The sequence below is a fragment of the Diorhabda sublineata genome, chromosome 6, assembly GCF_026230105.1.
Source record: "Diorhabda sublineata isolate icDioSubl1.1 chromosome 6, icDioSubl1.1, whole genome shotgun sequence".
NCBI classification, from domain to species: Eukaryota; Metazoa; Arthropoda; class Insecta; order Coleoptera; family Chrysomelidae; genus Diorhabda; species Diorhabda sublineata.
The window spans coordinates 15,703,374-15,847,552 of NC_079479.1; the positions used below are offsets into that span (position 1 = coordinate 15,703,374).

The 144,179-nt window shown below is 31.6% G+C and overlaps 1 protein-coding gene and 2 long non-coding RNA genes across 11 annotated transcripts; all 3 read left to right on the top strand.

Annotated features, from left to right (window-relative positions):
- Positions 1-8,130: 8,130 nt before the first annotated feature.
- LOC130444929 (extended synaptotagmin-3-like) lies at positions 8,131-117,884 on the top strand. Of its 9 annotated transcripts, XM_056780314.1 has the most exons (23): positions 8,274-8,539; positions 11,092-11,207; positions 12,313-12,576; positions 12,630-12,816; positions 15,105-15,183; positions 25,875-26,072; positions 34,647-34,829; positions 51,251-51,324; positions 51,853-51,919; positions 51,979-52,124; positions 58,160-58,280; positions 59,285-59,455; positions 85,886-85,968; positions 89,248-89,296; positions 89,355-89,444; positions 89,506-89,592; positions 101,077-101,388; positions 105,728-105,794; positions 105,854-105,980; positions 107,048-107,137; positions 109,189-109,285; positions 109,338-109,472; positions 117,764-117,884. In XM_056780314.1, exons 5-23 carry the CDS (start codon positions 15,127-15,129, stop codon positions 117,839-117,841), a joined length of 2,232 nt encoding a protein of 743 aa, XP_056636292.1. In that variant the 5' UTR covers positions 8,274-8,539; positions 11,092-11,207; positions 12,313-12,576; positions 12,630-12,816; positions 15,105-15,126; the 3' UTR covers positions 117,842-117,884. The 9 variants fall into 9 exon arrangements, with proteins under 9 accessions (XP_056636294.1, XP_056636291.1, XP_056636290.1 ...); XM_056780313.1 differs by lacking the exon at positions 11,092-11,207 and having other exon boundaries at positions 8,132-8,539; XM_056780317.1 differs by lacking the exon at positions 25,875-26,072 and having other exon boundaries at positions 8,302-8,539.
- LOC130444931 (uncharacterized) lies at positions 41,547-45,731 on the top strand. Its single transcript, XR_008910009.1, has 3 exons — positions 41,547-41,757; positions 44,176-44,351; positions 45,619-45,731. It is a non-coding gene; the product is annotated as an uncharacterized LOC130444931 (long non-coding RNA).
- Positions 96,114-98,636, top strand: LOC130444932 (uncharacterized). The gene is made up of 2 exons (XR_008910010.1): positions 96,114-96,238; positions 97,321-98,636. It is a non-coding gene; the product is annotated as an uncharacterized LOC130444932 (long non-coding RNA).
- Positions 117,885-144,179: the final 26,295 nt, after the last annotated feature.

Genomic DNA, 144,179 nt, shown 5'->3' on the forward strand with positions numbered 1-144,179 from the left:
TCCAAAATTTTATTATAAATTTTTGAGTATTCTATACACTTGATTACTCCACTCTTTCTTGTGGAAATGGTTTTTTGTGCAATAGTGCCTCAAAGCTTTGAAGGTCTACAATTATATGCTTTTCGGCGGATTTACCAGTTTGAAAATATACTAATGAAGTGGCTGAGGAGTTGCTGAATACCATACTGTAGAAGAAGAGATTAGCCCAGGTGTGAGAGTTGATTCATGTTTCAAAATTGTTTTTAAATTTAGCGAATTACGTGTTTTCACGATGAAACACCTATTTTTAAAAACAAATAACCACTTTATTAAGACAAAAATACAATATTAACTGAACAAAAGTTATTAAAAGTTCAACTCAAAATCTACACCAAAATCTGTGCCCAAAATCTAAATCTAAAATAGAAGTATATAATATAATGAAACAAATTTTACAATTGATTATTTTATAAAAGTTCAACAGTTTCCAGGTCCGTAACTCCTCCTCCTTAAAATTGATAAATAATGGAATTGTTTGTCGGGTCCATTTCAATTTCTTCCATTTTGTTCGGTTTCAACTTCCTTCCAAGTCTTCTCAGGAAATACAGTATTATTAGTAAAATGAGTATGATGATTATGATGGCCGAAAGTGAACTAAATATTGTTGTTTTTAAAATCTCTAATTATTTAATTAGCTTCAGGTTCCTTCGAAGTCAATTTGGTTTAAATTCGGTATGTTTGAGCTTCTAAAAATTTTGATTCTGATTTTGGTAATATTATTGATTTTCCCTTGCAAATTTGAATGTTATTTGAAAATGTTTCTTCTCTTATTTGGAGTATGCAATCTTTAGGAATTCTAATTATTGAATTGATTCTAAATATTGGTTTGACGTGCATTTAGACAAAACAAGAATTTCGTTGTTTGTTATCTGTTCTATAATTGGCTCTTGGAGATTCTTTTCAGTGGTATAACAATGTGTACGAGAGTGACCATTTAATATTTCTAGTGTGCAATTATCTCTTGATCTGATTTCTTGTCGACAGTCATACTTGTCATACTTGAATGTTGAACATTCTTCTTTAATCAATGTTACTTGTGAAGCTCCTAGAGTTTCTGCTGATTTTGCCATAATATTGATAGTGATTTATTATAGTGGTAAGTTTTTTCTGTAAAGATATTTGTAAATTGGTTTCGTGAGTAATTTGTTTCTGATTCTGCTGTAGAATTGAGATTGTTTTGTCATATCTCTCTCTTCATCATCCGAAAAGCCATTTGTTCATTTTTCCTATGCCATTTATAAGGCCTCCTCTTTTTGGTCTAACACGTGAATAAATCTTTTCTGCTTTTTGTCTAATGTATTCGATAGAATTTTAGCTTTTTCTCACATTTGCTTAACTAAACTATGGTATGAAATAGGGTTAGTAGCGTTACTTACTATTATGTTACTTTTTATGGTACTGGGTGGTAGGAAATCATTCAATTTGAATATCTTCTGCGTGGCATTTCATTTGAAGAACTAGGAATATCGTTGTTCTCGCTGTCAGCTTGATTTTCATTATTCTGTAACAATTACCTTTTGGTTTTCTAATAATGTTTTTGTGATAGTTGCCTTTAACAGTTTCTAAAATTAGGTCGTAGTCCTTAATAATTTCCGCCTTTTTAAATTTTGGTAGTTTTTTGTCTCTAAATTTATTTTGTACATAAGCAATTTGTTAGTTTGAGAAATCAGGTGGGTTTATTGATAATTTCTTCTTTAGTTTTAGCATTTATCTCTTGAATTTCTTTATAAAGGTGTTTGGTGGCTTCTTTATGATTTTGTACATAGTGATCATTTGGATCAAAAGGGTCTGGACTGTCAATATGCCCTTTAATTATTCCAAACGGAGTGAACTTCGTAACAGAGTGAATAGAATTACTATAGGAAAGAATAGAATGTTTGATAAGTTGATCAGGGGTCAAATAGGATTGATTAGAAATTTTGAATACGTCAATATATATGTGTTCAAATGGTTTGGAAGCTGTGGGAGTGAGATTATATTTGACTAATAGGGGACTCCTATCACATTTAATTGTTTGAGGTGTTTCGCAATTGTTCACAAAGTTCTCTAAATCTTCTACCATTTTTGGCCAATAATATTTGGAACCGAGTGATGCTTTTAATTCGTTTATCCCTCTATGTTCCTTTCTAAATACGTGATTGTATTCCATTTTTTGTATTTGTCCTTACAATGTATAAATTTCAATGAATAAGGCATATAATTGTTTGGGATTTAGAAATTCTTTAACAAATTCGTATATACTCTGTTCTAAATTTCTTCGCGTAAAACAACAAATAAACGCGTATATTCAAAATGTTCTCCTTTTTTATTATGATTTCGTTTACTTCAATGTATGTTAATAATATTAGATTTTTATATAAGCTTAAAGCTTTATTACTGATAGGGATTTTCTAGGGAAGTGGGAATTGTTTCCAAATCAGTTTCTTGTGACGCTAGATTTTCTTAGGGGGGCTTAAATTGAAGATTCGATTTGATTCCTGAGTGATGTCTCCTTGTAGTAGATTTTCAATTTCTCTCCGGATTATATCAACGAGATCGTCAATATTAACATGGAATAATTCAGTTTCGAGAGCATTAAGGTCATAATTACTATTTTTTCCTGATAAGCAATCTGCGGCTGATTTAAACTTACCTTTTAAATATTGAATTTTATAATCAAACTCTTCTAACTTCAGTCTCCATCTAACTAATCGTGAATTAGGTTCTTTAACTGAGAATAACCATTGTAATGGTTTATGATCTGTTAAAATAAGGAATTCGCGGCCGAATAAATAGGGTCTGAAATATTTTTAGTCCCAAACAGCTACTAATAATTCCTTTTCTATCGTGAAATAATTAATTTCCGTGTTGTTAAGGGTTCTCGATGCGTACGCTATTGGATATTCACCTTGGGGCAGTATTGCTCCGATAGCATAATTTGACTGGTTTTAAGGTTAGTCGATCTTTACAAATATTAAAACAATTTACGAATTCTTGAGTGTGTTCAACTTTGTTTTCCTTTTGTAGACAGTTCGCCATAGGAGAAATTCACATTTGTCTAATTGTGTCTTTAAACGGGCTTCTCTTAATTTGAAAAATACTTGTTGCAAATTTTGAATATACATATACCTGTAGACTCGTGCTAAAAATTATCCATGTACATCATACAAATTTTGATCTGAAGTTTTTTAAAAATTTCATACGTTGCTTTCGGAAAAGTGGACGGTGAATTTTTTAAACCAAAAGGCATGCGAAGAAATTCGTAGTGGCCATTGTCGACACTGAAAGCTGTTTCTTTAATTGATTCTAGTGACATCTGTATTTGGTGAACTCCACTGGCTAAATCTAGAGTATTAATATATTGTGCTCCACCTAGTGTATATAAAATGTCATTAATGTTCGAAACGGGGTATCTGTCTGAAATTGTTTTTCATTGAGTTTACGATAACCGATTACAAGTCTCCATTTTTGACGTCCAGATGTGTCCATTTTCTTGCTTACTATCCATGGTGAATAGGAGGTTCTTATAATTTATTTATCTAGCATATCATTGATTTGGCGCTGAATTTCTTCTTTATGTCTATAGGGATAAATATAGGATTTTGTGTGGATGAGAATTCCGTTAGTAGTTTTTATGGTATGTTTAATTTTTGAGGTAAAGGTTAGTGGATCGTCAGGTTTAGTAATGTTGCTTTATCTTCGTAATTTATATGAACGGTTCTTAGTAAATTATTTATATCTATTCTTTGTTTTCATATTGAGAGGATTCCAATCATTTTGCAGGAATTCATTGATTTAGAGTTACTGAATTTGTTTTCTGTTATGTTAGTAATTTCTACTATTGCGTAACCATTTTTTGCTATTGTTAAAGTTTTAGGGATATGTAATTCTCCTAAATGCATTTCCTTAACCAGAATTTCTCCATCTGTTGTGAAACTTAATTGTAGTACCGAAATCTATCAAATTTTCATTTCTATAGTATATAGACTAGTCCTAGTCAGTTCTTGTAAAAGGTTTCTCTCGTCGGTCAGAGAAACATTGTCTTAAAGCTTCCTTTAATATATATGCTTTAATATTTTCTAATTTTAATTTAAATAATTCCCAGCTAAAGCTACTGGTGGTTTTGAGCTTGCTGTGGCCATATTTGATTTTACTTTTTTGTTTGACTTTGAACTCTCAATAGGTAAATTATTAAAAGATGTTAATGAATTTTCTAATTCATTCATATAGCAAATAAATGAATAGGAGTAACGTAATTATTTGAAATTATAAATTATTCAAAAATAAAATATCTTCAAAAATTTATTTCTCCTAAAAAGGTAAGGAAAGGCAAGAAAACTTGGTATTGTCTCAGCTTCTTCCGGATTTTGGTCTCTCTACAGATTTTTATTTCTTCTTAACTTAGTCTTCCACTTCAGGATCCGCGCTTGAGCGTTGAAACACAGAGATCACAGAAAGTTTTTATCGACACGACGTCTACAAGTCTTTCTACAACCCGCACGATTCCTACTGACTGCGCCAATTACGTGTTTTCACGATGAAACATTTTTTTTTAAAAAACAGATAACAACTTTATTAAAAAACAATATTAACTGAACAAAAGTTATTAAAAGTTTAACTCAAAATCTCTACCAAAATCTGTACGAAAAATAATAAGTTATAAAAAATTCAACAGTTTCCAGGTCCTTAACTAGCGAGAACAAAATATCATTGGTTACTTACAATTAAAAATATGTCACCATTTTGCATCATGGCTGTTTTATCTGGCAATGAGAATATTAACCGTGTTTTTGTTGTTGCGGATTGATTTTTTTTAATATAGTTAAATGTTTTTGCAATTGCTGTCGTGTTTATTGAGGTACTTATTGTATCTTAATATTATTTTATATTACCAGATAAATGTAGTAGTTTTTAGTGTGTCTCTACGGTCTGATTCACAGTACTTAACTAAACGATGTCCTTTGAATACCCGCAAATAAAAAAAATAAAAATAGAATTAGAAAATTCCATATATGGAGAATCAATTATAGTATAGATAGAAGTAAATTGCGACGATACAAATTAGATAAAGATATAATTCATAAGTTTGAAGAAAAAACAGTCAAGTATTTACAACAAGCAAGTACTATGTGTGAGGTTTACGGAGATATCGATAATTTAATTTCTCACTAATGAAATCGGAAATAGTTTTCGAAACAATATTTCGAATCGAAACGTATTTTGGAAGAAAAATTTGAAGGAGTTAACACTTACATTTTATACATAATATTTCAAGAGATTGGATTACTAGCCGAAATTTGAAAAAGCAGAGCCAATAAATAATCTTCTGGAATTTTCTCCATGTAAGTCGCCGCAGCACGCTTTATAACACCTATTTATGTGAGCAGATATTTTTCGCCATGAAAATAAATAAGAACAAACATCGTACAAGACTTACGAATAAACATCTCCTATGAATTCTTAAAATAATTACAACGAATGTTAACTGATATCAATGCGCTTCTGAAAAACAAGTCAGGTATCTGGATTCTCGAGTTCAAAATAATTTATTTCTTTGATAATTTTGATATGATTTTTCATAACCCTATAATATATACTAATCAAATATCTAAAATGTTATAATGACTCAGTACATTAATTTATTTGATTATGGCCCGCCTACACATTATAAATTTAATATATGGTACTCTGCAAAATTGAGTTTGATACCCCTGCTCTAACCCTAATAAAGCATAAAAACAATATTGATTCGACAGTTTCTATGAGAATTTTGCTACGGCTTGAACAAATAATGTTCCAAAAAGATAATCAACTAGTCTTAAAAGCTTGCATTCAGTTAATACTTCAAATTTAGAAGGAAGTTTTTAATATACAGATAAAAATAACTCTTAAATTGGTAAGGTCACTATATAATTGGAACAATTAGGTTGTTATTAACAATCACCAGTTTATCCCATTACCTAACCGACATATTGCTTTTAAAATGTAAGTTATTGCGTTGTTTAAATACAATTAGAGTCGTTTTATAATCTTGACTTTACTTTTACTTCGCCATTTTGTGCTAGTCTGTACGAATATTTCTTCAAGACCTTAGCCAGAAATTTCAGATATTACACGATTTATTTATTGACTTTTACTACATACTGCATTAAAGTTATTTTATTTGGTTGATTTTAGGTAGGTAGCACGTAACATCATATTCACGTGGTTTATTGAATTTTATTTTATAGCAAAAAAGTTTTCATCATTAGTGTCTGGCTCAGGATGACAAGTACCTCTCAAAGCCCATTCCTGACGTCCACATACATTAATTTCAATCATCGGAATTCGCTCTTTTCAGTTTTCAGCTATTTGAGCTAAGTGTCCGCTGTCAATTAGCCTCGATATGCTTTGTTGAGATTTATTATACAGTCATATGAAATGATTAGTCAATAATATAGAAATCATGCCTTTATATTTCCATTAACTGAGTGGCTGAGTAATTAATGATTTTAACATCTGATTAAAGAATTTACCCGCGCAATCTCTCGTAAAAAATACACAGCATAAAAGTATATTGTTGTTCTATACTTGTGTAAGCTAACCAACCAACCAGCATTTGAGATTTTAGCTGTTTTTTATCGTCACTCACTAGAAAGTTGAATGTCATTTTTGGCATCCAGAATTTCAGCAATGTATACTTCGAATCAACATCAATTTTTGTGTTTGGTCCCGCATAATAACCCCATTCAAAATATACTGAGAATCTTCGTCAAAAGTTCCATGAAAGGCACTACATATACCAGAACTTATTTGCAGTAACACTGATTAGAAATTTGTTGACTTGTTGAACCGATCTGTAACAATTAGGAAAAGTACTAATTCTAATTGTAGACAGATATTGTAAACAAAATACGAATAGGTATACAGAAGAAATACAATTTTCCCTACAAGTTGTTTTAAATATTTAAATAAAAGAGAAAGATAATTTATAGAAATTGTTCCAATAGTTTGTTCAGAATCAATATTCAATATATAAAGGAAACAATCGTTTTCTACAAATTTTAGTGTAAGGTGAAAAATGCGGAGTACAAACGAAGGTTTTATACATCAATCTTAGGGTCTATTATAATATGTGTATGTCTCAGTAGTTTGGTGGAAAAATAAAAAGAAGTGAACAAAATTACTCTCATGGAAGGGGATACCAGCACTGGTAACAATCGAAGACTGGAGAAATACTGTAAAAGCACCAGTAGAAGCGACCATAAGCCTTCAAATAATAATAATGAATAATTGTTCATAAAAAAAAACGCACTCTGATTGAGGATAAAATATTATGAGTATACAATGATCCTGTAGAAAATGGGTAAAATATGATGTAACAATAATAAAGGATCTATTCTTTGAGAACTCCGACTATATCATCATAAAAACAAGCGTCAATAAAATGATAACAAACATTTCTGCAAGAGAAGAATTATCGGAATATCGTTTAATAATCTCATCATTTTATTATTATAATCTTCTGATTTCATGTTAACAGTTTTATTAATCTGCTTTAAAAATTTTGAGATTTCTATTTTTGTTGATGAATTCTTTGGTTTAAGTTATATTTTGAGGTTTGATATTGCTTTCCAATTTGTTTTAGAAATTAGAGATAATATTATCAGATCTTATTTTATTTTGAGTTTCGTTATTTATATGATTGGTGTTGCATTCAATATTACATAAGATATTTGTCACAGGTAATTCATTGGAAATATTTTGTGCAAAATTGGGACCTAAAGATAAAACTTCTTTTTACATCTGTATGAGAGTATCCGTTAAATTCTCGACCCATTTTGATTTTATTTCATTTGTATTTTCAGCAATACGTTGTTGTTTTAATATTAGATTATCAATTTTCTTAATATTTTTTTCTTTGCATTTATTAAAAAGTGATTCAGTTCTTTCTCGACATTTTTCCTCAAATTTTTGAAAAGAATTAATCGAAACTACTTCATTTATTTCAACTGTTATGTTTTTTAATCTTTCTAATTTTCTTATTGTTATTTCTAATAATTCTTGAAAGATTGATTTTTGATCAATTATTACAGAGACCTAAAATCAAGAACATTTAGAATATATATGTATAACGTATATAATATTATAAACCTACTTTATATTCATACAAATAATACGATAGTTAAATATGTTAATGAATGGATATCAAGACCACACTTTGATTTGATTAATTGTAGTGCGCTGGAGAGAGAGAAAAAATGGACACAAAAGATGACTTAGCTCTCGTGGCAAGCGATCGTTCGGTTAAATTTTTAGTATGGTGAAGTACGTAGATGTGAACATTTTATTACAGAGAACAGTTGGTTGTTTCAATTAAAATAATACAAATAATGAGAATTGTTAGTTAAAGTGTACAGTTCAGTTATTTTTATCATCAGTAATAGTGTTTGTTTCTATTAGTTGACTGTTTATTGAATGTTTGTATTGTGTATATAAAATCGAGGTTATATTACAGCAGTTTTGTTTGAAATTCCTTAAGGTAAGGAAAGAAATTTCTCTTGTGTGTTACATATTTTTATTTTTATTTGGTGTATAAAAGAATGGTATATCTTAAGGAATGGGTTTGATTGGTATACTAATGAATCAAATAATTTCAACCTTCTAAAATAATCTAACAGTAAGCCATTTTTCTTACAATTAGTTTCAATTTCCTATGTAGGTAAGTAAAAATTTATAGAATTGTTCAATTGATAATTATTTCGAACAAGATTACAGAGAAAGGGTGAAACCGATTATATTGTTTACATATTTTTGTAGTGGAATAACAGGGATGGATTCAGGAAAAATGAAAAAACTTAACACGTGCGTTGAAATTTATACTAAACTGTTTTTGTTTTCATTTAAACTTGATAATATTGCCATAATATATTAGCTTTTTCATCTTGTATCAAGAGCCTGCGAAAATTAAGGTTTTCATTATGGTAAAGAAAAAATTATAGAAAAGTTATAAACATGAAAGGTCGAAAAATAATATTTTATTGAAATTAAACAAATTCATTAATGTTGTATTAAAAATTTATGCTTTGAATGTATATGTTTTTGGGCACAATGCAAATTCAGGCATTTGATAAATAGCCTAGGCATTTTACAAAAAACCGGCAAAACTTAATTCTTTGAGTTTTCTTGCGTTATGATTTATTGTAGGCAATTTGACAAAATTCCGGCATAACAAGTGTGGGAGACCACGTATCTCATTTTGCATGGTTATTTTTAGACATTTTACAATTTTCCTGTTATATCCTAGTCACAATTAGAAATAAGAAATAGATTTATTTCAAAAGTAATACATGAAACATTTCCAAAATTAAATAAATACTTGAGTGCATGAGTCTCTAAACAAACTTTTACTATAATGTATAATATATATCAAACAAATAAACTCAATACCTATAATTAAATTCTCAACATAAAGTAAATATTGCAAGGGCAAAATATCTATTTCTTTATTACTCGTTGTGGAGCTTCTATGCAACTGCCTGTCTTAATGTGATTACTCGATCAGAGACTTCAACTTGGAAACCAACCGAGGAATCTTGAATTTCATTTCTTGAAAACCAAGATTTTATATTCCTCTTGAGGTACCTATTTTGTAGTGCCCGTTCTTCATATCTACCAAATTCATTTTTTACTATTATTTTGAGAATCGGGAGGACCCCGATTGGGAACTGCTAGTGAAACATATTCAATAGTTTTAGTCTTCTTGATGTCTGTGTCATTTTTTCAGCCGCCCTTTTCTAACCAGCAAAACAGTTCTGCCTTTCATTGTCGATAAATTAATCCCTCAAACATTAAAATTAGAAACAATAGGGCATATGAGTAATACCTTACTGGGTTGCGTCTTTTCAAGATTGCACTCTCTGTAAAATGGAATAAAAGCTTCGAACGTAGCTCTAGTAATGTAATATTTATTTTTCAGCGCTAATAATATTTTATCTCGCTCACTATATTCTATAGATTTGTGACACTCTACTATTAATACGTCAAATTATTGTTTCATGGGTATTATTTAAATTATAGGTTGATCAACTGTACTAGAGGTTCAATGTTACTAACAGACAATACATCATATTTTTTCTTGAAATGATATTGCCTCTTTTAATGCCTTTTGATTTAGCTAATTTACCGCTAATTTACGGCTTCTAAGTGAACCGTATCGTTTGTTACTTGCATAACATCATTGCGATTGTCACCCATTTTTCACCTTAAACACCTAACGAACTTTAAAACAATCGTACTTTTTTGTGGTTAGGTATGTTATTGTTGACGTGCAAATATAAAATTATCGCGATGAACTGTTTTGATTAACTCATATCCGCAAATTGTAAAATGCCTAAAACTATTTGGCCTTATTGAGATACATAGATTGCAACTTGTGTTTTGCCAGCATTTCACAAGTTGCATAAAATGATGTAGTAATAACGCAAGAAATTTCTCAGGATAAAGTTTGGCCGGTTCTTTGTGAAATGACTAGGATTTTTATCAAATGCCTGATTTTGCATTGTGCCTACGTCATATATAGAAATTGGTATTCTATTCTTACATCCTCATAATAAGCACCATTTTATACAGGATATGTTTTTAGTGTCAACGGTTGATAACTGTATTTATGTAAATTATCTTAAAATTTAACAATCAAAATTATCTCACAGTATCTTCCCTATTTGGAAAATTTTCCGATATCTGCAAGCATATTTGCATATTTTGCTAATAATATTACGGTTATTCACGTATTTGTTTTATTTATAATTTTTGCGAATACATCTGCCCCACCTCTCCATATAGATAATATATCTCATGTATTTTTAAAATAAGCAAAAAGAGCATCCCTAAGTTTTGAAGTTATCAGATTGGAAAAATATTAGGTTATTATTTGGAAGTGAGATCCACTCTATTTTTAGTTATAAAAATTATTGATATTTCAACTTTGTTAATTTTTCCGGCACATTGAAGATAGAAAGGAGACCTACGTAACAATTTGAAAAAAAAAACAATTGAATATCATAATTTGACCAATTTCTTGAAAATTTTTAGGTTAGGTTCTTCCTTTTCTTTGTTTCATGGAAATCGAAGCCCCAAAATTTTTCCAAATTTCCTTCAACTATTGCGCAGATTACTTAATAAGCAATCTATTAACAAAAAAATTTAATGTAAGTATATTTAATAATTTCAAAAAAAATTTATAAAATGTATGCTACGCACATCATTCGCTTTGATATCGAAGCCCGACAATTTTCCCAAATTTTCATCAACGATGGCAAAAGATACTCAATAATGAATCTATTAACAAAAAAATGTGATATAAGTATTTTTTATAATGTAAAAAAAAATGTGTAGATTACATTTCCGCGCTGACACTCATCGGTCGTTTAGATATCGAAACCCCAAAATAGTTCCAAATTTTCTTTAACTATTACAAAGGACACTCAATAAGAAACCTATCATTACATAATTCACATATATGTGTATACGTCACATATTTGATATTGGCACATTTTATTTCTTTGTTTTTAATAGTAATTTAATAGTAATTACTATATACACTCGACAATTCCAGGCATCTTTGTTGAATGGTATAATTAAAATGTATTGCTTTTGAATCTGAGATATTTGTCGTATGTTGAACATGTGCTATTATCTTTTTAAAGTAATAAGCCTTTTTACTGGAATTGACCAAAGAGTCAAAAATATTAACTATATTCTCTTCCATATTTATATAAAGTGAACTTTATGAATTTCTTTATATTATAATTATAAAAAATACTTACACCACGATTTTCTTTTAATAGGTTCTTTCTTGAGTGTTCTTTGCAATAGTTACATAAAATTTGAAAAAAATTTGGGGCTGAATTTTTTTTGACATTTTAAAATATACTTACTTTAAAATTTTTTATTGATAAGTTCCTTGTTGAGTGTTCTTTGCAATAGTTGGGTCTTCGTTTGAAAATATATTGAATATGTTCAAAAACATGCAAAAATTTTTTATCCACTTAATCCTCAATTTTCGGCAGTAAAATTATGTAGCCTATTGTAATTTCATTATATGTCTCCTTCAGTATCATTTTTTGAAAAAGTTCGGTTTATTTCGTAAAAAAATATTCGTGGTAGATCCGTGGACAACTTCAGACGGTTAAAATAATTCGATTTTTTATGTCCAAAAATAGGATTGACGCCACTTTCTAACAGTTACTAATTTTCATGTCTTCTAAAATCTGCATACCTACTACTTTGTCATCAAAAGTATTTTTTCTGTAGGCTATAATTACGATGATGAGAAGTGGGTAATGGGTTATTATGTATTGATCAGAACGTGTTTGCATGTTGACCTCAGTTTTATAAAATTTTTGTTATATCACTACATTAATCTTCCACTTACAACTAAATGGAATTTCTGTAGTTAAGTGTATAGAATCAATAACAGAATAAAGATTAATCTAATTAACCCCCAACATATTATATAAGCAACTCAAAAGCAAACGTAATTCATGCTAAAGAGAGGTTTTCAAACAGTAAAATTGGGTAAGTTAACTGAATGTTTTTTTTGCCATTGGAATAATGATTTTTCATTGTAGGTAATAATTGTTTTAAAACCAGAATATATTCTATGAACGTACGATCTAATATTGAATCACGAAGCCAAATTTGATCTTTTAATAAGTTCAAAGTAAATATTTTCTTCTAAAAATATACGCAAAAAAACTAGAGGACTTTGATCTGGTGATCTAAAAAGCAGACCTGGATTTAGAATTTTTGAAAAAGGTAACTGAAAAATACTCTGTTTGCCTATATTTTTACCTTAATGATCATTATTTCGGTCAGACAGAAAGAATGTCATTATAACCAGTTGAGATACAATTGTCGCCAGTAATTGCACATATTACATTGGATTGAAATATAATTATGGTAACTGGAGAAACACCTGATGAACTGATGGTTCAAATTTCGCATATCCCCGCTGACCTGACGGAGGGCAGAAAAATTAGCAGATGAGACTAATATAGCGGCTGTGCGATAACACAATGCCAAAAACCCTATAGAGAAGTTAAAGACGTCCTGGTGAACAGACGAGATATTTGAGTTGCGTAGGGTTTGTCTGTCAAACTGACGACAAGCTACGAAGACAAAAGGAACAGCCGAAAGGGAAAATCTCCAAGCTACCTATAAAACAGGTTTAAGCACTCCAAAATTACCAATCCGCATGTACTGCTTTGTGGCAATTCAATTCAATTGAATTGACTGCCTTTTGCATTTTGAATTATCATATAGGCATTTGACTCAAACTCGATTGACATAATTATATTTGCATTTAGCATATCGTTGCCTAGTGCTGTGGTCTTCCTGCTTGATAGGAGCTAGAAAGAACGAAATGATATATGAACATTGAGTACCATCATTTACATTTACGAACGTCTAATGTGACGTAAATGTTTTGGGTAGCAATATTTGAGTGAATACCCTTGCAAAACGCAAGGGTAGATAAGCTCTTCTAGTATTTGACAGTTCTCTCTAATATTTTACACAACGAAGTGTAGGACTGGTGATTTTAACGTGTTTTTAACAAGGTCAACATGTATAGCACCCGAGTTTCAAAAAGTACTTTTTAATCCATTTTTAAATAAAAATATACTTTTCTCATTAAATGTGAGTATATATTTATTCAGAACTATTTAAACAGTTTTTTTCCAAAAAGTATGATTTCACAAAATGATATAAGTATAAAAATTCAAATTAACTACAAAACAAGAGTACAGTTCATTTTCATTAGTTAATTCATGAGGAAATTTATTTTTCAAATTTAGATATTGACTGTGGTAAAATTACCTTCCCTCAATTTCTGTATGTAATGTACATTCATTTAGACTGTCAAAGACAGCACCTGGATATACGGAGTGGTTATTATTTAATGATAAAACAAACCAACCCTTAAAGATTTGTCTTTTTTTATTTTAAATTAATTGTATTGTGTTATGAATGAGGCAAGGCTTTAAACAAATTCCGAATAATGAAATTCGAAATACATATCAAGCTCAATATGCCTATGCGCAAACACGCACGAACCACGAACGTATTATTTTAATTCCAAAAGTAATATTTTATGCAAAGACATGTCTATATATGTATTATTTATATTGTTATTGAATTTACTAGTCAAATTTCACGTTTTTAAGGCAGTATGCGGTTACAAGCTCCTGCCTGTTCCGTGAAATTAGAGACTATTAAAAATATGACTAGTAAAATTGTGAAATTATTGAATTTGATAATACTGTTTCTGTTATATTATGGGTATATGTAGGTAAATAAACATTGTTTAAAACTTAGACACTTTCCTTTATATAGAACTACCCTCTTAGGTATGAATGGAATAAATACGCACTAAAATAAATTACACAAATATATGGAGTATCGTAATCTAAATATTACCAACCAGACTGAAACCGTTTTTGTTTATAAGTCGTCAAGTAAATCGACAACAACATGAAATTAGTAGTATAGGCTTATTGGAAAGTAATAGGAATTGTGTGTGTGTTGCCAGTGTCCATGAAAAAGTAAATTTTTACATATAATACACTTGGAAAGGGCATAAGCGAAAACATTGTCGCAGGCAGATGTGCACTTAAATTTTGATATTATACTTTACTGACAACAACAAACTCTATGCATTATCATTTCACTCAATAGCCGTGATATATATGAGTATCGTGGGATCATCTATTTCTTGTTAGCCTCTTTTTCCATTGCCAGCAACATCGCAAGTGATAAACAGAACCGCTAGGATCCAAGTAGACTTGTTATTATCGAATTCTCTGAACTTTAAAACCTTAGATTTTATTGATAAGACATCGCAGAGATTGATTTTATCATGACATTTTTCTTGTTTTTCATAAAATGAATCCATTGTAAATACAAATTTTAAAAAAATCGATTTCTTAGAAATCGATCTTTTAGTCCTCGATTTTTTTATGAATCGATTCATCAGGTTGCGAATCAATTTAAAAATCGTTCTTTTTCGTCTCCATTAAATAAAAACTAATATACATTCCTTTCAGATGACTATGATTATTAGCAAACATGGCAGTAACAAATGACAATACAATAGAAAAATCATCTTTTAGAATAGTAAAACGGGTAAGTGGAAATACTTAATATACGATTGATAAGCGAATGCTATTACTGTCCTATTCATACATATTTGAAAATAAATAACCGATTAATTTTGTTACTTCTGATTCTTTAAGATTGCCTCTCAAAATTTGCACTCGCCAAATTACGTAAAAAACATGTTCCGACGCTTTGTACAACTTTACATTTTTTGTGTAGCTACCTATAATCCAGTTAAAATAGATAAAAATTCATAAAAATTATTTTTTAAATATGTAACGTGCCACAATAATATTTCATTTGAAATGTGGTGAAACTATACGTAAATGTAATTGAATAAACAAATAAAAACAATTTTTCTTAAATTAATTTTTTATTAATTTTTTAATATTTAATTAATTATTAAGTTTTTAATATGATTTTTGTTGCTGTACACAAGATGATAAAGAATTAATATCTTTTTCATATTTAATTAATTTCAACAGTGGGCCCATCTGTCATTCTAATACTTTATTTATTTATTATAAAATTTAATTCCAAAAACAGAGATTGATATAAATATTGATAAACTTGCCGTTGCTAATATTTTTAAACGTGTCAGGAATAGAATTCCATGTAGTTAGAATTTCATCTTCTGCAATTTTATTTATTTTATCCAATAATCGATTACATTCAATGATTTCTAAATCACTTCTTGAATTAACAATTTTTGGTTCCATATGATGCTAATTTAATTTCTAATTCAATAAAATCTAATTACTGAAAGACTTATAATTAATTTTTCAAATGGTATTGTATTAGAATATAATTTTTTTTAAAATATATTAAAATTCTTTAAGCTGCATAAATCTTGCAGAAAATGCCTGAAATAGGGATTGAATCAGTATTGGAAATTCTTCTGTTAATGTCGCCTTTGACAATCACTTTCAGAAAAAAAATTTTTTGTATTAAAAAATATGAATTTGTGAGAATATCACAATAAAAAATCTGTAATTTGACGTCAAACCTTATAACACCTTATACTTTCATATTTAATTTATTTAAGGGAGAGCATGAATCAACAATTTACAACTACAACATTCTAAAAATCGTTGAAATCCTCATTTTTAACCTATTTTGGCACTTATCGGTGAATAATGCAAAAAGTGTGTATCCAATACTATTAGTAAATAAATTGTTAAATCCATTGTCCCGTCCAGTTAAGCTACAAACTCCGTCAGTGCTAACTGACACAATTTTAGAAGGACATTTATTTCTCTTTTTTCCAATACATCTATAACTGCATTACAAAATAACGTACAAAAATTGCTAAGCGAGCAGAGCCTGTTAAGTCGGTAGCTCCGTCAAGGCAGATGGATATAAAATCGCAAGACTTAAATTTTTTCTTGAAAATTTACTTCTTCTCCCATAACCAAAATTCTTTTTACTGTATTCCTATTCCACTTCTAGTGCAGCTGTTGGGCAAGATTTATGGCCCAGGTGGCACATAAACAAGCCAGTCTTTGTACCTTTCAGAGGTTGTTCCTCGTGGTGTTTAGGCTAGTTCTAGTGCTTCAAACCACTGCCTCATATCTGATGATTGGTCTCACAATTGCCCTGTACATCCATCATAGGATCTTTGGGTCACAACACCAATTCATCCCTGCACATTTTCTACATCAGGGCTTTTGTGGCTTTGTCTTTTTCATGTTTGTTTCAGAAAAGTTTATTGTCTAGTATGAGTCCCAGATTGACATTTAGCCCTACTGATCGACACCACCTTTTTGTATAGTTGAGTCTTTTTTGAAATATATCACAGAGTATAATTTCGAAACATCCTTTTGCGTAGGTGACTATGTCGTCTGCATATCATTGACAAAGTATACCGAGTTCCGTCAACCCGCATAATAGTTCATTTACTACATAAGTGGGAACGCAATTTCCCTTTGTGGGCATTCCCTTTGCATTGATTAAAATGAAGCTTTGCCCTACTTTGTGCTGTTTCTGCCATACATCTGGAAGTTACCCTATCTACCCCCCTCGCATCTTATGCTCTTCTGACAGCATCGTGCGGAGTATTGTCAAAGGCGCCTTCTATGTCTAAAAAAGCAGATACTACGTTTTATTTGTTCGTCAGAGAGTTTTGAATTCCAGTTGTCAATTGTACCAGTGTAGTCTCCGTAAATTTGCTTGTTGGATATGCAAATTGACACGGATCAAAAGGTTTCCAGCCCAGAATCTTTGTTCTAATATAATTGTCGACAGCTTTTTCCATCGTTTTGAGTAGAAATGGTGATACTGATTGGTGTGAAGAATTTGGGATATTTGGTGTCATTCTTCCCTACTTTTGGTATGAAGGGTACTTTGTCCCTTCTCCATGGCTCTGGAATGTAATCCAGTCTTCTTCCACTGAGGCGGATCAAGTGTGGCAAGATATCCTCCTGTCCCATTTGGAGGAATGCTGATTCCGTCTACTCCTGGCGTCTTGAACTGTTAAAAGCCCATATTATTCATTCACTGCTGCATACCTGTTTTGCAATTGCTGTAGTTTCTCTCGTAAATTTACTATATTCTGTCCTTTTGTGTACTAAGGCTGGATTGCCGCTTTCTGGGAAGTGAGTCTTTATCAAGAGCTGTGCTCTGTCATCCTCACTTTCCGTGAAGTTGCCATCCGGTTTCCTCAGTGCCATGGTTGTATTGACTCTGCCCTTCGTCAAGACTTTGTGAAGTCTCTGAAGCTTTGTCGCTTTGCTTTTCTTATTTCTTTGTTGTAGGCAATGAATTTTCTGGTGTAACTCTTCCAGTCCCCAGAACACTTTGCTCTGTTTAACAGGTTTCGTGTTTCGGTGCTTAGTTTGGACAGGTTATCATTCTACCAGGCAGCATCGCTACCTTTTTTGCTTTTTTGTATGAGGCCATAATACTTAATTCGTATGCATCGAGTGTGGCGTCATTAATTTTTCAGAAGTCTTGCTCCAGACTAACCTTACTGGTCTGGTTATGGTTTAGATTGGTTTTATGTGCTTCCCAATTGGTTTTTCTTGGATTCCTACTGATTTCTGGCTCAATGGAATCTGTCACTAGTCTGAACATGTTTATTCTATGATCAGAGATTGATGGCTCATTCGATAACCTCCAGTTATTTATCCGTTTTTTTAGGTTCGATGTACTCAATGTTATGTCTAAAACTTCTTCCTTTACTCATGTTACAAATGTTGGTGAGTTTCATACATTGTGGATGTAAAGGTTATCAGTTAAAATATATTCTAAGAGTTGCTCACCTCTGCTGTTGGTGTCTTTGCTCCCCCAAACACTGTTGTGTGCATTTGCATCGCATCCTAGGAGTATTTTGGCAGCTTCTTTCTCTGGTAGTATTCTACTAGTCTTTTAAGTTCTGGTAGCGGTACAGGCCCGTTTCCATCGAAGTAGCAGGGAACTATAATAATTTCTTCAAGTTTTTTTTTCGTATTCGAGCTCGAATCAGTACGAGGTCTTTGTTGAAAAATTCTAAAAGACAAAGATGATTTTTGTCGTTTCTTACCAAGAAACATGATCTCGGTATATTACCAATACTTGTGTCATATCTTAATGTTTTTACAGGTGAGTCCCTTGATATGTTCCCATAAGATCTAGGATTATTGGATTAGGACTACGCTAAGGTTTTCTTTAGTGAACACCAGGGGGATGACTGCAGATACCCCTTTTGCGGGTGAGCGTTCACTTGGACTATTTTTATGTCCGACATCAAACCTTTCGATTCACTAAGGGTGTGGTTCCCTTAGTGATCTTCCGCGGCAGTCCCGTTGATTGCGCATTCTATTTCCATTAGAGCCCTCAGGTTTTCGATGTGGAGGTAATCTGTGCTCTTCACATCTTCCTTGGCTCAGTATGCTCTTTGGAGGTGATGGGAGTGTCTTTGTTTTCATCTTTTTATTTTTAGGCCGTGAATTGTTATTTTCCTAAACCTGTAGTGAATGGTGTAACCATTAGCCTTGATGGTCAGGTTGGATTGTTTTTCTATACTTTCCCTAATAAACTGACATTAATTTCGTCCTTCGCCCGAATTAGGACTTCATTGTGAGGTGTGAAGTCCCTCATTCCGCGCTTCTATTAGCTGTATAAGCCTATTTTCTTCCACTTTATCACTCCAAGGGAGTAACAAAGTGGCGGTGTGTGCTTTTGGGATATCTTTTCCGCACACGTAGTTCCGCAACTCGAGCCTGCGAGTTGCGGAACCTTTAGCGGTAACCAATCGGCCGATTGTGGTGTTTCACAGTCACCCAGAATCAGTCCCGGCCGAAAGTGGATGCCCCTAAATTGGATCTTATGATCCCATCCAGATCTCATCCACTAGTGCCTCCTCCACCGAAGTTTGTTCTTCTGCACTGTGAACAGTTTTAGGGAACGCCCTCGGCAGAATGGCAACTCTCACGAGTTTGGCGTTAGTCGCGTAAGTGCCCCTCTTAGAGTTTGAGGCGGTGTCTTTGCCCGCTTCTTCTCTTTTCTATTTCCAGAATTTTGGTTTGGGGTAGTTTCAACCTTTTCCCTCTTTGAATCTGACGGTAGTGTCTTTGTTTCACTACTGCCTCTTCTCCCTATTTCCCTTTCTCGAGAGGTATTCTCACTTGAGAGGTGGAGGGTTTCTCTATTTTTGCGGTGTTCCCGCTGTTTTCTTCTTTTCTCACATGCCGGAGTAAGGTTGGATACAGTGGGGTACGACCCGGTGCCCCAGGAGAATCGTTCAAGACAGCAATCACTCTGTTGCCATTCATCCATGGACACGTTTTAAGAATGAGAAAACCCTAAACAATCAAGAAATCCCTACATATGTACAATAAATTCTCATACTTTTCCAAAATATTATATTCAATTATGTAGTAATGGGCCCACATTTTAATTCTTTCTTCAAACTGAAAATAATAACTACTAAAAATGCATATTATCAAGATCATTTCTAAAAGAGCTGGGTAAATACTATAATTCATATATATTAAAATAGTTCTTTGATAAATATGTTAAAGTTGAAAAATTCATTCAGTTCCATAAATTTGTTAACATTGGTTCAAATTCCTAATAATATGCGTATACAAAATATTTTTCTGGGTTTTTATTCTCCACACAAAATCTTGGTGCATGCGTTTTCGTAGTATCTCTAATGAAATTTTCCGCCTTAATTGATTTCCCTAGTCTAAATCCTTACTCCTCAATCCATTGTTATATTTCACATGTGTTTCATTAATTCCATTTTCTTCTGATCTCCATGTATAGAGAGTTCTTTGAAGATCTAAAATTGAAAACAGTTTGTTTGATTAATATATTATTCGTATTTGTTAAATGCTTATTGAGTGAATCATTGTCGAGAAAAGATGGTAATTTGTGTTTATTCCGAGTTCTGGTGGTCTTAAAAATAAACTTAAATTGACAGCTTGCACATGTTTACATAACTAAGTAATATTTATTGTGCCATTGTGCATTTTCTAATGCAATTTTTTAAGTTAGTTTTATTTATTAAAAGTTGCACAAGAAAATAGACAATTATTATTACCTGTTACTCAATCTAAATTATTTCTTTACAATTATCTCATGTTCCCGCAACTCACCACAATGATGTAACCACTACATATAGTTTTTCTAATATCAATTGAAAAAGAAAGTTATGCGAGTAACAACCAATACTTCATAAATACGTACGGCACTCATACCAAATTAAGAAATGAAAAATTGTGTTTACTCTCCGTATAAACTCTAACAAACCGTCAGTCCACGTGTACTCATTATATCTATTGTTTACCAAAGAAAACATCGAATTGTAAACATAAATGAATTTCTATTGGACGAAGCAGTCGGCATATGTACACAATTTCTTCAAATATTCCTGCCAGACAGCCTGCGATAAGCAGTGGCATCGCTTGGTGAGATTCATTTAATTCATAAATTTCTTTAAATAAATAGAAATATGGCGTTCCTTATACCAAGGGCGATGAAGGCAATGAAATTACACAGTGTAGTGAAAATAAAGATAGGTATGATTTTAATAAAAAAGATTTAGATACACAAACACAGCAAGTTATTTTAAATATATATTTAAAATGGAAAATATTTAACAATCTGATAATGCAATCATAATAAGAATTACTGAATTAACAAGAGTAAATAAATTTTCCATTTATCGAGTAGTCACGAAAGGGGTTGCTGTGGAGCATTCACAGAATCGAAAAACATCCAAATCAGATGATAAAGCTACTCAAGATTTTCTACGAAGAACAATTTGTTGTTTATATAAGGGTTGCGACATTAGAAGTAATATAGACCAAAAGGCAGATTATCCAGAATACAATTATACCAGTTTAGAAATATTGCGTCAAGATTTGTCAGTATGTGGTTTTAAACACAAAAACTGAATAAACGGATGGCAATAACCGAATCGTCAAGAATCGTTCGATGGCAACAAGATTATTTGCATCAGATGAAAGGCTACCGAAATTCTAATAAACACATAATTTATCTAGATGAAATATGGTTTGACAGTTACGATGTAGTAAATTGCGATTGGGTTGACAATAGTAAAAATTGCTGTTCTAAAGGGAAACGCAATATAATCATTAATATCTGCTAAAAACATTGAAATCTGTACAGCTGATTATCATGAAGACATGACAGCAGAATTACTTGAAAAGTGGTTTAATGAATACCTTTTACCTAAAATTCCTTCACAGTCAGTAATCGTTAGGGATAACGCATCCTACCACTCGTGGAAACTTCTTAAGATACCAAATAAACAAAACTCAAATTTTAGCATTTGTGTCTAAAAAAATATTCCTAATCCTGTCAGCAATCGTGAAATCGGCCCATGAATCAAAGAATTGCTTACTGTTATTAAAGTTCTAAAGTTAGAGAAAATTTATTATATTGACAAGCTGTGCAAAGAACAGGGTCATATTCTTCTCAGACTACCTCTTTACCATTGCATATTGAACCCTATAGAGTTAATATGGGCAAACATAAAATCAGAATTACGAGCCTCAGAACTGCAGACAGCCAAGAGCTTTGGAAAAACTATGCTGAAGATGTTATCAAAGAAAATATGAGTATGTGGTACCACCTTCTTTACAACCCTTCATAATTCATTCAAATGTTGACTCTGATTCAGAAGATTCTGACTACCATTATTGTTTATAAAGATACTTTTCAATTGAAATGTTTTTTTCTTTTGTTTTATTTGCAAAGAATTTATTTTCCTTTATGATTTTTGATTTGAAATTTCGTTTTCCAGAACATAAAAACAAAAAGGGATCAGTTCATGTCTGGTACCCTGTTTAAACCAAACTCCCTCACAGGCAGGTATATTTTACTCGTCTATTTACGATTTATAATTTGATATTCAGTTGTAGCAAGTTAATAAGGTATAATAACGTTTTCCGAAGTTCCAAGTAGGACTACAATTAAGTGGATCTATCTAAATAATAGTGTATAATGCCGTACAATTTATAATGATTTTATTGCCCTTAACGAATACTTTCTCGCATAAGATATACATATTATTAAAAGTAGATATAAAAATCATAAATTCATAAAATGAGGTGTCTACGCCTATAGTAGATTGAATAAAATTGTCCGCATGGGTTTTTATAATCTACAATTGATATTAGAATAACTATATATCACTAGATCCGGGATTACTACTTACACACACAATTACACATTCTGACGCGCATTTCGATAACCAAGTTATTGTATTCAGAGACTGAAGGTAAACTAAAATCTATCAGCTTACTTACTGTTTTATACTAACAATAATCCGTCTTCAGCGAAAATTAATTCTAGCGTAAATCTTCACATTTATTCCTTGACTACTAAACTATACAGTGGGCAGTGGGAACTGGTTTTTAGTCCCTAATTAAGCTTTTCTTACATTCAGCAATTTCAATGCTTTCAAATGCATCCCACAATTTATTATTGGATACATTTTTTAACAATTTTACACTAGTAATATTATTATTATGTTTGGCAGCGTGATCGGCAATAATCGATTTTTCATACCGTCCATATTTTAAATAAGCTATGTGCTCTTTAGACCAGGCATTAATGGATCTCTTAGTCTGCCCAATATACTTCCCGCCACAATCACCACAGTTAATTTTATATATACCTCAATTTTTTCAAATTTGGTATTTTATCATTAGGATTTCCCAACAATTGTTGTTGGGAATGTATTTTTGGATTTATAAACCAATTCAAACCCCACTCTGTTAAGTATTCCTTCCAATCACTTTGTATAAACAAGATTGAAAGGTGCCAGAGCAAATTTTCGTTGATTTTTATTTTAAATTTGGAAAAAATTGGTTTTACCTAGAGATTTCTTCAATCTTTGACGGTTAATTAACCTATTTACAATTCTTTTGTCATAACCATTGAGTACAGCTACATAATCAATAAAGATCTTTTCCTTATTGAATCTCTCGATTTAAGTGGAAAGTGAATTAATCGATGGGTATAAAATAATGAATTTGGAAAAGAGTGCTAAATATGAAATTAGCTGTGGTGATTGTGACGGGAAGTATATTGGGCAGACTAAGAGATCAGTTAATGTCCGGTTTAAAGAGCACATAGCTTATTTAAAATGTGGACGGTACGAAAAATCGATTATTGCTCATCACGCTGCCAATCATAATCTTGACCTAAATGTTAATAATGTAAATATAAGAAAAGCTTAAATAGAGACAAAGGATCAATTCCTTACAGCTCACTGTATAGTTCAGAAGTCAAGAAATAAATTTTGAGAGATTTTCGGCATGGAGGTTTGCCTGCTGGAATTAATTTTCGCGAGAGAAGGTTTATTGTTGGGATAATTTAGTATAAAACAGATAAGTCAATTTAATAGGTTTGAGTTTACCTTCAATCTCTGCAGAAGATAACTTGATTATCTAAGCGCGCCTCAAACAGTGTAATTATAAGTGTTGGTGTAGTGATAGTGTACACAGTGTGTTGACACCAATAGTTCCAGAAAGTACAAATTAATTGACTCAGTTTAAATGTTACTGCCTATTCTTATCAATAAACATGTTATTTTTATATTTTATTACTGTCTCACACTAGCCACTGAATATACACTTCTGTCAAAAGTTTTTGCACACCTCATAATCCATTTAACAAATTTCAAAATGTTACACTTTAACAAATTTCTCCTTCATATTGTCAAGAGAAACGGTGTCTACGATTGTAGTTTAGTTCCAGTTAGATCTGTAAGACGCAAGTTACAGTTCGCTGGACCACGTTTCATATATGGTATTGAACTTCGAGCCGTCATAACAAACCCAAGTTGCTGATCCGCAATTCAACAGATATTTTATTAAACCAATGAACTTATTGAATCACATATTTTTCATTTATAGTTGCATTGTATATAAGATCGATCAAAAATAACTATTGTCCACTGTAATTTTAATTATTAATAGTGTCGTTTTGCTGTCTTAATAAAGTATCTTTCTGAAAAGAAAGAACGTGATGTGATTTATACTTTTTGGATTAAGACATCTATTAGTGAAGTTCCTATACGAGGAGATTCAGACTTGTAAGTTTTAAAATGGATCAAACCAAGGAACTATCGATTGAAACTCGTTCATTAACCGCAAGTCTTCAAAGTGTAGTTACTTTTAGTACTTCTACAGTGAAAATGAGATTAAGAGAAACTGGCCTTCTTGGAAGGTTTGCAGTGGAGGTATATCTTTTTAAGATGTCAAAATAAAATCAAGAAGTTGTACTGGGCTAAAAGAACATAAAAATTGGACGTATGAAGAGTGGGAGAATGGAATGGAGTATGGAATGAGGAGCCAAAGTTTTAGGTTTTTATGTCTAAGAGGAGTATTTGTGTGCAGGTCAAAGGAAAAGCGGATGTTATATATATATATGTGTAATCCGGACTATAGAACACATAGAGATATGGTAAAAATTGAAGGGATTTGGAAGAAAGAAGGGTATAAAGAATATTGAACGAAAATGTATGTTAAAAATTTATCTTCCATCAAGACAACGATCCCAAGCAATCATCGAAGCTGTGTAAAGAGTGTGAAGAGAAGTAATGATTTTTACACCGAAATAATTAAAGAAACAGGTGGTTACATCGATGAATAAAAAAATTAAATATGTAATAATTACACATTGTGGTTTTATTATTACTATATGCTTATCTATATATTTTCTTTAGAATACAAATATAAAAATCTATTGAACTGTTTTTATATTTCGTACATCACGCAAACTATTCGGTGGGAAAAAACTTTAATTAATCGATATTACAACGATGATAATAATGATAATTATGGGACTAACCTTTACGATTGTTTATGGTTCAATTTTCGGCCCCCGCCAACGAAAGTTTCTCAAATAATTTAATTCACTTCAAAAATGGAATAATTTCGATAACTACGTTTATCCTTGATTTAATACTATTATGTTATTAATTCCAATAATTTTGATTCCGAAATTGACAAATGCATACACAATTATTCAAATTGTGGATAAATAATAGAAAGGAGACATTAACAAAAAAATAATAAGGAAAATATTCTTATTCGATGAGCATAAATTTGATTCTAATATTGACAAACAGACTGAGATTCTTGAAGTTGTTAGGACGTTTGCCAGTATGCTACGTGGACTAATTTTTTAACGATTCAATATTGATTTTTCTCGATTCAAAAAGGTTGGGAAAATATTGAAGATTCTAATATATGTTGCAGATTATTCTTTACATTTTCATATATCTAATTGGATATTTTAACTGCTCCATAACGTGGATTTTAATATTAGTTTTTGCAACGACATTGTCCGAAGATTATCTAAATTTCAAAAACAGGAAAAGAACATTTGCGAAGAAAACAGCAAATGGAAATGAAAAAGATGTTATATTGGAGAATCTCGGAGAACTACCTTCATGGGTAAGTGATTTTCTTTGAATTTGGGAGCATCAGTACATTATGTAAAGAGTTTATCTTATGGTTCGATGAAGTTCATTACAACTATTATGTTCAAATTAAATTATATTACAAAATATTTTTCAAGATTTCGTTTTCTAATAAAGTGGCCCTGTCATAAAATGTGACAATGTTCATTTATCTTCTTTTATATTTGAGGTAGCACCATAACTGAAAGTAAGTTTGAGTATTGAATCCAGAAGCATGATTTCATTGGTCAATTGCAATTCATGTTTGGATTTTGTCAGGGGCGACGACTACGTGTATCGTTATGACAATCACCCATTGCATTATGAAAATAGTTGATTTTAATTGCTTTCGAAGACCATTATGTAACATTGAATTATAAATATATGAAATATATATAAATTTATAATAAAAAGCGATGTTAATCTTATAGAATAGACTCTTAGTTGATTCAACTCTTTCGTTTTTAAATTTATGTCCAATTAATAAGAGTGAACTACAGAAAGTTGCACTGATCTTTAACACCCAATTGTACTTCTCATATACGCCAGAAATAGTACTAGAATCTAAAGAATACAAAAAATTATTTCACATCCTTTTCTCGATACACGCAAACAGATCACCTATACTTGAGTGGATCACGACTGTTATACACTGCGACCCAAAGGATGTAGTCCGATTTGGACTACTAAAATGACAACCTTCATAAAATGCTGGCAAATTGAAATATTTTTTAATGGTGCATATTTTGAATTATTTTAACGTTTTTCTTCATAATATTTCTCAAAATGGAATATTATCAAGATACAGTATGAAAAAAAAGAAATTTTGATAAAAAATTGGAAATTTATTACTTGTAATCTTATTAGTACAAAAATATTAAAGTTATTATGAGATCACTTACTTTCTTATTCTATAGAAATGTAGATAAATCGGCTTTTAATAGTTGAATTATCCTTTAATTAATATAATATCCTGAACAAAACGTCTCATTATTTATTAATTAGGTGAGATCAAAACTTGCCGCAAATATATTACATCTTTAAATAAAATATTGCATACAAAGATAGCGAATTCAAATGTTACATATTGAATGATTAGTCACACTTTTAATCATTTTTATTACTTGACTTTCATAATAAATCCGTTGCAGTTAATTTAGTATTGTTTTCTTCTTTTTACTTCTACCACTTGTCATGTTTTTCGTGATGATTTGTCTTGGTTTTAGGTCTTTTTCTATATAATAATTTTAAAATAGCATGTAGATACTCGTATTTGACGTTTCGACCTAATTTGGTATACCAACATAGATTATCCAGTTTTGTAGCAAATTTGTCAGCTTGATATCCACTTACCCTGGCTGATCTATCTTGGGCTCTGGACTTAGAGAAAATTGATTCAACCTTAAATCACAGTGAAACATGTATAAAATAATACGTTGATTAAATTCATGTTAATATATATTTGGTTTGTGTGGCGCCCATATTTTGGCAGTGTTCACTTGGCTCTAATTTCTTTCTTTTTATTGGAAATATATTGTAATCTTTCTACACCTGGTCTATCAATTGAAAAGAAGAATGAAAAGTACGTTGAGCGTCAATCGTGACGAATTATCGTACAAAGTAAAATAAAAACAGACTTAGGGAAGTATTAAAATTTGTATTTCCCAAATTTTCGTTTTTTCCTGTACTCCAAATGTTTACTTACTATTTATTAACAAAGTAGCGATACTTGAAAACGTTTGATAAGAACGCTCTGTGTTTCCGTGAGTCTTTATAATAATGTAAAAAAATTAATAATAAAATTTTGATTAATGATCCTTAATAGTTATGTTGATTCGAAACAGTGATCTATATCAAATATATAAGAATTATTATAAATTGTTGTTATTCGTGGTTGTGTCCTTGATGTCATTGATGACATATGTTTGGAACGTAATATCGCAACTAAGGAAATAAACGCTTCGGGACTATCATCTTCATTATCTGAACTTGTAGTTAATGAGGTGTCAAATGTCCAAAATTTCGTTACATTGTGTCTTTAGTCACAGCGACAGCAGGCGGATGAGGGCAAACGTGGATGCTATCAGACCACGAGATGCGACTAAAGCGTATATCACAAAATATACCCTAGGAAGAAATGCAAACTTAATTATTATTGAATGGAAACAACATGGCGGGTTTTCGATGCTAGTGCCATCGATGGTAGGTGGTAGAACTAATCTATTTTCGCGGTTCATTCAAATTTACAAAAAAAAATAACTGCTGTATTATTCATTTCCATCCAGTCCTGAAATCACAGTTTCTTGAATTCACGATAAAAAATACCTTATAACTGGGACACGTTTATTTATAAAATAATATTTATATAGATGTCTATCCAAACTAAGGAATATTAGGTGACATGATTACAATATCAGTTTTAAAATGAAAATTAACAAAACATATTTTTCTAACAAACAAATTGGGAAATTGTAATATGTAAATAAATACTAATCAGAAATAAAACAGTAAAATAATATCATTACAATGATATAGTACTATTTTTTGGGGATTTAACAAAAAAAAATTATATATATATATATATATATATATATATATATATACAAAAGTCTCGAAAATTCATTAACAATTCATGAACGTGTTGCAAAATAAAAACAATTGAGAACAAGAAAATAAATGAATTACAAAAGATACAGTCTTTTGAACGAAAATAAACATACGAGGATGTATTGGTATCTAGTTAGCCTAGACCAGTTCCATGCATAAACAAAATATTGCTTTACCATAGCAACGAACAATAACTTATTAGAAGTGTCAGTGTAAAGTTTGACGTCAAAAAAGTAAACCAGAGTTATGCAATAAATTGAAAGAAAAAATATGTCCACCGAAATTGTGAAAATCGAAAAATTGGGGTATCGAGCCTTCAACAAGTATTTAAAAGGGTTAAGAGGTAAGCAGATTTACTAAAATATGCTTAATACCCTTGGTGATCAATGTCCTTCATATGCGACTGTGAAAAATTGGACTGCAAACTTCAAAAGAGGTGAATTTTCCATTGAATATAATGACCGATCGGGAAGGCCAGTTTCTGTGTCAGTCCCCGAAAATATCGATGGATATCTGAAGCACTGAATTTCATATGAATGCGGTCATCATATAGTTCACGTGAATTTGGACATGAGAAAAATTACTGAAAAATGGATCCCCAAATGTTTGAAAGTTGACCAAAAGCGTACAAGGGTAGAAGCATCGCATTCGATCTGTGCTCGATATGAGAACGGTGTAGACTTCTTGAACCGAATTGTTACTATGTATGAGACTTGGGTACATTTCTACGATCCAGAAACAAAGCAACAATAGATGGAATGGCGACACTCTGGTTCTCCAACACCTAAGAAGTTTCGTGTCCAAAAATCTGCTGGAAAAGTTCTTGCTTCAGTTTTTTGGGATTGCAATGATTGATTTTTTGGATAAGAGTAGAACAATAACTGGAGATTACTATTCGACATTACTGACCACTCTACGGGAAAAAATTAAAGAGAAAAGACGCGAAAGCTATCCAAAGGTGTTTTGTTTTTGCAGGACAACGCCACTGCACACAAATCTCATGTTGCCATGTAAAAAATTCGTGATTTAGGGTTTGAATTACTAGAACACCCCCCTTATTCTCCAGATTGGCTACGTCCGACTATCATCTCTTTCCTCAACTGAAAAAAAGTTGAAAAGGTCGTAAATTTTTGTTCCAACGAGGAGGTAATAAAAGCTGTGAAGGTCTGGTGGTTTGCAGAGCAAGAAGAAACATTTTTTTAAAGGTCTAGAGACGTTGCAGGTTCTTTGTAATAAATGTATCCAATTAAGAGGAGAATACGTTGAGTAATAAAATATTTTGACATTGAAATTTTGTTTGGTTCTATTGTAGGCTAAGAATTTTCTTATATACTTACTTATATAAACTTTATACTTCAAATGTTTTGTCAAATCACTTTCCAGGAAATGATTTTCACACAAGCGATAATTTGGTGTCGAGTATTGAATTTTACAAATTTTTTTCCTTCTAGAGCAAACATCAGGAAAACATTTGGGAAAACAAAAAATATGTTTATTTATCTTTCCTTCCATATATTTATTATTGCAGCCTATCATCTATATTTTACTATATAGTGTCACCTACCTCAAGTCCATCCTGAAATATTCGATGGAAAATTACAGAAAAGAATACTGAGCTGTTAATTTTTCAGTTATTTCTCATAATATATTTTGTTTTCTAGGGCTATGTCCTCTACTTGGCTCTAAAACAAATTTTCATCAATATAAAATTACAACCTGACTGTATGCTAAGCAACATATATTTTCTATTCAACCCGATTTCAACAAGAAATCATAATTAAAAATCACATTTCTGATAATACCTACCTGTGAACCGAAATCTGAAGGAAATGTGGCGTGAATTCAGAAATTGATGACACATTGACATTGACAGTAATGACACCTTTTTATTACACTAGCGTCACGATTGGCATGTGGCAGAATTAAATTTGTGTTGCCAATATTTACATACAAGTCAATCTTCTTTTTGGTATGTTCTGTGTCATACATTCCAATTACATTCGGCAAAATAGGAGATTCGAGGCGAGTGACTTGACGCCAGAGAGAATTGAGCTTTCAAAATATTTGAGTTTTCCCTTGCGATTGGAGGCTTTTAAATGCATAGTTGCATTTGAAACTACTTGGGATTTGATTTAGTTATATGTAACAAACGTACCTACACCAAGTGAAGGATTTGTTTTAGTGAGCTTTGACTTTACGGAAACTATTGAACATATACCATCACCAACAGAATCTGTCGCTATGAAATTTTGAAGCCTAGAACATTTTAGAAATAAAAAAATACCGTAAATCGAAAAACTATTTCCTGATGAAAAATTTCAAGACGATTTCATACAATTAGAAGTTTAGAAGCTAAATTTGCCAAGTCAATCGGATGATGACGACGATTACAATTATTCATACTCTTACCTTTTTTAAGTAATTAGATCCAGTTGCAAAACTGCAGTTGTGCAAATTTTCTAAATTTGTCAAACAGGAAATGACTCTGTTGGAAGAGATTTTCACAAGAGATTATAATTTGAAGCAAACTTAAAACGTTTCCCCCGATTTCTAATAAGCAAGAGCGCGCTTTTGCAGCGTCTGCATATTTGTGCTATAAGCCAAAACTTTGGATGCATTAGTATTTTTAAGATTTGATTTTAGAAATCTAAATAAGTATGTAAGTAGGATAAGCTAATTTGATTGTGTTAATAGAATATCTAGTTGGTATGATGTTGAAACGAAAAGACTTTATATTTAAGTAGTTGTTGATTTTTCCAATGATTTTTGTGTATTTTTTAACAGGTAGTTATTAATGATCTCTATCCGTCTGATTAATTTGATTAGATATATTTAGTTACTCTGTGAAAACTTCAACTTCAACATTCTGTGTGTGTACGATTTTGGATTTTGATTTATTTACAAACATTTTATATAAAACAATGATTTTTAGTACATTTTCGTAATTCCGGAGTTAATGTCGGATTCCGGAATTGCGTGAATTAGAAAAATTACTCACTAAGTGGGTCTCAGCTTTCCTTTCTCCTCTATTTCCTCATTCACCTAATTGGCTCAAAATTTAGAACTTGTTATCACTCGTTATTACTACTGATGATGACGATTTACAATTATTCGTACCCTTTTACCTTTTTTAAGTAACTAGATCCAGTTCCAACAAACCTGCAGTTGCGATAAAAAATTCAGACCATTATGTTAGAAACAATCACAGACTATATTTAACCTATCTGTTAGTCCAGTAAACAACGGTTTTTACCTCAGATTTCCATTAAAACGCATTGATTTGCTTGAAATCTTTAGAGTAGATGGTAAATACCATGAAAAGCAAAGTCTTTTACTCTGGGAGTGAATACCACCCTAATTAGGGGGTGGTAATTTTTTGTTGAAACTAACTGTAGAAATCGATAGGAAAAATTATTGTAAGCACAAATTGCGAGTATTCTCGAAAAATCAATACTTTTTGGCTTCGTAATTGAAATTTTGAATTTTTTTACAAATAAGCATATTTTTAATCGATTTTTCACAAATAGCTTAAAAACTTTAGATTTTATAGAAAAAACTGTGAAGAAGTTAAATATAGCTTCTAAAAAAAACGGTCAATTTTAGGAAAAAAAAAAAGATTTTTAAAAACCATTCAAATGAGACTTTATAAGACTTTGTAATACATAAATAAGGAATTTATGACGAAAATAAGAATGCCTACAGTTTATGGAAAAAATGTTATTTCTACACTTGATATTGCAACCCTAATTTAAATAAAATGTTACAAATTTGCAAATCACTTTAATTGAATACAAATTATAGGATCAGGAAGTTTGGATAGTTTAGAGAGCGTGATTCTGGAAAATATTATGGTTACAATGTTTTAATTTTATGAAAATTTTTCATTTATTTAAAATAGTTTATATATGAAAGATACGTTGAAACTGCTAGAGGACAAAAAGTTTTTTTTTTAATAAAAAAAATCCAAACCTTGCATTGTCGGATTACTATTCATTCAGATCCAAGACAAAATTCTGCGTAGAACAAAATTATAATCCAAAGGAGGTGTTAAAAATACAGTGCGATAATTTTTTCCATCTAAACCCAAAGAATGATTTTACCAAGGTGTCAAGGAGCTTGCTGAACATTGCGTTGAAAACATAGAATACGATGGGCTATAATCCGAATTCTGAGGCTTTCTTTTTATATGTATATGTAATATATGTAATAAACAAGAACTTAACATGAAAAGAGCCTACAGATATAGTAAAAAAAGGCTCATGACTGCCTCAATGTTTTACCATCGTAGCTGAAACACCGACAGGAGCTCTACGCTTTACTGAGAGCTATATGACAATGATGATATGGTTAGGTTAGGTTAGTTATACATTACTGGTGTAATGTATCCACCAAATTTTTGTAAATTTGCTTAGGAGTCAATTGTTTTAAACATATTTAACCACCCCGCGACGCTTGACACGTTCCATTTTGACCTATTTTGAGATGTGATTTGTGGTTCTACTGTAACTACGCCTCAACAGGTTGATTGTTAGTCCATATCCTGCTTTATTTCTCTGTATACAATAAACTTTCATGTGTGCCCCGCAATTTGTATGTTTGCTATCTTTGTGCTTATAGCTTATGGTCCATACTGTTTTTGTAACCGTGCCTAAGTTATTTGACAATTTCCCACATAACATCGATTTCTCTTTTATGCAACGATATGAGAAATTTCTGGTACTCTTCCGTCTTTTTCGCTTGCTTTTCCTTTCATCATGTTTTTTATGGCATCTTAACTATTTTGCTAGTCAGTGCGTTTTCCGGTCTTATGTGGAATTTGTCTAGTATTTGTTATACCTTTTATTCTATCTCAATACACTGTTTACGCCACCACTACACCAAAATTCACAAATACAGGGTCCTTCACGACGAGCTGAATCGATATGTATATGTGAAAGTACTGCGACTAGTGTTCTGAAAATTTGCTTGCATGGGTTTTCCGAAATGCTCGTTTTAGCTAAAATAATTTCAGTTTTCTGAAACTTCGGTTATACCGGAAGTGGACCCAAAACTTGGAAACTACACGAAATGTCAATAAAACATTGTATAAGGCATCGTATGCCTCATACCCACCGTTTTCTAATTATTTCACATTATTGAAATTTTTTGACACATGCTGCCCTCCACAAAAAAAATTATATTTCTAAGTTTATATGAGTCAGGTCTAGTATTTTTGGGTTCTGAACAAATAACCACTACCACCATGAAAATTTCAGTTTTTTCAAGTTTCTACAAAAACCGTTAATTTGAGATATATGAATTTACTGACAAAGTCCCCTTAATTTGAAGCGTAGAATCCAATGGTGAAAAGAAAAATGGGCGTTGCCATTTGAAAAAATTAAATTTTCGAAGTTCTTAGTGAAATTAGGCACCATTTTCTGCATACCCTATATAAATTTTTGTCAAGGTTTTCACAGATTTTGAAAACTGTAAGTATTATTTGTCCAAATCCCAAAAATATTAAATCTGACTCACTTAAACTCAGAAAAATTATTTTTAAAGTGGAGGGCTGCATGTGTCAAAAAATTTCGAAAATGTGAAATAATTAAAAAATGGTGGACTTTAGGCATACGATGCCTTATATAAAGTTATATTAAAATTTCGCGTGGGAAAACTGAAATTATTTTCGATGAAACAAGCATTTCGGAAAACCCATGCAAGCAAGTTTTCAGAACACTAGTCCCCCTACTTTCCCACATGCATATAGATTCAGCTCGTCGTGAAGAACTCTGTACACCGTCTGACGCCCGTTTCGATAACCAAGTTATCAGTGTATTCGGTACAAATATCGCCAACGGTACCCTTTTTCTTCTTCCCAACTTTGTGAATCAAATACTTGAATCCCAATAATGTGTAAATTATAGTTCAATTCATTTAATTGCTCATTTAAGTAATTATTGTTATGGGTTATGTTTGATTTCAGGTTGTTTTTCCAGATGTAGAACGTGCAGAGTGGTTGAACAAGATTGTAAAACAATGCTGGCCTTTTGTAAATTACTATGCTCGCGATTTAGTAAAAAATTATTTAGAAATCAAGTTAAAGAAAAATTTAGAAAAATATGGCCTGAAAGGGTTTCATTTTGAACGAATTGTATTAGGTAGTGTGGTAAGTAATAAATTTTGTTTAATATCATTTGAGATTTCACCAATAAACTGAAATGTTTTAGTTGGAAATTTATGCAGCTTACAATTTAATTGTGGATCCAGATTAACAGCAATTACATCATTTTTTCTATATTATTGAGGTTACAATCAAACAGTTTTTAAAATGCAGGATAAATTGCAAGTTATTTTTATATCAAACTCTTTGAAATATGCTCTTCAATTATTAAGAACAAAAAAACCCTCTAAATAATAATTAAACTAAAAAATAACAATAATTCTGAGCATGGAATGGAATTATTGATAAAAAAATTGATGTTACTATTAAAAAAGCGAAAATCTGATTCCAAGTACGGGGACTATCCAAAGTGTTTTTTCAATTGCTGAAAATAATTCACTGTGTAGGACTCTATATATATATATATATATATATATATATTGCCTATAATTTTGTTAGTTATTGTGGTTTTCTTCTAAATAATAAAATTTTATTTTATTTGTTTTATCTTTATTAAAGATCTAAAAGATCTATAACATGTATTTGAATTTACTTCACCGATTAGGATAAAATGTTAGTTAATAAGTACCATCACATATAATAAGGTAAGGTTAATTTATTGGATTCACGTCAGTACCAAATTAAAAAAATCGAATTTCACTGAAAAATTTATCTAGAAAAAATGGTCTGCATTATCCAGTTCGTTCGCTCAAACAATCAATTTCTATGTTATTTTGAGAAAATCATATTTGTTTATTTAATGCAAGTGTTTGAAAATCATTTTGTATCAGTATTATTAAGAAAGGACGTTGCACGGCTATCCACTTAGGAACGCGGAGACGATCTTCACCTACCTACCACGTTGAGAATTAGTTAAAGGCTTAATATTTTACAATGCCAAAAAATGCACAATCACTTGCCAATTGAAATCAAATCGATCTTTTCTCGCATTCCGCAATATTTTGTGGAAAGTGCCTTTAACTCTGTAAACGACTTCAATTTTAATAATAATATCTAATTCCGGGCATGCTTCATACTGGTTGTTCATTCTTTCTTCTTCTGCTTTATAAGCTATTTGCCAGAAGATCATATATATATAATATATATATATATATATATATATATATATATATATATATATATATATATATATATATATATATATATATATAAAACTTTGGATGCATTAATATTTTTATGATTTGATTTTCAAAATCTAAATAAGTATGTTGATAAAATAAGCTAATTTCATTATATTACCTAATTTAGGTATGATGTTGAAACGAAAAGACTCTTGGAGTTAACCCGGGATTCCAGAATTGCCTGAATTAGAAAAGAAGGCACTAATCAATTATGTTTTTGTTTCCGAAAATTACTCACTAAGTGGGTCTTAGCTTTCCTTTGTTCTCCATTTCCTCATTCATTTAACTCGCTCAAAATTTAGAAGTCGATATCACTCGTTATAACTTACTACTAATTTCAGTAGTTTCGGTTATTTGATTCTTATGTCAAGAATCATTTTCTACTTTTTACGTTGATTATTGCTAAAATCGTGTTTTTTAGTTTTTTCAAGTTATTATGTAGTCTTTGACTTTTTAGTATAACTAACCTTAACGTGTTTCCCAGTCTTTTTAAACGATATTTTGTTTTTTGCTTTTTAGTTCAATTTGCTATTTTGAACTCATCTTTAATATGTTCATATGTATTACTGTATGCATCTCGATTTTGTTAGTATGCGACTGCGTGCTTACGTAATTCGCCTACTACTCCATCTTCCTTACTATCACGCAAAGGATACAAAAATAAATTTATGAATCCAGCGAATATAATCGGGATAATCAGATATTTCTATCGAATTATTATATTATCGTCAATCTGATTGCTCAAAGGAGAGAAAAATTGAGAGCAAAAAGTCTGCTACAAAATATATAAGTGGAACTAATAGAAACGTGTTAAAATACTTAAATTGGATAACTATCAAGTAATTTGTCAAAACATCGATTTCCGTTCATTTGAGTAACTTCAACGACCATTATTCGAGACCCAACGGGTCATAGCATACAGCAATGACTTAGAAGCCATATCATGCGTTCCTCCAGCAAAATTAAATTCGCTCCAAAATTCAGCCTTACTGCTCTTTTGATAGAGAAGCCATATTGTCAAAATTTGTTACAATTTGTAAAAAAAAGCTTGTAAAAACTAAAAAACAAACATAAAAATAACTTAAATAAAGATAAAACAAATAAAATAAAATTTTATTATTTAGAAGAAAACCACAATAACTAACAAAATTATAGGCAATAGTAATAGGTAATAATTAGTATATAAGTCCATAGTAAAAGTTAAACCAGTATGAAGCATGCCCGGAATTAGATATTATTATTAAAATTGAAGTCGTTTACAGAGTTAAAGGCACTTTCCACAAAATATTGCGGAATGCGAGAAAAGATCGATTTGATTTCAATTGGCAAGTGATTGTGCATTTTTTGGCATTGTAAAATATTAAGCCTTTAACTAATTCTCAACGTGGTAGGTAGGTGAAGATCGTCTCCGCGTTCCTAAGTGGATAGCCGTGCAACGTCCTTTCTTAATAATACTGATACAAAATGATTTTCAAACACTTGCATTAAATAAACAAATATGATTTTCTCAAAATAACATAGAAATTGATTGTTTGAGCGAACGAACTGGATAATGCAGACCATTTTTTCTAGATAAATTTTTCAGTGAAATTCGATTTTTTTAATTTGGTACTGACGTGAATCCAATAAATTAACCTTACCTTATTATATGTGATGGTACTTATTAACTAACATTTTATCCTAATCGGTGAAGTAAATTCAAATACATGTTATAGATCTTTCACTTAAATATATATATATATATATATATATATATATATATATATATATATATATATATATATATATATATATATATATATATATATATTGAAATGATCAGAAATCTAAAAGCAAGTAGGTACATAATGAAAATTTATAATTTATTGAGATTAGTTTTACTAAAGATAATAATTAAACTAAAGGCAGAAAATCGATAAAAAAAATAAAAGAAATTGAATTGATATTTGTAAGTTAATTAATTATAGTTATTTTATATATAAGGAATTATTTATTAAAAATGATATATTCTAAAAGGATTGCATATGTACAAATCATAATTTGTATCATAGAATAATGTTATTAATTATAAATTAATATAAAACTTAGTGGAAGATTTGAAGGTTTGAATACACTTTTATAGTGGCAGTATTACCGCTCTTGCTGAGTTACCTTCACTCCTCGATTAACTACTTGTTTCATTTCTAAAGATATTTTCAACAGATGTTTTTCCAAAATGGAGGCAACCATTGTCAGATCATCTTTATATGAAAATAAATCTGTCATCCTCGATTCCTGGTAGGGAGAATACAATAATTCTTGACATTTAGATTCCGCCTCGTTACAGTGAGAATAATCTGCGCCTGCTTGATGTTCGTTATTGACATCATATTCTTGAAGTGGTTCAAATCATCTAACAATGTGTCCATCGACAATATTGGTCTGCTACTGCAATACTGATTAATTACTTTTGTTCTACAGGGAAGAAACCATTTGACTAACAATACTTAACACGATGTTGTCTATCGCATCGAACAGTGTCGGATGCTACCCCGACTAAAACCCCTCTGTTCGAAATGACCGGCCGGCATTACTTCAAGTAGGGCAACTATTGATATTCCTTTTTTACTTGGTGCCTCAGTTTTTCATGTCTTTTCGGCTGCAAGTAAGAATTTGTTTTGGTTCTTGTTTATTATATTCTTAGTGCTAGTATGACTTCTCCATGTTTTTCCTTCTATTACTCTATCGAAACAGATTAAAGTAGGTAAAGGGGCACTTGAGACCAGCCCCTCCACTCCTCTTTTCATCAGTTACGTGACCACGCCTTCTCGCTTGTTTCCTTATATAGTATCTGTAAAATGTAAGTTTTGGTAAGATATGCTAAGATGGCGCTACCGGTGAAGTAAGTAGAGATATGGTAAGGTGGCGCTACCGGTGAAGTAAGTAGAGATATGGTAAGATGGCGCTACCGGTGAAGTAAGTAGAGATATGGAAAGAAGGAGCGCGAATTACAGCGTTAATAATGGTAGGATATCTGGGAAAGATGGCGGTATCGTAAGGTTATGTGCACACGGAATATTTTGGCGTCATCCCCGCGGTGCGTCAACCCGCACCCATCAGCCTCGCGTCACCCCGCAGCGTAACGTGATGGTTAGATGGCGAGGCTCTTGTAATTTCGAGGGCATGATCAAATATATTTCGCTTTTAACGTTAGTTAATATTAACCTTACAACAACAAATATTATAAAAATGAATCACGGCCTTATAATTTTTCGAGCGCAGAGGTAGCAAAGCTGCATGTTTTTTTTATAGGTTCACCCCGTTCTGCGCAACCAAAAAGCCTTCACCCTTCGTGGATTCCTTAGAGTTTTTGCATTGTTCATCTATATAATAATAATAACAGGTACAAATCGAATAAATATAAATTTTACTTAGAAAAATGATTTTTTCTGTAGGGATGTCTTAATTTACAGAAGAAACGTTAAGGCGTTATAATCTAAAGTAATATTAAAATAATACACCTTTTTAAATTTAAATATTTTATTCATATATAATAGCTCTTAAAAGGTCCAGAGTGTAGGTGGGTAACTGTGAACATAACACCTTGAAATTCATAGACTAGATTCCAACGAAACCATCAATTTTAACCCCCTATCGTCTACCCCCCTGAACTCTGGACCTTTTAAAAGCGTGGAATATTCTAAATTCATTGTGTGTAATCAGTAATTTTGAATTGATAAAATTGTATCAGGTATAATCCAAGTAAATATAATTGAAAAGATAGGGGCCCAAAATATATATATTAAGGTAGAGAGAAGTTTCAAATTGACATCCTGTATATGAAGAATATTCTAAATTCACTTTTAACATACATCCCCTGTCAATCATCCGATACTGAGGTGACAACCTCTATGTTTGTTTCGAGATTCACTCAAATCCTCCGTAAGGTAGAAATTCACACATTGCCCAACCGTATAAGCTATTTACATCCAATTACATTAAATATGTATCTAGTTTGAATTATATTCGGTACTTGTTTTTGTTTGCTTATATCTATGAATCCTAAAAAATATATATCTTAAAATATTACTTAAAACTTTAGTATCATATGAATAACCAAAAACGTTTCTATTAAAGGTATTTCTACACAAAAAATATACATAAAGTGTAAAAAAGACTATTGGTTCAAAGAAACTATTATTATATAAAAATACCTTCTTCTTCAATGATTACGTATATCCATTGTTGATGTTGTATCATCAATATGAAAATAGAATTTTGTTATTGAACCAACAACAACGATAAATACCATCGTAAACATCAAAACGCCAAATTTTGCGTTAAAATGTCAAATATAGTGCAAAAACATCAAAGCGTCATACAAATTATTATTATTGAAATGTTTTCTTATAGCATAATCATAATTACTTTCAGTTAATAGTATAATTGGAGATGTAGGAGTCATTTTTTTATTACTTCATAATATACTAACCAAAAAGTTCCAGTAGCAGCAGCAGCTTTATGATTGGGGTGTCAAATTGGTTTCGTGGTAGGTGTACTATGGAATTGCGTCTTCTTCTTATGGCATAGGGTGTGAATCAAAAAATAAACATTCCAGCCCTTCAAAACATTCTTTACTTAAAACTGAAATGGTATATGTGAGAATAAATCTCAGTATGGGTCTTCATTTCAGTTACGTTATTACACATAAAAAACCCTCTCTAGCGCTTGTGCTATTACCTCCCTTGCCAAAGGTGTTGGTTACTGCAATCTTAAGGGAGATACGAAGGTTTTCTACGCATAATAACGTAAAATAATAAATTTATTTGTTATTGAACATTTATTATAAAATAGAAGCAAGTAGTGGAACACAATGCTCCGAAAAAAATCACTATGATAATTATTATTTAGTTTTTCATCATAATCTAAATCTACTTCTAATTTCAAAATGTAATTACCTTGTTAACCGCAGCGTTTTCATTCGGTTATTATTGTGAGGAATGCCATGTTCCTTTTTGATTAATTTCAAGTATATCAGCTACATCATATCCGTATAGGTAATATTCGACACCATGTTTTTCAACTATTAACAATTCTTCGTTATTATTATATATGAGTTGTGTAACTTTGACGAAATCATTGAAGCGTAAAACTGAAAAAAAAAATATTTTATCATAACATATGAAATCATGTCAGTGTTATCGAGAAGCCTCATCATGTGTATGTGATATACACATATGTGATAAAGAACATTCAGTAAACTTTTCAGATTTGTGTGTGTGTTAATATTCGTTCGTTGACAAAAAGTGAATCAAAATTTATTTATTTATTTATATTATTTATTTGTGAGTAAAAGCAGGGAAAAGGTAAGTTTTTTAGAGTTTGATCTATGTAAAAATTCTTGATCAAATAGAATATAGAAACGCTCTCTCACTCTCTCTCTCTCTGAAATCATTATATTACTTTTTGTGATTTAATTGAATTTTATAATAAAATAGGAGCAGTTATTGTAGAAATAATAATTTACATTTTTTACGTTGAGAATTCGAAACAATTTAGGTTTATTTCTTTAAAAATAATAATAATACTCGAAACTTGAACTCTTAACACATTATTCTTCAGATTTTTTTCTTATATTTCATATAAAAAAATTCACTTGAATGTTAATAACTCATTTTTTAACATTTTAGTTATTCGAATAAGAAAATAAGAGAGAAGAACTAAAGGTGAAAAATGGATTTCCTCAAACCAAACCATTTTCGAATAAGATAAAAAACAAAAGAGAACAAATGTGGATTTTCCTCAAAAACTGAGTAAGTTAAACTTTCTTTTACTATTAAGGGTGAGGAGCAGGTACAGACCTTGTTCGCCAGGAAAGGTTATGTTAGTTAGGGATATACAGTTTGTGAATTAATGATTTTTTGAGTTTTTTTTTTGTTTTTTAAAAAAATTTTTCTGGACTCCAATTTTTACTTCGGTTACCTTAAAAATGTTTTGGAATAATTATTATATTAGGGCTCCAATTATATGTAATTGGCTACCTCAAAAATAATTATTTTCAAGGTTCTCATATATTTTCAAGGCTCCAACTGTTATTGCAATTGGCTACCTTTTAATTTGGTTAGGAATTTTAGTTCAAGGTTCTAATATTTCTATACTAGCTATCTCAAATCAAATTTTATAAGGAATTTTTGGTTCAAGACTCCAATATTTTTTTAGTTTAACAAAAAAAGAGGCCTCCTCCACCAATTTTGTAGATCATTATCTGTGCTTTGAATCTTTTATTCATTCATAAAATTATTTTGAAATAAAACAACAAAAAATTAATTTTTCAGTTTTTAAAAAGAGGCAATACCTATTTTTTCAAAATTAATTGAAACGGATCTTTTATTGTGTTATCACCACTATCAGATCATTATTCATTCATTCATTCAAATATTACAATAAAAATTAAAATTTCAGTTTTTTGAATCCGTAAGGAACAAAACTGTGATAGGGAAGAAACTTTCTGTTTGTCGTGTTAGGCCGATATATTTTTGTACAATCACAAGTCACCACTGAAAATCACAAGTCTCAAAATTTATTAATTTCATCCGTTAATTCTTTTCGAAATTCGCATTCCCATTTTTCTATTACTTCATACCCCAGAGATTTCAATCTTTCAATCTTAGCTTGGGTGGCTTCGAATCGAAGATTGAAAGTCTCAGAGGGGTTATCTTTGAGAAGATCATCTCTCTGATGTGTAAAGCATGCGAGGCAACCATGAAAGAAACAACCCTGAAATTCGAAAATTTGATTAGTGGTCTCACAATACCCATCCACTTTAACACCAGCAATTCGAACCTCTTTGCCTTTACCGGCGTGACGTATTTCAATACCTCTTTGGCATTCATTCCAAACCAACCATCGGATAGCAATTAGAGACTGACTATCATGCCATGTATATCCACCTTTCGGAATGATGCCAATAGTATTAGAGTTAACAAAATTTCTACGGAAGACTTTATTGCATGTAAAAGCAATTGTAGTAGTTTCCTTGAAAGGGCAAACATTTGTTTCGTGTAACATCAATTCTCTGAATTTAAGACATGCCTTGGTTAAAATGTCAACGTCTAAAATACAATATTTCACAATTTCGTGTTGGAAATCAAAAACATAATTTTCCTGAACTTTTTCTGAATACCATTTTAGTAAAGAATTTCTAGCGTTAAAAGATAAATTATCAGGGTCATAAAATTTAATATCAGGAATTGGTCCAACGTAACTTTGAATTTCACTGCGATTGGAGAGATGAGGAAAATACCCCTTTTCCTCTGAGAAATTGAAGGCGGATGGAAGTTTAGACAAAGCTATCGGAAGAAAATTATAAGAATTCAGAAATTTAACGTTCCCTACAACCATCGAAATTAATTTTGTTCCTGTCATAATCAGATCGGGCTTTAAATCTGTTTTGGTCAGGATATAATTTAAAATAAATTGATGATCAAATGCGCCTCCGTTATGTGCGACTATGACAATATTTTTAAATTTTTGCGAAGACTTAACATATGATGCATGAACGGCGAAATTGGATCACTACATTTAACAACTTGTGATCTTAGACCACATTTAGAACAAATCTCTGTATCGGAATCTAGGCATTTATCACAACATTGACGAAATACACAAAGATTCGGTTCATGTATACGTGAACCGTCATCAAGTACCCTTTCCTGTTGTGTTTCCAAATCATAGAAATCGAAAAGAAAATCTTTCAATGATGGAATACGATTATCAGATTGGATGTAGCAAAGATGGCTTGAGGGCTGGTGTTTATTACAAATCTTACAAAAGATTTCTCCACAGACATGTTTGCGTGTGTGTGATACGATTTTAAAACACTCCTCGCAGCGACGTATCTGATCGCAAATGCCATATTTTATATGATTCTCGAAGCATATTTGTCCACGGCAAGATTCACAATTTACCTGGATCTCGTCGGCGGTACAAACAGGTGATTGCTGACAACCAGGGCAGGTTCCTCCACATCGATGATCCCGATTATTATTGTAAGGAACATGGCATTCCTTACAATAATAACTACACGAAAACGCCGCAGTTAACGAAGTAATTACATTGTAATGGCCCTCATGGTAGAGTAAATTCAACGAAGAACCTTTGTCGGTTCCTTCGAAAATGACGTCACGACCTTTTGACCCATAGTCGTAGACAATAATTTTATAATTTTTTAGAAATTGTTGAATTTTTTGAAGTTCTGGTATTCCTTATCCCTCGGAAGGAATGAAAACCCCTGAAGCTTCCATCAGTTCCAAAGCTCTGGCGGTCTGAAATTTTCCAATATCTCTCCTAACTTTAGTGTAGAGAGGATCTTCATCTACTTTAGCCATAGCGACGATAAGAGCACGAGGTAAGCACATGTTATCTTTATTTTTTATAACAACAATACCACGAATATTCGAAGATGATTCATCAAAGTTGTTGTATCTTTGATGACGGCCTTACTTACAGGCATACGTACAGACGTAACCCCCAAACAGAAAGGTTCCGTATTGAGACCGGTCGAATTGGATTGATAGATGGATGAGATAACGTCCCAAACATCGTCAACAATCACTTCCGATGCACGTTTAAAAGGCATCCATCCATCCATCACCCCTGGTAAAATTCTTGGAACACAACGTAAAGCCTACTTTATCAGTAGGATTTAACCTCTCTGTCCCCCTTAAAACAATACCCTCGATGGCCTCTTCGGGTATATTTTTAATCTTAAATTCGAGAGCTCGTCCCTGAACACCGAATTTACGAATTTTTTTCAATGAATCTTTATTAATAAAAAATTTTTCCATTTTTAAAAATTCCAAAAATTAAAGAAAAGATAAAAACCAAACTCAAAAAAAAATTTTCAAAATCAAAAGATGAAAAACTCACAATTAATTTCAAAAAATATGTAAAAAGCTTACCACTTTTCAAAAACAGAATAAACTCACTCAAAATTTTCAAAACCAGATCAGTCGCGCCTGGTAAATAAGAGCAAACAAATAAGAATGATCTTTGACTGATCTCGATCTCATATTTATTCATTTTTCTACCGAGGTCACATGACATCCAATCAATTGATTTGAAAAATGGTAGCTTTGGAAATAATACAAATTTATTTAAAAGAAATTTAAAAATCGAATATAGTTATGAATAAATTGTGTACAAATTATTTATTTTACATATTCCAGTTGTACATAATTAAATAATTAAAGTTTCTAAAATTTTTATTCGGGAAAACTCGGCTGGGAGTTTTATCTACTCACCTTCCTTTCATTTCAGCATTTCGGAAATCCCGTTATTAATGAATTTATATCAATTATAAAAGATTATCATTTTTCACGTTAATAAATAAATTAGTGGTTTTCAACTGTTTTGTCTGAAAATTTTTGTTGATAAGAAATTCCAATATTGATAAGGAAAGACCAATGCTAATAAAAATTCATATATACTTTTTTATTTTTAAATTAGGAAGAGTGATTTCAAAACCCATAATATATCATATTTCATTTAGATTTAAATTATGAATATGCGATCATTGTTATTACACACACACAATCACCTAAAATCGTAGGTATTCTGTATGATAATAAGAAACTTTTTTTACCCATTAATCTAATTGTCACTTCCTTTTTGAGGCTCCATATTTAAAGAAGAAGAAAACCGAGGGATAACGAAAAAAGGTATGTGGTATTCTATTACAAAACATTTATAAGATAACAAAAGTAAGAATTAAAAACACTAATTTCTCTCACCGGATTTAATCATATACCGATTACAATTTTCGTATTTTACGAGTTCCGTTTTAAGGATTCTCTCTCTCTATCTTTTGTCGGCCACTGCGCCGTATTACATAATTTAATGTTTTATTTAAACGTTTTAGTTATCCTTATTGGTGAATTTATCAAATGTTTTTTACAGTTGTATTGTAAGATTGTTTAATAAGTACCAAATTTTGGTTGGGACATCAACGGAAAATTCGTATAGTTTTTAATGGTTTCATGCTAAACATATCATTTCTGTTTATTGATTGAAGGTCCATCAGAAACAATAAATTGGAATTTAGAAAAAAGCTATGATAATAAATAAATTTTATTATTTCACGATGTTAACTGGAGTTGACTGTAGAATGTTGTTGTGGTTCATTTTTAGACATATATTTCTCTTCTAACATTCTGTTTTTGAAATGCATGGAACAGGTGGAAAATAAAATATATTTTTGATAGCGCAAACTTGTCTACAACTAAATTGAATAATGTCACAAAGGAAGCGTATCAAATGAATTTTGAATTAAATAACGTTTATCGTCATAAGGACTTACCCCAATTTTAGATTGTTCAATACTATAATTTTACTTTACACTCTTTAAACATTTTTCATAATCCTTAAAAGTAATTTTATTTTTAACGATGTTATATATTTAACCCCCTTTGAATTTTTATAACTTTCCCACCCTGAATTTTGTACGTATACATTTTCGATCGTTGTCCTATAAAAAAATGAGTAAAATTTTTCCTCATTTGCGATCGTCTATGGCAGCCACGCCGATATCTTTTTTATTAAATAAAGGTATGGATTATTTTCAATATCAATGTCCCGAGTGCATGTCAAATTGTCGATAATTTAATTTTCTCGAGTGCGCGAATGCGCACGAGAGGAAATTATGAGACAATTTGACATGCACGAGAGGGCATTTTGGCAGACTATTTCCTGAGAAAAATTTAATTTAAAATAAACAATAATTTGTTCCTTTTCTTAAAATATGAAATTAAAACCAAATGATGTTTATTAATCCTAGACGAAAATTTGGCAAATTATCGATAATTTGCACTAGTGCAGTATTATCGCTGAAATTTGATCGTTGCTAGGTAAACATAAAATATTACAGCTTTTTGGTTGGCATAAATTTTTCGAAGGAAATAGTCAGCATAATCTACTTAAAATATGTATGATTTTATGAGTGTACATTTCGACATCTTTGTTACACCAACATGTGCTATTTTTTAAGTCGCCTACGATAGCTTACGAATCCAGCCCCAAAAGTCCGTTTATAAAATTCGAGCTGTCGATAATCTTCATATTAATTAATTGTAGATCTCGGTCATAACCGATATTTTAAATATTTATTTCCAATTGTAAATGCCAATGTGGTAAACACATTGGGGAAGAGTTCTTGGAATTCTTCAAGATCTTTTAACATGGGTCATTGATTTCTTTATTAACGGTTTAAACGGAGAATTTTAAAACAATCTTCACGCGTCTTATTTGTTCGCAAATACCAAATTTTATATCATTTCCGAAGTATTTTTACCAACATATTTCATCTGAAAATTCATTCAACGCCCACACCACCAGAAAGGGCCCGTCATTTTTAACAAAAATTTTGAAACCGAGAACGTCCCCCAAAGAATTAAACTCGGGAGGCGCCCCCCCCCGTTCATCGGCCCCTCTAGATAGATGGTTTGCTCTACAAAAATAAACAAATACATTAATAAAAAGTATAAAGGAGAATGCTTAATTTTTTAAAATATGAAACAAAAGCGTTTAATAATAAACTCTCTTTCCCCACTACCACACTATACACTTACGTTTCCTATACATTCAGCAGCGTAGCTAGCCCATGCACCGCTGTGTTAATACTTTTTTTACTTAGTTGTGAGGAACTACGAAAATCCCTTTTGCGACCTTCAATCATTCAAATTTTAATTTTCAAATCAACCCAGAATCAACCCGAATCTAAGTCAAACTTTGAAACCATGTTCCCCACCCCACTATACACTTAGAAAAATAAACAAATAAATTAATAAAAGTATAAAGCAGGATAGTTAATTTTTAAAACAATATGAAACATGTGTTTTATTGAAAACCCTTATAATACATAAATTAAGTTACTTTTAAAAGCATATCTAATTTTGAAAAAACAAAAAAAATAATTATTAAATAAAAAAGTGGTAGATACAACTACTTACTCATTGCTGAGGGGTTAACACCCTCCTCAAACGGTTTAATACTTGTACTGAAACTAAAAATATAAATTTTTAATAGGATGTTATATTGTTTTCGAGAACTACTACTTACTTTCGTCACAGATAATGATGAAATGAATCTTTTATCCAAAACAGTATTCTATCTCAAAAAAAAAATGAATAATTAACAAAGTCGCAAGAACTTTACATCTACCACAATTCAAACCAATAATTATAAGTAATCAAATAAGAGATAAGAACAGTATATTCGACACAAAAAAGATATTTCCTTTCAAATAATTATAATATGTTAGAAGTGAATTCGCCCTCCTCCCCATATCTCTACATTATAACAATGGAATATATTATTTTTACCATTACAATTCGTCTTTAATAATTTCGTTCGATTTTACACCTCATATATAATAATAATTTACCACTACATTTCGTTCTGATTTTTACACACTCTGTATAATGCCATTACGTTCTTAACCTTTGCCTCTGTAAATTAAGACATATCTACAGTCGATTTGTATTATACAGATGAACAATACCATAAAGGAATCCACGAGAGGCGTTGCTAAGTAAAAAATACAGCTCGCCGAAAGAAGAGTATAAATATATATATATTAGCTTGACCAATGCAATGAATATGAAAACAGACAACTCCTCTTGTGTCTTTTGAATTTAGAAGTAGATTTAGATTATGATGGAAAACTAAATAATAATTATCATAGTGATTTTTTTCAGAGCATTGTGTTCCACTTGCTTCTATTTTATAATAAATATTCAATAACAAATAAATATATTATTTTACGTTATTATGCGTAGAAAACATTCGTACCTCCCTTAATATTGCGGTAACCATATGTGTAATAACGTAACTGAAATGAAGACCCATACTGAGATTTATTCTTACATATACCATTTCAGTTTTAGGTAAAGTAAATGTTTTGAAGGACTGGAATGTTTATTTTTTATTGATTCACACCCTATGCCATAAGAAGAAGAAGACGCAATTCCATAGTACACCTACCACAAAACCAATTTGACACCCCAATCTTAAAGCTGCTGCTGCTGCTACTGGAACTTTTTGGTTAGTATATTATTTTTTTTTATTCACACCCTATACCATAAGAAGAAGAAGAAGACGCAATTCCATAGTACACCTACCACGAAACCAATTTGACACCCCAATCGTAAGCTGCTGCTACTGGAACTTTTTGGTTAGTATATTATGAATTAATAAAAAAAATGACTGATCACGTGACTCCTACATCTCCAATTATACTATTAACTGAAAGTAATTATGATTATGCTATAGGAAAATATTTCAATAATAATAATTTGTATGATGCTTTGATGTTTTTGCACTATATATTTGACATATTAACGCAAAATTTGGCGTTTTGATGTTTACGATGGTATGTTCACACTTTTTGTATATTTTTTGTGTGTAGAAATAATAGAAACGTTTTTGGCTATTCATATGATACTAAAGTTTTAAGATATATATTTTTTTAGGAATCATAAATATAAGTAAACAACAAGTACCGAAAATAATTCAAACCAGATACATATTTAATGTAATTGGATGTAAATAGCTTATACGGTGTGAATTTCTACCTTCCGGAGGATTTGAGTGGATCGAAACAACACATAGATGTCACCTTCGGATAATTGATATTGATAGTTGGTTAGAAGTGAATTTAGAATATTCTTCAGGATGCCAATTTGAAACTTCTCTCTCTCTACCTTAATTACACACACACAATGAATATTCCACGCTCTTAAAAGGTCCACAGAGTGCAGACGATAGGGGGGTTAAATTTATGATTTCGTTGGAATCTAGTCTTTGAATTTCAAGAGTGTTATTTTCACGGCTGCTCATCTGGACCTTTTAAGAGCTATTATATATAAAAAAAAATATTTAAATTTAAAAAGGTGTATTATTTTAATATTACTTTAGATTATAACAATGGAATATATTATTTTTGCCATTACAATTCGTCTTTAACAATTTCGTTCGATTTTACATCTCATATAGAATAATTTACCATCACATTTCGTTCTGATTTTTACACACTCTGTATAATGCCATTAAGTTCTTAACCTTTGCCTCTGTAAATTGAAACATATCTACAGTCGATTTGTATTATACAGATGAACAATACCATAAAGGAATCCACGTTGCGATAAACGGGGTGCTATAAGTAAAACATACGAAAAGGCCTCATTTTTTTTATAATATTTGTTGTTAAGGTACCTAACGGGGGTGACGACCGCCATCTTACCATATCTCCACCGGTAGCGCCACTACCAAAACTCATTTTACAGATACCATATAAGGAGCCAATAACGCCATCTTCCACCGGTAGCGCCATCACCAAAACTCATTTTACAGATACCTACTTCACCGGGCCATATCTCCACCGGTAGGGCCATCTTACCATATTTTACCAAAACCTCATTTTACAGATACCTGGCGAGAAGGTGTGTGGTCACAGATACCATATAAGGAACGAGGTCACGTAGGGCGAGGCCTACCATATCAGCGACCAATCATATGCCAGAGGGCGTGGCCACTACCACATCAGCAGCCAATCATATGCGAGAGGACGTGGTCACGTGGCTCATCAAAAGTCGAGTGGAGGGGCTGATCTTAAGTGCCCCAATACCTACTGATTAAACTGTGTGATATCTTACCGCCTGCAGTATATGTATTCAATTGTGTAGCACTTATTTTGAAGCGATGTAGGTATTTACTAGTGTCCGTATCTAGTAATTGCGTTGGAAATAGTGTATTCTTCTTCTTTCTTTTGCTGATTCCAAGTTCTTGTCAGATCTGGTATTATTTTTTATCCAAACACCTCTTCCTTCTTCCATTACTCATCTTTCTTGGCATCTATCCAATATTAATCGTTTCTGATTGCTCCCTATTGTGTGAGGATTTTTTCTTCTACTAGAAGGTCTATTGGCGGTATTTTAGCTGTGGCCAAAAGGGCTTTCGTTGTGGATAGGAGCTAAAGGAGCTTATGTGTTGTTTTCTCAGCACCCTTTCCCTTGTGCACGCTCCATACAGTACTATGGAGCTTGTTAATTCATTCGAATGTTTGGAATCAGCTGCATAAGGTTCCAAATACCAAGATATTTTTCTGTTTCTTTCCTTCTTTCTTTCTATATAGTTATAAAAAGATGAATTTGGATTATATAGATTAAAAATGACGCGAAAATTTTATTATAGCCACATACTTCAAATTATTCAGTTATCATTTTCGTTTCATATAGACCATTTTATTTTCAGCCATGTAGAACTGGAGGTATTATCGTATATGACAATGTATCTAGAGAAGAAATTGTTATGGATATTGATATTACGTAAGTAATAATTTTTTCAAATTTACTTAATATACTCGAATCACACATTTTTTCTTTATAGATAACTATTAGAAAAAAAATATTGCAAATAATCAATCATTTATAGATAACTTTAATAATTAGATCGTTTTGATATCAGTGGATCGTGAGATTATTTGAAATTAATGCGTTGTCTCATTATTTTAATGGAATAAGTATTATTTATCTATAAAAAATGATTATGAAAACTCATATGGCACTAAATTGAACAATCTACCTGCAAAAGTAAAAAAAAAGAATGGTGTTAAAACAAGATAGGTCATAATTGTTTATACAGAATATTTAAGTTGCAATAACTTGACTTTGACTTTTTTTGTGATTCAATGTGATGGATAAGACTTCGAAATGGTATATTATAAAAATAAATGTTTGTCAAGCCAAGATGTAAGCTACTAGCCCCAAAGCGTTAAAAGCATGTCTCTGAGGTCTTACGATTATAATAGAGGAAGCAGAGACATGAAATTTTTATCAAAGACAATTTTATTATAGATACGCTGGCGACTGTGATGTTAAATTCCGACTCAGGGGCCTTCTAGGTGGGATAAAAAATTTACAGGTATGATTACTCAACTTTTCAGATAAAACTTATACTTCTTCTTCTACTTATATTTTTAGATGTACGGGACACTTCGTGTGGTACTCAAGCCGTTAATTCGCCATCTTCCATTAATAGGGGGCGTTCAATTGTTTTTCTTAAACAACCCTGATATAGATTTTGATTTAGATGGAATTGCTGGTATTCTTGATATACCTGGAATCAAGTAAGTATTTAACGCCAACTAAACCGTCTATGTGAACACTTTGACCTTTGAATTTAAATTACTGTCTGTTAGTTTTTCATTGAAATGATTTTTCTTCAAATAAATCTTCGAAAATAATGGACTTTTGTTGAACATCGCAGATCACATCAAAGTTCGAAGTTTATTTAGAAATTGCCATTTTACCAAGCCTACCTGTCTGTTCATGATAGAATTTATATAAAAAACTTTCTTATCATTAAGACTTATAAAAACCTATTACTTGTAAAAAATTTCTTACTGGTCGTTCTTTGAATAATATTAAGTATAAGTTGGAATTTCTGCAACTGTTGGTGATATTCACACTGAACACACTATTTACACTACTACCACACCAACACTCACAATTACACTGTCTGACGCGCATTTCGATAACCAAGTTATCGTCTCCAGAAACAGAAACCTATTAACTTGACTTACCTCTTGAAATGTAAATTTTTCCACCAATAAATAATGATTCCAACGGGAAAACCTCCAGTGGGAATCTTCATATTTATTCCTCAACTTCTAAACTATAGAGTGCACTATGGGAAACAGGCCCTTCACCTTATTTAAACTGTTCTTATATTTAACAATTTTAATGGTTTCAAAGGCATTCAACAATTTATTATTGAATACATTTATTGAAAATTTATATTTACTTAATGACTATAACTGGCAGCGGAAATATTCGGTCCGATCATCTTTCAAATGATCTACATATTTTTAAACTGAACATTAACAAATCTCTTAGTCTGCCCGATATACTTCCCGCTACAATTACCACCGCTACTAATTTCATATATTTCATATCAACGATTACATAACAATTGTTTTAATGTATAGTTGAATTCATAAACCGATTTAAAATCCACTTCGTTAACGGTTATTTACAATCCCTTTGTATTATTAGAGCAATTTTTTTATATTTATTTTAGAAAACGGTGAGTTAGACATTTCTTAAACCTATGATGGTTAATTAACCTATTTACATTCTCTTATCATAACCGTTGAGTACAGCTACATCCTCAATGAAGGACTTTTCCTAATTGTATCTCTCGATGTTTAGTGGGAAGTGAATTAAATAATTTACTAGGAAATGGAGACTTGCCATCTTATGTTAGATACAATGAGAAGAGGAAATACTTGCACGTAGCAGTGTATTCCCTAAATACATCCAATTCTAGCTGTTGTATTTTAGATGGGGAATTATTATATTGTATTTTATTTATGGAATATTGTAAATAATTTATATGGAAACAAAACATCAATAGTCAACGAAACGCAAGAAAAGAGAAATCCCAGTTAAATACAGTCCACTATTGAACTAATCACACAAAAACAACATCTTTGGAATTTCGAAGCGGATTTCAAAGCGGAGTTTGTACACACTCATCTCATATTATACAAAAAACACAAGCTGGTCTCGATTTATTTTGCTATTAAATAAGATTTTATAATAGTGTTTACAAAAACTACAAAGGTTCTTATTTTATCTTTTATTATTTTGATCATTCATTTAATAATATAACTTTAAAATAAAAACGATTGTGCCAGACTTGGAAAGATTAACACGTAAAAGAGCAATAAAAGCGAAAATTTTAATTTTTTCTAAATTTCACGATACAATAGAAAGTGAATTTCCTAATTTTGAAATCAGATCCAAGATCATTTAGCGAGGTTGAAGAGTGAACGAGTCGTGTTAGATGAGTTCGAAAAAATCAAGCGAATATTTGAAAAAATCGCCACGGATACCGACAAACAGATTCAGGAACATGTAACTTTTGACTGTAAATTTTATTATGTTATTTCAAAAGCGAAAACATTTTGTAAAGAATCGATTGAAAATAAAAACGATAGTAATGGTAGTAATAATTCCGTGAAATCGGACACTGGCTCAAGTTTGAATGTATTCAACAGTAACATAAAATTACCAGTAATAGAATTGCCTAAATCTGACGGTTACTATGATAATTAGCTCGAGTTTAGGAACTCATATTCATCAAAATCAATATATTAGTGATATAACAAAGTTTCATTTTCTGCAGGCAAGCTTATCTCGCGGCCCTCTGGAAATTATTGCTAGCCTAGAGTTTTCTGACGTGAACAACGTAACCGCTTGTGATTTAATTTGCAAAAGATATAAATCGCATTTTAACACAAAACCGTGTAAAAGCTTTGTCAATTTAATAAAAAATTAACGAAGAGTCATTTCAATCACAAATTACGGACAATGTAACAAAACATTGAAGAACATTAAAAATTCTCACAGAACCCGCTGAAAATTGGGACACGTTAATAATCTATTTAATTTCATTAAAATTGAACTTCACGTGAATGTGAACCGAAAAAGGCATCTTATAACTAACCAACTCTTCAAAATTTACTAGATTTTTTAAAAGATCGCGCCGACTTTCTAGAATCGGTAAAGAATAGTAGAAAAGTCAGAAAATTCTCCAAAAGCAAATTAGGTGTTCGACCAAAATCATTCTTAACTATACTCCATTCGGAAAGAGTGTAAACTAATAAATCAATCCCTCTCCTGGCCACCATAGCCATAGTCAAATTTAAGAACAATTTATTATTTTATTTTATCAAACGTTAGCAAATGAATCCAACATTTATTTTCTAAGATATTTATAGCATCAAGCTCAAATTTCCAACTATGCTTACCTATATATTATAGTAATGCATAGTTTAGATGGTTTTGTATTTTTATTTTGCATACTTACATGTATACACTCGTATTTGAAAATAATTTAATAAACATAACTGTATATATTGAAAAGCAATAATAATATTTTATTAATTACAAAAAACCCATTGCAACGGCTATGGTAGCAAGGGTCTTCCTACTTTTGAGGTGATTCAGAGGTTGGTGTGACAGTATTAAAATAGAGAGAGAAATAAAGATATCGTTCAATTTTGGAAAGAAAAGGATGGCCATTCAGATTATTTGGTTAACGCTTACATTTTAGTACGGTCAATTATGGGGAAATATATCTCTGTTCAGTTACTTATTTATCATTGGCATATTTGAATATTCCAAATTTTGGACGTAAAGTACCGTACTGAAAATTTCAGGGCTTTGCCTTTATGATGAGCATTTATTTCTCTACGCTCTTTCCAAATAGACTATTCACAAAAAGGTTGCCCCCTTTGTCAAAACGAACGAAGCAAAGAATAACAGATTGTGTATAAACTGTTTGCGTCCAGGTTACTTGATATCGTTCAAGCTCTTGTAAAATTTGCAAAGGGTGTCACAATAGTTTATTACATATTTCTAATCCTATGAAGCCTGTTACGAGAAACTGGAAATGGGTCAAGTTCAACAACAACCAATCTTACTTATCCCGAGCACTCCTGGATGCAGGAAGTCAAAGTAGCTTCATCACTCTTGGCTTAGCAAACAAACTAAACCCTGAATTATCAAATATTGATACCAAAGTTTGTGACTTAAATAAGGCTGAATCTGTTAAAAGTAAAACTGTTGTAGACGAGCAATCCCGTCAAAACAATTTTAGTATTAAACTGTTCTGTCTTGTTATGCCCGAAATCACAGAAGTATTGCTTAACTTTCCTATCAATTGCAATTCTTTAAAAATAACAACACATCTGAAACTAGCTGATCCGAATTTCTACTTTCCAGATAAAGTTGATATTCTTATAGACGCTGATCATTTTTGGCATTGGACAAGTGAAAATAGCTAATCATCACGCAATTGTGCAAAAGATCAAATTTGGAGGGATCCTTTCCTGCCGCGTTTCATCGAATCTATCTCATGTCATACAATGCAATTTATCAACTCGTTTGGAAATGGATAAATTACTTACTTGAGATTGGGATGTTGAGGAAGTTTCAAGAACGAACAATTTATAGTAACAATTCGTCTAAAATAAAATCTCAAGGTTTTAAGTGATTCACTTGAAAATGCACGATAGCGAGTTTTATCCTTAGAGCAAAAATTTGAACGCCAGCCTAACTTTAAAGGTGAATATTGTAAATCCATGAACGAGTATTAAGCTTTAGGGTAGATACTAAAGGTACCAACGGTACCCCATCTGGAGCTTATGTCGGCGCATCTGCTTGTACAATTAATCGAAAAGGTATCCATGGACATTGACATAAGTCGTATAGTTTATTGGCCAGATTCTATGGTGGTATTAGAATGGCTTAAAGGTGATCCTAAGCTGCTACAAACCTTGCCTCGTAGGCAATCGAGTTGCACGGATTCAAGAATTGGGTCAAACATATAGTTGGCGACACGTATCAACACCTGATAACGCCTCGTGGTACCATGCCTAACGAATTAGCTTCCCTGAACATTTATTGGAACGGTCCTGAATGACTCAAACATGAGGGATTTCGCTGGCCAATTTTATCCTGTGCTATGTCGGAGCTTCCAGAACTCCGGAAAAAGATCATACTCACGTAGAAACTTCACTCTCGTCCTCTTCTATTCTAAAAAAATACTCTGATCTATGCAAAATAGAACGTATTATAGCGATTTATAGTAACGGACCACCATTGCAATGGTATTGTATCAGCCGTTCTGCAGTGTCAGCACTTTTATACATTTAGTATATAAGCATTGCATCTACAATTTTGTAAGATTCTTAATTTTGTGTTTAAAATTCATTGGTTTGTAATTAATAAAGTTTTTTTTTCTTCTTATATATAAACTTCACAATTATGTGAAGAGAAACTTTGGTGAAAGACTTGAACACTTTTCTGCTAGTCTCCAGACGGAGCATACGTCCCAGCACTTACGAGAAATACTTCAGCAAATTGGTGAGCCATTCTTTTAATTTTTCCTTCATTGTTCATATATATTTCGTGGCAAATTTTTGAATCGTTTGTGAATGAATTGTGTTTGTGAATATGAATTCACAATTTTTATCTTGAAAACATCAATAAATATAATATTTTCAAGAGAAATTGAAACTCAAAAATTATAAAATAAAAGAAAAAAAGACTTACAACATTGACGAATTAATAAATATAATAATCTTTAAATAATAACACAATGCCGAACGACGATATCCCCGTGAATTACCAATTAATGAAATTAAACATTGATACAATACCAAATTTTAGTGGTGATAGTGGCACTTTGGAAATATTATTGGAACATAAACTATCTGGTAACATTAATACGTTTTAGACCTGAAATTTGGGATTGAAACGATTTGAAGGAACTACTTAGACTTAGCTTCGGAGAAATTTAGATTGTGTTGTTCAAGATGTTATAATAATTATGAAACCATTCAAAAACGGATAAAACATTAAGAATAAAAAATAATGACGAATTATTACTAAAAACTTTTATCCGCGGATTAACAGGCCATATAGAAGATTTAGTTAGATTGAGGGATCCTAATACACTTGAATTAACTATGTTATACGTGGTAGAGGAAGAATACTTTATATTCAAAAACAACATGGTTTTCATAATTTTCATAATCAAAATAATCAATATAGAAATTGTTCCTCTCAACTTATCCAAGGCAATATGCACCTCCTCCCAGATATTTCGAAAATTATTTTTGGACCCCAAACAAATGTTTCCAAACCTACTGGTCAAACTCCTGAACCCATATCAACTTCCACCTAGAAACCATTTCTTCAATACCTACCAGCAAAGATATTTTCCTGTTCCTAATCTCCCTTAAAAAAATTCTTACTGAATATCACCAACAGTTGTAAAAATACCAACTTGTTATAAAACGCTTCTTGGGAATAGAAATTATAAAATCAGTATACGAGAAGTTACAAAAATTCCTTTGAAGAATCCCGACTTCATTGTGATTGAACTAAAATATTGTTGCTGTAGCAAATTATCAAGAAAAGTGAGAATTTTAACTCTTTTATGACAGTTAAGCCAACTTGGTTCCTGTTCTTTACAGTGCTCAGATTTGTATGTAATTTCATATAACATAAATTCAGTACATTACTTTACATTTATCAAAATTAATTGCAGACGTATTAGTCTTAGTCTAATTAATTGTCTATTTTTTAGTGAATGTTTGAGAAAATGTATATGTGCTACTGTAGGTTCTTTATTTGTATTACCTAATAAATTTCCATTGAAATTTTGCCGAGAAGTGAGCAGCGAGCAACTTAATACGCCAAATCCAGCTGTAAGTATGTTTCTAAAATAATAATCTTATTAAGGAACATGAAAAATTATTCTACGTATACCAAGAGCTTGATATCAAAATCTCTGGAGCGTGCAATTTCTAATCTAGATTGGTCGTACTCCACTCGGAGGCCCGAGCCCCATTGTGTTACCCTTTATTACCCACAAAATCGCTATGAATATCGTGCAATATTTGGTGTATTCTTTGTTTCTGTTGGTCTATCACCGTCAGATCAGTAGTAATGTACTATGAAAGTAGAATGATATTGAACTTCTTAGTTACAAATTCTCTCTAAACTAATCAACGATGATGATTCATATTTTTGATTATATTCATTATGGTGCCATCCTCTATTACTTAAAGAGGTATATTTACTGCCATCCTTCTCAATGACAGCTTGATCTTAGCTAAAACCTCTAATTTTACCCCCAGCCAAAGATTTTTGCAGTCTTTGGCTACTTGCTCCAAGAGTTCCATAGATCTTTTGTTTAAACATGCAGCGTTGTTAACGTTCTTGACACCCCTCTCCCAGCTGATTCTTTCAAAAGCTATCTACTTGTTCACTTCATGTCATCGGACCAGAAATTTAACCTTTTTCACAGTTGTTTCTTTCTGGACTGGAATCTTTTAAACGACTTTTTCGCAAGATTAGACTAGCTAGATTCCTGAATTGGATTCAGAAACCAACCGCGTTAGGCCTTCGTAGCCAGCTGCCCTTTACCTCTCGATGGATTTTTCGAGAACGATTCCACTTTAATTTGGTTATTTTGTAGTTGGCAACAAAGACTTCACCTTTCGGTAAGGTCTATTTTCGCAGAATATGATGAAATGACTTCTATACATACAAATTTTCCACCACAAGCTTCTTAAATTTTGGCGTTAAGTTCCTGGATATTCTGAACTGATTGTAATTTGACAGTGTATCCTATATTTTTATCTATTTATTATACTTATTACACTCGTATAATTAAGAAATTCACATTTACTATATAAATTAATTTAAGGGTGTTCTACGAGTTCATGTAATAGAAGCAAAAGATTTACTTAAGAAAGATCTGTCATTTACTGGTAAAAGTAAATCTGATCCATATGCCGTGTTAGTCGTTGGAGAGCAAAGTTTCAAAACTGAAACAATTCCATCAAATGTCAACCCCAAATGGGATTATTGGTGTGAGGTAAATACATATTTTCTCAACAAGTTATATTATGTGAAGTTTCATTATTAACCGTTATTCTTCATGTTATATTCATTGTATTTTATTTGAATATAGTATGTTCATATAATGAAAGAATATAATTCACCTAGCATAATCAAAACATTCATAAATTATGAATTCCTACAACTCTAAAGGAAGGTCAGTAATTTCAATTTGGCCTATGCATTTAAAAGTTTTTGTATGACATTATTCAAATGGTTCATGTTGTATTGATTTCAATATTGAGTAGCAAGACTTATTATTGGTAGCAAAATTGTCCCTTGACAATTATTGATTAATAAAATAATTACCTGAGTAATTTTCCTTCAATAGGAAATTTGGCACGCCATTAGAAATAAAAAGTTATCTAATAAAATAGTTGTCGGAAAGGTTTACTCATTGTAGATATTTGAGTATAAATAGCGTCAATTATCAAATAGATCACTGTATTCTTGTTATTAATCTTTTCCCAGGCTAAGATAATACTCGAACATGAAAAAACGATAACTAGTTTAACGTTCCAAGAAACTATTGTTATTTATTGAAAGTAACAATCGATCGTAGAATCTGACGTGGTCAAATTTATAATGAAAATTTATCAATTTATCTATTTCTAAGTTCTAACAACTAGGTAGTTTTGGATGAACCAGTGAACAGCTTTGAGTCTGGAAATGTCTGAGCATTAGGGAATCTAACGAATTATCAAATTAAGCTGATGATAATTTAAAAATGACCGGCGTGGGGTAAGCAAATGCAAATGCAAAAAATTACTTTATATGGGTGGGCTTCTTTGCTATTCAAATCCAGCCCTACATAAGTTTCAATCGCACATAACTTTAAACATGATTTTTTCACGGAATAAATTTTTTTATGCTGTTAAGAAGACGATTACTACTTAACTTCTTTGTCTCCTTAGTATAGTAAAAAACAATTTTTTAGATATTTCAGTGAAAAACATTCTCAGACGTCAAAAGATGCCTTTTTTGCTGTGTAGTAAACTGTAGTACTACTCCCATTGAGACCCAAAACATTACTTTGTTCTCAAGGAAGTCAAGACAAAATTCTATTAGATGATATTGTTCAAATTTCTACTGCATAATCAGTCTCTACCCCAATTGTTCCAGATTATTCTGATTCTTTCTGTTTTGTACCTCTAATTCAGGGGTGCTCAAACGGTCGATCGCGAGTGCTTTTTGAGTAGATCTCGAGAAGAAAAAAATTTTTAATAAGTAGGTAGGTAACTAAACTACAAAAATGTATTACGTAATAAAATAACACTGCTTGCGGCAAAAGGCGGCTTTATCAAAGGAACGCGCGGCACTTGTCAAAGAAAAGCCGCGTTGTTTCTAGACTAGACTGTACTGTCTAGTTTCGGGCGGCGCGTTTGACGGGAACATTCCAGACTTTCTTTCACGCCGATATAAATGTTGGGCCTGCATGAATTGGAGTCATTCTGAATTGTAACTTGATAGCGATACTACGTCGATACAAAGTTTATTATTAAATAGTGGAAAATGAGTGCAGTGAAGAAATCTAAAACGTATCATTTTAATAAGGATTGGAAGGAAGAATTTTTCTTTTGTATGGTGAAGGATAAGTGCATTTGTGTTATTTGTCGTGCGTCAGTTGCAATACCTAAGCGTGGTAACTTAGAGAGGCATTATAAAACGGTTCATAAAAACTATCAAAAGGATTTTCCGCCACCGAGTGAATTAAGAAAACGAAAAGTAAGTGATTTTATATCTTGTTTGAAAAAAGAACAAACCATGTTCACAAGACCAGCCAAACAATCAAAAGCTGCTACGATCGCGCCATTTAAAATATCTCATATATTGGCGAAACACAAGAAACCATTCGAAGATGGATCGGTGGTGAAGGAAGCATTTATTTGGAGATTTTAAAAATAAAACAGAAATCATGTCTGCTATTAAAGAACTTCAGTTATCTCGTCCGACTGTCACAAGGCGTATTGAAGTCATGAGTCAGGACATCGTAGATAAACTAAAACATGATATCATGGAATGTACATACTTTTCTTTACAGTTCGACGAATCCACCGATATGACAGACACTGCCCAGCTGGGTATTTTTATTCGGATGGTATTCAATGACATGTCGGCTAAGGAAGAATTTTTGACAATCATTCCTCTGAAGGGGAAGACCAGTGGCGAAGATATATATGAAGTTTTCTTTAATTTTGTAAAAAACTACGAGCTACCAATATATAAATTAGTGTGCATTACAACCGATGGAGCACCAGCAATGACTGGAAACAAAAATGGTTTTGTGGCATTGTGTCGAGCTAATAAAGAATTCCCTTCATTTTTTTCATTCCATTGCATTATACATCAACAAGTTTTGTGTTCCAAAGTTTTAAACACGGAGGAAATTATGGGCATTGCAACAAAAATTGTGAATTCCATCCGTGCACCTAGCTTGCAACGGCGGCTCTTTCAGTTGCAGTTGGAAGATAGGGAGTCAGCTGAACACACTGATTTAGTTCTTCACACAGACGTCAGGTGATTGAGTCGCGAAAAGTTCCTACAAAGGTTTCAAGAATTATTGCCCGAAATAACAGCTTTTCTAGACGAAAGAGGTGATGACACTCAGATTTTGAAAAACGAAAAATGGCTGACTGATTTGGCATTTTTGACTGACATCACAATGCACTTAAACATCGTTAACTTGGAGCTTCAAGTTAAAGGAAAAACTATTATTGAGTTGATTAGCGCAGTAAACGCATTCAAAAGTAAATTGCAACTTATGATAGATCAACTGAAAAGAAAGGATCTGAAACATTTTCCGTCTTTGAAAGCAAGGATTCCTCAGTTTAATTATGATACGTATGAGGCTGAATTATCAAATATTTTGGGACAATTCGAAATGCGTTTTTATAATTGCAGTAAATTGGAAAATATAGCATCATTTATGAGTTATCCTTTTTCTTGTAAAAACATTGAGGAATTAGCTAATGAAATAGCAAATCAGTTTAATATGAACTCATGTTCTGTTGAAAATGAGTTGGAGCAGATTATATCAGATATACATCTCAAAGCTACAGCATCTGATACAAATTTCTGGTGTTTTATATCTGAAGATAAATATCCGAATCTAAGGCAAATAGCCCTTCAACTGACGGCATTCTTTGGGTCAACTTACTTGTGCGAGTCTGCATTTTCTGAAATGAAGATAATTAAGTCAAAATATCGCAATCGAGTAACTGACGATCATATGTCATTATGATTGCGATTAGCTCTCAGTGGTTACGTACCATCTTATGAAAAGTATGCTGAGGACATGCAATGCCACGCTTCAACATCCAAAGCCACTCCTTAGTTAGGTTTAACACCATATGTAATTCTTTTGTTTTGTAACAACCAATAAACTCGCAATTTTGAATAACTATGAGTTTTTTCATTGATATTGTAGAGAAGAACCTAACTAAACCTAACCCAAATCTTGACTTAAATAATGTACCTATATTGTGCAGAAAGCTAATATCTGTATATGCTACGGTACACCCTACCTAGGTAGGTGTATGTACGACAACCCTGCATCACACATACTTGCAGCCTCTCAGAGTCGATCGTAAGTAGTCTAAAAATATTGAGGTAGATCGCCAGCAGTTCAAGTTTGAGCACCCCTGCTCTAATTTGATGGGAAATTGAGCGAATAAAGAACCACATTTCAATCATGAAAAAAGTGTGTACCACACTTCCCAAATTTTTCTGAAAATATTATTAATTTATATAAATATTATTATTTAAAAGCACATTGAGTTGAAGGGGGTATACATGAAGCTATATAGAACATACATTTATACTTGCTAAAAAAGCATCGTCGTCACAGTCAATGAAGTAGGAATGGAATATTGCAAATATACCCATATTTTATGACAATCGTTTGTCCACTTCACCTAAAGCTATTAGTTTTTCTTTATACCTTACCTTTATACCTACCTAAAAATGTCCATTAATCTTTGATAAACTTAATACCTTAAGTTGAACGCAAGTTAGAAACTAATGTCCAAAAACCTTCTGAAAAATAATCAGTTCCAGCTGTAATAGTACTACTATTACTAATACTGTGGCCACTCAAATCCAAGTTGGTTTTTGACTTCATCAACAAGTTGCCTCCATAATCTTATATCCTCGGCCATGTCTACTTCTCCACAAAGTCTCCTGACATCTTCACCCACCTGGTCATTCCATCTTGCTCTTAGTTTTATCAGACGATGCCTCCCTTCTGGTTGATCTCTCCACACTCTTCTTATTATTGTCTCTCAATCCCTTCTTCTTACATGACCCTGTCCTCTAATTCTTTCCTTCACAGCCATAATTTCTGGTCGTCTGTACCGGTCCTTGAGTTCCGTGTTTTTCAGTCTTCTCCATACTCCTCCTTCGAAAACTGGCCCATATATCCTCCTTAATATTTTACTTTCAAATGTTATTAACTTCTTATGGGTGTGTTTTGTTAGTAACCACACCTCTGCTCCATATAATAATACTGGCTGTATTATGACTGTGTATATTTCTATTTTCGTACGGCAGTTTACTTTTAAGTTATTTCGATAGGCTTCAAAACATCTACTGGCTGCATTTAACCTCATCTGTATTTCTTCTATTTTATTGTTGCTGTTCATAGTAAATCCTAGGTACTTAAATTCTTCAGTAATTTTAAAGCTGTATCCCATAACGTCCAGCGTTGAATGATTGGGCTCTGCAACTCTTCACACTCTCATATATTCAGTTTTATCTTCATTTATCTCCAATTCTACTTTCCGTGCTTATTCTAAGAATACTTGTGCCAGTATTTTCAGGTCACTCTTACTGTCCGCTGTTGAAGCTACACATCAGCATAAGCTAAAATATTTCTTTTTCTATGGCAAGGTTGATCAGAAGGGGGAACAACCCGTCTCCTTGTCTTACTCCTGTGGTGATATCGAAGGTATGTGTGTATTCTTTTTCTATTCTGACTTTTTGAGCCTTCAACACACGTTTTTACAAGTCTTATTATCTTTTCTGGTATGTTATTCTCTCTGAGCACATCCCTTCCTTTTGATCTTATTAGGCCATTATAAGCCTTCCTAAAGTCAATAAATAGTATATATAAAACTCTATCATATTCCCAGTATTTTGAACTCTTTCATAACAAATAGTTGGTCAGTAGTTGATTCCCCACTCATAAATCCTGCGGTGTTCACCGATTATTTCATCTCCATTTTTCCTCAATCTATTTAATATTACTTTAGACAAAATTTCATATTTACAGTTCAGTGGAGATATTCCCCTGTAGTTTGAGCATTCTAGTTCATCCCCTTTTTATGAATTGGAACTATCACTGCTTCCTTCCATTCTTTGGTCATAATTTCCAGGTTCCAGACCTCAACTATTATTTATCTTCCATAGTTGGCGTCGGTTCTACTAATTCCTGGTCTTCCGCGATTTCATTGTCTTCTTGATCCTTTTCATTGTTCATATTCTTAGAGTTCAGTAACTCTTTATAAAATTCTTTCCATGTGTTCAATACTGTTTCAACATCTCCCACAATATTGTCTTCCTTATCCGTGACACCAAGCACTTTGGGACTGTATCCTTTTTGGAAAAATCTCACTGTCTTGTGGAAGTCTTTAGAGTTATTTAATGCTGCATCATGTTCCGCTTTCGTCAGTTTATCATTTATGAATTTTCTCTTTCCTTTTCTTCAACGCTTTTGCATTTCAGTAATCTATCTTTGCCTTCTTTTCTTTTGACAATTATCTGCATTTATCATTAAACCCTGTTAAAGGTTTGCCAAAGTGTTTCAACTTCATTTCCCTCGTCGACTTCATTTATGTCTTCGGTTTCCAGGACTGTTTGCAATTTTTACTTGAAATTCTACAAATTTTCCCTTCTCAAAGAAATGTTCTCTTGTACTTTATTCCTGTTCCTCTTTTCAACCTCTATTCTTTGCATGGGCTTGAACAAAACTAAATAATGGTCTGTTCCACTCTCAGCTCCCCGTTTGCTTTTTACGACTACGAGATATATCATGCCTCTTATCAGTTAATATATGTTCTATCTGGTTTCTGGTAACTCCGTTTGGTGAAAACCATGATTCTTTATATATACTCGAACTTTTATGCAGGAAACTGGTCCTTGTTACACGAAAAGATTCATCGATGTAACAAAGTTTAATAATCTGATTCCATTGTCAGTAGACGTATTGTGCAGACTATTTATTCCTTCTATACTTTTCCACACTATTTCTTTGCCTATTTTAGCATTAGTATCTCCGACCATTAGTTTGGTATGGTAGTTTGGTAACTATGTAACAACTTCTTCCAGTTTGGCATAGAATATATCTTTTTCCTCATCTTCATTATCCTTGTGAGGGCATAGAAACTTATTATTGATATATTGTTATATTTTACCTTTACTCTAATAGAGCATATTCTTTCACTAACTGTTTCATACGTTATCACAGATTTTCTGACAGAAAAATCTACGCCTGCGTAGTGTCTACTGTTATCACAGCCACTATACAATATCTGGTAACTCTTTGTGTTGACTTTTCCACATAAAGGCAACTTTGTTTCATGTGTGCTAGTGTTCTCACATTCCATGTACCGATTAGACCTAATGGTCTAAGTTTGGGTTTTATTCCATTTAATCCATCCATATACGAGGCATTTTGTTGGTGTTTCGTTACAATGCCTTTTTCAAGATAGCGGTTAGCCCTATGTGGTCAGAGGGTCTATCGGACCTAGCCGGGAGGACTGCCTTAGCAGATCCACCGACTGTTCCTCTATCTGCCACCTTGAGGACGCTCCGTATACGCCGAAGTAGGGCAGTGCACGGTTGTATTAGTACTACTGAAATTTATCTAAATAGTATCTATGAAGTCCTCTTAACATCATAAATTTAAAAAAAAACAATACAAAGCAACTCTCACTACCGAATGATACATTTTCGAAACATAAATTTCCCGTTAGAGAAACACCTTGAAACTACGCTTAAAATTTAGTTTTAAGTGCTTGATTAAATCCTGTCCGGATATCTCAGCACATTCCTTTTTTCGGATTTTTTATGGTGCATTTTTTACCGATCACTCAACAGCATAAAATTAATATTAAATTAAAGTTTAATTATTTATACAGACAAAAAAATGTTGTAGATTAAGTTTAAGGATAAATAATTGTTAAATGAGCAGTAGCAACTTATTTATAATAAGTATATGTATATGAACATTCTAGTTAATGCAGACAAAATACTATTACATGTAGGTATCTAATATTTCATTAAAATTAAATTTAACATCTATTCGAACTCACATATTTATCATTCGTGCTAATTACTGTCCTCGTTATGATGATCATCACTATTAAATGTATCATTGTAATTATCATGATATTTTTCATATGTATTGTCATTAATATCATCATTTTCATTATATTTTAAAAAGGTGTTGGGTCACCTTCGAACCACACCGGATCGAGAACTATATAAAGGAATGTACAGGCTAACGCGCATGCATATGACATGGTCGTAATGTCAATTGTAGCGGTTATAAATCGAGCATGCGAAGCTTCTAAGAGTAGAAATATGAAAAGAGTGGCTATATTATTCTAAAGAATTGTAAATTAAGTTATAAATATCTCTGTAATTATACTAACACCTTCTGAACGTAATATTCTTTAAAAATCTTGTTTATACATCGCTTTTAGTGTAACAAATTTCCATAACAGTAAGAATGATATCCAGCATCACTAATTATTTGGAAGAATCCTGATCGTGATGCTTGTGCTTAAATGCCTTACAAAATATGGTCAAACGTATAGTCTTCTCAAATTCTTTCTCAACTCCACTACCACGACCACACAAAAAGCACAATAACATATTTTTTTTAATAATTTTGATCAGTAAAAAGTAGAGAAGAATACTCCAGGAATTATTTGTAACTTATACAAATACGTGTGTACTGTACCAATACTGGTCGAATAACTGAGATGCTTAATATCGGTCACTATTTATTTTCATTTAATGCGATATCTCTCTCAGTAGCTTAAAACAAGCATAGAAAAGTCCGGGCGACCCTATTACAATACCTAACGGTATTTCCTCCAAGCATATCCGTGTCTAAAATACCTTGACTGATAAAAAGCATGAAAAAATGCATCATAAAAAAATTGAAAAAATGAAATGGAATTCTAAAGAAGCCTTTGCCAACTATATTGTGAGCAGTTTTTTATTGGGAACGTGGCAACGAAACACCAAACTTTAAATAATTAATTAAGTTTTTCAGTAGTTTTGGATAGTATTAATGCTTGTATAAATTTTGAAACCTATGAGTTTGAAAATTTATGCAAGCATTAATACTAGCTTGGACAATATATTAGTCCAAGTTAGTCCACTGTGGTGTTTCGTTGCCACGTTCCCAATAAAAAACCGCTGAAAAGCCCAAAAGGAGAAAACTTATTTAAATAACCTTTATGCATATCTTTTACATTTTTAAAAAACAAATTATATAAAGATTCAACACGATTAACAACCAACTAACCTCACCGAACCTATAAATTTCAACTTCACTTATAACGACCTAACCTATAAAATTTATTGTCATTTTTATTCTAACTAATAAATATTCAGCTACGACCTAGTCTATTGAAATTTAATGTTATTCATAAATTTACCAATCAATATTGTATATCATTCACTACAACTTATCCTTATCGCACCTATAAAAATTCAACGTCATTCATAATCTAACCAATTAAAAATTGATAAAAACTCCTTTAGTAACCAGAATCAATATTTCAATTAATCAATATTTCTATCAACGTCAATTTGAATATTGAATTTTGAAACCTATGAGTTTAAAATTTTTAACAAGAATTAATACAATTCAATACCAGCGAAAATCTTAATTGATTATTGTAAGTAAAAATTTTATTATTTTTATACATTTATACATATTTCCTATTCGCTGTGAGGGAAGGCATGGTAGGGGAAATTAAATGGACTGAAGCGTTCGCAGTGGTCACTTTGAGCATTACGGGAGGCTATTATAACCGAAATTATAAACAAATCCACGTTAAAATTTTTTGTTTAATTATAATGAATTGAATAAAAATGGGTCACCAGAGTTGTTGTGTAGTGAATTGTAAAAATACTAGCATAAAAAGTAAGTGTAAATCGGTGGATAGCTGCAATTAAAAGGTTTAAGTAAGTAGTACATAACCTTATTATTAACAAAAATAATAATTCGAAGTATTGTAAATCTTTGTAAAATTGTTAAGTATAGTAGAAGTCAATCATTTTTCTGGAATTCTGTTATAAAAAAGTAAAACTAAAATTTATAAATGAATAAATTTTAATATTATAAAAATGTAATGATTAAAAGAAAAATGAATTACAGTGAAAACTTTTTATTTTGCAAACAGTTGAATTAATACTTTGATAAAATTAATAAAAAATATAATTTTTAACGTTGATGGATCGGTGTGGATTCCCAAGGCATATGATTATATTTGTAGTGATCATTTTATTGGAGGTAAAAAATCAGATGAGGAGTTGAGTCCTAGCTACATCCCAATAATATGTCCTCCAATTTACAAGTCTCGAAAAATAAATGAATCTTCTGCCGTGAACAGGTAAAAATGATATGGTAAAACTAGATCAATATTTATAACATAATAATAATTTCAGATACAAATACAAGCGTTTATTGAATAAGCGGATGAAAATAACATCACCTTCAAAATCAAGTTTCGAGCTCACTGTGTTAGAAGAAATGATAAATGAATATAATAATCCTCCGATTGTGTCTTTAAAAGTTGACCAAGAGTGTCAAGTTGATTTTTGTTCAAATTCTGATGTCAATTCTCAAATGTTTATTTGCACTCGGTATGTTCCACATGTTTTCTGCGCTAGGCTAGGGCGATAAAAATACATATTGGTAATAAAAAATTTGTTAATAAAGAATGTGGTACTGATAAAAAACTTTTGCTGATAAGAAAAGTCAAGGGTATAATAAATTCTTCAATGGATTCGCATCAATCACAAAAGATCAAGAAATCATTGATCTTGCAGGCGTATGATTCCCTAATTTTGATTTTTTATTGACTAGAATATGTACACCAACGTCACGAAAGTACATTGTATATACAATAAAAAGACCGATTATTAATTTTTTTAATGAAAATTAAAACTGAATTAACATTTTCGGCACTCGGTGTATTATTTAGTGTTCACATAACAACAATTTCAACAATTTTTTTAAGAGATCTTACATCATCATGCTAGTGCGATAAGAAATTTAGTATTTTGGCCAGAAATTGACGCAGTGCAAGAAACTATGCCTGATTGTTTCCTACCTGATTATAATAACACCAGGGTCATAATTGATTGCACCGAATTTCGAATAGTTATTCCTACAAGTGTTGGTAATGGTGTTTTTACGTACTCACAATGTTAAAATAATGAATAACGTGGATAGTTTTTATATTTATTAACTTCTATATAAGAAAATGTTCAAAGACACTATCATTTGTCTATCATTTGCTTCGTTCATCTCGTTCACCCTCCTAGCTGTCACGTATTGTTAGTTTGTTTTTCTCGCGCACAGGACAGAGAACATAGACAATGATGAATAGAGTTGCTTCAATAAGTATCTGAGAATCAACACACAATACAAAAAAAAATTCACGGCCAAAGTTCTAATTGGCATACCTCCTAGAGGTTTTATATCCTTAAGATCTGACGTAGCTGGAGGATGGAAATCAGATTCTCCGCTTACAATAGAAGCAGGGTTATTGGATTTATTGGAAGCTGGTGACATTGTTTGGGCTGACAAAAGTTTTCCAGAAATTAGAACAGTGATTGACGCAAGTGGCAAGAAAGTGCAAATGGTTATGCCATCTAGAGAAGAAAAATGAATTTTCAACTCAACAGACATACATTATTGCAAGGGTTAGGATTCACGTTAAAAGAATTATGCGGTTAAGGACTTATCATATATTGCATAAAATTCCACAACATTTGTTCCACTGCATTGACGATATTTTGCATATTTGTTTTGTTTTGGTAAATTTACAGCCTCCAATTATTTCTTATAAAAAATATTCTGAAAGTGAGGAATGAAAACTATTTTATTACTCATGAAAATTGTTCATTAAGTACTTGTGATAATACAAACGATAATTTGTAAGAAATTTTAAATTTATTGTACGCTTTTAATAAAATTAATAATGAAACTTATTGTAATAAACAGTTATATTATGTTGATACTTGATACTTTTGATACTACAACTTGTTGATAACTAACAAATTAGTAACGGTTAATAAAATTCTTTTAATATACATTATTGTAACACACAATGACACTTTTTAGTTTTTAGTCACTTAATAAATATTGCTTTTTCAGTAACTAATTATAAAAATACTGTATTGACTTTTACACCACTATACATCATAGAAAATAAATTTTTATATCAAAATATTTGCAAGATCATTTCCAGTAAAGCTTCGTTTTTCAGATGTACTTTCATCTTCTTTGTTACTAGTATCTAAATTATCAGAGACTTTATTAAAAAGATGTCAAAGTTTCGTCCATGTTCCTCAATTTCTCTCACATGTCCAGCAAGAACAAGATTTTTACCCTTGGTCATAGTTTCTGGTTGAAATTTTATTTGATGGCTGAAATCCTGTTTTTATAATAATATCTATTTCTTTGGTTTAACTAAAAATAATGAAAAAATCAATTAATTAAGCAAATAGCTCAGACAGCCTCCCGTAGTTCATATTCACTGTGGCGCTGCAGTCACACTCGGAGCGAATATTGTATTTGACCATAATTTCAGTCCCAGACGATGAATACATACAAGGTCTGTCTATTAAATAACGAGACTGTGCGCCTAGAGGGCGCCGTAGACGGGCGGGGTAAAAACGACTAGTGCGTTGGGTATCTAGATATCTTGTCTATACACGTCCCAAAACAAGTTTCCGACACTATAATAGTATTAGTGCAGTAGCGGTTTGAAACGAACGTGTTTTTTTATCGTGCCTTAAACAGGAGCAATATATCATTCTCAAATTTCTCGTTAAATCGAAAAAACTCCAACTGAGTGCTATAAACTGTTGTAAGAGACCTATTGGGACAATTTTCTATCTCGTGCACGTATGTTTGAGTGGTGTAAGCGCTTTAGTGAGGGCCGAGAAAGCACTGAAGATGACCAGCACCCAAGTCGCCCTATGACTGTTTCAACTGAGGAAACAGTGACCAAAATCAACCAAATTGTGCGTACAGTTCGTCGAATGAGCATTCGGATGATTGCCGAGGCATAAACGTCGATAAAGAAACAGTTAGCAAAATTTTAACCGAGGAATTACACATGACCAAAGTCTGTGCGAAGTAGATGGTGCCAAAAAATCTGACTCCTGACCAAAAGCTCTTGCATCAACGGGTCTGATCAGATTCCCTTGAAAGGTTAGAAAAAGATCTGCTTTGAAAGGGACTCCTAAAAGCCGTCACCAAAAAAAGACTTCCAGCACTGCTTCGATGAATAGAAAAAACGTATGGAAAGGTGTGTGGTGAGGAGAGGGTAGTATATTGAAGGGGAGCATTTGAATGTAGAATAATGTTTATAATAAAACCCTTTTTCGTAACCAGTTTCGTTATTCAATAGCCACCAGACCTCGTATATATATATATATATATATATATATATATATATATATCCTGTATATATATATATAGATATATATATATATATATCCTGTATATATATATATATATATATATATATATATATATATATATATATATATATATATATATACGGTATAAAGTATAAACCTTCAATTGTCCCTAAAGACACAATTACATATGAAGAACAGCATCATCAGTACTGTACAGCTCCCTTTTGTTCACCTAACAATAAGTTGCATGTATCAGCCCCTATAATGTTGTTATAGTATTATCCAGTACTTCACCACCAAAGTAGGTCTCATGCGTCGTACTTCCTTAATTACTAGCATGACAGTCAATGAATCCTACCAAACTTTCTTGTGAGTCAATAGACATTTTTGATGCGTGGCAACATCTGTCGTTTCGTCAAAAATAACGCTATAGTATTTGCTTAGCATAATTCAACGTAATATTTGTTATAGTATTTCATTTCCATAGGCGCCTTCAATTGATTACTGACACTACTAATATTTTAAAAAAATTTAAAATGAGTTTGTGCATTCTGTTATTATTGGGTGTATGTGTATTTTAGGTTGAAACTGATTTTTCTTTCTCTTCTAAATTCCATAATCTTATGTGAAGGGGGTTGATTACCCCAATACCTACCAAATATCCAATGTTAGCTATAAATTTCAGTCTGTCAGCCATGAGTTAAACTGTATTATAAAAAGTTACCAAAAACGTTGCTGAAATGGTTATTTTGTGAATATGTTTCCGATGTCACAGATGAAATTTTGTATATATGTGAATTACTTCTTGTAGTTTGTAAGAGACTTTATTAGGTATATCATTATTTACAGTGATACAATTGAAATTCTTTGAAATTTTTTTTAGAAATGTTTAGTATCATACAGTTGGTCATTGTATGTATTTTTATTTTACATTTTATAGTTAATTTTACGCTGAGTCAAACCAAGACTTGAAATTTGAGATTCAAACTTTATACATCTTACACATATCATTTCAGTACAAAGATAATGAACACAAAATAGGTAATGATACTAATGTCATTTTATTATTATAAAAAATTTTTATTTTTGTAGTACTCGTGCTACAAAACGAGTTATTGTGACAGAAGGAATAATGTCACAAAAGTCACAAAATAATCATTGTAACTTTGTTTTTAGCAATTTTTCATGTCATGCAATTAGATGGACTAGTTAACTTGAATTTTGACGGACTTTGGTGTTGGCAAAGATAAACTTGAATCGTATGACTTATTTAAGTCACAGTTTACAGCAATTGTTCACTCGTGGTCGGCACCTTTGATCTCTGTTCCAATTTTTCCATTGCGCAACATTACATTGATTCCCACACGCATGTAGGTGGAGCCAACTGATACAACGATCGCATGATGTTTTGTAAACTTATTATAACGGCCAGTGAGTAATAAATGACAAATATTCTGCGTATTGGATTTGTTCCCCAGGAGAGAGAGAATTAAGAGTTTATTCCTTTTTCAAAATTATGAAATTTCAGAACCAGTTTCAAACCAGCCAAATATTTCGAAAATTTATTTTCATAAGATATAATCAATGCAAAAAATACTTTATTTTACTCAATAGAAATAGCAGGATTGGAGAACCAACTGAGAACCAAATTGAACTGATATTGTCACGTTTACATCGCTAAATATCGTTAAATGCGAAAAAAATTACTTCATTTACTACCAATGTTATATGAAAATTAGGTCTGTGAAAATCGGAGATATCGACCACCAAATTGGATTGCCCATATAACATCAATTTTCCAACCATTCTCTCTTTTACTTGTTTTGCACAAACTCAATCCAACTATTTATCCTTTGCTGTTTTTACTCATTTCATCATACCTAGGTTCTTTTGTAAATTTATACATGCCCATTGCACAATACCTAATAAGTACCTTTTGCTTCTTCCTCCACCCCAGGGGTAATTTACCATATTATAATTCGTTATGAATTTTTCTCCAGAACCCTTCATATTATTTGGTTTATGTCTCAGAATAAAAACGTATTATACGTTTCAAGTACTTTAAATTTGAATTCAAATAATCACATCCAATTAAAAATTAGAAAAAATATTGTGTGAAACACGTTGGAAAACAGTATTTTTTGCCAAATTTTAGAAGTTAATGCAACTCGGAATTGAGTCGATGCGATTAGTTCTATATAATATGACAAAATAAGAAATATTTAAAATTCTACCGATTACGAAGATGCCTGTCAATTGGTCATTTGGTGACATTCACTCACTTAAACCGCTGTAAAATCGATAAGTTCCACTCTACCCAAATATATATGTTTCTAATATATTTATTCTTGATATACCTACCTATTTAAAATTGAAAAATGAATAACTGGAATTCGAACGTTACAGATAAAAACGCGGTCTAAGCGACAACAAAGCTCTCCGATATCGACAAAAACAATACATAAACATAGGGGAGTTTTTTTATTCGCATTCTTTCATATTTGTCTAGTAGAACGTAAAACAATCGCCAAGTAGGAATTTTTGGCACTCTTAATTAAACCTACGAAGGAAATATGCCACCAGAAGTTTTATAATTTTGGAGAAAATCTATTTTTATCTATCCTTCCACTTCATTTTCAATCTACATGTTGAAAGTGTATGTTCCCATACAACCTTTTTATGATAAAAAAAATCGTTCGTCATTTGATTTTAACGTAAAACAATAATCGTCCCACTCTCAACGCAAAATGCAAAGGTTCCACAGCATTACCAATGTGTTAGAGACATAGTGAGATAAACAATCTAAAGTCACCGTATATTATTACAGTTAAAATAAGGTTACTAGACTATACACCGAATGTACATTTGTTTCTTTCTAACACATTGTCGCTTATGAACCGTGTGTTACCACGAAATATTCTCAACACTGTATATTCTATAACATCACATAAATACATACAAATCAAAATATTTGAATGGTTTTCATGAAATTCTAAATAAAAATGTTTCTTTGATTTGCATGGTAAATAAGGTTTAAAGTGTTCAAAAAGACTTTGTTGATTGTAAAAATTTTTGTCCATGTATACAACAATATTATGAAACCCAAACAAAAATTATTGTATTGAGTTGCCTTCCTTGTGCACAGCTGTTATGTGAAACGGGAGTGACTAGTGACTCGTCCAAAATCCAGCCGACAAACAATAACCTAATTCTAAACATAAACTAGATTATTCAGGTACAATTTAAATATATATTGGATGTCATATTAAACGTTAGTCAAGTAATACCGAATGGGTTAATATTAATTAAGTTAAAATTATTTTCCTTCGTTAGACTGTTGGCGTTTGCCGTTAAGGTCGATGAAGTTTAAGCTTCTTGAAAACTTTCGTTATGATTATCTGACTTCGAAGTAGACGGTTGGGGATCTGTTGGTATGTTTGGTCAATGGTTACTTATCTTAACTTGGGATCGGTGAGTGGACACATCCAAATAAACTCACTCGTTGTTCTGTCAGATTATAAGTACTCCCGATGCAGTTCTGTGCCAAATTAATTTTCACAAAAAGAAATAATTCAAATTTTATTTAGAAAATTTCATTTTCATATGAACTAAAAGTAACAAAATAAATAAGTTACCTACCTTTTTCGACAAATATATGGACAATAATACCTCACATACCCACCTTGGCGCTTATACTATATGATTAATCTTATTCTGTCAAGTCACTAAATCTATTTTTATGATGGTACGTTGTGTTTATTGGTTATATTTTGAAAATTCTTAATAAAAATCGATTTCATACACCATGAGAACCAAAAATGTCTCGTCTGGTGCTTAAAGTAAACACTGAATAAATTCTCTGCTAAAAATATTGGACTTTTTTTAGACAATACCCAACAGTTCTCTTTTCAAGCAAACGGATAACGAAATAAACCGATAGAAGTTTTAATGAAATGATTTGAATGACGAGTATTAAACTCACAGCCTTCATAGAGGTTTTCGTCACAAAATATACTATAAGTTTTCTCATTCATATTTGCACTACTTTTGGAGCAGCATTTCTTGAAATATAGGAATATTTCATGGTGACATAGGATTCTACACACAGTCCATAAGCGACGATGTGTTAGAAAGAAACAAGTATAAATTCAGTGCATTACTCTTTTCCTAAAACATGATATCATAACAGAGCAAAGGTAGGTACAAATATCCAATTTTAACGTCTCTATTATCAATATCTCTGTAATTACAACCCCTGTACCTTATGTTCCTAATAAAATAAATTGGTCTAACGACGGAGAATGTCACAAGAAAGAATATAAATCTAATTATTTGCTAAAACTGAAAATTTTAATACGTAGCTATAAAGTACAATTTGGGGTTCAAATTTTTGGCCAAAGTTCAAGAACTGATGAGAAAGAACGGGTTTTATTATTAGGCAAATAACAAAAATCGTCTGACTATCTTAGCCACTTTCCTAAGTTTTAATAGAAAAATCGTAATCGTCCAAATGATTGAGTCTCTATTAGAATAGTGGCTAACGCGAATCATCCTTAAATTTGCTGGATTTAATGCTAAATAAACAATCGTTCTCTTATTCGATTCAGTCCTCGAATTGCTTTATGCTGTCCCCGAATTGCTCAGTGTGGTCCCCATTTTGCTCAATAGTGTCCTCAAACACCAAATTTGATAGTCCCCAAACTGCCCGAGTCCTCAAAACAACAGTTAGGCATATAAAAACTTTGGGGACAGTCGTCAAATTGACAAAATGTCCTCAAACAATCACTTACGGAAATATTTTGTCCCCAACCAAACTAACACTTTGGCATACACACACACATTATATTAGACACATTTCCTAGGAAATCTATACATTGTTTAAATAGCAATCGGAAATGTCAAAATTTGAGTTATCAATGGGTATGCGGGGTTAGCGGGTCTGAAAATTTGACTTTATGAGAATAATATAAGTTGATTTTGTGATAAATATATTTTAAAAGTTCCTAGAAACTTGATATCCGAAGCTTTAATTAGTAAGGTAATATAAAGATTATTATATTTTACGATATGACTGTTACTTGAACGTTATTGTCTCAACGAGTGAAATAAATCACCGAAGATGGAAAATAAATTTTTAAAAAAAACTTTATTTATTACTTTACACTTAAAATATTCCCGACAATAAAATTTACGTTTTCTTATATGACAATTGACTGACTGCTAATTAACATGTCTCTTTTATTTATACATAATGTGTATGTTATGATAAGCGAAATTTTATAGTGTCGTCAGCTTCTTCTATATGGGGTTCTTGGAAATGAGTGCCATAACTCCTCCCTCCTGAAGTTTCAGCTTCCATGGGGTGCAGCTAAGGAAGGTGAACATCTTCGGATTGATTTTCTTGGATTGGGTTTTTGCGTCGAATTATTTTAAGGGCCCAGTATAAACATAGAAAGATTAGGAGACAATAAATTATTATCGTCAAAGTGCTTGGAATATAGGGAGGTGTATAATTCTTAAAATTTGGAGTATTTCTGAAAATTCTTTCTCGGAAGGTGTTGAGGTCATCTAGGTCTATTTTTGGAAGGCTAAAATTAGGAATCTTGTTAATGACATTTTCATGATTGGGTATGTACAATCTTGGGATAAAAATGGGTTAGCTTTCAGCTTCTATCGGGCCATTATTTATTATAGCTTCGGAATCCATAGTACTTTGACAGGATGCTGGGATAGTGGCTAGGTAGGTACCAATGTAGTTGAGGATTTCTTCTTGTTGGTGACAGCTTAATCGGATGTTTGTGTTCTTGGGAAGGACGACGATCCACTGGTTTGATTATTCGAGTCTTTTCAATAATATTTGAGAGTTAGTTAGGAGCATCTGACGGCAGATGGAAGTGGTCTTGAGATTTAGAAGATGAACTTCACATGGACTGTTGGAGTCAACTCGATGTAGGTTCATCTCTTGACACATATATTCTTGTCTAGCTAATTTTACGCATGATTCGTCCAAAAGTTTGTAGTACAATTCATTTTTTAATAGAAATTTATTTTGAGGAATGATAACCTTCAACTGACTCTCACTCTGAATTGGTATGGGATACAAATGATAAAGTTCGAAATCAAAAGCATAGGCTACAGGTACATGTAAAATATATGTGATTTTGTTGTTTCTTATGTAATAGGAGACTTTTATTAAATTTTCAAAAATTGTGATATTGTTTATCTTTAGTTTTATAGACACTCGATCTTTATTGACATTACTGTATAGTTTTTCCAAAAGTTTGACAATTCACTAGGTTTTATTATATTTGGGTGCATGATCCCAACTTTTGCAAATGATACTGAATTTTCTATATCTTGTAATATTGAATTTAATATTTCGTACAAATTCAAGATTTGGAAGATTACGTCTCTTATGAAGGCAGTTGTCTCAAAGCTAGATTGATTCCCTATATATAAATCAATTGATTCCAATTTGCGTTGTAATATAAATTGATTTTGGTTTATTTGTTGAATACTTTTATTAAAATTGTCTATTAGAGATATTGCTACGGAATTTTGAGTTTTAATTTTATCACTTAATTGATTTTGGTTTTGTTGAAGTTGTCTAATAAGGGTGTCGTAACGTTCTCCGTCATTAGAGTCTAAGTTTCCACTAATAGTTTTGAAAATTGAACCGAGTCCATTGATTAACCCTCGTTTGGTTCTATTTTCGTGAGGTAGTAATTCTGCTAATTTTGTTTCTATTTTTCTTTCCGCAAATTTTAAGAAATGTTTGTGATTAGTTATTTCATTTTGACAAATTTTGTTTCTGATTGCAGTATCAAAAATTAGTATTTGCTTATTTTTTAAATTTTGAAATTGTGTGACTATGGGATTTATATCATAATAATAAAATATTGAGTGATAGTATACGGTTACTTTTACGGTGCCAAGTTTCACGGGTAGTAGACCAGAGTTATCTTGGAGGTTTCTAAGTGTAATTATTTCTTTGAATCCGAGGATTCCGGGTAATCTGAAATGATAATTACGTGTCAAATGAATATATTCTTTTTAAAGGCCGTTTTATGTTACTCATGTGAATTTTTCCGTGTTTTGCCGTCGAGACTACTTTGCGATTGGTATTTACTGATTTGATACTAACCGGCTTATGAAATTTGTTTGCGTTTTTCTGGCTCTTTTTCTTTTTTATAAAAATCTTTTGGTTTGCTACAAATATTTCAGGACCTTCTCGATTTTTATTTATTATTTCTAATCGATTGTCTTTTTGATTAGATAAATCAGCATTGATTTTGGCATACAATAATTTAGAACGTTCTTTATGTTTATTAACATAGTCATTGATTAGAAGTTTATCGATCGCGATATCGAATGGATCATTGTCAGTAATATGTCCGTTAATTATATCCATTGGTTTCAATTTAGTAGCCGAATGTAATGTATTATTATATGCTAGTATAGCATTTGTCATTTTAGTTTCTATAGATGTGTTGGAAAATCCTTCTGAATTTAACACTCTTAAATGCTCTATTATCGTTGAATGAAATCGTTCTATAATTCCGTTCGATTGAGGGTGATCAGGGGAACAAAAATGAATTTTGATTTTATGTAATCCTAGTAATTCTGTAATTACTGTATTTTTGAATTCTGTGCCATTATCGCAAATAATTTGATTTGGTATACCGTGATGGGAAAAGTATTTTATCAATTTGTTCGCTATTTCTGTGCCAGAAAGTGCATTTAAATGGTATGCTTGGGCATATTTAGAAAAACTATCAACTATCGTTAAAAATTTTGAGTTTTCAAAAGTGAAGGAATCTATGTGGATGATTTCGAATGGTTTATTCGCAGTCGGTGTCAAATTCATTTTTAAATTTACAGGATGCCTATCATATTTGCACTTTTGGCATATTTCACACTCGTTAATAAATGTTTGAATAGATTTCCGTCCAATAATACCTTTCTTTGATTCTTTGAAGGGTTTCATTAATTCCGCGGTGGTTTGATTTACTTTCATGATAATTTTTTATTATTTCTCTGATATCGTCCTTGTTCTAGTAATTTTATGGTACATTTTTTTAGTTTTATAGATGATGACTTGAAATATTTTTGTAAGCAAGCTGATAATGGTTCGTAAAGGCTAGGATCTTCGAAGTATAGATGATATTGAATATTTGGAATAATATATTCTTTAATAAGATTGATTACATCATTTTCAAGATTATTTTTAAATAGCTGAACTAGGAACCGTTGTTTATTGCCGAATAAAACGATTCTTTTTATTTTTGCGGGTGAATGTAAAACTGATTTGAGGAATATTTGATTTTTGCCATAATTAACAGCACATTCAATCGACGGTATGCCTATAATTGGATTTTCATCATAATTCGAATGTATTGTATCTCCGCTATCAGTTACATCTTTATTTTGTTGGACACTAGAGTTTTCCTGAATGTCGTCTTCTGCAATTGTTTCTTCAATGTTGCCTATCATTGAGAAATCGTCATTGTCTTGTAGGGTATTGTCGATCGTGGTGTCGTTTATTAGTTTATTTGTAGTTGGTGAAGGGGTATTTAAGGTTTGATTCGTTTGTTTTGACGTACTAGGGTTATTGTAATAATTTGAAGTTTCGCCTAAAATTTCATCGACATATTTCCAAAATGTCTTATCGTTCCAAAATGAATTGGTATCTTTAGTATGGAGTTATATTCGCGATAAACCATCTACATTATTTGATTTTCCTTTTCTATAGAAAATTTTATAGTCAAATTCTTCTAATTTAATTCTCCAACGAAGTAATTTGGAATTTGGTTCTTTTAAAGAGTTCAACCACACGAGAGGTTTATGATCTGTTATTATATTGAACTGACGGCCATATAAATATGGACGAAAGTATTTTGTTGCCGAAACAATAGCAAGTAGCTCCTTTTCAATTGTAGAGTACTTTTGCTCTGAGTCATGGAGTGTTCTTGAAGCATATGCTATAGGGAGATCTTGTCCGATAGGACCTTGGGATAAGATAGCACCTAGTGCTACATTAGAAGCATCGGTAGTAAGATTAAATGTTTTATTGAAGTCTGGATATTGTAATATTGGTTCGTGAGTCAATAGAGTTTTACAAGTCTCAAAACATGTCAAGTATTCGTTGTTGAGTTCAATTTTTGCACCTTTTTTTTTTAAACATTTCGCGAAAGGTTTGGTTAGTCGTGCAAATTCTTTTATAAAACGTCTGTAGTATCCAAGTAATCCTAAGAATCCTTTGAGTTGCTTGGGTGTTTTAGGAATTGGATAGTTAAGTATTGCTTGCATTTTTTCAGGGTTCGGCTTAACTCCAACTGGCGTAACCACGTGGCCTAGATAAGCGACTTCTTTCTTTAGGAACTCCGATTTATCCAGCTGAACTTTAAAGTTTGCTTCTCTAAGTCTTTGGAAAACCGTTTTTAAGCGTTCTAAATGTTCTTGTAAGGAGGTTGAATACACAATAATGTCGTCTAGGTATACAAGGCACATCTCGTTTTGTATACCTCTTAATATATTATCGGCAACACGTTGGAACGTTGCTGGCGCATTTTTCAATCCGAAAGGCATGCGCAGAAACTCCCAATGACCATTTTCGGTGTTGAATGCTGTTTTTTCAATGTCCTTTTCTTCCATCTCTATTTGATGGAACCCACTAGCTAGGTCAATTGTAGAAAAGTATTGACAATTGCCCAATTTACTAAGTAGTTCTGTAATATTTGGGTATCGATCCTCTATAGTCTTCTCGTTTAATTTTCTATAGTCGATGACTACCCTCCATTTTTGTTGATTACTGGCATCTAATTTTTTGCTTACGACCCATATAGGGGAAGACCAGGGTGAATTTGAAGGCCTTATAATATTAGAATTTAGCATCTTTTGAATTTGATTAGCAACTTCTTGCTCATATTTGAAAGGGTACTGATAAGTTCTTGAATATATAGGTATTTCGTCTGTTCGTATGTCATGTTTAATTTTATTTGTAAACGATAGTGGTTCGCCCTCTTTATAAAATATATCGCTATATTCTTAACAAAGTTTTAATATTTTTTTTTCTCTTCTTTGTTCATGTGATCCGTTCTAATTTTGTTAAGGTCTAATGGTGTATTGTGTGAGTCAATATTATTTAGGTCAACGTTTTGTAATTCGTTTTCGTCAAAGCTTTCTACTTGAAATGGTTCTGAAAAATCTAATGATACGGTACTGTTAGATTTATTTAATATTGTTGTTAGAGCATATCCATTTCTTGCAGTAGTAAGACATTGTGGAATTTCACAGTTATAAAAATTTTGATAAGGTACAATAATATCTCTATGAGTGACACTTGTTTTTATTTTAACAGCTTGTTGTTGTTTAGGGGATACAGTTACAAGATTAAGGTCAACGTTAACTTCGTGATAATGTAGTTTTATTTTACTAGAAGGAGTGATAAGAAATCCTTCTTGGAAATTTAGTTTTGCTTGTAATATCTTTAAATTGTCTAATCCTATAAGTCCATCAAAAACATTATGAAATTTGAAAGGATAAAATTTTAATTCTGTTGGACTCGGGAGTTTAAATATGTTTGAGGCCGGAATGTCGGCTCGATATTTATGGGCAGACTTTTGGAATATTGTTGTTACTACGAAAGGGTCATTTTTAATTTCGCTAGAATAGTATTTAGCCAAGTCGGGATTTATAAGTGATCGACTTGATCCGGTATCTACGAGAAATTTTAGATTATATTCAGGTAGAATGATATAAGGTAATTCACTTGATTTGTCGTTATTAAAAGGTATTATGATAGGATTGTTATTTATAGGCGAATTTTCCGAGGCTCTTAACGAAAATTTTCGTTTCTATCTACTCTATCGTCATTATTAGAATTAGAATTATTTAGGTAAAGTTGATCAGTAGTATGATCAGAATCATCATAATTATTATTCCAATATTCCCAATTTTCATAGTTTTCTTGAATAACGACGTTATATAATTCTTCAGAAGTATAGTTCGGCCTTTTAGATTGTCTAAAATAGATGGCAGCGGCCTTTTATATATTTGTTGATTTTGAGTATTTGAAGCGGTAGCTCGTGTGCTAATGGACATGGGTGTTGGCTTGGGAAAGTTTGCGTTCGGATTTGGCCTGAAGACGTTTACATATTGATTGGGCCTGTTGAAAACTTGCGACGATCTAGGAAAATTTTGATATGTAGTTCTTGGATTTATTGGGATTGGTTGTGAAGGAAAGTTGTGCGGTCATGTGAACAAATTATTCGGAGTTTGAGAGTTGAATGTTTGTGAACTGGAACTGAGCGAATAAATATTTCGATTCTGATTTTGGATAGGTGATTGATAATTAGGTTTGAAATCATATATTGGTCTCGAGTTATTTTTAAAAGGTTGTGTTCTATGATTATTTCTCGATGGATTTTGTAAATAGTGCACGTTTTCCTCTTGTGAAACGAGGTTGGTTTCATACAACTTATTGTAGTCCCGATAGGTTCTTTTAGTCCAGAAAGAAAAGTTTTCAAGGTTAAATTTTGGTATAATTGTCGTTTTAAATGTTTCTTCTTCTGTAGATTCGTGTAAGTTTACATAACTGCAAAGTAAGTTCAAAATGTGTAAGCACTTATCGTAAAATGATTGTGGGCTTTCATTAGAACTTTGTCTTAGCATTACAAGATCCCTATTGAGACATACTTCATCTCGCTGATCCGAGAAATTTCTCATCAAGACATCTTTCAATTCGTTCCAAGTATTACGTGTTTGGATATTAATTACTGTTTTAGCTTTACCCTTTATTTTTGCTATTATCGAATTCAACAAATAAACATTTTGGAAATTATTAGGATTAGTTCTATCAATGAAATTGCTTATGAGTAATTCGCTAACAGAAATAAATCTATTCAAGTCATTTGAATTTCCGTCAAAATCAGGAATACGATTTGAATATTCCCATTTGAAAGATTGTACCGCTATATCTATTTGATTATTTACTGTACTACTTGAATTTGTCGGGTTAGAGTCAGTAGTGGTTTCTAATAATAAATTACTCAATGCTCGAGTTAGTTCGTTAATAGTTACTTCAGAATTCATAAATTGTACTTACAGAACATAAAGGATGATTTTAAACATGCCTTATGAACTATGAGAACTCACGACAGGATTCTCGCAGATTTTGGGCAATATGGGTCCCAGATCTCGTTGAATAGTTGGTAGCGGCTTGAACAGATCCTCAGTGGATGGAAGAGACCAAAGATATGGTAACTCACTGCACAAATATCCTCTACAATAATTCAGCAAATGTAGCTAAGTGTTCGATTTATTTCGGTAAATCGTTAAAACGAAATCGCACATACGATATGTTCGACCCGAAAAATCCTACTGACTGCGTCAAATAAATCACCGAAGGTGGAAAATAAATTTTTAAAAAAAACTTTATTTATTACTTTACACTTAAAATATTCCCGACAATAAAATTTACGTTTTCTTATATGACAACTGACTGACTGCTAATTCACATGTCTCTTTTATTTATACATAATGTGTATGTTATGATAAGCGAAATTTTATAGTGTCATCAGCTTCTTCTATTTGGGGTTCTTGGAAATGAGTGCCATAACTAGTGCTTTAATAAAAATTGTTATTCTCATTTCAACAACGTGTTTTATTACAGAAAGCATTATTTTTATACATTTCCTAATACGATATTGGAATTATATACAATTCTTAGGTATTAAATAGTTTTTGAAACAATATTTTATATATTTCCTGAATACCTTCGGAATTATATGAATTTCCTAGAATTTGTATACAATTCCTAAATTTAATACATTTCCGGTGGTAACATCTACATATATATACAGATATATATATATATATATATATATATATATATATATATATATATATATATATATATATATATATATATATATTCTTATTGTGAACATGGCAATGAAATACCAAAGTGTACTAACTTCCGAGATTCCGAATACTTATGTATTCATCTTCTTGGACTGAAATTATCGTAAGAAATATGTATAAATGTTTAAAAACAATAAAATTCTAACTTACAATAATTAATTAAGATTTTCGGTGGTTCTGAATTGTATTAATTCTTAATTTATTTACCATATTGCAATACTTAATGTATTTAATAAAGCTGTCTTATTTTTATCTAGTTTTATCATTTTGACAACAATAATGATATTCATAAGAAAATTGTGGAAATGTTGAATGCAAAAATCCTTCTCTTTTAAGATAATGTACTTTTATAATATTGATTTAATATGATTTTGAAAGTGAAGTTTTCCAATTTAAAACACATTTTAACCTTGTCAAAGAATATATTTTGGTATTTCCTAAAATAAAGAAAAAAGGTTTTCGAGCTACAGGTTTTAAAACCAGTTATAAGTTCATGTATAGAATAGATAATAAAATTCAATGTATCAAGATTAGGAAGTTGGTAGTTTAGTTGTCCCGGATTATTAACATCGTAAGGAATCCTTCGAAACTCTAAGAGAAATAAAATAATCTTCAAATTGATAACGTATTTAGTATGTAGTAGACTAGCTGAAATAGAGTAATTGCTAATTAGATTTGGTAATGAACTAATTGAAAATTACGGGTAGCACATAAAAACCCCGTAGTAAACTGCAGATTTAAGAATAGTTTATGATCACATTCCTAAAAAATATTTGAAATATACATCGTTCATTTTTTTTATTTTTAGTTTGTGATTCTAGAATTCACTGGTCAAGAGTTATTAATTTCGGTTTGGGACGAAGATCCCACTGAGGATGAATTTTTGGGCAGGTGAGAATTTTCATTTTTTTTAATGTTTACTCGTAAATTATTAATTGATTAGCTGCTTAATAAGATTATAAATAATAAATTTGCGTTGTAAGTGTTGATTTTATTTGAAAAACTGTACCGTATTCTGGTTTATCTAGTTTACATAAGTATTGTTTACTAAATATACAGTAAATAATGGGGTTAGGGGAAGATGGATATAAAATTGGTTAGGTATTAAATATGAATATTTTTTTTTAAAATAGAAGATTTATTTCTCACAATAATGAAAAACAATATAAACAAAAATACTTAAAAAAAACAATACAACTCCAAGTTAGACAAATCATTCATGTGTATCCAATTTTCTGCCTTTTTGTGTGTTCTTTTCACGTTCTATAACACACGTCTTGCTTTTGAACTCCTATCGAAATTCAAATTATTATCAACAAATTGGTCCATATTTTCAGTTATTGTGGTGAAACTTCCTTTTATAAACGCCATCGAGAGTTCTTATTGCTCTTCTTCGAAGTCAGTACTATCACTATTTTTCTTCTCTTCTTAATTAGTTAATTTCTTGAGTTCATTATTAGAGAGGGTAGCTGCTGTTTCTTGAACTATTTCTTCGACGTCTTTGACATTTAACTCATCTAAACTGGTTTGTTTCACTAATTCTATCATAACGATATAGTTGCCACTAACTGAAATATGGCTAAATATTCTTCCGTATATCTTCCAAACACCTTTTTGTTATCTCATTCCAAGAAAGTCTTATGTTTTCTACAACATTCATCATAATTATTGCTTTTTTTCTGCATTTGTTTTTTCAAACATTTGCTCAAATCCTCGCCGCAAGCGATAAGTTTTGGCCTTGGTCCATTGGTTGGAAGTGAACCACTACGACTGTAATTCATGTTGTTAAGTCTGATAAATTTGTTGGTTGTCTTAAAGCATTATCAATTAATAATAGTGCTCTTTGTTCAAATTTTTAAATTTGGCAATTACGTTTAATGACTTTAATGACAAATAAGAATGTTAATATTTGTAATTTTCACAAATTATATAGTCGAAAGGAAAGTAACGAAAAAATTTTCTGTGTTATCTAGAAAAAATCTTAAAATCATTCATGAATTACCATATAGTTTTAAATGAAAAGGGTCGCATTATATTATTATTTGATGGATGTCAATGGTAAATATGTTAGACATACATTTAGAAGATAGAAAATCGATCTTTGCTGTAACGTGCCATAAGCCAGATCTAACAAATCGCCATGGTTAATGAAGACTAAAGGAAGAGTTTGAAACTTATTATGATTTTTATTTTCGGTCACATAGATGCTCCAACCAATAGACAAGGTTGCTGTACGGTGCAACACATTTGGGAAAGTTCCCTGTATAATTGCTAAATATTTGGGTTTGAACAACCCCGTAAAGTTATCTGGTCATTTTCGACATCGAATGTCTGGAACTCTTTTAGTAGAAGCTGGAGCAACTATGACTTTGCTGAAGCGTCGGGGTGGATGGATGAGTTTCTGAAGAATATTCTGAAGAGAGTATATCTTAAAAATAAGGTTGCAAGAATATAATATATAACCGTATATTTATATTTTGTGATTTTCAATAAAGAAGAAGTTGATAGAAATCTGTTTATGCACTTATGCGGGCAAACTGTGTCCTTAGCGTTACCAGGCATCCGGATGAAGCCAGACATAGTTAGGCTTTTCTATTGCGTGTCCAGCCAAAATGTATTTGGCTTGTCCGGCTTTTGTTAGGCTTTTTATATTTCGCAAACGAACGAGCGCCGAGCGGGGTCGAGCCCAGGCGAGTTGACTAACGTTCGCTCCCGCAGTTCGCAATTCCGTCAGGTAACAAATGTTTAGAACAACCGCAAAACCTTGAGAAGTTTTCTGAATGATAACAACGACATCGCCGATTTCAATAAACTGATCGCACACGAAAAATATGTAGCCTATTTCAAATCGATCAGTAGTTAAAATTGCTTTTCAAAATTCTTTATCAGTATTACTTTTCGATCTCAGGATATAACCCAGTCGTTAAAAGGTTTTTTCCTTGATAAATCAGCTAATTATGATAAAAAAAAACACAAAAGTTACATGCTGACACGTGTAAGGATTTTCGTAACTGCAGTTTGTAAGAAACTGTGCTCTTAAAGCAGGTTTCTGCAAACAAAAAATTGAATATTTTTGTTTAACTTAAAGAGAATAAGATTTGTATAATCACATTTCATTGGAATTTAATAATAATTTAAAAATGTTGATAAAATTTATGTAGAATTTAATTTCTACTGATGACTCTATCTGTTCGATCAATAATAAGGTATTTAGACTATTTGGCATTTGAATTAATTTATATTTTTTAACAAAATTTCTGTTCACAATAAGAGAAACTTGATTTTACATACAATTATTTTCTTGTTATTAATACTGAAATACATAGTCTTCAATAAGTCCGGCAGTAATGGATTTACGCCAGGACCCGTGGGGCCCAGGCCTAGGGCGACATAATTTGAAGGACGGAAAAAATTTTTGAAATGTTTTCTTGTTTCCAGGTTTTTTTCATTGAATCAGTTTTTTCATTGTATTATAATTCAATTAATTAATTTACCTCTTAATTTGTGAATGTTACTTTTTTAATCTATTAAGCGTTTAGGAATTACTAAATTTTAATTCTCAAATTGCGGATGCTTCATTATAATTATAATAATTATAATAATGGTTTAGATATAATGAACTGTCGTATTCAAACGTATGATAATGCGAGCAATATGTCGGGTACAGATTTAGAAAAGATTTGAAACAATTAATCCTTTAGCAGAGTCTTTCTCAATCTCATTGGTCTGCTCGACATGATGTATGCTAGGGATTAAAAAAAGCTGCAGCAAAAACTAGAACATTTGGAAACAGCCAAAACTAAGGACTGTATAGCGGATGACTCGTTTAGTCAATATTTTAACTGCTCAAAAATGTTTTTGTTTGAACTGATGCTCTTGTACTGATGCTGTTATTTGGTTTGGAAAACCAAATAAATATTAAAGGAAACTGATAGAAGTAAAAAGCACAAACTGAAGGGGGCCACTAATCATTCCAAATAGGTGAGCTTGTGACTAGCTTTTTTTACCCCTCTCCCTGTTATAAATAAACAGCTGGAACTGGAGTCTCTCTTGAAGGGTAAAGCATATTGGTGCATACTATTCAAATATATATTCTAGTTGGAAATAACTATCTTGAGGAGGTAACTTGAATGAGCTAAAATTTATACTTAATTTGGAACTTTGTTTTAGAGCGTCAATCGACATAGCCAGTTTAATTAAAGAAGGATTAAGTGATATGGTACAGTAAATTAATATTATTGGAAAGTAGACTTAATTTAATTATTACTTGGTTATAGTGGCTGGTTTTGGAAGACGTGAAACATGGAGATATTCATATTCGAACAACTTGGTTAACATTAACTACAGAATATAGCAATTTAAAAGCAGTAATTATGCCAGTATGATTACTAAAATGATAAATACCACTAAAATTTTTATGTATTCTAGGCGTTATATGAAAGTCAACAATTACAGTTATCTCATATGAGCTCGTCATTATTAATTGTTTATATAGATTCCGCTACAAATTTGAAGGTAAGAACATTTCCATTATTCATATTCCAACAAATAGAGTGCTTATTATTCTTGACATATATATTGTCTCTAATTCAAGACTTCATTTGCCTCGTTCACGAAACATTTGGTAAAACAGAGAGTACAGAGAATAATGAGGGATACAAGAATTTGTGAAGTGCTGATAAGATTTCTTATACAAATTTACTCAATAATTGAGTTTATATGTCTAAAAGTTTTTGTTATCAATTCAATCAATCAACTTTGAAACTACTTTAAATTTTTTGTTTATTAATTTTTGGTACAATTGTTCCATTTCTCAAAACAATTGAATAAATGATGCTATCACGTCAGTTACTGGTAGGGATGGCTTCTTTCGATTAGTATAATGAAAAAACACTTCTAAAGTTATTTTGAGAACTGTAAAAAAGAAATGAAAAGAAAAGAGAAAAAAAATTGAAAGAATACATTTTATAAGTTAGATATAGTAGAAACAGTGGAGGTCTTCCATTACGAGACTAATAGGTCAGCAACAATATGCATTTGATTCAAATCAAAATTTCTGCTAACATTGTAGAAACAATCGTTATTACTAATATTCCAAAGGTCGACTGGGTAATTAAAAATGAAATTCAACTTTCTTGATATAAATATCGATATATTGGATGAATATGTTACAAAATCCTTATTATTAGCCACGTTGGCTTATTACTGGAGAGCTGATTTTTGCAGGATTCTAAGTAAGTAAGTACATATTTATGTAGTTCCCAAAAGTGTCGTAATATTTAGTCTATCAACTGGGTGTCCTCTTAACTCATTAAAATTACACTTCACAAACTGATTTATATTAGGAGCTTTTATAGATTCACGCTCGTGCAACGTTGAAAGCAGAATATTTGACTATTACTGTGCAATTGCAGCAGAAAATCTTTTCGATGAACCAGCGTGAACAATAAAAAAACGTCCTGGCTTAAGTACCCTTTTAATATTATTGTACTATAAATAACCTAATTTGTTTCCTAATTTCCTATACAAATGTTTTTGACAATAACATATTTACTGAACACACTGTTTACACTACCACTACACCCACACTCACAATTACACTATCTGACGCGCGTTTTGATAACCTGTAACGTTTTCACTGCTCACAGCTTGCGTTACTTCTGTTGTTATAAACATTATACGATATAAACCTACCAACTTCTTTTTGTAAATAATTTTCTTTATAAGATATTTTGTCATATTATCTTTGAGTAGAAATATTTACATATTATATTTCATAGCTCTTTTGTAGTTTTGTATGTACTTACTGGTGACATACCGGGTTCCTGGAATTTAAGTAGTTTAGCACAGTTTAATTTGTGCTTTTATTGAACTATTTTTATATAAACAAATTAAATGTTTGATTTATTTTCTTTTGAGGTTAAGTCTTGGTCTAAAGGAGGCAATCATTATTCGAAATTTGCCAGACGTGGTATAACTGGTTGCAGAATTATGTCGCTTGTAAAGGCCAAGCTGCTTCGCCTTAGAAGGTTAAAGCCACATCTAGTTAACTGTTCACGAATTAGGTTATTTGTGCAGTATTTTGTAAATTTTGCGGGTATTGATTTTTGGTTGTTCAGTCCGTTGAAAGGTTGTTTTGTTAGCTGGTGTATTTGAAATTGAGCTATTGGTGCACCTGGCTGGATTGTCATCATGACGTGTGACCCGATTTTGCTGAAAAAGTCTGTTGCTAACTTCATTCATATTTTCCTTTTGACTGTCAACCGATGTGGAATTTTTCATTATGGATTTGATTATGAACTTTAAAATTTGGCTCCAAGTTTGATATTTGCTAAAGTCGTGATATTTCCGACTAAGAATTTGACGATTGGAGAGGTAGTTACCTTGTTCCTTTTGGTCAGCGACCGTGGTAGCGTTAAGATCAATTTCTCCAGAGATTTTTGGAAAGCGGTATTTAGCCGGCCTAAAGGAGCCTTCTGCCGATTTTAAAAATTCTGGAATATTAAATTGTTAATTGACATCCAAGAAGAAGTAGATATAAGTTCCCTTTGTTAAAATGAAAGGGTCCTAGTTTTGGACATAGGACCTTTATTGGGGTTTAAAACTTAGATGACTTTAATTGGGATTTAAATTCAAACTTTGACTCGTGGAACTACCTAGTCCGGGACGATTGACTGAACGAATTTCTTTGATTCCTAACCGCATTCCACGGATGTGGTCCTGTTTGTATTCTGACAAGTAGGGAGTCTCATGTGTTGTTAAAGGTCAGATCAACTCTTATTAGTTTTTTCGTAAAATTTATTTCATCATTTCCTGTAAACCAAAACTCATGAGTTTTGCGGGTAACTTTTTTTAAACTTTTTTTTTATAATTCCAAATATAAATCATTGTATTTTATTTTCAACAAGTAGCTCTATTCCTAAAGATACTACAACTTATTTCTATATATTTCTCAGTTTAGGTTAAAAAACTGAGTAGCGCCCCATTTGGAACTTGAAAGCATACAAAATTTCTGTACATATTAAACACAGTAAAATCTTGTAACGAACCCTGACAACATACAATAACATGATGAGCTTAGTCGGAGCCCAAAATGTGACCTTTTAGGTTACAAACCAATTTATCATCTTCAGAGACTGGAGGTAAACTAAAACCTGTTAACTTAATACATTTCATATTCAAGTTTCTCAGCAATAAACCATCTCCCGTAAACAATAATTCCAGCGGGCAAACCTCACGTTCATTGCTTAAATACTAAACTACAGAATGGGTTGTAAGAAATAGGTCCTTTGCCCTTATTTAAACTGTTCTTGGAAAAAAGTGGTTTCACATAGAAATTTCTTAAACCTAGGACAGTAAATTAATCTATTTACAATTCTCTTATCGTAACTGTTTAGTTCATCTTCAATGAAAGTTCTTCTTATTGTATTTTTCGATGTTAAGTGGAAAATGAATCAAGGATTTGGGTTATTGGCGTTGGTGATCTTTGCGAATTTATTGGATATATTGAAAGTTTCATTTAATATCTTCCTCGTGACGCTAAGAATGTCATCCTGGAGGTGTGCATAAGTCGGATCTCGAAAAACGTGTGTATTAAGGATAGAAATCTATCAGTAAGCAAAAAATATTGTAATACTGTCGGGAGTTTGAGGAGGGAAGATTGTTTTCACTTGAAAGCTGATAGATGGAGCAACGTTGTTATAATGAACAAAAAGGACTATTTCGATAGAGTGGACTGCTTAATTGAAACAAGGGGCCTTATTGCTCTCCTAGGATTGTGAATTTTGGCAATAGAGCTTTGACAAAGTTTGCTCACTTTTGGATAACTTATACCTTCTCTCATATTTGTGATCATTTACTTCAGCGGATTCTTGGATATTTTGATGTATGGTCCTGATTCAATTAAGCTGTCCACTCTATCGAAATAGTCATTTTTGTCCATTATAACAACCTTGCTTCATTTATTTTTGGGCACCTAGTTATAATGTGTCCAGATGGTTATTAAAGGAGTCTGAAAATCTACCCATCAAATCGGAGAGTTTTTCAGTGAAGAATTTCTCAGAATTTATCAACAAAGTGAAGAATTTATCAATAAAGTGAAAAATACAGAAATTGTGGATGGGGAAATTTTGAACTCTTTTCTCCTAATTTAGGAGCTGATGTAATAGAAGAATGTTTACAATTGTTGAAAATATGTATGGAAAAAAACTATTTCCAGATCAACAACGAAATTTGCAAAGACGAACGAACTGCAATGGGCAATTGCCTATTACCGTTTATGGCTGAACGCAAATCAGTGAGTACTTTCTCAAGGTATGGTACAGGTATGTGGATATTTTCGATATATTCAATACGAAAAAGACAACCGTAGTTGAATTCATATCCACAGTCCACAAAAGGTACATCCCGGCTGATTTCTTTCATTGTATCATGTGGCAGGAAGTATATCGGACAGATTAAGAGATCCGTTAATTTCCGATTTGAAAAGCACATAGGTCATTTAAAATATTGTCGATGACGCTGTCAGTCATAATAATAAAATAAATATTAATTATGTAAAATTGATAAAAAATATATCAATAATAAATTGTTGGATGCATTTGAAATCATTGAAAGAATATTTGAGATAACAAATACTTTCTTATTTTCTGGGCACGGGTCTTTGCCTTCGTCACAGAATAATTTTCTTTTGGTAGTTTCCGGTACAGATTTTCTTGTTCGGTCTTAGTTTACAAGAGTGGAGATATTCGATAGAAATGTCTTCGTAAACAGTTTTTTCAGAATGTAATATTCGCTGACTTTGGCTTGAGGGAAGGATTTCTTGTGTCTGTGTGTAGGCTATAGCTTCTGGTATATGTACCCTAAGTCCACTCTTTAAAGTTGTGCTCTTAATTTCATCAATTACTAGTTTGTTCTCCTTAACCGACGAGGAATCCGATTTGTCTGGTTTTTCATAATGGGCACCATTACTTAAATCGTAGTGAATTTCTTCTTTACTGTCTTTTTTCTTAAAGTCAATTTTTTCCGTTCTTGTTTCATGTTCCTTACTTTTTGTTTTAGCTATTTTCTTCTTACCTATTTGGCTCTTCATTTGCTTGTTCTCTTTAGCAGCTATATTCTTCGATCTCCTTTCAAGCCGTTGTTGCCTTTTTTCTTCCTTTAATTTGTCTTGTTGTATTTTTTCCTCAATTTTCTTTTTTTCAGCATTTTGACGATCGGAAGAAGTAAGCACAAATGATAACTTTTCAGTTTGCTTTTTACCTTTTCTCTTTGGTGTTTCGGGCCAGAAAAAGAATTTTTCAATTGACGTGTTTTTTTTTTCGTTAGACACAATGCATTTGTTACAATCTTCTAATAACATCTTCGGAGATGAATTGTTGGCAAACTGAATAAGCGGCTCACAATTCGAAGTCGATGGAACATCACATAGGATGTTGTCTTCTGTTACAACAGGAATATCTTGAATTTCGTACGTTATCTCATCGCTCTTTGTAGACTGGGATATTAAATTGTCTGTAGAAGGTTTGTTATTAAATTCCTTGAAAACGTTGTAGAGCAATTTGGAATCTCCCGTAACATTTTCGCTGCTATCTATGTTTTTTAGTTCCGATATCTTTGCGGCTCCCACTATTTTCAAAAAATCATCATATGATAACGTTTTTTCGATATCGGTTTCACTCGAATCCTCAACTGATCTAGTAGACTTTCCTAGACATTTTGAATAGTCTATGCCTTCCGGATCCCATGGATATAATCCGCAGACCTTAAACCCGTTGACGATGGACTCTTTTTTTAAGTTTACTAATTGCCATATCCACAGCAAACTTTTCTTTGGTAACTACCGAATTTGGGTTTTCTCTTCTAAAATTTAAGACCGCCTGAATTCAGTTGATTTTCAATGGTTTAAATGCCGCAACATCAGCTGGCTGCATAATTCTAGTTGTGTTTGGGTATAGGGCAACGAGAATTATTTTAAGTCTTGAACATAACTCACTGGTTTGAATAGTTAAGTGAGTTTTATGTCCATCGACAAATAAAATGACAGGAAATTTGGTGTTTTGGCTAACAAGGTATTTGTAGAAGATGTTTCCTATGTACTCGAAAAAGTTCTCATTTTTCATCCAACCCGTATCACTGCATCCAATACCCCAACATTTTGGAACTGAGTTCATAACATTAGAAGGAAGCCTCTTGTAGGGGTAGATTATCATTGGTGGTGTTATATCTCCAGATGCTACAAAACTTGCTGCAGTTATAGCTTCTGCCGTTCTTTCACTTAATTCTGGGTGTCGTTTTAAAAATAACCTATACCAGCCCCTCCCAGGTCTGTTTTGCACAAATGAATTGGCTCGAGGATTTTCATCTAAAAAGCCTTTGACTGAATCTTGGACATCATCGGCCCTCGCTGGAAAACCTTTTTTTTGGCACGTAAAAATCCATTCTTTAAGACGTCTTTCTTCGTCCAGAGAAAGGATCGGATTTGATCCGTGGGTAGTCTTTTCTTGAAATTTGTGGCTTTTTATAAATTGCAGGGTATCTCTTGGAACTTTAAATTGCTCCGCAGCCTTTCTCTGGCTCATCCCATTTTCAATAGCTTGAATAGCAAGCTGAATATGTTGTTCTGTGTAGTTTTTGTGATATATTTTTCTCAGGTTTCGGCATTTTAATCTGAAATTGCAAAAACATAATTTTAGTGGGTGTTACAGTTATTGGCCATGCGATGTACTAGTGATTGGCAGACGGCCAGCAACTGAAAAATAACCGTTAAATAAGCAAACAAGCACAAAAAATACATTTTTTAATGGTCAGAAGCTTAAAAATCTTTATTTTGGACAAATTAATGTATTTTAACATTGTTATAGTGATTGGCCAGGTAGGCTAATCACTGTTTATATGCATGAAATATTGTTACAGTTGTTGGCCACCAAAAATTGCCGTCAAAAACTATAATCTCACTTATAAAATCTTTAAAAATACTAATAATTAACCTTTTTTATCGTCCCTAAACAGAAATAAATTAAATCCTACTACAAAATTGGCAACTTACCTGAAGATCCTCTTAACGAAGCACTAGAGCTTACGCCTCACATCCAAGGACTCTTAAATAATTTATTACTTCTCTACTCCGAAACTAAGAACGATTTAGCAAATAATTACAAAAGTAAGTCCTGACATTGTCTGTCAAGAAACAAACTCTAAAATGGATAAACTTCCTACTCTAAAAAAATATGAGGGATACCATATCATCTCCGTTCCAACTGTGCGAGAGCCAGCGGAGGTATATCAATTTTTCTTTCAGACGAATTAATATCCTCCACATTCCTTATCACCACTGATCGTGAAGCTATAGCTGTTACCACCTGGTGCCCATATAAATTCATTATTGACCATCGGCAATACCCCCTGTGTCTTTATTGACAGCATCCTCTTTTCCGTTGGGGATGACTGTAAAATTTTAGGCCTAATATTCGACTCCCGACTTACTTATAAACAGCATATCATGGAAATCCAAGGCAAATGCTACAAACTATTAAACATTATCAAAATCCTCTCACATTACCATTGGGGAGCTGACGAAAGTTTTCTTCTCAAAATATATAGAACCCTAATTCGCTCAAAATTAGATTATGGTATCTCTGCCTCCAAATCTGACCTTGACCTTTTAAACTCGGTGCATAATACAGCTTTACGTATTAGTCTAGGTGCTTTTCGATCTAGCCCTATAGAAAGCATTAATTATGAAGCTAATGTGCCTCCACTTTGGATCCGACGTCAGCAACTACTTCTCCCTTATGCTGCCTCTGTATTATGTAACCTCGTAAGACCTGTGGATCGAATATTCATAACCACCACTAAAAATTTATACAAACAATCAATCATTCCACCAATAAAGCCCGTCCCATTTATCTTATCCGAGCTTCTCGATAGTACAGACCTCTCACAAACAATTTCCTCTATTAAAAATATATTTACCGAACACCCTATTGTCTAATCTATACATGACTCCCACCAAACTCTCACATCACAAAAACAGTTACTACCATCTGGTTACCTTCCTACATTGGAATCGTAGGTAACGAATTAGCAGATCAACAAGCAAAAAGTGTCTTAACTCATACCATCACCGACAATATAACTATCCATAAGGATTTAATATCAAACTAGAATTACGTGGTAGCAAAACCTGAACACTACCTTACACTCTATACTCTATACATCACACTCAAGCAAGTAACTTCACAGGTGTCACCAGACGAGACTTAGTCATTGTAAGAAGGACAAGATCGGGCACTCAAGACTCAACCATGGTTATCTAATTTCTTCTACCGCCAGACCCATTTGCACCAGCTGTAGTTCCAATTTGACGATAAAACACATATTGACTGAATGCCACAAATATGCCCCCCATACCCAAGACCGCAGATCCAGTTCAAGACCAATTTCAAAGACATCCTGAATGACAAGGAGTTAATCTCTTTCAATTTCTAAGGGATATGAATTTTTACCATAAAATATAGAACAATTATATATTGATAATGTGTTAATGTGTGTATGTATTAATATAATTGTAATTGCACCTGTGTAAGTGGCCTTAGTAGCCGATCACGTTAAATATGAATGAAAAAAAAACTTTTAGTACGGTCAGTTATTCACGTTACGTCAATTAAATCATTGCCTCTTTTTACGAAAATACTGTCAACAACTTTCATTTCTATTGATAGAATAAGATATTATGTGGAAAATATGTGTTTCATAAATAGGTTGAGTCACGTGATGGAAAACCTCCACCGTTTCTACTATAGAGAAACAAAAGTAAACTTCAATTCTATCTACTCAAACCCTAGATTTTTACACTAGTAACAAGAGCACGGAAACATTTGAATTTGTAATAACTGTAAATGCGGGTTGTCATTGCGCGAAATGAGTCTCTCCTTCGTATTCACCCCGAAACTAGTTTCGCGAGTATGTTTCAAAGTGAGTCAACAACAGTCGGTTTTCGATCGCGCATCAAACAGCTTCGCCTTTCGTGTTGACGCCAGCGTATATATCCACCATGTGTGTCGCGCTAAAAATGGATCAGGCTGCACTAGTCCGCACAAACTGACGGCTTACGCTATCTTCGCCTAGAATCCGAAATGTTTCGTCCAGTCCCCCGAAGACATTCTCGCGAAACAGTTCGCGTAGTGACACCCCGTCTTAAAAAAAGGGTCTGGAAGTTAAACATTGCGAAAAATGGAAATCCGATGGAAGGAGGCCTAAACTAAAAAATGAAACAATAGAAAGACAAGAAAATAAATTCAATGACCATCATCAATCATATGAGTGGCTTAACACTTGAAGACGGTACCGAGAAAAGCACGTTCCACTTTATGATATACAAGTTTAGGACTTTTTTGATAGTTCGTTTGTGGTTGGGCCAAAATATTTATATTTATAATCACAATAAGCCAAATCAAGTTCAATTTTTGACATACACATTCAGAAACTTTATTAGTCACTAGACATCACGAATTGTGTATTAACAGGTGAATAGGGAAATAAATGAATAATGACAACTACGTTAAATGCTTTTTAATAATAATCCACTTTTAGCTAGTAGAACCTATATTTCCTCTAATGCAATACCGATCTTCGCATTTTGGGTTTGACAGATTTACAAATCTTCACATACAAGAATAGTTATTCTTGTATGTGGAGAGTACGAGTTGGTTTGTTTTCATATCTTTGTATCACTGAGTGTTGGTTTGCGTTTTTGAAAATTATGCAGGCTTCTATGACTCCAGTTACGACACTGTTTATCAAAAACATTAGAAAAACCTCTTTTCTTGATCTTTTGGGTTTTTTTTCACATTGCTACTGATTTTGACGAGTTAGAAGACTGTTACCATAACTTCATTCCGTATTAAGGGGATATTTGTTACCAAATCAAACACATATTGAAACCTCTTGACAATAAATACTTGTTTTCTAAAGTTCTTTCCAACCTATCCATCAAATTTTTTAACAACCACTTTTTTATTTGCAATCTGTGAAATTTACAATTGTTTATATCAATATATAATTCTTGTGGGAAAAGTACCCAGTGGCAATTTCTTTTCACTAAAAAAAATGTTTGAGAGAAAACTACTAATTTTTGAGAGAAGAGAGATATTTTTTCTTTAACTGACATAATTTGAAGGTCACAAGCAATAACGCTATTGGGTACATACCATGGACCATTTACAATCTGACTGAAATATTTCTAGAATCGCTATATTTTAGAGATGCAGTGCTTCATAGCCAAATACCATGACTCCAGATGGGTTTTACTTTAACTTTGTATATTAGCAGCTACTTGTTGATTGTCAATTGAGATCTTCGATCTATTAACCAGTACAGTATGCTGAGTTTTCGACCGAATTGCTATCTTTTGGTTAGTATGTGTGTGGCCCAGGTTAGTCGTCGGTCCAGATGAATAAATCAAATTTGGTCGATGATAGATATTAGCCTGTCGGCTTTTAAAATCGGTTCTATTTTCTCAAACAGTAATTTCTCTAGAAGTTTTGATTTAACGCGTAATAGGCTAATTGGTCTGTAAGATGTGTCAAGATGTTTTTTTGGCTTAGGGATTATTATAATTTTGGCTACCTTCCACAAAATTGGGAAATAACCTGTTCTTAATACTGCATTGTAGACTTGTGCTAGAAACTTCAACCCCTTATTTGATAGTTCTTTCAGGATTTTGACACTAATTAGGTCATATCTGGGATATTTTTTGCTTCAGATTTAGATTCAACTGCTATATTGGTTTTATGACCTGGTTTACGGTAAATTTTTCTATGGAAGATTCTAATTGATATAGAGATTCCAGAAAATCTTTGACTTCGCTCAACGTTGAAGTTGTTCTCTATGAGGTTGACCTTGAAGATTTGTTCTAATTGTTTTCAAACATATTGACTTTATATTGGCTGCTTTTTGCCTATAGATCTTCAGGAGTGCGGATAGGAAAATTTGTTTTTTCTCCGCTTTCCACTATAAATCATAATCAGTTGCTTCTATTGCGGTTAAGTTCCTAAGATAGTTCTGTATTTCATCATTTTTATTATTGTAGGGTAGGGTTTTCAGTTCTAAAGTTGCTTGATATAAATAAGTCTTTTTAGCGGAAGTGTGTCCGCTAAATTTTCCTTATTTTCCGTTTGTCCATAATTTTTTGTTTAATCATCCTCGAAAGAGTTTTGGGAATGGTAATTTTATCCTTAATTGAGATTGAGCTGTAAGTTGCTCTCTGAATTGTTTTATGAGATGTTCAACCATATTATCAATGCTTTCTTCAGTTTTTAGAGAAACTTGGAAATCCAGAAAGCTTTCCAAAGAACCTGAAAGACGGAACTGTCATCAGAACTAGATTGTGCATCTACAGATTCTTCTCGAATACCCTTTAGACTCCGAAATCTACTCTTTTTTTCATAGCTTTTGGTAGCTTGGAGTTATTAGTCTAGAGTCCCATTGTGTATGTTTGCCTTTGTAAATCAAAATTATTTTGAATTGTTGAAGACTATACCACCAATTTCTCGCTTCAAAAGTTTTAAATTTTCACAGCAGAAATAGCAAAAAAGAAGCCTTTCTACAGAATTCCTTTCTCGCAAATTAAAAGTGAAAGGAAAGTAATAAATAAATGGAAAAAATACATTATTTATTCGTGTAGTCGAAAGTTGGGACGGTACCACCTATACTTTTAATCATTTCTATTATATAATTCGATTTTAATAAACGAGTATCGAAAATTATAGTGAAAGTAGTAGTAGAAAATGTCTTTTTTATGTATAGTCTCCCAACGTGACTGAAATAATGATGGTCCTGTTACCATCCCGGTTCATCAAGGTGATTTTTTTCTGCTTTACCTAACAAGAAAGGAATTTTATGCGCTAAATTGCCAGTTTCTAAATTCCAAGGTGTTATCTACATTCAGTTATTTTATTAGTTTCGTTGTTATAAAAATGAATTATTTCTTTATTGCAGCAAGTTAGAACGTCCACTAAACCAGATCCATATGTTCAACTGCAATTAGGTAGACAAATTAAAACGTCAAATTGTGTGATGAGAACAGTGAACCCCGTTTGGGAGGAAGGATTTATATTCATGGTTGCAAATCCTGATTCAGATTATCTGAATTTAAAAATATTTGACGCTAAAACTGAAGTAGAACTTACTGAAGTTAGTTACAATGTTAGCAGTCTTTGTGATAAAGAAAATTTAGAAATTGAAAAAGAATCACTCCGGTTGGAGTTTGGCCGCACTGACTGTAAATTAATTTGGTCTCTGCATTTGAAGGTAATAACATAATCAAATCGATTGTATCTACGGGGGTTGCCTTTTAAGTTTTCACAATCGAACAATAGATTTCGTTAATGAATTATGACACCACTGTATTTGTGAACATTGACGTTTGTTATTGCAAAGCCGTGGCAGTTTAGAAATTGACTGAGTAAGTTGTTTAAAATGAACATTTAAAAGAAGCACCTTTGTGCCAAAATGGGAATCACCCGTGACGTTGAATGATTTTTTTGTGATTATAAAAAGGCCTTACTACACAACAATGCATGGAATCGATTCGTGCAAGCTTTGGTAATGAAGCACTATCAGGGAAGACTGCTTACAATTTCGTCAGGTCAGCCAAAATCTCTTTATTAAAAAACTCAATTTAATTTTGATCTGTATGTCTTTCTTATTTCGTTTTTGGTTTAAAAAAATCAGAGAAGAATCATTTTGCAATTATGTCAATACACACACATGGAAAAGGGATATTGAAAAAGTAAGAACTGAAATTACATTAATTTTTTAAATAAAACTTATAATTGTAGGGTATGGCCATTCATACACTAAACAACACAATGTTTATCGGATTTTTAGTTATAAACTTGTGTGAGAAGTGTACTTATTACATTTTTAAAGTTTTGGTACTTCACTCACGCGGTTATAAGGCGTTCTAACGTATGTAGTCGCATCCAGTTAATGCATGAAATCGTGCTATATGTTCACAAAAGACATCTCCTAGCTCTTCGTATAAGTCTTGATTAACTTGATGATCTTTTGATTAGGAAAAATACTTGTTTATTGTGATATTTTCTAAATCATGAAAAATTTAACCGTTTCAATGGAGACGTGATGACACAGTAGTGGTATCTCACGAGGTGAACAGCGACGGCAGGATGTGATATATAGCTCTGAAGTAACTTATATTGTAACCCATAGTCAGCAACCGGTTTAAAGCCGACTAAGGTTTTATTGTAATATTAGCTGTTAATTCAATATGGTACACAATTTTTGTATCAGCTTTTTTATGACACTGGAGTGTATATTTATCATTGATTGAACATGAATCGTTATCATTTATAACCTCATATTGACAGCATTGAACGAACTTTTTATTACGAATAAAATGGTATCATATAATGTTGTTACCAGTACATGACTAAAAAGGTTACTTTCTCACCCCCAATAATTTTAACCAAATCGATGGTCGTGTTTGATCTGGGTCAAGACTCACGAACATATAATGAACAAAAGAAACACCTCGATAAGATCCTTCGTACTATTTTATAAAGGGTAAATAATACCGATCAAAAATTATTCATGCAGCGAATTTCTGTATATAAATGTTTTCACTTTGCTTTTGAACATATTTTTGTAAAAATTTAAACAAAGCCCATACAGGTTTTACATATTATATTCCATTCGAGAAGAGTGTAGAGTAATAAATCAATCCCTCTCTTGTCCACCATAGCTGTAGTCACATTTAAGAAGAATTTATTTTATTTTATTAAACCTTAGCAAATGAATCCAACATTTATTTTGTAAAAAATTTATTGCATCAAGTTCAAATTTCCAACTATGTTTACATATCGGCCAAAACAATTCCTTTGGGGTATTTTAAGAAAGGAATAATGTTGACAGGTAAATATTTCATGCCCTTTTTACCTATACCAGACAGGTTAATTTGAAAACGATTTGTAAAATGTTTTCTGGTAAAAATGATAATTGAGTACATTTTGCAAGAGGTTAATAAAAGATTAAACTATGAGGTATACTTAAATGGTTATAGACAAGTTTCAGTTTAAGAAAAAATCTTATAAAAGAAAATTCCCAATACACATTTGCATTTCTAGCGCAGTGTTTGTTACAGAAACGTTTACAAAACTTTAGTGAATATTCAATATGTCGACCTTTGAAAACTATACCCCAATACATAAAGTGAAAACGCATGCAATCTCTGTTAACGAGAAAACCATGGCTTGAAATGTATATGGTGCATTAAAATATCAGTACCCTTCAGTGAGTGTGGATGATCTAACAAGTATGTGTTCGAAGATGACAGGTCTAAGAAAATCAATAGTGTACAAATTTCTTAATGGAAGGGAAACAAGTGGATGTTTATGTGGTCCAAAGTCTTGGTCAGGAAGACCAAAGGTTTACATCGATGAAAATTACAAATATAAAATCCGCGGGAAAGTCCACTCATTTTACTTTATAAAGAAAATTCCTACCATTGATAAAATTAGAAAAGCTTGATTCCTAACAATAATTCTAGATACAACACAAGACTTCCTGTAGTTTTTTTATACATATCGATTACAGAAAATGATGATAACAGGCCTAAAAAATTAAAAATATGTGAGTTCTTTTTACGGTTTACAGCAGTACCCGATTGCAAAGCTGAAGAATTTAAAACTGAAATTTTCAATACGATTAGACAATATAGAATTCATTTGACTAAATATAGAGGACAGGGTTAGGATTGAACAAATGTTATTTTGGGTGTTTATGAAGGATTACAAACCCTAATAAAAGATGCTCCGAATGCCGATTGTGTTCATTGTACTGCGTATGCATTCAATTTAGTTTTAAACGAAGCTGCGAAAAAAATGGACGTGAAGAATGTAAAAATATAATTAAAATTTCAGAGAGTTATGATTTTTTAGTGCTTCTCACATTTTTTTCTTCACTGTTTGGACACATTAATCCTGTTTATAGAGCTCTACAGCATGAGAATAATGACTCACAGAAAACTATTATTTTATAAAGTAATCTTTTGAATAGACTGTTCGGAATAAAAAATCAAAATTCATTCAATAGATATATCAAGTTCTCAAACTACACAAAGATTTAAGAGCGTTTGCGACTTGAGTAGTATGTTCGAAATATGTCAACCGAAGAAACTCCTGTCTTCCTCAAACAAAGAGATATTGAACGCTTCTGAAAAACTATCTGCTAAATACAGTCAAGTCGTCTTAGTTAATCTTTATGACCAATTAAAAACTCTAAAAACTTGGTTAAAATCTGAAATTAAAAAAAATCATTCATTTAGGAACTCATCGAACCATTGCTAATAACATTTTCCCAGTTTTCTCGATGTAATGACAGCATACTTTTTATTCTTGAAGCTTCCAGTAACAATCGCAACTGCTGAAATTACCTAAGAATTTCGATGGGGCAGGAATGCCTCTCAGACCTGTCTCTATTTTCCATAGAGGTAGAAACTTTGAAAAAACTAATGTTGTCATCTGCTATAAATTATTTAATAAATCAGTTTGCCGACAAAAGGGCAAGGAGAGTGTATATTTAATTTGATTTGTTTGGAAAAAGTAACATATAGATAATTAAGATGAATAAATATTTCTTTCAATTTAATACAATTTTTTTTGAGAAATCTTTACTCTTCCTTAGGGCCCCAAACAAATTATTATGGGGGTCCTGCAAAAGCACTCTATGCTTCTGATCAAAACACTTTTGTTAAAAGCATCCGAGCTGCTTTGTCACTGTTATTTGGTCTACCATTTTTTTTCAAAATTTTACTTCAATCGCGCGATGTATACTAGCCATTAGTAGATTGCCTGTCAACCACATTCTGTGTTTCTTAATAATGATTGAAAGGCTGTTTTTGTAATTAAAACCCATGTATATTATAAAAATATTATATTGAATTTGACCACCTCGCTTAAGGTCACGAAACTGTGCTAGGAGGTAACGCGATTTCTTCAGGAAGAGATCGTTATAAAATAGGAATTAGTCAAGTATTATAACTCTTAAGTAGTAAATGTTTTTCGAAAAATTAATTTGTCTCAAATATTTTTTCAGTATTCCCAATTTTTTCCATGTGTATTTTAAAAATTAGAATTGTTATGTATCAAAAATATTCCATTGATACTCTCTTCTCCTAATCCATACTAATCACATTGAGACAAAAAAATCAGTGTTCTACTAATTTTCCAAATTTACTATTGCTGGAAAATGATTAGGTTTTGAGGAAATTGTAGCACGATTTTAGAATCTTGTCTAGGGATTATCCAATAGAGACGAAAAATTATTTTGTTGTGATGTATTTTGAATTGGTATAGAACAATAGATTATGGAAAAAATTGATATTTTTTTAATAATGAGAACTTCACATCATAACAGCTATTTAGAGACTGGGATTATATTGATACTGTTATTTATAGAGATAATCTTCATAGTATACTTTCACTAAGACTAAAGTGTTTCTAATTATTCCTATTTCATTTTTTAGTATATACTATTAGCATAGATTTTTTTTCTTTATTCGAAAAAATTTAAACAATGATTTAGTTATCTTATAAATCAAGTGTTGATGAACTATAATATTTTTATGCAGATTTTTCATAACAACAATTTTCAAGAATATTTAGAAAAGCGACCTTCCTCGAGAAACTCGATGTCCAGTAAGTACATATTATATAAATGATATTATATAATAACTTTAATTGATCGTTATTTGTAGGTATAGATACAATTGAAAAGGATTTCACGGATTCAGAATCAATATCTAGTGACAGCACTAAATATTCCAGTCACAGCCGCAGACATACAAAAAATTCTCTTAAATCAAACAATTCTTTTTGCTCAAGGTATTATTTAAAAAAATTTCTAGTTTCAAAAATTGTGTAGTGTTGGGCTCGTCACTATTCTTATAGCTTAAGCCCGATCCAGACTTCACAAGGCTACACGAAGTAGTGCGAGAGTTTTGACGGTGCGCTTGTTACTTTTCCTAGCTGTCGCTCCGCTCTGTTTTTATTTTACGAGCGCCGATCAAAAGTGAGGATGAAAATAGAACGATTGATGCTTGGGATCAGATAAGTAGAGAATAAAATCTAAAATTATCTCGCTTCGGTGTCATTCCATTTCTTGTCGGTTTTTCGGGTGCAAGTCAAAGGAGGCAAGGTGAAGAGGCGAGACAATAAAGCACATTTTTAGACTTACTCACCTTTCTATTTACTTCAAGTAGCGATGTTATGTTTTTATCATAAGGGAGTGAAGTAACAATTTATGCATCACTTTTATGGAATGAAACCAAATGGAACCATTCATTTGGAATCCAAAAATTCCTCATAACAAAAATAAAAATAAAGTGAATGACGCGTGGGATCGGATAAGTAACTCAATAAATAAAGGTAGGTATATCGTCTTGTTGTGATGCTCTGTTGCCATCTACCACCTTCTCCATTTTGATTTTTTTAGTTAGGTAATATAAACGTAAGACATTATAATATTGGTAGGCACGTGAAGTACCTAACGCAGTCACGTCTATTTTGTAGTTGATGTAGCGGACATCTGAATAAATCGAGATTGTGGATGGCAAATTTTTTATTTGAGAAAAATGGTTGAATTCCATTGTCTTTTAGAGAATTCATAATTAAGTCTAAAATAAGAGTGTTTGAGGTTATTTAATCTTGTAAATTCAGAGTTTGAAAATTCTCTAAAACTCTCTAACAATGCTGAAGAAATTATTGTCATTGGAAACTCATTATCTTCTACGGTCCTATAATTACTATCAAAACCATGTCCATTTGCAAAAAATCTTGTCAACCGTCAACCAAAGTTTTATTTTCATCAAAAATCGTTATCGAGGCTCAACAACATTACATTTGAAAATTAATTACAATAAACGATATTTATGAATACTATTTTCTTCTAGAACATCTCAAGAAAGCTATGGTGATATAAATTTAACAATGAGGTATAGTTTACAAAGACAAAGGCTGATTGTTGTTGTGCATAGAGTTTGGTAAGATATAAAAATAGTACATTATATTACTAGGAGTACTATATTATCAAGCATAAACACATTTCATGAAATATGTAGCAAAAAGGTTTTGTTCATATTCTTAATATTTATCAATATATTTGAAAAAATAAATCATATAATTGGCGTGAATTTTTGGAATAAAAATATCGATACTGGAATTAGCTATTTTTATTAATTCTGGAGCCGTACATTCACATTCCTAAGAAATTTACCAATAAGATATTCAAAATTGAAATAGGTGTCAGGTTCCTACCCTCTCAATAATTTATGTTTATGAATGAGAGAGTAATCAAATCAATCAAATCAAATGAAGAATGAAGAAGTATTCGCAATCCACTTCTTTTGTTGGACAGTTAAAATATTTTTTCAAGTTATACCTCATTTTTTCGTAAGAAATAACATTGTTGTATATCTGGTGTACACCTATATTACCAACTTATTAATCTGTTCTATGCTTCTAAACAGCTAAAGATAAAAAAGTGCAATGTTTTATTTTTCCTCAAGATATAAAGAACATCGTATCATAATGGTTATATAGGTATAAGTGTTTACATCTTGATTTCTAATTACCAGTATAAGTAAATATACTTCTTCCAAATCCAAATCAGACGTTGAACTGTCGCAACCAATATCCACAATAAGTGGCTTGATCAGTAATATTGTCCACTTTCCACATTTTCTCTTCTTTAATCATATGATTAACTACCTTTTCCAAGTTTCCAGGTTTTACATTGTTCACAGCTTCCAATGACAACTGTTTAACATCACTCATTTTAAAAGAATTCATTTTTTCTTGTAACTTCTTCTTTATCTGTGCCCATACCAATTCAATCTGGTTTAGATCGCAATTTTATGGTGGAGATCTAACCATCGTTACTCTACAATTTCCTGCAGTGTAATTCATTTCATATTTTTTGAATTTCCATCTTTGGACGGAACACAAAGAATACAGCTCTTATAGGAACAGAATAAAACTTGGTAATATTTGAATTTCAATTCTCTGAATCTTTTTTTAACCACTTGGTTGTGGACAATTTTTCTAAATGTCTCGACTAATAATTAGCATTATCCATAAAAATATGATAGAGTTCTGAGGAAGAACTATCATTTTTTCGAACCATTCATTAAAAAGATCATCACTGGAATGACTGTTCAGAAGTCAATAAATCACATTTAATTTAAAGATCGTTTCAACTGCCGATTTTATAGACTTAGGTAATTTTTCTCGTTAGTACAATATCTCTTTTTCTATTAAAACCGAATATTTTTTCTAGCGAAAACCTATTTCCTTTAAAAGTTTGCATAGTTCAACTCAGTTCAGGGTAATCCTTATCATCTAGAACGGTGACATAAATGTTTTCTACTGTCGAAAATTCTTGTTTAAAGAACAACGCTTATACTTCGAAGTATTTAATTCAAATGATTTTCTATTTGAAATTTTGGTTTTCCTAGAGCTTTACGATCGGTTTGAAACTCACCACATTTTTGTTCTTTAATATTTCTGTAAATCGTAACTATCTCCACTGTGTCATCAACACAATTGAATATTAAAATTTTTCCATTAACCGTTAAAGAACCGAGTTTTGGAAGTTTACGCGGACCTTCCAAATTTTTCATAATCACACTACAATTCATAATAGACTGCGCACTAAACCTTGCAAGTTGCAATCAAAGTAAACCATTGAGAATACACAACTTGGACCTCTTTAATTATGGATAAACCTAGGTACTAAGATCTTATAATAGGGTTACGTACTCTTTAATACACGGGGATTTTGATCACTCCAAACCTTTTTTTTATTGCTTTTTATACCTTATGGTTATAAAAGACAGATAAAAGTCCAAAACTTATATTGGCTCAAGTACATGTATGAAAATTTTTATATTATTCTGTAGTAATTTTTAAAATAACCGTAAGTTGTAGATCAATAATATTCTCTCATACATAAAAATAGACTCAATTAATCAATCATGATTTTTTTAATGTAAATCCTTTTGTTGTATATATAATGAATATAGAATTTTTTTAGTAATTTATATTTCGAAGATCCTACCGAAGATAAGGATATATATGTGAAGATTTATTTATTACCAGAAAGATGCAAGGCGAATAAAAGGAAAACGAAAGTAAAATATTATATTTCATTAAAAAAAAAATTTGTCTCATTTTCTATTTCAGGTGATAAAAAATTGTAGAGAACCTGCTTTCGATAAACGCTTTGAATTTTTAGTTGCTCAAGATGATCTGAATGATAAATATTTAGAAGTGTCTGTAATCGAGGAAAAAATGATTAAAAACGAGATTTTGGGACAAGTAAGTTCCAATAAATTTTTTTTCCAAATTTATCATTATACACCTATTCAAAATATTAATTATAAAGTTTATACAAGTAAAGTACGGCTAATATTAATTGGACGATATCAATTTCTTTTTTATTTCTATAGAGACGTTCATAACCAGAGGTGGAAAGACTTGAAAACATCAAAATAATGAATAGGGAGAGTTTTTTTTACAGCATTGCTTTTAATAAGTGTAATGCTACTCGATCAGAGCAGTTTGTGTAAAGTATATCAATCATAAACCTCCGGAAACCTATCAATGATGCTAACCATGAAAATCAATAGTATACGGCCATAGCCATAGACAAATGAAACAACCCGTCAGCTGATCGCATTCACTCATCGGTCTAGGATAGAAAGGATCATAACATATAACCACGACCCGATTAACTCGATCAGTTTCCGAACAACAATCACTGTGATCTGGGTTAGTTTCTGAACATTTCGAAGTGGAACAAATAGTATATCGTTCTCTCTCTCCGGGCGCTTCAGTTAGTTCTGAGCATGTTTTGGGCGCATGAAGCATGCGCAGTATAGATAAAGTGTCTCGAACGAGAGAGAAAATGAATATTGTCGACATCGTAGAGCAGGGACGTTTTTCCCATACCACCTGTCCATATATAGGTATTACATATATTGTTAACCCGATCACAGTGTAGTGTTAGTTTGAATACATTTGGAAGATGTAAGTTAGATTGAAAACTTCTAAGCAGTCTACAGATAACTCAACGCCGATACATTAAGTACCATATTTATATTACATCCCAGGGTCCAGTTATTTGGATGTATTGTATCTATCTATTTTTGTAGCGGCTGTCTGTGGAAATTGCAATTTATTTTCCTGAGCGGTTGGCGCGTTGTTTGTGTTATTGAGTTATCTGTTATCTTGACTTATACTTTATGTATCTCATTTCGCTTTGATTTCAAATTCATTTTGTCAAGTAATCAAAAACTTTGTAAACCCACATCAATTGTCAATTGAATTGTAGAAAATGAAACATCATTTGATAAAAAAATTATTGAATAAATATGATTTGCCGAAACTAGAGAATTTTATACAAAAACAACACAATCCACATTTCTTGTTTTCTATTCCTATACACTCTTGGCATCTTAACATGAGGCTTTTGTCTGTTATTAGAATATACGTATAATGTAAATGTTCATAGGAACTAAATAATAGAAAAACATCTTTTTCTATTCTACTAATTAAACATACAGTCTTCTCTCTCAACTGAAATCGAATTATTAGGAAGTTACGTTACTTGAACACATTACATAAAAACATTTGGTCGAATCTTCCCGACATATTTTTGTGTTCATCTTTCACACATGCAGGTTCAAGTTTTTTAAAACAAAATTATTATTCAAACTTCTTGTGTTTTATACTTATAAATTCATATTTCTTTTGCTTTTTCAATTTTTATCTAATGCCGGGCCTTTTCATTTCCATGCAAATTCTACCGTCTCAAGGTTTTTTTCGAACGTGAGTTGAAGCGTGTAACTCTTTGTGTATGTCCAAATTCTTTCTGTAAGGTTAAGTTTTTGATATATACTCCTTTTGACGAAGCCACTTTTGCATGCGATGGTAATGGTTCTGTCAACTCATAATTTTCCAACTATTTGTTTACCCATGTGCCATCTAAATAGTAAATATTTCGATATTATTCGGGAAATTCTGCCGTTTTAAGGAATTGATTATTCCTCGTCTTTCTATCAATGCCGATTTCCTGTCATGCTGTTGTCTTCGTAAATATGGGATACCTGAGCTATACCACATATTTTTGTCATATATAAATAACAGAAAATGGCACTCCCGTCATCGTTTCTCAATACATTAGTGCTTGTGTGTATAGAAATGTGTTTCGCAAACATTCTTAAATTTTATTAATGTATGTTTGGCCGAAAGCCCTAATTATTTACCACTACATTCCAATGTATTTTCTTCCTCATTGCTTGCACTGAGTGGTATTAGTTTTGGTTAATTATTATAATTATGCCATTAACTATTATTTACCTTCTCCTTTTTCTCAACGACCAAATGAAAATAAAATTATTGTCCTGTACTTCTTCAATATTTCCGCAAAAAAAACTACGTCACCGATAATGTATTTCACTGTATTTCATTTCAAGATTAGTGAATAATACATTGGTCATACATTTCATTCCACTTTTTTCATGAGCTCTTTATATTTTCCTAACTTTTGCGCATTTGCCGCGTCAATAGCTTGTAAGTAAGCCACATTCCAAGATCGGCAAAAGGTCTATTGAAGTACAAATGAAGATGAATTGTAGCTATGATAGTTATTAAGTGATAGAGGTTATCTTCTAATCAGTTGCAACATAAACAATACAACTTTTCTATCTATTCTCTTAGTGTAGCGCATCTTTCAAGTATATACAAGGGTTGCTATTTAAGTTTTGAGATATGAACACCGATATGAATATGTCAGATATGACATTACCATTCTGAAATTTGACGTTTTTAATGGAGATGTTCACCATTAAACCGCGAACATTATTGTGCTATTGTGTTTCGTTGGTTTTCCGAAATCAATCGTGGTCGCACTTTTTTGTGAAGGCTAGGCTGTTGGGCCAAAAAACATCGATGCTGTGCATAAACTGAGATTGCAAGACGTGACGTACTATGGAATTAATGCATACTTGGGCATTAGTTACACTCGCATAGACTCAATATTGCATGAACATTTGGCTACATAATTTGATAATTTCTAAAATAAAGCTCGTGTTTGAATGAATGATTGCGCAAATGAAGGTGTGTTGTTGGATCTCCAATATCGATTTGTGAGGTTTTCTATGGAAATACTACATACATTATTCAACATGTCTGCCCTGAGGGTACTAAATTTACATTATCCAGGAACTGGATCGTGATACGTCCAAGATTTTTTTGTATTCATTTTTAGTGAAATATTGATAGTTTTAAACGTATGAAATTTATATAAACAATTCGACGTAACAATAAGCACCTAAATTTTATTGATACATTAATTATGACTATTAATTGCAAAACATTAGAACATACAATAATTTTATATGGAATAATTTCAGCCATCGATCTAAATTATTTAAAGAGAAACGCGGAAAAACTTTCATATCATAATGATACGATGAGCGTTTTCATAATAAATACAAATTCATATTTTTGTCAAAGCCAACTACATAGACATCCAAAGTCGTCGCGAATGTTATCAAATCGTTTCCAAAATGAGGAAAATCTTCTGGAAAATAGATACTTCCAGTATCATTTATATGTTATACTTTCGATTTAATGAATCAAACGGAAAATGATATTTTCAAATGAATGCAGAAGAAATAATATTTCAAACATCTGCAAGATTAGAGGATCTATTTAACCTTGATTTTGTCTCTGTTAAAACACCGCTGAATTGTTTATATAAATTTTATAAGTTTAAAACTATCAATATTTCACTAAAAATGAATACAAAAAAATCCTGGACGTATCACGATCCAGTTCCTGGATCATGTAAATTTAATACCCTCAGGGCAGACATGTTGAATAATTTATGTAGTATTTCCATAGAAAACCTTACAAATCGATATTGGAGATCCAACAACACACCTTCATTTGCGCAATCATTCATTCAAACACGAGCTTTATTTTAGAAATTATCAAATTATGTGGCCAAATGTTCATGCAATATTGAGTCTATGCGAGTGTAACTAATGCCCAAGTATGCATTAATTCCATAGTACGTCACATGACGATCTTGCAATCTCAGTTTATGCACAGCATCGATGTTTTTTGGCACAACAGCCCAGTTCGCGGTTATATGGTGAACATCTCCATTAAAAACGTCAAACTTCAGAATACTTGAATAGCAACCCTTGTATATACGAAAATCATATACCGCAATAGAACTTTGAGGAAATTACGGGTTAATCCAATCATGATCTGGATGTTTGGAAACATTGCTGATCGAGTAAATCGAGTCGTAGTCACATGATACGATCCTTTGTTACTTGATAGACAAGTGAGAAATTGCGATCGGCTGACAGGATGTTTCATTCGTCTGTTGTTTTTTGAAATTTGGAAATTAGTTATTCCCTTTAAACGGCTGTCTACTGTTAAGTTATTCTCATAATTGATAGATTACTGAGATCTGTGGTTTTTATACTTTTTGACATTTCAGCAAAAAAAAATAACTTAGTATCAAACTTTACTGTATCTTTAATCTATCATACAACTAACAGAATATGGAAGAATTAACGAAAAAAGTAACGATAAGTCAACATTTTTTGAAGATCATATTTTAAATTTCCACCGACTAACTCAATTTTTTTATGATATATCCAGAAATTCACATTAAAATATGCGAGATTCACTCCTGAGGTGCATGAAAATTTATTGCAAAGAAAGGAAGCACTGCTCCCCCTTACTTAACTTGCACTTGTTTCCTGGACTCGGAAAATATGATTTACTGAAAAACAAACAACAACAAAACAATATCAAACCTTAAAATATAACTGAAACCAAAGAATTCATAAATAAAAATAGAAATCTAAAAATTTTTAAAGCCGATAAATCTATTAAAACTGTTATCATGAAATCAGAAGATTATAATAATAAAATTATGAAACTATTGAACGATAAGACAACTTACAAAAAACTTAAACAAGACACTACGATTTCTTATCAAAAACAAAATAATAATCGAATTCGATCTTGCGAAAAACAACTTTTTATTTCGTCATCAGACACAAAAAAATGAAAATTCACAATGCCCTAAAATATATGAAATATATGGTTTACCAAAACTCCACAAACCTGACATTTTTCTTCGACCGATTGTTTATATATATATATATATATATATATATATATATATATATAAATAAATTTTTGATTTTAGGTCTCTTCTGTTTTAAAATTGGTATTTTATTTTAATTTTTGGAACAAATATAAAAATTGATGTTCCGAATTTTATTTAAGTCCTTATCAATGATATTGACACTGGCAATTTGCGCATTTATATTAATCAATAGATCACCCACATCAAAATCAAGAACATTTAGAAGCGTAAACATTACAAAAGATCTAAAATATAAGAAATTAGAGAAATTCATATATAGAAGAATAATATCATCGAAAGAAATATCCATATCTATGAAATTTCGAATTTATAAGACAATTTTGATACCCACCCTGACATAAGTCTGTGAAACCTGGATAATGAAGAAATAAAAATAAACAGAAATTGGAAATCTAGGAGGGAAAAATACTAAGAAAAATTTTTAGAGGAAAGAAGACAGAGTTAGGATGGAAGAGCAGATCAAACCATGAAATTTACACACTTTCCAATGAGTCACCAATCAGCGCGTTACAAGAGGGTTACAATGGCTAGGTCAGTTGGAACGAATGGACGAAGACAGACTTTTAAAACGAGTTGCATGGCAGATATCACAGGGCAAGAGGAAAATAGGTAGACATGAAAAACGGTAAACGGTGGAGGGATATAGTGGGAGAAGACGTTAGAGAGAAAAACATCAAGAGCCGGAGAGAAAAAGCAAGGAACGAAAGAAGTGGAGAGAAATTACAAGGCTATGGACCTAAATGGTCTGTATTTAAGCCTGTATATGTAGGCTTCTAATTTAGATCGTGTTGACTAGGGTATTTTGGAATAAAACAGTTCGGAAGGCTAGATAAAAAGTTCATAACACACGAAAAAATAAACGTTAACAAAGTTTTAAAAAAAGAACTAAGGAGATATAAACGTAGCAAAATAAGATGATGGTTTATCTACACAAGTTTTGGATTTAAGGGGTCCGTCGTCTTTACGTCTTTAAAAAGAAATACGTACATATTATATTTCTTTTTTAAATAAATGCGTAACTTCTACCCTTACTTCCGCTTGGACACTCATTTGATTTGTGACCCTTTTCTTCGCAATTGAAGCACATAGTCGTTTCATATTTTGTCTCACTAAAATTCTTATAATATCTTCTGTAATCTTTCCTTTCCACTTTATATAACTTCAATTTTTCTTTAAATTCAACGAAGTTCTTAGCTCGATATAAAATCATTTTATTTGCTGGATAATACATTGAATTATCACCTCTGGTTCTATATTTGCCGTACTTCCGATTTCACGCATAACCAAAACGTATTCTTGCATTGACTCTTCTTTTACTTTAGATCAGGACATAAATAATTTGTGCACTAGTGCACTGCTTACTTTGACTTCGAGTATGAAATCAAGTTTTCGTTTTAAAACCGTCCAAGACTTAATTCCTTCTTCGGACTGAATAAAAAGTTTAGCTAATCCTCTAAGCGATTTTTTAGCAAAAAGTTCGTTCCATCTAGTTATCTCAGCAATTTTCTTAAAATCAGTTATCCGCTTCCGAACGGGGTAATCACTTCTTCCATCGACAATTCGAATACTGTCTTCGATATCTGTAACGTTAATGCAAAAAAATCCCTATTTGATTTTAATTTTGAGCCTGAACGCCGACCGGAATCAATGATTTATAGATCATTTTTCCCTTCATCTGTATTTTCTCCTTCAGTATCACATTTTACACTAGCATCAGCATCATTCAGTTTTAAGTCGTTTAAAAACAAACTCGTTTTACCAAACATTCAGTCCTAAGTCGAAATATTACAAATCGAAACCAAATCAGAAGGCTGCAATTGTTCACTTACCACCATTTTATTTTTTCCTTTTTTTATATATTCGTTCTAACCACTATTAAGGTGAAATCCGGAGAATTGAAGCAAATTTTTTCGTATGATCCGAGCTGGTGACTCTGCAAAGCTACTCCATGCAACACTCTTACATCCGACAACTGTGCATGCTCTATGATATGTTGAATTTGTTCAATACATTTTAAGCGAGTAGTTATTTTAGATAAGAGATGTTCTAAGAAATAGAAGTAAAAAAAACATTTAAATGATTCCGACTTAACAGCAAAAAATATGTAAATTCAGATAAGATATATAGAAATCTAACTAAATTTGTATCTACATGATCCTTTTTTTTCAACGAGTTAAATAATACTTTCGTACTAGGATTCTATCATTGTAATAATTCATCTTATTCTAAGACAGTGAAAAAACTTCAATGTCTACTTCCAAATAAATATTTTACGAGAAAGGCGAAACTTGTTTTTAAGTAATGCACACTTTGAGATTCTATCCAAAAATTTGCTCAGATTAACAGTTACAACACATTTCTGTATAGTTAGGTAACTTTTAACAACACTTGATCAATAAATAATGTTTTATATACCCAAATTGCTGGGAGCTTCGTAAAAGTTCCTGGATATATTTTAGAATTCTTTCTGATGAAATATCTTCTTTAATCGCAGTGTCACGTCCATCATCAAAGACTGCTATTTCTTCTGAGTTAAGGCAACTTCATATGGAGGTATTGCACAAACAACTGTGATGCTGTGGTCCCTTTCCCAGCTTGTCGTCGAGCCAACCCTTTTCTGTTCTTTTGCCGCCAAAACTTTCCCTGGTTCCTGCACTGTGGAACTTCCAGTTTCGTCAACATTGTAGATGTTGTGTTTTTCTATAACTCGCTGTCCTTGAAGGAAATGGCTCTATTTAACTGGTTGCTTCTGCCTTTCTTACGGTAATTTTTATTTCGCCATTAAAATTATAATTTTAAATCATTTTTTTCGGTAAACTGAAAAAACATTTCCACTTCCTGGTCCCTAATGAAAACAGTTTTTCTACCCAAAATAGGAGTGACAAATACTCTGCTCATATAATCGTTTGGAGGCATTCAGGTTTTCATTGACCAATTTACTCCATTGGCTACTCTAACACGTGGCATTTGCATATGCAATAAAGAAAAAAACTAAAATAAAAATTTATTTTTGTACATGAGGGCAATGCCGATCGAATGTTTGAAATTATACATTTAAAAATAATTTAGGTCCTCAAAATCTATAAATCTATAAATTCTATAAATCATTAGCTTCAATACGTAAAACTAATCATGATGTACCATTCAACTGACAAACTACACACATTCTTAAAAAAATATAAATATAAGTACTCACCACTTATTTTCAATGATGACGATATTAGAAGAAACACAAGGAAAACAAATGGCCGACTATTTCATGCCAACGCTTGCTGGTAGCTGAAGTAGTCAAACACACTCGATGCTGGCCGCCATTTTACCTCACTTTTGTAACAGCAAAGTCAAGTTTATCTCAAATCTCATTTACATTATAATTATTTGTTACATCTAGCAATATCATCTTTTGCAGGTATCAATTGATTTGAAAAATATCAGTTTGCCGATTACCAGAAGTTTTGAGTTAGGACCAAGTATAAAACATAATTAATTTATATGCTTATAAATACCAAATAAAAAGTAATTGTTAGAAATATTGTCTTATTTCTGCGCCTAGAATAAATCTAAATGTCTAAACTAACACAAGTTCCATTGATACATACAGATTTTATCTATCAATTTACTATTATAAGAATCAACGAGATATCTTTTCCAATAACAAAACAATAAAAAGTTACCAAAATTTACTAATAGTCAATATTGAAACAGTTTAGAATATGTTACAAAGAGAAACGCAAACTTTAGAAATAACTTCAAATCAAAAACTTGGATTAGTTATGAAATATTGTTTACAAGAAAATATTACAAACAGTGCGTTCGAATATTTAATCCATTTGTAGGTATAGAATTTAAAGAATCAAAGGATGCTTTAAATGCGAGATGGAAGCAGATCCAATCTAGTCCCTATAGGAGAAAATTGTAAAGAAATGTCTCAAGTAAAGGCGCTGGAGCAAAATTTTCCAACATTATACAACAAAAACTTCTTACAACATAAAATGTTTATATTTGTTGGAATATGTTGTGTTGGGTTGCGTAAAGTTGGTGTTGCGATTCAACATTAAAGTTGTAGTATGTTGTATAAATCCGTTTTTAGATGCAAAGATCAAAGGATAATATGAAACAAAGTGAAACATTTGTCAACATTGCTTCGATGCGGACGGATTGTTGCAAATTGAGTGACTAAACAGTAGACAGACAGCCGCGTGTTACATAGAGAAAATTCCAGAAGATTATTTAAATAAACCGCAATAGGATTAAATATCATAAACACTTTATCAGCATTTATTTTATTATAAATACGAATGTAGCAGTAGTGCGGTCGCGATTTTTCACGCAAAGTGCGATAAAAAATTCCGACTACGTACTTCAGTACAGCAGCATTAGATCTACATGTTCAACGAGAAACTTCAGGACTTCAGATAGCTGTAAGTGCCAAGTTTCCTTATTTTTATTCCTTTTTTTTGTCTATCCTTATCAAACTCTGAGTAAGAGAGAGATAATTTAATAATTTTGAATATATAATTTTTATGAACGATTTAGATAATTTATTAAATACATTGTAAATGTATTGTAATGTAAATTAAACTTAAAAGACAATTCAGATTGCGAAAAAATGGCAACAGCAAATTCAAAAACTCCAAACTGGGAATTATTTAAATTAAAATTAGAGAATATAAAACCTTACGCTGGAAATATAAATACTTTAAATAAATTCATAACTAGATGTGAAAAACTAATTGATACTTATGCGATTTATAATAATTATGATATTAATACACATGTGTTAGAATACATCCAAGAAAAATTAGTCGGAAAAGCTGAAATGATGATAGGAAATAGGACTGAATTAAACACGTGGCAGAAAATCAAAGAAGCATTGATACAATGTTTCGCAGATAGGCGCTATTTAGACTACATACTGCAGAAATTAACAAGAACAAGACCGTTTAAAAACGAAAACTTAATAAAGCTTGCTAACAGGCTACAATTATTGAAAAGCCAAACAATACAAAGAATAAGAATAATGATCAAACCGTAAATTTTCGAAGAGCCTCGGAAGAAAAATTAAAAATAGTCGAAATAAATATTGTAGCAAATAATCCATTACCATATATTGAAATTAAAAATCAAAAATTAAAATTATTAATAGATACAGGAAGTAATAAATCAATATTAAACCGTCAATTGTTGAAAAATTTTCCTATACCTTACACGCAAAAACAAATTAAATCATTTTTAGGACTATTAGGATATTATAGAAAATTTATTAAAAATTTTGCAGAAGTCACAAAACCAATAACAATATGCTTGAAAAAAGACAAAAAACACACACAAAAGTTTATGCTTTAACATTTGTAAACAACTATTAACTTCAGAACCTATATCAGCTTATCCAGATTTTAATAAACAATTTGACTTAACAACCGATGCATCAAAATATGCAATAGGAGCAGTATAATCTCTAGAAGGACACCCAATCTCTCACGCCTCAAGAACATTAAATTATACAGAGATAAATTATTCGACGATAGAAAAAGAATTATTAGCAATTGTATGGGCATGTAAATACTATCGACCTTATTTATTTGGAAGAAAATTTACTTTTAAATTAAAAGAATATGATTATGAAATTAAATATTTGAGAGGAAAATCTAATCTAGTTGCAGACCCATTATCAAGAATAAGATCAGATTGTGATGTAAACGCTTAAGAAACGGAATGTTAACATTGATGATTTAGATTCAATAATTCAACGAGAAATAGAAAATTTACCAAATGATTTTGAACCAATAGATGATGATTTATTACCTGATTTATCATATTTGGACGATGTTGAGGAAGTCATACAAAACGAAGAAATAAAAAATGTCACAAATACAAATAATATCAGATATTCAAATACGACCACCATTAAACAGAGACTCAGACTTAGAAACAATACACTCTTCTTTAGAAAACTATATATTAGAAATACCAATTTCAAATAAATCATTGAACACTTACAAAAATCAAATTCTAATAACAAGTGGCGAAGTAAATAATGTAAGAACAAAGAGAGAAAAATGTTTTGATAATACACGTATATTTGTAATTTTATCTAAAAGAGATTTAGAAAATAATATAGGTCAGTTTTTTAGAGAATACGATTTATAGCAACAGTACAAAAATATTTTAAAAATGCAGCATATAAATTTATCCACTGTACAAACGTAGTCAAAGATATTTTTACAGACGAATAACAAAAAGAAAAATTAGAATACTATCTATATAATATATAGACAGTATATTTTATATACTAAATATAGTATAGTATATATATATACATAAAATTGAATTACATTATACGACATCTTAAAATAGCAATTCTAATTCACCTGTGGAACGATTTCATTCTAGTTTAATCGAATATTTCAAATACTTGAGAGTAACTAATAAAAATTTAACACCTGATCAATTAATTAAACACTTAATATTGGCATATAATAATTCACTCCGTAACACAATTCACACCATTAGAAATTATTAAAGGTCACATAAATAACCCTGATCCTTTTGATTTAGACGATCACTTAATAATATCGAATTATATTCAGAATCATAAAGAAACATCAAAATTATTATACAAAAAAATTAAAGATAGAAACTCTGATGTTAAAGAAAGTATAATCAATAAAAGAAATGAAAATAGAAATGATCCTCCTTTCTACGCAAACCAGGATATAGCTTATATCAAGACAAAATTCAGAGATTTAAAATTACCGAAATTCAAAAAGGCAGAAATTGTAAAAGACTCTGGTGTATTGTTAGAAACAGATAGAGTAACTTATCATAGAAACATAATTAGAAAACCTAAAACTTAAATTGTTACAGAAAGATGAAGCTGACAACGATACTCTTAATACTACTTTCTTACGAGAAGAATAAAACGGAAGACATAGAAATTACAAAAGTAAATAATCTATTATTACCTATTAATATTATTATATATTATATAGACTTAGAACATTTTCATAAACAGATTAACAATTTAAAACAATATTATTATAGTTTAAAAAATAGTATATCACAAGCGAATGCCACAAATCCTATTTCGTATCATAATTTAGTTGAACAATCAATGAATAGAACAGAAATTGTGATTGATACTTTAGATAAAAAATCAGAAAATATTTATCCACATTTAAAATTAAAATTAATTAAAATTAATAAATGCATCAGGAAAAGTAGATAAATGGCTTTTTGGAACTTTAAATTCACATGATGAAGAAAGATATGATAACGCTATAAATGTTTTACAACAAAATCAAAAACAAATAATTCACGAAGTTAATTTGCAAATATCATTACACAAAAAATTGATTGATCATTATAATAAATCGATTACGACTCTATGGAATAATCAAAATAAACTTTATGATAATTTAGAGAAATTTCACATTTCGATAGAAAATAAAATAATAACTTTGAATAATTTCACAGTACAATTTCACAGATTAATCTGGACTGTCAAAGTTTAATTACATTGATTGATAATATTGAAAACGCGATAACATTTTCCAAATGCAATTCATAGTTTTGTTATATCGAGTCAAGAAATTTTAGAAATGAACAAATCTCAAAATTTAATAATATTTTAACGTATTATCTCTTTCTGGGCTCACAAGTAACCTTTTCCAAATCCAAAATAATTTTTGCTACCCATGTTCCCATCTTGAAACTTAGAACCTTTGCATTTTTCCATTTATACCCTATAACCCAAAATCATACGATATTTATCCCTCCTCAACCTTACTTGGCCAGACATCAAGAAGTTATTTTTTATCAAAGAAGTATGTCCAGTGTTAGAAAAAAAAATATTATTGCAAATAAACATTTAAGTTAAAAGACAATTGTATTATTGAATTGTTAAACGGACGCTCTGCTGAAAATTGTGTTGTTGTGAAATAAATCTCCAAGAAACTACATTAAAACGAACTTTTAGTAATTCCAAATTCAGAAACTGAAGTGATTTCTAAATGTGTTTCGGACCGTTATTTGAAAATAAGTTATCCATCGATTATAAAAATTCCAAAGAACTGTAGCATCCAAATAGAAAGTGAAATCTTCCCAACTAACATACAAATCAAAAAAAGAAAATCAATAATATTACCGAAATTAAACTTAAAATTTTTAAATAATCAAATTTATAAATCTCCAAATTTAACTAAAATAGACTTTGAAAAATTATATGGAATATACAAAATTGCTTGAAATATAAAATCAATTCATGAAATTTATAATCCACAAAGCCATGTATCAATAGGACTATTTACAATAATAATAATAATTTTTGTAATTTTAATAACATTATGGTTAATTCGAAAATATAAAAGAAAATTTGTAAGAAAGCAGAAATTTGAAGAAATTGAAGAAAAGAAGAAAGAAGACATCGAATTAGAAGAAGGAAGAGAACAAAATATGAAAAATACCTTCGTCATTTTTTACTCTTAGGGATGGAGGATTTACATAGAGAAAATTCCAGAAGATTACTTAAATAAAACTCAATAGGATTAAATATCATAAACACTTTATCAGCATTTATTTTATTATAAATATGAATAATTGTAAACAACTTTTTAATGAATATTAGTTAGTTCGCTTGTCAGATTAATTGTATTTATTCAATTATTGTAATTTTGTGTTGAATAAATTTTTTAAAAATAATTTTCGAATTCCGAAAATTATAATTCGCGTGATGGCGTTGAAGTGGACTTCGGAGAATTGTTCAAATTTAATTGACAATTATAGACAACATCCATGTATTTGGAATCCTCAAAATGGTAAATATAAATGCAGAGAATCAAAAAATGATGCATGGAATGCCGTTTGTTCAGCTGTAGGGTGCTTATCTCAGGAAGAGGCAAAAAGAAAAATTCGTAACTTAGTGGCTCAGTTTTATAGAGAGCGAAAAAAATATCGAAAAAATCTGGAGTAGACTCTCACTTACATTCCAAGTGGTTTGCATACGATGCATTAGTATTTCTCGAGATAAAAACAACGTCCGTCCGTGCAAGGAAAGTGAAGCCGAGAACGTGGTAAGTAAACACACAATGTTTTTAGATATCAACTTTTCTATTATTAATTATTCAAACAAATAAATAGGCAATTTCAAGTTATACATGAAGATGTAACGAAAAAATCAGCAACCTCTTGCTTAATATCTTTTGCTTCAGTTGCTGAATTTCGTGCAACTTTTTTGTATGGAGTAAACCTGTTACTCTGAGTTTCTTTTCTTCACGATCCTTCTAAAACACGTCCTGTATCTTTATCTTCACTGTTATATGTACCTGGCGGATTGTAGGAATGTTTAGATCCTGAACTATTCCGTAAAAAATTATACAAGTAAATGAAGTCCATAACAACAACTTCTGTAGTTTTTGGTTCTAAAAATCGAAGATAACATTCCAAAAACATTTTCTGATATTCCTCTCGCTCTACTGAGACGGTAATTAAATACCCTTTTGGGAGACCCTTTGTCCTGAGCCCCAGGGTAGGGTTTCAGAAAATTTGGTGATAATGGGAAGGCATCATCCCCTAAAAATAAGTGAGGGACTAATTTCTCACGTCCTGGTAAAGCGCTATATTCTGGAAAGTTAAGTTTGAAGCGAGTTAATGATTTTTTGAATAATGTATTTTCGAAAACTCCTCCATCAGCTATTCTCCCTTGGGAGCCTACATTGAAAATACAAAAATCGGTAGTTAGCATCCATTACGCCGAACAGAACGATACTAAATTTGTAATTGAAGAAATCACTTCCACTGTTTTTTGGTCATTGTAATGCAATATGCTTGCCATCCATGACGCCTACACATTTTGGAAAATTCCAAAGAACACTGAAACCATTAGTAATTGTTTCTCATTCTTGAGCAGTTTTAGGTATCTGAAATACAAAGATATCCATTACTTACGCTAAAAATGTAGATCACTGTAATTACATTTTATACAATGTATTTTTCTTTTTAGGATGACTCTTCCTCCGAAACTGACTTAGATTATTCACAAGTAACAGACTGTGATGAATGTGTAATATTAGGGATTTGAATACCACCTGCACACAAAATATTGTAGAACATCTTATAAGTCATATTTTGTTCGATGCAAGTAGGAGTAAATATTATTATGGAATGCCACAATCAACTAACACATATCAGCCAATTTTATCAATGCAACCTTTCACGAAACCACAATCACATTCATCGTATTGCAGTACACCAGCTACATCACCAGCGGAGACATACATACAAAATTCTTCAGACTCCTCTACTGCTTTTGGTTCTCAAACATTATCGCAGAGGCATTTCAATTGAGTAACATGTAAAAGTTCTAAATTTATCAATAATAAAAGTACAACAAAGTCTACTTACCTTAATTTGGTCTTTTATTGCGTTTACTAGCGCAGCACATACTTCTGGTACTATCTTGTTTCGAAATCATAAATAAATAAATCAAGCTGCTCTAGGAATCTCCAGTTGCCAGAAAACGCAATGCTACAGCTAATCGTTCTTGTGGAGGTATAGCCTTTCTACAGTTTGTATCTGCTTTTCTAATCACTGGTGAAATTTTTTGCAGCAAAAATTCCATATCTGAACTACTCATGCGTAAAAAATGTTTGAAGCACCCATCGGTTCGAAGTTCTAATAAAACGTCATCTTTCTTATAATCCTGTCCACCATATTCTTCCCTTTTCTTCAAACTTGGACGGACCCAACATTTACGCTTTCGTTTTCGTGAATCACCACATAAAATTAGAAAGCACGCGGTAGCAGTTAATAAGTCTTCCTCCATCATGTCACAAAACTACAGCAGTGTGGACAGAATGTTGTACTCAACTGAATTTGAGATTCGACAAGTGCAAACATTCATTAACATTGATGCACTAGTAAGGACAGTTTGTTTTATATCAATGTTTAATGAATTCAAACATTTAGCAACTTGTTGCAAGTTATGTTAATGAACATTGTTTATTAAGCTTTATTGTATAACGCCGACGAGACACTTTGTAAAACATATAAATATTGTAAACCTGTAATAAATTCAGATTCTGTTTTGTCAATGTATTGAATAAACGTTTCTCGACGTGCAATTCGTTTTTAAAAACGCCTTCTCGAAGTTCAGTAACGTAATTGGCGCAGTCAGTAGGATATTTCGGAAATTTAACGTATCGCACAGGAAATTTTCCGTTTCAACGATTAACCGAAATATTCGAATTTGTGTTCAGAAACTGTGAATTCGAGTGCATATCGAAGAACTGCAGATAGTTCGAGTGGACATCGAGCAATTCCGACGGTTCCAGTGGACGACACCAGTAAAGAACTTCAGAAGAGCTAGAAAACGAGGACCACGATTTTCCTGGGCGAAGAACTAACATCGTTTCAGTCTTTAGGACCCCTAGAATATGATAGCTTTAGTTGTAATGTAAGTGCTCATTATTATTTCCTTTTTCCACATCCAATAATTTAGTAGTTATATAAATTTATAATCGTTAGTATATTTTGATGAGCGAATTTGAAGTAGAAAACATAAGTATATTATTTGAAACCATTTTAAGTTTTCGACCAAGCGAGGATAAAAATTTTGAAAATAGTTCTAGTGAAAATAGTTTAGAAAATGTAGATTTAAAAATGACTACATCAGGTACGAACTACCAACTACTTAAATTATATTTAGATTCAATACCAAATTTTGATGGAAATCCATCCTCATACGCTTAATATATTCATAGGTAATTGTGAAAGTTTTATTTCTGCGTTTGCTAGTAATTCAGATAATGCGTTAAACACATTTTTACTTAGAGCTATTATTGGAAAATTAACAGGTAGATCTCAAATATTAATTGGTTCGCGCACAGAATTAAAAACATGGGATGAAATCAAACAAGCTTTAAATTTAAGTTTTGGAGATCAACGATACATTGACTGTTTAGTTCAAGATCTCATTAAACTAAAACCATTTAAGAATGAAACTCCTTATAATTTTGGTATGCGATGCCAAGATTCTAGGAGCCCCATTTCTAAATTAAACACTTTACATTTAGACTCAAGTGAAAAACGCTTACATCTCAGGAACTACGATAATTTAGCTTTAAAAACTTTTGTTCGTGGTTTACCTTTACATATACAAAGTAACATACGTTTACGATCACCTGACAGTCTAGAAAAGGCAATGAGCTTAGTTGTAGAAGAAGAAAACTTTTTATACTCTACCCAAAGATCAAGTAATTTGAATTCAAATGTGTCATTCAAACCTAGTTTGAGAGTTACACCTACTAGAACACAAAATATCAACCATTATCCCACAAATCATAACAATGTACAACCATTTCAACCACCCCGTCCAATAATTCCACCTAATTTAATAACTCATCCTCCAGCATCATACCCATCAAGGTATACACAACATTCTCCTACAAATCCGTCTTACAGTAATTGGCGTCCAAATAACAATTATCCAACTCAACGTCATCCATTTTTCACAAACCAAAACTACAACCCGATACAAAGACCCTCACAACCACCACAGAATTTCAATCAACCTCAAAATATTCGTCCTAATAATCCGCAATATAATCGTCCAAATAATTCACAACCTTTCAATCCAGAACCAATGGATATCTCTTCAGGAAATACTGTACTTTAATCCCATTCGAGACCCAAATTCACATCTGCAGAACTTTTTAATCAATCTGTAGATAATTCTGACTCTCATGATCAATTTTATTCGGAAAATCTAAATTATTATGAAAATATCGACCACGCTAATACAAACAATTATTATACACAGGAAACAGAACATTCTTATGTAGATAATCCGACGAATTCCAAAGATTTTTACACAAATGCTCACATTACAGAAATATCAAATATGCAGACTCAGGATTTTCATACTCTCACGAGCCCAAGGAAGGTAACTTAATATATGTGAAGGCATTAAAAACAAATCTGCCATTTATAGAAATTCCAGAAATAAATGCAAAATTTTTAGTTGACACAGGAAGCTCAAAGTCACTTATAAATCCGAAACTAGCGTATAAATTTTATACGAATTACATATTTAATGAAAATTTTAATATTCAAACTGCTCATAATATTAGTTATCACGACGAGGTAGCGTATATTCCATTGTTCACAAGGGTCTTACAAATTTTATCTTTTTAAGTTTAGTGAAAAATTTTATGGAATCATAGGCATAGATTTACTTAAACAATTAAATGCTAGTGTTAACCTCAGTAAAAAGCAAAATATTACTCCTAATACAATTATTCCTCTAATATTTGGTACAGACGCTGATAATAATATAAAAAGTTATTCTCTAATAATACTAGATCGTACTCAAGAAATTGTAAAATTACCAGTTAATAATAAAAATGGCATGGAGTATTAAATTACGAAAAGTTGGTAATGGCCTTGAAGCACCAAAAGCATTAGTAAATATAGTCAATAATTTTGCAATAACCACAATATTAAATTCAAATGAGAACCCTGTTAAGCTGGATATTCATGAGCCTTTTAACATTGAACCCTTGAATTTAGTCGAAGTAAATTTTTTAGACAAATTGGAAGTAGAATCAGAAATAAACTTAGGTAATTCTAATGATAATAAATTTAAAGAAAATTTAAAAATTATAAGATTAGATCATTGCAATAGAGAAGAAAAGGAAGCGTTAAAAAAACTTTGTTATGAATATAGAGATATTTTTTATTGCGAAGGTATTCCTCTAAGTTTTACTAACGATATCAAACATAAAATTAAGTTAACCGACAATAGTCCAATATACACTAAATCTTATCGGTTCCCGGAAATTCATCGAGAGGAAGTGAAAAAACAAATAAGAAAAATGCTGCACGAAGGTATTATAGAAGAATCTACTTCACCGTTTTCTGCACCCATTTGGATCGTACCAGAACGATCAGATGCTTCCGGCAAGAAAAAATGGAGATTGGTAATAGATTACCGCAAACTAATTGAAAAAACAATTCAAAACCGTTATTCAATCCCAAGAATAAGTGAGATTATGGACAAACTAGGAAGAGATAACTATTTTACATCCTTGCATTTAGCTTGTGGCTTTCACCAAATCGAAGTTGACCCCGAAGACGTACCCAAAACTGCCTTTAGTACCCCACAAGGTCACTTTCAATTCAAGAGAATGCCTTTTGGACTCAAGAATGCCCCATCCACATTTCAAAGCGTAATGGACAATGTATTACGAGGACTTACTGACGAAACCTGTATTGTTTACCTTGACGACATCCTAATTTACAGTACTTCTCTTCAAGAACACATACAAAGAGTTAAACAAGTATTTGACAGACTGAGAAAATTTAACTTAAAGATACAATGTGACAAATCCGAATTCCTTCAAAAGTCAATAGTATACTTAGTTCATATAATTACCCCCGAAAGTGTAAAACCTAATCCTGAGAAAATTTCTGTAATCAAAAACTTCCCGATTCCCAAAACCCAAACCGAAATCAAAAGTTTCCTTGGACTTCTTGGATATTACCGCCGTTTCATACCAAATTTTGCCAAACTGACCAAACCCATGACTAAATGCTTGAAAAAAGGAATGCTAATAATTCATGACAAGGAATTCTCTTTTCAAAATTGCAAAGAAATTTTAACAAACGATCCTATATTACAATATCCAGAGTTTTCCAAACCAATGATTCTAACAACTCATAGTAATAACTATTCCCTTGGAGCAGTATCATCACAAGGTACCGTTACAAATGACAAGCCTATAGCTTACGCCTCACGAACCCTGAACCATTTAGAAATCAATTACTCTACGATTGAAAAGGAATTACTTGCAATCATATGGGCTTGCAAACACTTTCGACCCTATTTGTACGAACGACAATTTCACATATATACTGACCACAAACCCCTAACCTGGCTTTTCAAGTTAAAAGAACCCAACTCAAAATTAAAGAGGTGGCGTTTGAAATTAGAAGAATACGCCTATAAAATATTTTACAAACGCGGATCCTTTTACTCAGAAATTACCATGAAAGCAAAACCACACACAGAGGAATTCAAGAAACCTTCGAAAAAATAAAAATAAATTACTATTGGAAAAATATGAAAAAATCGATTACTAATTACATTAATTCTTGCGCAATTTGTCAGAAAAATAAATATGCTAGAGAAAAACCTTATGTTCCGCTAATGTTAACCGAAACTGCATCAAAACCATTCCAAATTATACACGTCGACGTTTTTGTTTACAACGGAAAATCTTATCTAACCTTAACAGATGCATTCACAAAATTCGCACAAGCAATGCACATTCCTTCTAAAACAGCTGTTATTATAAGTAAAGCTATAATAAAATATTTTACATCATTCGGAGTACCACAATTAATTGTTTTAGATAAAGGTACAGAATTCCATAACGATACTATTAAAGAGCTTTTTGCATTACACAAAATTAAAATACATTTCACCACATAGCTGAAAGAGTTCATTCAACCTTGATTGAACATCTTCGAATACTACGAGAACTTTACCCCGACGAAGATGATTTAATGAATTACGCAATAATAGGGTACAATAATTCTATACACAGTTCTACAAGTTTCATCCCTTTTGAACTCAACTTTGGTCATACAGATTCTAGAAACCCAAACGAAATTTTTATACCCCAAACTTTTTATAATGACTATGTAGACAATCATCGAACAAAGTTACAATATGTTTATAAAGATGTATAAGAAAAATTAAAAACAAATAAGGAAAAAATTTTACAAAAACGAAATACTAACGGTGATTCGAATAGTGAATTCAAAATAGGTCAAATTTTATACAAGCATAATCCCAAAAAATGAAATAAAAAAGACAAACGTTTCCTAGGTCCTTTCGAAATTACTCAAATACTTGACAGAAATCCTGTTGAAATTTCTGGAAAATTATTTAAACATAAAAAACTTAAAGCACATAAAGAAATTGTTCACATAAATGAACTTAAAAAACCTCTCATTTCACTTTTGCCTACGACTAGGCACTGCTCATATACAAACCGACTTTTGGACTTTCATACATGTTTATGACATTACAAATATAACTGACCACTTTCTAAATTTAAAGGACCAATATAATAATCTATACGACTATTTTTCAAATTATCCTAGCATGTTCAACTTCACAGAGTACTTTGATAACTCCTACCACATAATTCGAATAATAGAAAATAAAATCACTTTACAAACAGAACAATTAAACCCATTATGGGGAAAACATGCGGAACGATCTCTTTTTGACGGAATTGGCTCAGCAATAAAATTTATAACAGGTAATTTAGATCAAGAAGATGAAATTTGATATGACGAAGCTCTTAAAACCTTATCTAATAATCAGAATAATATCAAAACATTACTTACACATCAAATTACATTGCTAGAATCATCTATTAAATCATTCGAAAATAATTCCAGAATACTATCCCGCAATCAAGAAATATTGAGCTCACGTATTAATGATTTACAAAAAGAATTAAGGAATATGAGAATAGACATGATAGAACCTTGTTGAAAATTGTGTTGAAAAATGTTGGAAGCACCCATCGGTTCGAAGTTCTAATAAAACGTCATCTTTCTTATAATCCGATAATAATTCCTGTCCACCATATTCTTCCCTTTTCTTCAAACTTGGACGGACCCAACATTTACGCTTTCGTTTTCGTGAATCACCACATAAAATTAGAAAGCACGCGGTAGCAGTTAATAAGTCTTCCTCCATCATGTCACAAAACTACAGCAGTGTGGACAGAATGTTGTACTCAACTGAATTTGAGATTCGACAAGTGCAAACATTCATTAACATTGATACACTAGTAAGGACAGTTTGTTTTATATCAATGTTTAATGAATTCAAACATTTAGCAACTTGTTGCAAGTTATGTTAATGAACATTGTTTATTAAGCTTTATTGTATAACGCCGACGAGACACTTTGTAAAACATATAAATATTGTAAACCTGTAATAAATTCAGATTCTGTTTTGTCAATGTATTGAATAAACGTTTCTCGACGTGCAATTCGTTTTTAAAAACGCCTTCTCGAAGTTCAGTAACGTAATTGGCGCAGTCAGTAGGATATTTCGGAAATTTAACGTATCGCACAGGAAATTTTCCGTTTCAACGATTAACCGAAATATTCGAATTTGTGTTCAGAAACTGTGAATTCGAGTGCATATCGAAGAACTGCAGATAGTTCGAGTGGACATCGAGCAATTCCGACGGTTCCAGTGGACGACACCAGTAAAGAACTTCAGAAGAGCTAGAAAACGAGGACCACGATTTTCCTGGGCGAAGAACTAACATCGTTTCAGTCTTTAGGACCCCTAGAATATGATAGCTTTAGTTGTAATGTAAGTGCTCATTATTATTTCCTTTTTCCACATCCAATAATTTAGTAGTTATATAAATTTATAATCGTTAGTATATTTTGATGAGCGAATTTGAAGTAGAAAACATAAGTATATTATTTGAAACCATTTTAAGTTTTCGACCAAGCGAGGATAAAAATTTTGAAAATAGTTCTAGTGAAAATAGTTTAGAAAATGTAGATTTAAAAATGACTACATCAGGTACGAACTACCAACTACTTAAATTATATTTAGATTCAATACCAAATTTTGATGGAAATCCATCCTCATACGCTTAATATATTCATAGGTAATTGTGAAAGTTTTATTTCTGCGTTTGCTAGTAATTCAGATAATGCGTTAAACACATTTTTACTTAGAGCTATTATTGGAAAATTAACAGGTAGATCTCAAATATTAATTGGTTCGCGCACAGAATTAAAAACATGGGATGAAATCAAACAAGCTTTAAATTTAAGTTTTGGAGATCAACGATACATTGACTGTTTAGTTCAAGATCTCATTAAACTAAAACCATTTAAGAATGAAACTCCTTATAATTTTGGTATGCGATGCCAAGATTCTAGGAGCCCCATTTCTAAATTAAACACTTTACATTTAGACTCAAGTGAAAAACGCTTACATCTCAGGAACTACGATAATTTAGCTTTAAAAACTTTTGTTCGTGGTTTACCTTTACATATACAAAGTAACATACGTTTACGATCACCTGACAGTCTAGAAAAGGCAATGAGCTTAGTTGTAGAAGAAGAAAACTTTTTATACTCTACCCAAAGATCAAGTAATTTGAATTCAAATGTGTCATTCAAACCTAGTTTGAGAGTTACACCTACTAGAACACAAAATATCAACCATTATCCCACAAATCATAACAATGTACAACCATTTCAACCACCCCGTCCAATAATTCCACCTAATTTAATAACTCATCCTCCAGCATCATACCCATCAAGGTATACACAACATTCTCCTACAAATCCGTCTTACAGTAATTGGCGTCCAAATAACAATTATCCAACTCAACGTCATCCATTTTTCACAAACCAAAACTACAACCCGATACAAAGACCCTCACAACCACCACAGAATTTCAATCAACCTCAAAATATTCGTCCTAATAATCCGCAATATAATCGTCCAAATAATTCACAACCTTTCAATCCAGAACCAATGGATATCTCTTCAGGAAATACTGTACTTTAATCCCATTCGAGACCCAAATTCACATCTGCAGAACTTTTTAATCAATCTGTAGATAATTCTGACTCTCATGATCAATTTTATTCGGAAAATCTAAATTATTATGAAAATATCGACCACGCTAATACAAACAATTATTATACACAGGAAACAGAACATTCTTATGTAGATAATCCGACGAATTCCAAAGATTTTTACACAAATGCTCACATTACAGAAATATCAAATATGCAGACTCAGGATTTTCATACTCTCACGAGCCCAAGGAAGGTAACTTAATATATGTGAAGGCATTAAAAACAAATCTGCCATTTATAGAAATTCCAGAAATAAATGCAAAATTTTTAGTTGACACAGGAAGCTCAAAGTCACTTATAAATCCGAAACTAGCGTATAAATTTTATACGAATTACATATTTAATGAAAATTTTAATATTCAAACTGCTCATAATATTAGTTATCACGACGAGGTAGCGTATATTCCATTGTTCACAAGGGTCTTACAAATTTTATCTTTTTAAGTTTAGTGAAAAATTTTATGGAATCATAGGCATAGATTTACTTAAACAATTAAATGCTAGTGTTAACCTCAGTAAAAAGCAAAATATTACTCCTAATACAATTATTCCTCTAATATTTGGTACAGACGCTGATAATAATATAAAAAGTTATTCTCTAATAATACTAGATCGTACTCAAGAAATTGTAAAATTACCAGTTAATAATAAAAATGGCATGGAGTATTAAATTACGAAAAGTTGGTAATGGCCTTGAAGCACCAAAAGCATTAGTAAATATAGTCAATAATTTTGCAATAACCACAATATTAAATTCAAATGAGAACCCTGTTAAGCTGGATATTCATGAGCCTTTTAACATTGAACCCTTGAATTTAGTCGAAGTAAATTTTTTAGACAAATTGGAAGTAGAATCAGAAATAAACTTAGGTAATTCTAATGATAATAAATTTAAAGAAAATTTAAAAATTATAAGATTAGATCATTGCAATAGAGAAGAAAAGGAAGCGTTAAAAAAACTTTGTTATGAATATAGAGATATTTTTTATTGCGAAGGTATTCCTCTAAGTTTTACTAACGATATCAAACATAAAATTAAGTTAACCGACAATAGTCCAATATACACTAAATCTTATCGGTTCCCGGAAATTCATCGAGAGGAAGTGAAAAAACAAATAAGAAAAATGCTGCACGAAGGTATTATAGAAGAATCTACTTCACCGTTTTCTGCACCCATTTGGATCGTACCAGAACGATCAGATGCTTCCGGCAAGAAAAAATGGAGATTGGTAATAGATTACCGCAAACTAATTGAAAAAACAATTCAAAACCGTTATTCAATCCCAAGAATAAGTGAGATTATGGACAAACTAGGAAGAGATAACTATTTTACATCCTTGCATTTAGCTTGTGGCTTTCACCAAATCGAAGTTGACCCCGAAGACGTACCCAAAACTGCCTTTAGTACCCCACAAGGTCACTTTCAATTCAAGAGAATGCCTTTTGGACTCAAGAATGCCCCATCCACATTTCAAAGCGTAATGGACAATGTATTACGAGGACTTACTGACGAAACCTGTATTGTTTACCTTGACGACATCCTAATTTACAGTACTTCTCTTCAAGAACACATACAAAGAGTTAAACAAGTATTTGACAGACTGAGAAAATTTAACTTAAAGATACAATGTGACAAATCCGAATTCCTTCAAAAGTCAATAGTATACTTAGTTCATATAATTACCCCCGAAAGTGTAAAACCTAATCCTGAGAAAATTTCTGTAATCAAAAACTTCCCGATTCCCAAAACCCAAACCGAAATCAAAAGTTTCCTTGGACTTCTTGGATATTACCGCCGTTTCATACCAAATTTTGCCAAACTGACCAAACCCATGACTAAATGCTTGAAAAAAGGAATGCTAATAATTCATGACAAGGAATTCTCTTTTCAAAATTGCAAAGAAATTTTAACAAACGATCCTATATTACAATATCCAGAGTTTTCCAAACCAATGATTCTAACAACTCATAGTAATAACTATTCCCTTGGAGCAGTATCATCACAAGGTACCGTTACAAATGACAAGCCTATAGCTTACGCCTCACGAACCCTGAACCATTTAGAAATCAATTACTCTACGATTGAAAAGGAATTACTTGCAATCATATGGGCTTGCAAACACTTTCGACCCTATTTGTACGAACGACAATTTCACATATATACTGACCACAAACCCCTAACCTGGCTTTTCAAGTTAAAAGAACCCAACTCAAAATTAGTGAGGTGGCGTTTGAAATTAGAAGAATACGCCTATAAAATATTTTACAAACGCGGATCCTTTTACTCAGAAATTACCATGAAAGCAAAACCACACACAGAGGAATTCAAGAAACCTTCGAAAAAATAAAAATAAATTACTATTGGAAAAATATGAAAAAATCGATTACTAATTACATTAATTCTTGCGCAATTTGTCAGAAAAATAAATATGCTAGAGAAAAACCTTATGTTCCGCTAATGTTAACCGAAACTGCATCAAAACCATTCCAAATTATACACGTCGACGTTTTTGTTTACAACGGAAAATCTTATCTAACCTTAACAGATGCATTCACAAAATTCGCACAAGCAATGCACATTCCTTCTAAAACAGCTGTTATTATAAGTAAAGCTATAATAAAATATTTTACATCATTCGGAGTACCAAAATTAATTGTTTTAGATAAAGGTACAGAATTCCATAACGATACTATTAAAGAGCTTTTTGCATTACACAAAATTAAAATACATTTCACCACATAGCTGAAAGAGTTCATTCAACCTTGATTGAACATCTTCGAATACTACGAGAACTTTACCCCGACGAAGATGATTTAATGAATTACGCAATAATAGGGTACAATAATTCTATACACAGTTCTACAAGTTTCATCCCTTTTGAACTCAACTTTGGTCATACAGATTCTAGAAACCCAAACGAAATTTTTATACCCCAAACTTTTTATAATGACTATGTAGACAATCATCGAACAAAGTTACAATATGTTTATAAAGATGTATAAGAAAAATTAAAAACAAATAAGGAAAAAATTTTACAAAAACGAAATACTAACGGTGATTCGAATAGTGAATTCAAAATAGGTCAAATTTTATACAAGCATAATCCCAAAAAATGAAATAAAAAAGACAAACGTTTCCTAGGTCCTTTCGAAATTACTCAAATACTTGACAGAAATCCTGTTGAAATTTCTGGAAAATTATTTAAACATAAAAAACTTAAAGCACATAAAGAAATTGTTCACATAAATGAACTTAAAAAACCTCTCATTTCACTTTTGCCTACGACTAGGCACTGCTCATATACAAACCGACTTTTGGACTTTCATACATGTTTATGACATTACAAATATAACTGACCACTTTCTAAATTTAAAGGACCAATATAATAATCTATACGACTATTTTTCAAATTATCCTAGCATGTTCAACTTCACAGAGTACTTTGATAACTCCTACCACATAATTCGAATAATAGAAAATAAAATCACTTTACAAACAGAACAATTAAACCCATTATGGGGAAAACATGCGGAACGATCTCTTTTTGACGGAATTGGCTCAGCAATAAAATTTATAACAGGTAATTTAGATCAAGAAGATGAAATTTGATATGACGAAGCTCTTAAAACCTTATCTAATAATCAGAATAATATCAAAACATTACTTACACATCAAATTACATTGCTAGAATCATCTATTAAATCATTCGAAAATAATTCCAGAATACTATCCCGCAATCAAGAAATATTGAGCTCACGTATTAATGATTTACAAAAAGAATTAAGGAATATGAGAATAGACATGATAGAACCTTGTTGAAAATTGTGTTGAAAAATGTTGGAAGCACCCATCGGTTCGAAGTTCTAATAAAACGTCATCTTTCTTATAATCCGATAATAATTCCTGTCCACCATATTCTTCCCTTTTCTTCAAACTTGGACGGACCCAACATTTACGCTTTCGTTTTCGTGAATCACCACATAAAATTAGAAAGCACGCGGTAGCAGTTAATAAGTCTTCCTCCATCATGTCACAAAACTACAGCAGTGTGGACAGAATGTTGTACTCAACTGAATTTGAGATTCGACAAGTGCAAACATTCATTAACATTGATGCACTAGTAAGGACAGTTTGTTTTATATCAATGTTTAATGAATTCAAACATTTAGCAACTTGTTGCAAGTTATGTTAATGAACATTGTTTATTAAGCTTTATTGTATAACGCCGACGAGACACTTTGTAAAACATATAAATATTGTAAACCTGTAATAAATTCAGATTCTGTTTTGTCAATGTATTGAATAAACGTTTCTCGACGTGCAATTCGTTTTTAAAAACGCCTTCTCGAAGTTCAGTAACGTAATTGGCGCAGTCAGTAGGATATTTCGGAAATTTAACGTATCGCACAGGAAATTTTCCGTTTCAACGATTAACCGAAATATTCGAATTTGTGTTCAGAAACTGTGAATTCGAGTGCATATCGAAGAACTGCAGATAGTTCGAGTGGACATCGAGCAATTCCGACGGTTCCAGTGGACGACACCAGTAAAGAACTTCAGAAGAGCTAGAAAACGAGGACCACGATTTTCCTGGGCGAAGAACTAACATCGTTTCAGTCTTTAGGACCCCTAGAATATGATAGCTTTAGTTGTAATGTAAGTGCTCATTATTATTTCCTTTTTCCACATCCAATAATTTAGTAGTTATATAAATTTATAATCGTTAGTATATTTTGATGAGCGAATTTGAAGTAGAAAACATAAGTATATTATTTGAAACCATTTTAAGTTTTCGACCAAGCGAGGATAAAAATTTTGAAAATAGTTCTAGTGAAAATAGTTTAGAAAATGTAGATTTAAAAATGACTACATCAGGTACGAACTACCAACTACTTAAATTATATTTAGATTCAATACCAAATTTTGATGGAAATCCATCCTCATACGCTTAATATATTCATAGGTAATTGTGAAAGTTTTATTTCTGCGTTTGCTAGTAATTCAGATAATGCGTTAAACACATTTTTACTTAGAGCTATTATTGGAAAATTAACAGGTAGATCTCAAATATTAATTGGTTCGCGCACAGAATTAAAAACATGGGATGAAATCAAACAAGCTTTAAATTTAAGTTTTGGAGATCAACGATACATTGACTGTTTAGTTCAAGATCTCATTAAACTAAAACCATTTAAGAATGAAACTCCTTATAATTTTGGTATGCGATGCCAAGATTCTAGGAGCCCCATTTCTAAATTAAACACTTTACATTTAGACTCAAGTGAAAAACGCTTACATCTCAGGAACTACGATAATTTAGCTTTAAAAACTTTTGTTCGTGGTTTACCTTTACATATACAAACTAACATACGTTTACGATCACCTGACAGTCTAGAAAAGGCAATGAGCTTAGTTGTAGAAGAAGAAAACTTTTTATACTCTACCCAAAGATCAAGTAATTTGAATTCAAATGTGTCATTCAAACCTAGTTTGAGAGTTACACCTACTAGAACACAAAATATCAACCATTATCCCACAAATCATAACAATGTACAACCATTTCAACCACCCCGTCCAATAATTCCACCTAATTTAATAACTCATCCTCCAGCATCATACCCATCAAGGTATACACAACATTCTCCTACAAATCCGTCTTACAGTAATTGGCGTCCAAATAACAATTATCCAACTCAACGTCATCCATTTTTCACAAACCAAAACTACAACCCGATACAAAGACCCTCACAACCACCACAGAATTTCAATCAACCTCAAAATATTCGTCCTAATAATCCGCAATATAATCGTCCAAATAATTCACAACCTTTCAATCCAGAACCAATGGATATCTCTTCAGGAAATACTGTACTTTAATCCCATTCGAGACCCAAATTCACATCTGCAGAACTTTTTAATCAATCTGTAGATAATTCTGACTCTCATGATCAATTTTATTCGGAAAATCTAAATTATTATGAAAATATCGACCACGCTAATACAAACAATTATTATACACAGGAAACAGAACATTCTTATGTAGATAATCCGACGAATTCCAAAGATTTTTACACAAATGCTCACATTACAGAAATATCAAATATGCAGACTCAGGATTTTCATACTCTCACGAGCCCAAGGAAGGTAACTTAATATATGTGAAGGCATTAAAAACAAATCTGCCATTTATAGAAATTCCAGAAATAAATGCAAAATTTTTAGTTGACACAGGAAGCTCAAAGTCACTTATAAATCCGAAACTAGCGTATAAATTTTATACGAATTACATATTTAATGAAAATTTTAATATTCAAACTGCTCATAATATTAGTTATCACGACGAGGTAGCGTATATTCCATTGTTCACAAGGGTCTTACAAATTTTATCTTTTTAAGTTTAGTGAAAAATTTTATGGAATCATAGGCATAGATTTACTTAAACAATTAAATGCTAGTGTTAACCTCAGTAAAAAGCAAAATATTACTCCTAATACAATTATTCCTCTAATATTTGGTACAGACGCTGATAATAATATAAAAAGTTATTCTCTAATAATACTAGATCGTACTCAAGAAATTGTAAAATTACCAGTTAATAATAAAAATGGCATGGAGTATTAAATTACGAAAAGTTGGTAATGGCCTTGAAGCACCAAAAGCATTAGTAAATATAGTCAATAATTTTGCAATAACCACAATATTAAATTCAAATGAGAACCCTGTTAAGCTGGATATTCATGAGCCTTTTAACATTGAACCCTTGAATTTAGTCGAAGTAAATTTTTTAGACAAATTGGAAGTAGAATCAGAAATAAACTTAGGTAATTCTAATGATAATAAATTTAAAGAAAATTTAAAAATTATAAGATTAGATCATTGCAATAGAGAAGAAAAGGAAGCGTTAAAAAAACTTTGTTATGAATATAGAGATATTTTTTATTGCGAAGGTATTCCTCTAAGTTTTACTAACGATATCAAACATAAAATTAAGTTAACCGACAATAGTCCAATATACACTAAATCTTATCGGTTCCCGGAAATTCATCGAGAGGAAGTGAAAAAACAAATAAGAAAAATGCTGCACGAAGGTATTATAGAAGAATCTACTTCACCGTTTTCTGCACCCATTTGGATCGTACCAGAACGATCAGATGCTTCCGGCAAGAAAAAATGGAGATTGGTAATAGATTACCGCAAACTAATTGAAAAAACAATTCAAAACCGTTATTCAATCCCAAGAATAAGTGAGATTATGGACAAACTAGGAAGAGATAACTATTTTACATCCTTGCATTTAGCTTGTGGCTTTCACCAAATCGAAGTTGACCCCGAAGACGTACCCAAAACTGCCTTTAGTACCCCACAAGGTCACTTTCAATTCAAGAGAATGCCTTTTGGACTCAAGAATGCCCCATCCACATTTCAAAGCGTAATGGACAATGTATTACGAGGACTTACTGACGAAACCTGTATTGTTTACCTTGACGACATCCTAATTTACAGTACTTCTCTTCAAGAACACATACAAAGAGTTAAACAAGTATTTGACAGACTGAGAAAATTTAACTTAAAGATACAATGTGACAAATCCGAATTCCTTCAAAAGTCAATAGTATACTTAGTTCATATAATTACCCCCGAAAGTGTAAAACCTAATCCTGAGAAAATTTCTGTAATCAAAAACTTCCCGATTCCCAAAACCCAAACCGAAATCAAAAGTTTCCTTGGACTTCTTGGATATTACCGCCGTTTCATACCAAATTTTGCCAAACTGACCAAACCCATGACTAAATGCTTGAAAAAAGGAATGCTAATAATTCATGACAAGGAATTCTCTTTTCAAAATTGCAAAGAAATTTTAACAAACGATCCTATATTACAATATCCAGACTTTTCCAAACCAATGATTCTAACAACTCATAGTAATAACTATTCCCTTGGAGCAGTATCATCACAAGGTACCGTTACAAATGACAATCCTATAGCTTACGCCTCACGAACCCTGAACCATTTAGAAATCAATTACTCTACGATTGAAAAGGAATTACTTGCAATCATATGGGCTTGCAAACACTTTCGACCCTATTTGTACGAACGACAATTTCACATATATACTGACCACAAACCCCTAACCTGGCTTTTCAAGTTAAAAGAACCCAACTCAAAATTAGTGAGGTGGCGTTTGAAATTAGAAGAATACGCCTATAAAATATTTTACAAACGCGGATCCTTTTACTCAGAAATTACCATGAAAGCAAAACCACACACAGAGGAATTCAAGAAACCTTCGAAAAAATAAAAATAAATTACTATTGGAAAAATATGAAAAAATCGATTACTAATTACATTAATTCTTGCGCAATTTGTCAGAAAAATAAATATGCTAGAGAAAAACCTTATGTTCCGCTAATGTTAACCGAAACTGCATCAAAACCATTCCAAATTATACACGTCGACGTTTTTGTTTACAACGGAAAATCTTATCTAACCTTAACAGATGCATTCACAAAATTCGCACAAGCAATGCACATTCCTTCTAAAACAGCTGTTATTATAAGTAAAGCTATAATAAAATATTTTACATCATTCGGAGTACCACAATTAATTGTTTTAGATAAAGGTACAGAATTCCATAACGATACTATTAAAGAGCTTTTGGCATTACACAAAATTAAAATACCTTTCACCACATAGCTGAAAGAGTTCATTCAACCTTGATTGAACATCTTCGAATACTACGAGAACTTTACCCCGACGAAGATGATTTAATGGATTACGCAATAATAGGGTACAATAATTCTATACACAGTTCTACAAGTTTCATCCCTTTTGAACTCACCTTTGGTCATACAGATTCTAGAAACCCAAACGAAATTTTTATACCCCAAACTTTTTATAATGACTATGTAGACAATCATCGAACAAAGTTACAATATGTTTATAAAGATGTATAAGAAAAATTAAAAACAAATAAGGAAAAAATTTTACAAAAACGAAATACTAACGGTGATTCGAATAGTGAATTCAAAATAGGTCAAATTTTATACAAGCATAATCCCAAAAAATGAAATAAAAAAGACAAACGTTTCCTAGGTCCTTTCGAAATTACTCAAATACTTGACAGAAATCCTATTGAAATTTCTGGAAAATTATTTAAACATAAAAAACTTAAAGCACATAAAGAAATTGTTCACATAAATGAACTTAAAAAACCTCCCATTTCACTTTTGCCTACGACTAGGCACTGCTCATATACAAACCGACTTTTGGACTTTCATACATGTTTATGACATTACAAATATAACTGACCACTTTCTAAATTTAAAGGACCAATATAATAATCTATACGACTATTTTTCAAATTATCCTAGCATGTTCAACTTCACAGAGTACTTTGATAACTCCTACCACATAATTCGAATAATAGAAAATAAAATCACTTTACAAACAGAACAATTAAACCCATTATGGGGAAAACATGCGAAACGATCTCTTTTTGACGGAATTGGCTCAGCAATAAAATTTATAACAGGTAATTTAGATCAAGAAGATGAAATTTGATATGACGAAGCTCTTAAAACCTTATCTAATAATCAGAATAATATCAAAACATTACTTACACATCAAATTACATTACTAGAATCATCTATTAAATCATTCGAAAATAATTCCAGAATACTATCCCGCAATCAAGAAATATTGAGCTCACGTATTAATGATTTACAAAAAGAATCAAGGAATATGAGAACAGACATGATAGAACCTTGTTGAAAATTGTGTTGAAAATTGTTTCCCAATTTTCGACCAGTTTTCAAATCATTTATGACATACTCGACAGTATAGAAGTGGCTATAAGCTTCGCAAAAATGAATACTTTCCACAATTCTATAGCAAATCGAAATGAAATACTATCAGAAATAATATAAGTTAAGAAAAATATTGATGAAAATAACAAGTTTCCATTTGAAACATCGTTGAATAATATTTTATTATATGAAAAAATGATCAAAGTTAAAAGTTATATAATAGTATTACTTTTATATTAGAAGTACCGATGGTAGAGTTTCTTGAATATAACTACTATCAACTTTATCCCTTACCTACACCTTCAAACCAAAATTCCAAACTCATACTACCCCAATCCAAATTTCTCCTTTTAAATGAGCAAAACTATGCCTCTACGAACTCTGAATGTCAAGAAATAATTAAAGAAGAATTCATCTGCCGAGGACTAAAAAGAAGAGTAATATCAAGTAATTCTCCTTGCGAAGTCCAGTTATTGAAATACTCTCAATCTACCTATAATTGCCGAGATATCCCGTCTACCATTAGTGAAGTCAAAATTCAGAAATTAGAAACCGACCATTGGATTGTGATTACCCCGTATAGCGTTATAGTCAAACAAAACTGCAACAAAGACATTACAAACTTTCCTGTGAACGGTAGTTATTTAATCGAACTTAACAACGAATGTGACATTTTAATAAACAACTTTCATCTAAAAACTTTTAAATCCAGAGTGCCTAAATATAAAAACATTGATTTACCCAAATTAAATATTCATACAAAAAATTTTACTACAGATAGTGCTAACCTGAAACCTGTGCATTTGGATTCAATCGATCTTAACGAAATGAACAATGTCATGAGTGCTATTCAAGAAGATAAAAAGTCAGCTGAGAAGATAAACTCGTTACCCATTCATTTTCAAAGTATAAGTTTTTATTCAATTTTATTATATCTTATAGTTACAGCCTGCGTTATATACCTAATAATTAGAATAAGAAGAAAGAAGAACCAAACCGAAAGGGAGACAACAAGCGAAGAAGATGTTTTGAAAAATTTTCCTCTAATGCCGAACTCTGGTCCGTCCCCATAGTTCTCTCTTAGGGTGGAGGAGTTACGTCAATGAACATTGTATATTAAGCTTTATTCTATAACGCCGACGAGGCACTTTGTAAAACATATAAATATTGTAAACCTGTAAATAATTTCGGTCTATCCCATCGCGAAATTTATGAATTTTATTTTTAAAAATATTTATCACAACTTTAAACAAACAGAAATTATGACAAAAGAATACAGATTACAGACTGAGGGAAAAATGTTAATATTCGAGTATTTA

Excerpts from the sequence above, each read along its gene's own strand:
- LOC130444929 (XM_056780313.1), top strand. The coding sequence starts at position 15,127 with ATGGCAGTAACAAATGACAATACAATAGAAAAATCATCTTTTAGAATA. Across the intron at positions 58,281-59,284 it reads TTAATACGCCAAATCCAGCT|GGTGTTCTACGAGTTCATGT; the intron begins GTAAGTATGTTT and ends AATTAATTTAAG. Across the intron at positions 107,138-109,188 it reads GTTGTTGTGCATAGAGTTTG|TAATTTATATTTCGAAGATC; the intron begins GTAAGATATAAA and ends GAATTTTTTTAG.